General features: G+C 42.4%; 1 protein-coding gene across 3 annotated transcripts; it reads right to left on the reverse strand.

Annotated features, from left to right (window-relative positions):
* Window positions 1-34187: 34187 nt before the first annotated feature.
* Window positions 34188-106411, reverse strand: MREG (melanoregulin). 3 transcript variants are annotated; one of them, XM_030802958.1, is made up of 6 exons: window positions 106026-106388; window positions 89733-89892; window positions 50858-51007; window positions 36971-37061; window positions 35517-35680; window positions 34188-34951 (listed from the first exon to the last, which is right to left on the reverse strand). In XM_030802958.1, exons 1-6 carry the CDS (start codon window positions 106118-106120, stop codon window positions 34817-34819), a joined length of 795 nt encoding a protein of 264 aa, XP_030658818.1. In that variant the 5' UTR covers window positions 106121-106388; the 3' UTR covers window positions 34188-34816. The 3 variants fall into 3 exon arrangements, with proteins under 3 accessions (XP_030658818.1, XP_003254098.2, XP_030658817.1); XM_003254050.3 differs by lacking the exon at window positions 50858-51007 and having other exon boundaries at window positions 106026-106411; XM_030802957.1 differs by lacking the exons at window positions 50858-51007; window positions 106026-106388 and adding an exon at window positions 90341-90374.
* Window positions 106412-121896: the final 15485 nt, after the last annotated feature.

The following is a 121896-nucleotide window of genomic DNA, read 5'->3' on the forward strand; positions in this document are numbered from 1 at the left end:
TTTGAGTAATAATAAAACTCTGGTCTCCCGCACAGGCGGCTCTGTGTGAATTACTCTTTCTCCATTGCAATTTCCCTGTCTTGATAAATCAGCTATCTCTAGGCAGTGGGCAAAGTGAACCCATTGGGCGGTTACATCCTCATCCTTCCATAATTTGCTGCCCTGTCCAAAAGCCCCAAATCCTTTTTTCTTTGGTTACCCAAAAATAGTATATAAGCCTCCATCTTCTAGCCACTTTCTTGAGCCATCGTTCTCTTTGTGAACTCCCATGCATACATCTATAATTAAAACCTTTTTGTCTTATCAATCTGTCTTTTATCAGTTTGATTCATGGGTCTTAGCCACAGAACCCAGATGGGTATACAGAAAACAATCTCTTTTCTCCCCTTCAAGCGTGAATTGGAGGAAATTTTGTCAATATATATCAAAATTAAAAATGTATATACTCTTTGACACAGAAATTCTACTCTTTTGGAACTGATCCCACAGATTTATTTATATTTATCTACAAAGAAATGTGTATTAAAATATTCACTGTGGCATTAAAAAATCAGACAAACATAGGAAATGCTATTCAAGATATGTAAAAAAGCAAAATGCAGAACAGTATGTATAACATGCTAATAGTTATGAGGGTAGGGAAACACACATATACATATATGCACACATGTACTTACATAAGTGTGTGTATTAAAAAGATGATAGATCCATAAACACACATGTACACATTTGAATTTGGAAAGACTGCCTCTGGTAGCTACCAGAAAATACTCTCAGCTTTTGTCTTTGGGAAGAAGAATTAGGGGTTGGGGATGGAAACTTACTTTTCCTCTACATTTGTATGTGCTAACTTAAAAGTTTTGCCCTGTGCAAGTAAGTATAAGAGAGGAAAAATAATTTCCTCTCTACCCTCCATGGTTCTTAGCTGGGATTCCCTGCAGCAAAAGACAGATTAACAAGAGAAAAATAAACAGAAGTTTATTAACATGTATACCTCCTGTATACATGAGCAATAACTTTGGGAAATCTCAAAGATTAAATCTCAAGGCTAAAGAATTGTCTTAGACTTCAGGCTTAAATACTATTGTCCCCTGAAACAAAGAAAGTGGAATGTGGAGAAAGACATGGTTATGGGGAGGTGGTCAGGAAAAGTGCAATAAATAAGAACCAGGTTTATTTTGCAGATTTAAGTCCACACTTTCTCCATTGATAAGAGTCTCTAGTGATTTAGTTAGCCCTATCTTCCTGGTGCGGAGAGGGAGATATCATTAAAAGTGAAGATTTCCTTCATAGGTATAAATTTCTCTTACAAAAGGGTAACTTCTGTTTTCAAAGTGTCTCCTGTGTCTGCAGGTTCTCAAAATAACCAGCTCAAAATAATCCTTACGCCAAAGAGGCATATTTTGGGATGACTTGGGGTAATGTGTTCTGAACCCTATTAAAGTATTTTTTAAATTATTTTTAAAGAAAAATAATTTGCTTAAAGATGGGGTGTGAATTTGAATCCCTTTTTCCCCCCAGTTTAAAGAGTTGCTGTAAGATTTGAGAGGCAAGGGTGGGCCAGCTCTGAATTGAGATGTTTCAGCCACTGATTTAGGGTGAAAGAGGGTTTTCTCTTGCCTCCCACTCGTTTTGTGTTTCACTGTTTTCAGAACGTTAAATGAAGTGTTACCATGAAGAAGGCACAAATTACTTAATCCTCACACAAGAGCTAGTCTCATTAGCTCACACTCACACCTCTTAGGTCATACCATGGCCATCAATTATACCTGGCTGATGTTGCAAGGGACAATCTCACGGCGCTGTGAAATATTTTTCTGTCTTACAGATTCTAGGTCTCAAAATATAAGGAATGACCTCACGAGTCACAGCCCAATTGTTCCTATATGTAGTTAGAAGGAGATATCTTAAGATTGTTAACACTGTTAATATTATTCAATCATTTCAGCTCTCTTCTCAACCTCTCTATTCTCAACACTCAATTTCAAGTTTATGGCACCACTGCGATTCTAGCCCTTCCATTTCCCACTCAGAATATCTGTGCTATCCTCCCTCAGGAGCTCCTCGGATCTGGCATCCTCTCTACCGTCAACCTCACACCCCAGGCAAGAAGGGGAAATCCCAGAGGCCATGATCCTCCAGCCACCTGGGAGGTACCCAGAAGACAATCATTAGCAGACACTCTGGGACTTCAGGCAGTTCTGCTCCTTGAAACAACTGTCACTGGAGAGGTGATTTTACAGCAGCCACTGCTGTCAAGTGAAAATAAATTTTTACTAATAAGAATAACAGCAATGGATGGATAAGCTGGCTCTTCTGGAACAGCCATCTAGGGATATTCCAGCCTTACAGTTCTATCAGGTCGAGCAAAATTTGATGTTTCCACCTCACCAGGGAGCACATTAGCCCTTAATCTCTTTCACAAGCAGCAGAGAACTTGAAGACCAAATGACAGCCAAGGACCTGGCCATTGCTGGGTAGCCTAGGAATGCACGACCACTAAGGAATTGAAGCCCTTTTCTGTGTCTCTGTTTTTCTCACTTGTCATCTTTCCAGCTGTCCTATAGGTGTGGTAAATCTGAATGCACAATTCTCAAAAACCATTACTCTCACTTTTTCTAGGTGCCAAACAGAATGCTAAAATATCTTCAATTATCCATTCTCTCATTTTAATTTCAGCTTCTAGTATTGATCAAGAAGTGGAGACCACCTCATTTGTCCTCCTCAATCTTATTCATGCACTATTGAGACGCACCTACAGGAGGAGAAACACTTCCAAGCACACGATGTGAATTTGTATCTTTACACACCTAACATACCGACTACTCCCGAATCCTCATCCAGTTTGAAAGAGAATACAATGCAAGTAAAACCTGAATTGATTTTAGCCTGATGTTTTCCCATGGAACACAGACTCATAAATCACTCCATATGTCAAACTCTACCCTTCTTCCCCGATTCAGTAATCACTCTCTTTGTAACTTGGGAGATATAAACTAGACATTTGTATCTACCAGGGGTTCTATCTGGCTTATTTATTTAATTCAGCTGAGAATTTGGGGCGTTATGTTTCATTAATTCACCAATGACCTATTTTAAATCAACGATTCTGAGCCAACTTCTTTTTGAGATATTGGACTTGATATAAATACAATGCAGAAAGAAGTAATTCTCCATTCTGGATTAACTGTGTTATTAACTTTGTTATTCTGGGTTAACTTTGTTAAATTTATTATTGTGCTAAGTATTCCCATAAGAAAAAAAAATATCATATGCTCTCAAGCTTCACAGACATATTTTTGTCTGTATGTTTACTCAAAAAGGAGATAAAGTCTACAGTTTCATTTTCATACTTTTACAGCAAGATCCTAACCCAATCCAAAAACCCCAGCTATTTTGCATTAAAGCTAAAATTATGAAAATTAGTTAGAATCACAAAATATGTCTGGCTTTCAAGCTATCTGTAATGCACAGATGTAATGTAGCAAACACATTGTATTTAAAAAAAGAAAAAAAAACTTAAAGGTTTTAAAGGAAGATTGGTGTCTTCTTCCTTTCTTTTCAGACCAAGTGCTAAGACTTGGAGTTCAGTTAACTATTATTATTCATAATGGATTTTCAAAAATTCTAATGCAAGGAGAAGATAAACCTCTCCACCAATGTTTACTTACTGGAGAAAGCGCAAAAAAAAAATGAGTAAGCAGATAGAGCTTTGTGATTTAAAACAATAGCTTGCACTAAATGCCCCATCAAAAAGTAAATTCTCAAGAGTCACCTTTCAAATCCAAACCTGGAGGATGATTTTGTATTCACCACTAATGTCATCCATGATCTCATGACTCAGAAATACTGAGCCACTTCAGGCACATTGGTTTTCCTAACTAAATATCCATGTCTCCATCTTTAAAAAGTATAAATTCCTCTCATGCCTGTAATCCCAGCACTTTGGGAAACCAAGATGGGAGGATTGTTTGAGCACAGGAATTTGAGACCAGCCTGAGCAACATAGAAAGACCCAATCTCTACAAAAATGTTTACAAATTAGCTTGGCATGATGGTGCATGCCTGTAGTCCCAGCTACTGGGGAGGCTGAGGCAGGAGGATCACTTGAGCCCAAGAGGTCAAGGCTGCAGTGAGCCCTGATTGTGCCGCTGCGCTCCAGCCTGGGTGATAGAGTGAGACCCTGTCTCAAAAAAAAAAAAAAAAAGTTTAAGTTTCTTTTCTGTTTTCACCACTCAACTTTAAATGGCCTCTTTTGGTCTGAGCTATGAGGCCAAAAAAACAATCAGAACTGAGTTTTCAGCTATATATATTTTTACATCCTTGCAACAATACTCTGATGAAAGTGTTAAAAGATAAAGTTAGCCACATTGAAATTTTATCTGAGCAGACAGCAATTCATGAATCAGGCAGCTCCAGATCACAGGTGGTTGGGGCTCCACCAATAGGGCATGAGAGGAAGACTTTCATAGGGTGAAACTTTCATAGGGTGACTCTCAAAAGCAAGGTAAAGAAAATACAATTGGTTAAAATGGAGCAGAAGTGTAATTTGGACCATTCCAGTGGAAAGTCCCTAATTAGAAATTAATTGGCAGTTCTGGTTGGTTAAGCTTAAGTTTCATTTTCCTAGAAATGACCGTTTACATTGACTTGGGTTTCCATTTGCTTACATAGTAGCCAGTCTACTGGCCTCCTAATTAATTATTTTAACAAAAAGAAAGAACGCATATTCTCAGAAAACCATTACTGTGGAGGTTTCTGAGTGCTCTCCTCTCATGATGTTCCTTTCACTTCAAAGACCTCCTCTCCATGTATCCAAGCCCTTTTTGCATTAAGGACTGTTCTGACAGATACTTCTTCTTTCCCTAATACCTAGCAGAGCCTACCCACAGGAGCACTAAAAAAAAAATTGTGGGAGAGGGATGCTATGCTTTTCTGCTCCTGAAGGGGCTCCAAATTGGAACCTTTCAAGATTTTCATGTGCCCACAAGGTGTAGCTCAAGGTAGGGCAGAGACTACACTAGATGCAACAACTTAGGTTAATATTTGGTCTAAAACTTAACTGTAACTGTTGTCTCAGAAGAGGTATACCTATGCACACCCTATGGGCACACAAAATGGACTTCTGCTCACCCTTCCCCGCTTAACCTGAAAGCTACCCACTATAGGTTAGATGTTTGTCCCCCCAAGCCTCATATTAAAATTATCCCCACTGTGAGAGACAGAACCTAATAGGAAGCAGGAAGTGTTTGAGTCATGGGGATGGATTTTTTTTTGACCGAGTCTTGCTCTGTTGCCAGGCTCATTGGAACCTCTGCCTCCCAGGTTCAAGTGATTCTCCTACCTCAGCCTTCTGAGTGGCTGGGACTACAGGCGCCTGCCACCACACCTGGCTAATTTTTTTTTTCTTTTTTTTTTTTTTTTGGATTTTTGGTAGAGACAGGGTTTCACCGTGTTAGCCAAGATGGTCTTGATCTCCTGACTTCATGATCCGCCCACCTTGGCCTCCCAAAGTGCTGGGATTACAGGCGTGAGCCACCGTTCCCAGCCAGGATGGATTTTTTATGAATGGCTTGACACTGTCTTCATGGTCATGAATAAGCTCTGGCTCTATTAGTACCAGCGAGAGCTGGTTGTCAAAAAGAGCCTGGTACCTCTCCTTGCTCTCTCGCCTCCTTTCTCACCCATGCGATTTCTGCACACGCCAGCTTCCCTTCGTCTTCCACTGAGAGCAGAAGCAGCCTGAGGCTTTCAGCAGATGCCCAATCTTCCAGCCATCAGAATCATGAACCAAACAAGCATTTTCTTCTTCATAAATTACCCAGTCTCAGGTATTTCTGTATAGAAACTCTAAATGGACTAAGACACTACCCACAAACATTTCATCCTGGCCTGCTGAAGTTGTTCAAAGAGGAAGTTACAGATCAGTTTCTTTTCCTGAAAGTAGTCTGTTACCTCAAAGAAAGTGTTACTATCAGACAATCAAACATATATAAATAAAGCAAAAAAATGTAAAATACTTTCAAATGGACCAAAGTTATTGTAAGGTGTCTTCAGTGGAGAACTAGGCATTGTCTAAATACATCATTTCAAGTTATGTGATTCTATGAGGCCTCTGTGCCTTTCCCTGACTTTCACTGTTTTACAACTCTTTAAGTTGTGGATAATTGGTAGTGACACAAACAGTTCTTTGTCCATAAACATGCAAGTCAATTTTGTTCTCTGAAAATACACCATTGGTTTTCCTCCTCCACTGTGGAATGAGACAGTTTTGCATCTATTTGTAAATTTATTGCAGCATCGTTTGCTGGTTCTTTAAATTTTCCTTTGAATTAGTTGTAACATCTTACTAGTTCTCTCATTAATTAATGATTTAAGTAAAATCTCTAACGTGTATTCATTTTATATTTGAGATTCGTGATTCTATTCTATTTTTAAAATTATAAAACCCAGACAACAGTACAAAATTGTTCTTTACTTTCCCCATTGAAGAATCCATGAAGTCCACCTCAGGTGGGCCTCAAAGAACCCCTCCTGTCTGGTCTCTACCTTGTTCTCTCCCCACTTCCACTTCTAAAGTCTTCTCAGTCTTTTTAGCCATTTACCCTTATGTCAGAGGTGTTTGAAACAGAATAACTCCATCTTGAATAGGAGGTGGATAAAAATGAGGCTGAGACCTACTGGGCTGCATTCCCAGACAGTTAAGGCATTCTAAGTCACAGGATGAGATAGGAGGTCAGCACAACATACAGAGTATAAAGACCTTGCTGATAAAAACAGGTTGCAGTAAAGAAGCTGGCAAAACCCACCAAAACCAAGAGGGAGAGAGATCTCAAAACCCACCAAAACCAAGAGAGAGACCTCTGGTTGTCCTCACTGCTGCACTCCCACCAGTGCATGGCAGTTTACAATGACAGTTTACAAATGCCATGGCAACTTCAGGGAGTTACCCTATGTGGTCTAAAATAGGTTATGGAGAAACACCAATGGTGTGTTTACAGAAAACAAAATTTACTTGCATGTCTATGGACAAAGAACTGTTTGTGTCACTACTGGTTATCTACATGCCTATATGGCATGAATAATCCACCCCTTGTTTAGCATATCATCAATAAATAACCATAAAAATGGGCAATCAGCAGCCCTAGAGGCTGCTCTGTCTATGGAGTAGCCATTCTTTTATTCCTTTACTTTCCTAATAAACTTGCTTTCATTTAACTCTATGGACTCGCCCTGAATTCTTCCTTGAGTAAGATCCAAGAACCTTCTCTTGGGGTCCAGTTCGGGACCCCTTTCCTGTAACACTTAGAACTGGCTGCCTAAGAATCTGCCCTATCTGAAAGGAGGAGAGGAGAATATTTTAATTCTTCGGTTCCCTCGGCATATTACAGCTACAAAAAATAAATAAATCTTCCCAGTACTAGTATTCTGATCCATCAGTCCAAAACTCGAGTGTGTTATGCTATTTCCGGTAGTCAAAGATGCCTTCGGTGAAAGGGGAGGAAGAGCAGTTAAAACTCTTCTGCCACTCTGTATTGCCTTTCTTCTTTTATTAAAATGGCAGGTTGCTAATTTGTCCTTCCATTAATGAGAATGTTTTTTGTTTGTTTTGAGACAGGGTCTCGCTCTGTTGCCCAGGCTGGAGTGCAGTGGTGCGAACTAATGAGGATGTTTTTGATTGATCCCCAATCTTTCATCTCATCTATTTTATAGCTTGAAATGAGTTCAGGTCATTAATTGAGCATTTACTATAGGGTAGGCATTGTTTTATTTGCTGGGAATTCATAGACCTCAAAGAGCTCACAGTTTGAAAGGGTCACTTTCACATAAATGAGTATTTATAATGTAGCCATGCAGCACATAATAAACCTGTACATTTTCAGGACAACTCTACTGCAGGAGATGTCCAGCCTGTGGCTACTTAACACAACTAAAGGTTCAGCACAGCACTCAAGCATAAGGTCCTTAAAGTTTTTCTTATTAAGTTTCTTTTTTGTTGTTGTTTTTTTTTTTTTTGAGATGGAGTCTTGCTCTGTCACCCAGGCTGGGGTGCAGTGGTGCAATCAGGGCTCACTGCAAGCTCCACCTCCCAGGTTCACACCATTCTCCTGCCTCAGCCTCCTGAGTAGCTGGGACTACAGGCACCCACCACCATGCCCGGCTAATTTTTTTGTATTTTTAGTAGAGACGGGGTTTCACCGTGTGTTAGCCAAGAGTCATTAAGTTTTAAAATAAGCCCAACCATCTCCAGACCAGAACCTCTCTGAATATGAAATAGGAGAGGCGAGATATCTCACACAGTAGCTGTCAGTCCTCTGAGCCCAATCTAAGCCATCATATCCCCTGTGACCTGCACATACACATCCAGATCGCCGGTTCCTGCCTTAACTGATGACATTCCACCACAAAAGAAGTGAAAATGCCCTGTTCCTGCCTTAACTGATGACATTGTCTTGTGAAATTCCTTCTCCTCGCTCATCCTGGCTCAAAGGCTCCCCCACTGAGTACCTTGTGACCCCCACTCCTGCCCGACATAGAACCCCCCTTTTTCTTTTACCTACCCAAATCCTATAAAACGGCCCCACCCCTATCTCCCTTTGCTGACTCTCTTTTCGGACTCAGCCCACCTGCACCCAGGTGAAATAAACAGCCATGTCGCCCACACAAAGCCTGTTTGGTGGTCTCTACACACGGGGGCGCATGAAATTTGGTGCTGTGACTCGGATCGGGGGGGGGCCTCCCTTGGGAGATCAATCCCCCGTCCTCCTGTTCTTTGCTCCGTGAGAAAGATCCACCTACAACCTCAGGTCCTCAGACCGACCAGCCCAAGGAACATCTCACCAATTTTAAATCAGGTAAGCGGCCTTTTCTTACTCTCTTCTCCAACCTCTCTCACTGTCCCTCAACCACTTTCTTTCTCCTTTCCACTCTTCAATCTCTCCCTTCTCTTAATTTCAATTCCTTTCATTTTCTGGTAGAGACAAAGGAGACACATTTTATCCGTGGACCCAAAACTCTGGCGCCAGTCACAGACTAGGGAAGGCAGCCTTCCCTTGGTGTTTAATCATTGCAGAGACGCCTCTCTGATTATTCACCCAGGTTTCAGAGGTGTCAGACCACGCGGGAATGCCTGCCTTGGTTCACCCTTAGCGGCAAGTCCCGCTTTTCTGGGGAAGAGGCAAGTACCCCAACCCCTTCTCTCCATGTCTCTACCCCTCCTCCACCTTTCTAGGGGGCAAGAAATCCCCAACCACTTCTCCTTCGCCCTGAGTGGCAAGTCCCTCTTTTCTAGAGGAGGGGTAAGTACCCCAACCTCGTATCTCGGCACCCCAATCCCTTATTTCGGCGCCCCGACCTCTTATCTCTGTGCCCAATCCCTTATTTCCACGCCCCAACCTCTTATATCTCTGCACCCCAATCCCTTATTTCCGCACCCCGACCTCTTATTTCGGTGCCCCAATCCCTTATTTCCATGCTCTGACCTCTTATCTCTGTGCCCCATCCCTTATTTCCACACCCCGACCTCTTATCTCTGTGCCCCAACCCCTTATTTCCATGCCCCAACCCCTTTCCCACTTTTCTGGAAGGTAAGAACCCCCGAACCCCTTCCCTCCGTGTCTCTGTGTCTCTACTCTCTCTTTTCTCTAGGCTTGCTTCCTTCACTATGGGCAACCTTCCAACCCTCCATTCCTCCTTCTTCTCCCTTAGCCTGTGTCCTCAAAACCTTAAAACCTCTTCAACTGTCACCTGACCTAAAATCTAAGTGTCTTATTTTCTTCTGCAATGCCGCTTGACCCCAATACAAACTCGACAGTAGTTCCAAATAGCTGGAAAATGGCACTTCTTTCAATTTTTCCATCCTACAAGATCTAAATAATTCTTGTCGTAAAATGGGCAAATGGTCTGAGGTACCTGATGTCCAGGCATTCTTTTACCCATCAGTCCCTCTCTAGTCTCTGTTCCCAATGCAACTTATCCCAAATCTTCCTTCTTTCCCTCCCACCTGTCCCCTCAGTCCCAACCCCAAGCATCTCTGAGTCTTTCTAATCTTCCTTTTTTACAGACCCATCTGACCTCTCCCCTCCTCCCCAGGCTGCCCCTCTCCAGGCCGAGCTAGGTCTCAATTCTTCCTCAGCCTCCGCTCCTTCACCCTATAATCCTTTTATCACCTCCCCTCCTCACACCTGGTTCTGCTTACAGTTTCGTTCCATGACTAGCCCTCCCCCACCTGCCCAGCAATTTACTCTTAAAAAGGTGGCTGGAGCTAAAGGTATAGTCAAGGTTAATGCTCCTTTTTCTTTATCCCAAATCAGATAGCGTTTAGGCTCTTTTTCATCAAGTATAAAAATCCAGCCCAGTTCATGACTCCTTTGGCAGCAACCCTGAGACACTTTACAGCCCTAGACCCTAAAAGGTCAAAAGGCCGTCTTATTCTCAAAATACATTTTATTACCCAATCTGCTCCCGACATTAAATAAAACTCCAAAAATTAAATTCCGGCCCTCAAACCCCACCACAGGATTTAATTAACCTCACCTTCAAGGTGTACAATAATAGAAAAAAGTTGCAATTCCTTGCCTCCACTGTGAGACAAACCCAAGCCATATCTCCAGCACACAAGAACTTCCAAATGCCTGAACCACAGCGGCCAGATGTTCCTCCAGAAACTCCTTCCCCAGGAGCTTGCTACAAGTGCCAGAAATCTGGCCACCAGGCCAAGGAATACCTGCAGGCTGGGATTCCTCCTAAGCTGCGTCCCATCTCTGCGGGACCCCACTGGAAATCGGACTGTCCAACTTACCTGGCAGCCACTCCCAGAGCACCTGGAACTCTGGCCCAAGGTCTCTGACTGCTTCCCAGATCTTCTCGGCTTAGCGGCTGAAGACTGACGCTGCCCGATTGCCTTGGAAGCCCCCAGACTATCACGGACGCCGAGCTTCACGTAACTCTCACAGTGGAACTAAGTCCGTCCCCTTCTTAATCAATACGGAGGCTACCCACTCCACATTACCTTATTTTCAAGGGCCTGTTTCCCTTGCCTCCATAACTATTGTGGGTATTAACAGCCAGGCTTCTAAACCTCTTAAAACTCCCCAACTCTGGTGGCAACTTAGACAATACTCTTTTAAGCACTCCTTTTAGTTATCCCCACCTGCCCAGTTCCCTTATTAGGCCGAGACACTTTAACTAAATTATCTGCTTCCCTGACTATTCCTGCACTACAGCTGCATCTCATTGCTGCCCTTCTTCCTAATCCAAAGCCTCCTTTGCGTTCTCCTCTTGTATTCCCCCACCTTAACCCACAAGTATAAGATACCTCTACTCCCTCCTTGGCGACCGATCATGCATCCCTTACCATCTCATTAAAACCTAATCACCCTTACCACGATCAATGCCAATATCCCATCCCACAGCATGCTCTGAAAGGGTTAAAGCCTGTTATCACTCGCCTGCTACCGCATGGCCTTTTAAAGCCTATAAACTCTCCTTACAATTCCCCCATTTTACCTGTCCTAAAACCAGGCAAGCCTTACAAGTTAGTTCAGGATCTGTGCCTTATCAACCAAATTGTTTTGCCTATCCACCCCATGGTGCCAAACCCATATACTCTCCTATCCTCAATACCTCCCTCCACAATCCATTATTCTGTTCTGGATCTCAAACATGCTTTCTTTACTATTCCTTTGCACCCGTCATCCCAGCCTCTCTTCGCTTTCACTTGGACTGACCCTGACACCCATTAGGCTCAGCAAATTACCTGGGCTGTACTGCTGCAAGGCTTCACAGACAGCCCCCATTACTTGAGTCAAGCCCAAATTTCATCCTCATCTGTTACCTATCTCGGCATAATTCTCATAAAAAGACACGTGCCTTCCCTGCTGATCGTGTCCGTTGAATCTCCCAAACGTCAATCCCTTACAAAACAACAACTCCTTTCCTTCCTAGGCATGGCTAGTGCAGTCAGAATTCTTACACAAGAGCCAGGACTGCACCATGTAGCCTTTCTGTGCAAACAACTTGACCTTACTGTTTTAGCCTAGCCCTCATGTCTCCATGCAGCGGCTGCTGCTGCCCTAATACTGTTAGAGGCCCTCAAAATCACCAACTATGCTCAACTCACTCTCTACATTTCTCATAACTTCCAAAATCTATTTTCTTCCTCATACCTGACACATATACTTTCTGCTCCCTGGCTCCTTCAGCTGTACTCACTCTTTGTTAAGTCCCACAATCATCATTATTCCTGGCCCGGACTTCAATCCGGCCTCCCACATTATTCCTGATACCACACCTGACCCCCATGACTGTATCTCTCTGATCCACCTGACATTCACCCCATTTCCCCATATTTCCTTCTTTCCTGTTCCTCACCCTGATCATGCTTGATTTATTGATGGCAGTTCCACCAGGCCTAATCGCCACACACCAGCAAAGTCAGGCTATGCTATAGTACAAGCCACTAGCCCACCTCTTAGAACCTCTCATTTCCTTTCCATCGTGGAAATCTATCCTCAAGGAAATAACTTCTCAGTGTTCCATCTGCTATTCTACTACTCCTCAGGGATTATTCAGGCCCCCTCCCTTCCCTACACATCAAGCTTGAGGATTTGCCCCCACCCAGGACTGGCAAATTAGCTTTACTCAACATGCCCCAAGTCAGAAAACTAAAATACCTCTTAGTCTAGGGAGACACTTTCACTGGATAGGTAGAGTCCTTTCCTACAGGGTCTGAGAAGGCCACCACAGTCATTTCTTCCCTTCTGTCAGACATAATTCCTCAGTTTAGCCTTCCCACCTCTATACAGTCTGATAACAGACCAGCCTTTATTAGTCAAATCAGCCAAGCAGTTTTTCAGGCTCTTAGTATTCAGTGAAACCTTTATATCCCTTACGGTCCTCCGTCTTCAGGAAAAGTAGAACGGACTAAAGGTCTTTTAAAAACACACCTCACCAAGCTCAGCCACAAACTTAAAAAGGACAGGACAATACTTTTATGACTTTCCTTTCTCAGAAGTCAGACCTGTCCTCAGAATGCTACAAGGTACAGCCCATTTGAGCTCCTGTATAGATGCTCCTTTTTATTAGGCCGCAGTCTCATTCCAGACACCAGACCAACTTAGACTGTGCCCCAAAAAAACTTGTCATCCCTACTATCTTCTGTCTAGTCATACTCCTATTCACCATTCTCAACTACTCATACATGCCCTGCTCTTGTTTAACTGCCAGTTTAAACTGTTTCTCCAAGCCATCACAGCTGATATCTCCTGGTGCTATCCCCAAACTGCCACTCTTAACTCCTGAAGTAAATAAATAATCTTTGCTGGCAGGACTATGCTGAATCTCCTTAGGCACTCTCTAATCAGATGTCCTGAGTCATCCCAATTCTTAGACCTTTTATACCTGTTTTTCTCCTTCTCTTATTCCATTTAGTTTTTCAATTCATACAAAACTGTATCCAGGCCATCATCAATAATTCTAAATGACAAATGTTCCTTCTAACAACCCCACAATATCTTCCTTACCACAAAATCTTCCTTCAGCTTAATCTCTCCCACTCTAGGTTCCCACGCCACCCCTAATCCCGCTCGAAGCAGCCCTGAGAAACATCGCCCATTATCTCTCCATACCATCCCCAAAAACTTTCGCTGTCCCAACACTTTACCACTACTTCGTTTTATTTTTCTTATTAGTATAAGAAGACAGGAATGTCAGGCCTCTGAGCCCAAGCTAAGCCATCATATCCCCTGTGACCTACACATACACATCCAGATCGCCGGTTCCTGCCTTAACTGATGACATTCCACCACAAAAGAAGTGAAAATGGCCTGTTCCTGCCTTAACTGATGACATTGTCTTGTGAAATTCCTTCTCAGCTCCCCCACTGAGTACCTTGTGACCCCCGCTCCTGCCTGACAGAGAACAACCCCCCTTTTTCCTTTACCTACCCAAATCCTATAAAACGGCCCCACCCCTATCTCCCTTCGCTGACTCTCTTTTTGGACTCAGCCCACCTGCACCCAGGTGAAATAAACAGCCATGTTGCTCACACAAAGCCTGTTTGGTGGTCTCTACACACGGACACGCATGAAAGTAGCTATCAAGTTAATACTCACAAGCCAAAAAATGTCAGGGCTTACTTTGGCTTTCAAGTTCACAATTCATGAAATACAGAGTTAGGAAGGCTATCTTGATGGGCATTCTTGATTGGACCTCTCTGCCTTTGGACTTGACATTCGGGGAGCTGTTCTGCTTGGGGTTGTCTTTGTTAAGTGAAATGGGCAATTCATTTCCCTGACCACCAAGAGACATCCAGAATTTGTCATGTTTTATGAGTAATTTTGAAAGTGCTTACTAGACCTCCCTCTCTTTTCAACTGTTCAGGCTCAGTAAGCTTTTAAACTTTCTATCTCGTTACAGTACAAACAACTCTACAAGCAGGCCTCCTGCTTCTCCCCTCAGGCTATGCAGAATTATTCATACTCAAGGTCTAAAGAGGAACATCAGCATGAAGGAAAAACAGACTAAAGAGTGAAAACAAATTAGCAATCCAAACAGCCCTCTCCCTGCCTGTCACTGGAAGGCCTTTGGTGTCTCATTCCAGAGTCAAGGGGTTTTCTGAGTTGAAGATTAAAGAATACATTTTCAGGGCTCAGAGAACAGACAGTCTGTGAAATGCATATTCACCCAAGGCAGCCAGAACAAGGTGCACATATGAAGAACTGGGATGTGCCTTCACCCCAAACCAGATGAGCCTGGTATAGATAGTCGGTATTTTGCACCCACTGGGCTCGAGTCTTTCATATTTTATTCATGCTTGGGTAAGGAAAAAAGAAAGAAAGAAAGGCCATTAAGCTCTCTTTGGGAATGTGGTAAATCTTATCTTAGTTATTCTCAACAAGGGTGATTTTGCCCTACAAAGAAATGTGGCAAATGTCTGAAGATATTTTTGATGGTCAAAACTGGCACTGGGAGGTATTGCTGGCATGTAGTGGGTAAAGAATAAGAAGGAGACAGCTGGGCACCCTGTGATGCACAGGACGACCCCCACAACTAAGATTTATCTGTTCCAAGATGTCGTTAGTGCAAAGGTTGAGAATCTCTGCCTTAAAACGTAAAGCAGTAAAAATAGAATGTTAAGAAAGCTCCTCCCTCTCTCATGTGTATATTTATGTGTGTCTCTGTTTCCATCTCTCTCTCTCTCTCTCTCTCACACACACACACACACACATACACACACACACACACACACACTGCCGGCTTCATAGGGGTGAAACCTATGCACATGAGCAGGGTCCCATACTCAGAACAGTCCTGTATTTGATGTAATCTTCTGCTTCACCATCTTGAAATTCTCAATAATTTTGCACGAGAGGCCCCATATTTTCCTTTTGCCCTGGGCCCTGCACATTACGTAGCTGGCCCTGCATGCAAATGCCTGTGCAAGAGACACTCAGCCATTTCATGCAGTAGAACCATATGTTCTCCACTACCCTCTTTTTTCTCTCCTAACATTCCACTTGATTATAGTAGTGCATGCTTTCGTTCTGTTTTTGAAAACTCTCTTTGGGTTATGGCAGAGCTGAAGCTGGAAAATAGACTTGTGTCATGGATTCTGAAGCATCTGCATATTTTCTTCTTGCCCATCAAACTGTCTAGAAAATCCATACAGGGCACCAAGTGGCAGTCAGCAGATCGTGCGACATAAAAAATTTTCTCAAAGACGCTGGAGAGAAGCTGCAGAGGCTTTTCTTTCCTGCGAGGGCAGCAGGGCTCTGCTCTGATCGTCCTTGCAGAGATGACAAAAATGATCCAGGACAAGAATCTTAATATCTGTAATCAAATCCACTTTCATGTCCATCCTCTTCTTGCCAGTCCTTTTTCATTCAATGTTCTGGATTGTTCACAAACCTATGAATAAGCTTAAAACCTATTAAAAACCTGCAAGGCAGGAACCATCACTTTGCTTCATGTTAATCACTTTTAATCTACTACCGTAAGTCAATCAGCAACAACTTACCGAGCAATTGCGAAGGGATGGAAGACCCTATCTGCAAACAATCTTGTTCACTTTTACAAATGGATCCCTTAAAATGTCCTGTTCCTGGAAGGATGCGGACCTCTCAGGGCACTAGAAGAAGCACCTAAGTGGATTATCTATGAGGCCTACATGAAAAACCAAACAAGAGCAACAATAAATTTGTTTTTTGAATACTGTACGGTGTGACAAACCCTGCCTAAGAGATCCGGGTCTGCATACACATGTCTCTACTGCCATCTTCCGACGGGTCATCCAGCACAGCCATCCATTAGCATCTGCCACTTGGGAATCCCTCTGAGCACTTTAGAATTGAACTTACAAAGTAAATGGGCTTTGAAAACAATATTAAAGCACAAATCATAGTCACTGCCACACTAGTAAACAGTTGAGAACATCAGTAATAATTTTTAAGTTTGCAGGCAATTCAACTTAAAACAGTACACACAGAGCAGAATTCATCGCTGTAGTCTGTGAGCAGACAGCCTTGACTGAACAGTGGGACTCTTCAGGGAGCCAGGCAAGGACTATGGGAAAGTCCAAGGGAAGAGTCAACAGGCTGTGATCCTAACAGCTCAAATTCTTTTGGAGTTTTTGTTTGTCTGTTCCTATGAGGGGGAAAAAGACCAAAGCTCTGAGCCTGCTTTTCTGGGTAAAGTAGTAATACAGCCAATGTTCCTACTTAGGCATCACCTGAGACATGCCTAGTTCTCCTTTCCCTTTTGTTCCTAACAGCACAGACCGGATTGGCAATAATAACGATGATGGTGATAATGTGGATTCCTCAAGGGCAGAGACTTCATTCTATTCACTGCTGCATTCCCATGACTAGAACAGTAATTCATAGTAGATGTTCCAAAGATACATTTCTTACAGGGACATGGATGAAGCTGGAAACCATCATTCTCAGCAAACTAACACAAGAACAGAAAACCAAACACTGCATGTTCTCACTCGTAAGTGAGAGCTGAACAATGAGAACACATGGACATGGGGCAGGGGGCATCGCACACCAGGGCCTGTCGGGGAGTGGGGGGCTGGGGGAGGGATAGCATTAGGAGAAATACCTAATGTAGATGACGGGTTGATGAGTGCAGCAAACCACCATGGCATATGTATACTTATGTAACAAACCTGCATGTTCTGCACATGTATCCCAGAACTTAAAGTAAAAAGAAAAAAAAAAAGATACCTTCTTAACGAAGGGGCATTTTAAGCCAAATCCTTTACAGTTCTTATCTAATTTAACATCTATAATAACCTATGAAGCATGTCTTATTATCCATGTGTTGGGTTTTTTTTGTTTATTTGTTTTTTGTTGTTGTTGTTGTTGTTTGGTTTTTGGTTTTTGGGTTTTTTTTTGAGACAGGTCTCCCTCTATCACTCAGGCTGCAGTGCAGTAGCGCAGTCATGGCTCACTGCAGCCTCGACCTCCCAGGCCCAAGCAATCCTGCCACCTCAGCCTCCTGAGTAGCTGGAACCACAGGCACAGGCCATCACACTCAGCTATTTTTTAAACTTTTTGTAGAGATAAGGTCTCACTGTGGTGCTCTGGCTGGTCTCGAACTCCTGGGCTCAATTGATCCTTCCCCCTCAGCTTTCCAAAACACTGGGATTGCAGGCATGAGCCACATTGCTGACTTCCATGTGTTATTGATGGAGAGTGAGAGAATCACCAGACTTGACAAATGGCCAGACTGACCAGAGAGGAATGAATTTATGTTGAGTTGAATAAACTGTAGCCCATGAAGAGGTGGCCACATAAAAATAATAATAAACCTCCGCCATTGAGAAATTACTATACACCAGGACAGTGCTCAACATGATCTTATTTACTCCTAGGAACAGCTTGATGAAATAAATCTTACTTGGCATTGCCATTTTACAGATGAAGGCCAGGAAGTTTCAGCCATCTGCCCAAGTTAGGAAGTGGAGAGCTGGAGGTCCCACCCAGGACTGCCTCGTGGATGCAGCTTCTCTTGCCCTCATAGCTTCCCTCTCGTGATACATGTTAGGCTGTCCTCCTTCCTCCAGGAAGTCACCCCACGTTCTCGTGAGCCAACAACATCATTCTTCACACATCAACAGTGTGAGCCAACTCCCACATAAAATGCCCACCAACAGACCAACTGCAGGGCATTTCATCCCGAAATATGTAGCAGCTGGACACAGAACAGAAAGAGACACAAGGTGGAGACATGAGGGTTCAGGTTGTTTTGTCTACAGTGGAATGGAGTCTCCTAAACTCAATGGCAAAGGTCACAGGATGCTCAGCTGTGAGAAGACAGCACGGAATCAAGGGCAGCAGCTTGTTTTGTCCTACAAACACTGTCCTAAAAACACTGCAAAATTCTCATGTTGAAACAAAACTCCTGGGTATCTACACAAAAATCTGCACACAAATATTCCTAGCAACATTATTCATAATACCCCCAAAGTGGAAACCACCTCACTATGAACGGAGTCTCTCCAAAATTCATATGTTGAAGTCTTAATCTCCATTGTGATGATATTTGAAGGTGGGGCTTTGGGGAGGTAATTAGGTCATGAGGGAGGAGCCTTCATGAATGGAATTTGTGCCGTTAGAAGAAGAGACAGGAGAGAGATCATCTCTCTCTGCCACAGGAGGATCCAGCATAAAGATGGCACCCTGCAAGAGGTCCCTCACTGAGCACTGAATCAGCCAGCAACTTGATCAGAGACTTCCAGACTCCAGAACTGTGAGAAATAAACATCTGTTGTTTAAGCCACTCAGGCTACAGTGAGTGTTGTGGCAGCCAAACAGACTAAGACAAACCCAAATGCCCATTAACTGATAAATGGATCCACAAAATGTTATAATATTGTATGAAATATTATTTCATAAAAATGAAGGAAATTATTCCACAATCCAAAGGAATACAATTATGATTCATGCGACAATATGGTTGAATCTTCAAGACATTATACTAAGTGAAAGAAGTCAGGAACAAGGGTCCCATATAACCATATGTTCCACTTACACAAATATCCACAACACATAAATCTAGAAACAGAAACTACATTAGTGGCTGCCTAGGGTTTAGGATGAGGAGGGTAGACGTGAAGAATGAAGGAGGAGTGACTGCAATAGGGTACAGTTTCTTTTAGGGTAATGAAAATATTCTAAAATTGATTGCAACTCTGTGGATATACTGAAAACTATTGAATTATGTATTTAAAATAGGTGAATTGCATAGTATGTGAATTATACCTCAATGAAACTGTTACCAAAAAAACCCCACAATATTCTACATGTGCTTAGAAACAAAATAAGTTCTCCGATTATTGGGGGTCCGGGGAGGAACTCATGGTGTTTCATCAAAATGATCCAAAATTGATTCTGTTCTGATCTAGCCTCTTCTCCAAGACATCCTTAACTCAGCAAATGGCCCCACACTCTGTCACAGCTAGAAAGCTATGAGTGATCCTTGATTTCTCCTCTTCCTGCACCATCCCCCAAATTCAAATCCATCAGCAACTCCTGTCCATTACCTCTCCAAAATACACCTCACACTTCACCCATTTATGCTCCTCCTCAATGCCACCAACCCAGTCCAAACCATCACCCTCTCTCAATTCTGACACATCTTGCTCCCATTCTTGCCATCCTCTGATCCATTCGCAATGCATGGCAAGTTATTGTTTCACAACCTAAGTCAGCTCCTGGCTCTCCACGGCAGACACCCTTCTCTGGTCGCACAAGGCAGGAACTGAAGATCCACCCTTCCTCGTGCCTCCAGTGCTATGCTCATCATGACCCCCTAAGCTACTCCAGGCATGCTCTGCTCCCTTTCGCCCTCAGCTATGCCAAAGCCTTTATCACCTCCAGCCCTTTGCATTTGCTGTTCCCTCTGCCTGGGCCCCTCTTCCTTCACATCTTTGCATGACTGGCTGTGACTCATCCTTTAAGGGTCCCAACTCAGACCTCTCTCAGAGAAGAGGCCCCTGACCACCCTGCGCAGAGGGGCCCCACTCAGTTCCACCTTATCTCATCCAGTGCTCATGTTATAGCACTGCTTGCAAATTGTAGTTTGTTTGTTTGTTTGTCTACTCTGTTCTCATCTGCCTTACCCATTAGAAACTGGATCCAATCTTTTCTTTTTATTCAAATGCCTTATATAAATATTTGCTTTTTGTTTTTGTTTTTGTTTGAAACAGGGTCTCACTCTGTTGCCCAGGCTGGAGTGCAGTGGCGCGATCACTATGAAAAGATCAGGTCACAGGGATACAAAGACGACCAGGATTTGTGGTTGACCAGGATTTGGTGCTACCCTAAAAGAGGTCTTTTCTGGGGGACAGGGACAGAGTAATGTAAACATGTATTTCAATGCAATATGATAAATGCTCTGAGTACTTTTGCTATTGAAGCACAGAGATAAAGCTCTCTCCAAGTCTGAGTCATATTTGTTCTGGAAGAATCAAGGAATTTTGAAGACAAAAAATGGAGCAAGGGCTCTCCGGTTTTATTTGCAATGTTCTGTGTCTCCAAATCCCTTTTAGTAATCTGCCTTTTGAGAGAGGCATCTCCTTTACCACCCTGCCTAAGAGGAAAATTAATTAGATGATTATTTAAAATTTGGTAGGTTTAAAAGGAATGGGTATTCGGAGCACACTTCACTAGTCTTTCCCCTTTTATTTTAAAAATTTGCCAAGGTAAAAAGTTGCTTTAGAAAGTAGAAAACCAATAATGACACTAGCAACCTGGAATGCAGTAGAGGCAGCTATCCGGCATATCTCACATTATAATATTCAGATACATGCCGAAGACAAACACAATTTGGCATGCTACAGAACTAGAGAAACAGGTAGGCCTGAGAGTTACTTGAATTTTTTCTGGGGCAGGAACTCAGAAATCCAAAAATGATCTTATTTACAAGCCTTTAGTCTGAGTTGACCTTTCTTCTTTAAAAGACATCCATGCCCTTTCGTCGTTTCATTTTCTGCCAATTTCCAAATGTTCTTCAAGAAAAAGACAACCTCTGAAATTCACCAAAAAATAAATAAATAAAAACCCTCTAAATCAATCACTAAATGAGGAAAAATAGACAGAACTTCGTTAATTGACTCAGGCTTTTAAAAATTGTCTCTCCTGATGGAGGCTGAGGGATGATAGCTTGGAGCTCACAGAACACAGAGTGAGTCAACAGCGGCATCTAGTGTTCAATCAGAACCCTGCAAAGCCCCTCGTTGGAGATGGGAGGATATGCGTGTTATTGTAAGAGGCAAATCAGTTACATTTATCCACTCATGAAAATCATTGAGAAGCACTTACCCGAGGGTTTATGGTGCTGCTTCCACAGATGTTCACAGGAGAAGGACGCAGGTTGTCCTAATTCCAGAGAGACCGAACATCACACAGCCTTGGCATGCATCTCACCCGCATCTCAGCCTCATCTCAGCTTCCCCTCAGACTCAAACTCAAAGACAGGACTATGTGCCTGAGAGTCCCTAAAGGGGAGAAGCCCTCTAAGATGGTTTAACAGCCTTCTCTGGAGTAAACGGAATAGATTGCGTTAATTGTTGGAAATAATCCTGCTTTTGCCTTAACTTTTTTCTGGACACCCTGAACTCTTCAGTGAATAGTGAATTCTGGGGAAACTATTTAATCGGCTACAATCTATAAATAAGGGGTGATTATGGATCTCTGTATGCCAGTGATTTTCACCATTTTTCCCCAGCAATGAAATGATTTAAGGGAAAAACATGAGATATTTGGAATGACAATGTTACAAAGAATAGATACATATACATAATCTATAGCTGATCTCTTTAAAGGGGGGTTGGTGTAGAAAAACCAGACCTACAGGCACTCAGCCTTCCAGAACTCCCACCCTTCTCTTGCCTCTCCTCACCCCACTCTCCTTGGCCTCCCACCCTATTGGCCCAGCCCCGTGCCACTCCCGGCTTCTGAGGTTTATCTGCAGAGACCTAGGTCCTCCTAGAGTAACACAAGCCTTTTAAACTTGTATCTGTTTTCTTTAGGAGAAAAGGAGAGAAAGGCACCCAACAGACCTGGGCAAAGGATACAAGGTACATTAATGCAGTTTAAGATGTAACCTAGCAGACACAGAAAGCTACAAAAAGCAGGAGGCTTAGCAGCATTTTGGCAGTTGGAAAGACAAGCTTCCCTTGTTTTCCATACCCACCAAGGTGCCCTGCCTTCATCCTCACCACTTTGCTGATAGCATTATGTCTTTGGCTGAGGATGCCATCAGATCCTTTGGGAAATTCTCCTTGCCATTCTGAGAGATTTTATACCCTCCTGAGCCCTCCTGGGGGCTGCCCACCTGTCTGCCCATAGATGCAAGTTACTGGTGAAAGTGCCAGCAAAAATCTGAAGGTTTACTGAAAGGAGAGTCAGTGGGCAGTATCTTCCTAACACCATGTGCCTTGGAGCTTCCTCTATAATTATTCATTCATTCACTTCATTCACTGAGAGAGCATAATTGGGCATATTCCAAACTACCCCAACCAAAACGCCAGCATTTGTTACGGTTGGAAACTACGTGTTTACCTAGATTATAAAAATAATAAGCCCGGGCACAGTGGCTCACGCCTGTAATCCCAGCACTTTGGGAAGCCGAGGCAGGTGGATCACCTGAGGTCAGGAGTTCGCGACCAGCCTGGCCAACACGGTGAAACCCATCTCTACTAAAAATACAAAAAATTAGCTGGGCGTGGTGGTGGGTGCCTGTAATCCCAGCTACTCAGGAGGTGGATGCAGGAGAAACACTCTAACCCAGGAGGCGGAGGAGGTTGCAGTGAGCCAAGATCGCGCCATTGCACTCCAGCCTGGGCAACAAGAGTGAAACTCCATCTCAAAATAATAATAATAATAACAGCATCTTCTAAAAACAAAAAACCTGGAAGTCAGCCCTTATGGCTGAAATGTCATTTGTATGGCTTATCAGAGAATAAAATGAAGATTCCTCTCTATCTCTTTCACTCAGTAAACTATGTGTCAGATGTATGTCATTCTTACTCAAAGCTTATTAATGATAGGTAACACTGAGCAATTGCCACAAGACAGGCTTTCTTCTCAATACTTCATCTCAGGATTTCTCAATCTCAGCATTACTAGTATTTTGGGATGTACAGTTCTTTGTGATGGGGGCCTGTATTAAGCATTGTAGGATGTTTAGCAGCATCCCTGGCCACCCACCACATGAGAATTGCTTCCCCCAACCCCTGCTCCAGTTGCAACAGCTAAGAATGTCTCCAGATATGGCCAAATGTCCCCTGGGGAGCAAAATTGCTCCCTTCCCCTGTTATATAAGAATCATTACCTTGACCAGGTGCAGTGGCTCATGCTCGTAATCCCAGCACTTTGGGAGGCCAAGGCAGGTGGATTGCTTGAGTTCAGGAGTTCGAGACCAACATAGTGAAACCCCATCTCTACTAAAAAATACAAAACATTAGCTAGGCATGGTGGCACATACTTGTAGTTCACCCTACTCAGGGGGGCTGAGTTAGGAGTATTGCTTGAGCCTGGGAGGTTGAGTTTGCAGTGAGCCCTGATGGTGCCACTGCACTCCAGCCTGGGTGGCAGAGCAAGACCCTGTCTCAAAAAAAAAAAAAAAAGTCACTGCCTTATAAATTAATTATATAATTCATGCAAAAATCTATACAGATTAGGTGGTTTTATTTCTCATGTTTTAAGTTGACCAAACCAAAGCACAAAAGGTTGTATAACTTTCCCAACTGTACACAACTAAACTCATCTTAGATGAGCACTCCAGCTCCAGAGCCTATGCTCTCCACCACTCTGTTCCATTCTCCTCTAAATTCCAAGCCCCAGTTTATTAACCAGAATCAGCAGAACTCTCAGAAGAGCTGGTAATTTCCCTGGCACCATCACTGTATTGGGTGGATGTGCTGCCTCTTCCAGAGGCCTGGACAGTAAAAAGAAAAACAAGAGTTAAATCAGATCTTTTCAACCTTGCCCTCATGTGTGAAACTACATTTCTCAGGACATCTCAGCTAAGAAGTTACTATAAAGTTTCAAGAGCCATCACAAAACAAAATTTCTCCAGTTTCATCTCAACTCACTGTGGCCACCCTCACCACCTTTAAATTCCCTCCAAAATCTCTGGGCCCCTGATTTACTCAGAAACCACAGCTGGAACCACTTAAAGTGGGATCTTAGTGGGTGCTGTGTGAATTGATCAATTCCCATGCATTAGCTCATTTAAACTTTATAACAAGTATTTTACCCATTTAACTATAGGGGAAACTAAGGATTAAAGTGATTAAATAACTTGCCCAAAGTCACTCACATTGTTAGTACTCTTCCAAGAAACATAACCAAAAGGAGAAATCTATCTATCATCTATCTATCTATCTATCTATCTATCCATCCATCTAGGGTCCATAAGACATTTTGATACAGGTATGCAATGCATAACAGTCACATCATGGAAAATGGGGTATCCATCTTTCAAGCATTTATCTTTCGTGTTATAAACAATCCAATTACACTCTTTTATTTACATTAAAATGTACAATTAAATTATTATTGCCTATAGTCACCCTGTTATGCCATCAAATACTAGATCTTATTCATTCTTTCTAATTTATTTTGTACCCATTAACCATCCCTACCTTCCCCTCAAACCCCTTCTCCACTACACTTCCCAGCCTCTGATAACCATTCTACCACTCTCTATCTCCATGAGTTCAATTGTTTTGATTTTTAGATCCCACAAATAAGTAAGAACATTCAATGTTTGTCTTTCTGTGCCTGGCTTATTTCAGTTAACATAATGACCTCCAGTTCATCCATGTTGTGCAAATTACAGGATCTCATTCTTGTGTATATGCACCACATTCTCGTTATCCATTCATCTGTTGATGGACACTTAGCTTGCTTCCAAATCTTGGCCATTGTGAACAGTGCTGCAACAAACATAGGAGTGCAGATATCTCTTTTTGATACACTGATTTCCTTTCTTTTGAGTATACTCTCAACAGTGGGATTGCCAGATCATGTGGCAGCTCTATTTTTAGCTTTTCGAAGAACCTCCAAACTGTTCTCCATAATGGTTGTACTAATTTCCATTCCCACCAACAGTGTATGAGGATTCCCTTTTCTTCACATCCTTGCCAGCATTTGTCATTGCCTGTCTTTTGGATATAAGCCCCTTAGACATCTTCAGACATGCCTGAATCCTTGAGTGGACACAACATCCAGTCTTTCTCCAAAGGTGCTCCAGAGATCACCTGCATCAAACTCTCCTGGAGCAGGAAGCATGAAAGCTGTCTAGTTTCTCAGGCAGGTGATCAAGGTCAACACCATCATACTAAGTTGCTTTGTTAATGTGTAACCTTTAAATGATGTGATGAAAATGACACTTCATCTCTGTGGCCTTGCCCCAATCTAATCACAAGAAAAATATCAGACAAATCCCAATTGAAGTATATTTTACGAAATATTTGGCCAATACTCCTCAAAAACATGGACAGTCCAAGACACTATCATGCCCAAGAAGAGGAACCTAAGGAGGCATGACAACTAAATGTAAAGTGGCACTAGGTAAAAACCAAGGAAATAGGAATAGAGTAGAGCCTTTAATGAATAATAATGTGTCAGTATTGGTTCACTAGATATGACTAACGTACCATACTCATGTGAGATGTTAATAACATGGAAAACTGGGTGTGGGGTATATGAAAACTTTCTTTTTTTTTTTTTTTTTTTTTTGGACACAGAGTTTTGCTCTTGTTGCCTAGGCTGGAGTACGACATGATCTCCTCTCACTGCAACCTCTGCCTCCCTGGTTCAAGCGATTCTCCTGCCTCAGCCTCCCTAGTAGCTGGGATTACAGGCCCCCGCCACTACACCCAGCTAATTTTTTGTATTTTTAGTAGAGATGGGATTTCACCATGTTGGCCAGACTTGTCTCGAACTCCTGACCTTAGGTGATCCACCCGCCTCAACCTACCAAAGTGCTGGGATTACAGGCATGAGCCACTGTGCCCAGCTCATGAAAACTTTCTGTACAATCTTTGCAAATTTCTATAAATGTAAAACTATTCTAAAATAAAAAGTCTATTAAAAATGCCTGTTTTCAGGCCTCATGCTAGTCCTTCAGAATTAGACTATCCTGGGTGGGATGCAGGCACCTACATATCTAACAAGACCCCTAGGTTTGAAAACTAATTTAGGCTTAGCTGGAACTCCTACTACACTTAACAAGGCAAGACCCTTGCAGCCACCGGCTCAGCTGCCCAAAAGAAAGGTGCAGAAGCTTCAACAGAGACGAAGTTCAGGATACTAAAGAGTAGATACTTAGCTTCTAGAACACAGCAGCCAGTTCCTTTGTCTCGTGTATTATATTGCCATCAAATGCCTCTGAATAGAAATCATCAGTTCAATTTTTGCCCCAAAATTGGATTTGAACCTCTTGCAGTAATAATGCTAATAAAATTACCTCTAATAAGATATCTAAACTGCGTTTTTGCACTCTGCCATTAACAAAGTAAAACACTTAATGGTTAATTTGTCCTGCATCTTGGCTCACCACTGTATCTCTCAAAGCGTAACAAAACCAGCCGGGCACGGTGGCTCACGCCTGTAATCCCAGCACTTTGGGAGGCCGAGGCGGGCAGATCACAAGGTCAGGAGATTGAGACCATCCTGGCTAACATGGTGAAACCCCATCTCTACTAAAAATACAAAAAAATTAGCCAGGCCTGGTGGCGGGTGCCTGTAGTCCCAGCTACTCGGGAGGCTGAGGCAGGAGAATGGTGTGAACCCAGGAGGCAGAGCTTGCAGTGAGCTGAGATTGCGCCACTGCACTGCAGCCTGGGCGACAGCGCGAGACACTGTCTCAAAAAAAAAAAAAAAAAAAAGTAACAAAACCAATATTTATAAAAGTTTTCCATGGCTGTGGAAATTTTTAATCAGGCTTGAAAGAGCTAAGTAACTACTCCTCTGTAACAGATTTCTGACATGAATATAACGAAAATACTGCCATTCCTTACTTGAATTAAGATACATCAGGACCAAATTATATTGCAAAATGTAGCAGTAACATGCAGCAACATGCAAACAAAACATGATGAAGCGGAAAGAAAATTAAACTTGAGATCATAGTCGCAGGTAGTCGACCATGTTGCAGTTACTTACTAGCTTTGTGGCTTCCGAGCTGAACCCACATTAGCAAAATGATCAGTTTGGAATAGAAGATCCATTTGAGATCCATTTGAGCTCTGGAGTTTTCACTATGGAATCTCAAAGCCAGGAGTTAGTCTTGCACCCAGTATCACAGTGTTAAAACTTGGATTTGTAAACTCAAAATAATTTAGAACATAATTCAGAAACTAATGATAAAAGGTAAATGTAAAACTTAAGCATCTTAGTCCTTGAGAATTATGTCCCACAACATGAACTCAGCCAGTATCAAAGGCATTCAAAGATGCCTTTCAATCCATTTTGCCTCTATTACAAATCCTGCCATGTGAGACAGAGACCCAAGGATAAAAGCTGACAAGTAGTAGAGAACAGAAAAGCCCCATAAAACAGATGTTTTAAGCATGAAGTAGGTGTTGATGTTTATTTATACCTGGCTGCTGCATAGATTGACATTGTTAAAATTTCAAAGTAGAGTTTCTCCCCCACAGACAAGGGACAATGAAAATAAATAGACAAGTCACAAAAGAAACAAAAATGGTAAACAAGCATATGGAATAATGTTCAACATAACTAATAAACACGCAAATTAAATCAACAAGGAGATACCAATATTTTTCCTTATCAATTTTTTTACTAGTGTATATTTCAGTGATGACAAAGACATAGTGAAACTATATTCTCATACATCACTGGTAAGTGATAGCATAAATTTGTACAGGTCTTTTGGAAAATACGTGATGATAAGCATAAAGAATGATTTATATATTCATGACCTTTGATTCTGCAATTTCACTAAAAACACAGGACAAAGCAATATGCGTGAAGACGTTCACTGCAGAGAAAAATTGGAAACAGCCTCTAAAAGTCCAAAAATAGATGAAAGATTGTAAACTTTGTTACATCTACTCAAATATTATATAGCTTTGTAAAAATGATGTTCTCAGAGGCTATTTAGTAACATAAAATGTTTATGACTTGTGAAATGTGGTAAACTACCAGATCATATATATATATATACTAAATTAAAATTTTAAAAACATTGCATAAGCCAAAGATATATATATGTATATATATATGTATACATATATATATACATATATATATCTTTGGCTTATGCAATGTTTTTAAAATTTTAATTTAGTGAACATTTTCATACTGAGAAAATTTACACAAAAATATGTTTGTTTGGCTCTACTCAAAAAATCAGAATAACTGGCAAAACTGAGCCCTTGTACATGACAATTATTTGCAACTGAGTAGTAACTATTCCCTTTAGGACAAAAAACATAAAATCCCCTTTGATCCACAGTCCCAATCCAATGGCTCTTGGAAGCATTTGAGTTCATAATCCCTGACCTAAATTTAAAAAATCAGGGTTTAAAGTTATACATATAGGCCAGGCACAGTGGCTCTCACCTGTAATCCCAGCACTTTGGGAGGCTGAGGTGGGCGGATCACCTGAGGTCAGGAGTTTGAGACCAGCTTGGCCAACGTGGTGAAACCCCGTCTCTATTGAAAATACAAAAATTAGCCAGGCATGGTGGCAGGTGCCTGTAGTCCCAGCTACTTGAGAGGCTGAGGCAGGAGAATTGCTTGAACCTGGGAGGCAGAGGTTGCAGTGAGCCAAGATTGCGCCACTGCACTCTACCCTTGGCGACAGAGCAAGACTTCATCTCAAAAAAAAAAAATTATTATTATACATATAAATTTTAAATATGCACATAAAAAAGAATGAAATATCCCAAATTGCTACAAATGCTTGGTTGTCTTACAGTTCTGATATTATAGTTGATTTTTCTTTTTTTTTAATTTTCTGCACTACTCTTTTATTTGGAAAATGGGTTAGAAATTAGAAATTAGAAACCTAAGCCAATGTGACCTCTCAATAAATGTCCAGTCTTTTAGTAAATACCAATAATCTCCAGCAACAAAAAAAAGAAAGTGAAGACGATATATTTATTTCCCCATAATCTTGTAACCAGGTGGCGTGTTACAATGAAAGCAAGTGTTGGCCCAAATTCTTCTAAACATACAACTCTTATTGGCCAGAAATTCTACCTTTGCTTCCTGTAATCCCAAATAAGTCCTCCTTTCTGTTCTCAGGCACAAATATTGAAATAAAAATGGGAGAGAAAGTTTCATTCTTAGGCAGACACAACAATATTCCAGTAATAAGATCCGACAATATGTTGTCAGGTGTGTGAAGTAGGCAGATAAAAAACAAATGGAGCGCTAGGCCTTGAGTACTGCTGGGTTTGACAGACTTTTTTTCTTCCTAAAAAAGGTGATGGAAACCAGACAGAAAAAGTATTCCTAGTATCGTTTACACAGCTTAATAAACTTTCGGATACAAATTTTGATGAAGATAATTGAAATGATTAAGCAACCATCTCTGGAAAGTGGATTCCTGATTAAGATACTTCAAATGCCAACTATATGTCTCTAGAATATATGATAAAGTTCAGTTACACATATGCATAATTCACACTACATGTTTAAAAATGTTTAAAATAAATTGCTGCATAAAAACTACAGATGTTGGTTTTTTAAAAAGTAATGATCTATAGGCCTAAGCTTCCTCCAGCTATTATGTCATAATTTTATTTTTGTATTTCTAATTCTATTCTCTCCAAATTTATTATCTTTAAATACTTAGAACATAGGTGAGAAACAATATCAAATAAATCCCCTATAGCTAATAAGTGATCAAATGATGAGACCCAAGCTAAAATCTGGTTGCCTGACTTAGCTCTCCACAACCCAGTGTTCTAAACCCATATGTTAAGTGACTTGAAAACTGGATACCCAAATGTCCATCCACAGTGGGTCAAAACAGAAGATGGAAGAATATTCTAGAAGTTAATAACACTTGCTGAAACATTGTAAACAGCAAGTACAAAGTGGCTAGCCATTTTCATCCTGTATGTAGTTGTGATTTAGAAGTTATGAGAGTATACTCCCTTCACTGCAAAATATTTCCTGTGATATTAGTAATAGAAAGTGATCCGAGGAAATGAATAAATACATTAATTCAATGGAAAGGAAGCCAGGATTGTGCCATGATCCCTCTCTGGGCATTGGAAAGTAGTCAGATAAATTGGTTTCTGCTGCTATCACTGCAGTTCTCTTCCAAAAGTTACTGCCATTAGTCGGATAACTCCTAGGGAAACTTACATTTAATGTCCTCACTAAAGAAAAGACACTTGATGATGGTCTTGAAAAACCATCACATTGGAAAATATGTGATAGTGATCGTATCGGCAACTCAGATACTGTCACAGTTGGGTTCCCTGAGGGAAATTATTTTGAAATGGAGATTGACATGAAAGAAGTCTATTAGCAAATTCCTGTGGAGGAGAGAAGGAAGACAGGCTTGGGGAAAGGGAGAGATTTTACTAAAATGTAGTCACAACAAAAGCCTCAGCCAACCTAATAGGGAACTCTCGAGCAATGTAAGTGTATGTGTGTTGTGTGTGTGCGCACGTGTATGTGTGTGTGTCCATCATAAATATGTTCTATCTCAATTGAATACAGTTTTTGATCTACCATTCTGATGGGTAGAGAAAGAAAACATTTGACAGATCAGTGGCCACAAACCATGTAGCTGACATTGCCTTAGTCTATTCCAGCCAAGGTTTCACATGTGGTACAGACGCTGCAGTTACGGTTACTACTTGGCTGAGTTTTCAATAGTCCACTTTCATCCTCCAGTGTCTAGTTTTTATAGAGGTCAGAGTGGTGAATTAAATGGAATTATGATAAGGCTCAACATTCCCGCATGCTTTAGGTCTGGAAGGGTAGCACTAATCTCTGCCTTCACGTGGGATGGAATATTAATTTTGGTTTACTATCTTGGCCAGGAGGTGGGGCAGTTTCAGAGGATTCCACATGGCTTTCCCTTTAAGAAAATTCTAACACACGCACCAAGAAAGGAATGGCGGTTCTGTCAACTCCCAAGTATGTTCAGTCTGATTATTTATCCTGAAAGTAAGGAGATGACAGGGAATCTAAGTAGGGGGATGATTATTTATTCTGAAAGTAGTAGTCGACAGGGAGACTACCACTGGATAGAGCCGTGAATTCAGTGGACCTAGTGTTAAGTAATACCTGGAAAAGAACTCCATTTATTACCTGAATCCCATATGCCTCTCACTCCAAAAGGTGGACTCTAGTGATACTCTGGTCCTGAAGTATCAATGTCAGCTTGGACCTTGTGTCTCAGCGCCCTCAGATTATTCATATACTCCCCTTCCCCAGCATACAGTTATCCAAGTAAATAACCATAGGGACATCATTGCCATACACACTTGCAGTGGTTTTACAAAGACCTTCTTGGAGACCCAGACTTTCCTTCAATCAGCAGTTTCTGCATTTGGAAAATAACAAAGGTCTGAAAATTTGGCAAAAGATTATAACCTTTTATTAAGGTGGCTGTGTCCTATCTCCTGATCACCCATCCTTGGGGTCTTTTGAAGGTATCATTTGAGCAATACTCATTTTAGACCTGTTTTACTCCTAAAGATGGCATGTTCCATTAACTGTCTCCAAAGCTCTGTGCAGGAATCCTTCAACCTGGCCACTCATTGTGATAACTGTATCCATTTGGCTTCTGATAGTGACTCACTGCCATTGGGCCTCTGTTCTTCCACGTCCATTGCTGTCAGTGAGCTCACTTCTGTAACAGCATCTGGCCTTCAGAACTGCCACTGAGCTTCTCAGGGATGCTGGTGCCCTCTCACCAGTGCATTCCTTATCCCTTTAGTACATGTGTCTTCTGTGCCTTCCTGGGTGTCCCTTTGCCCTTAAGAAAACATAAATAATATTCTGTGCAATACATCCATGAACTGTAAAACCAGGTGTTTGATCTACTAGTTAGAGGGTTTTTCCCCGGTGCATATTAAAATAAATATTAATATAAAAACTTCCATCCATCTACCACCCCAAATCAACCTGCATACACAGATGAGCCTTTAAGAAGTACTAAAGTAAGAAAATTAAAAAAACATAAAAGGAGTACTAAAGTAGTCGACAGGGAGACAAAAAGTGGGAAACTCTCTGGCCTTCCACACATCTGTGGCTGCTGGTCCTGCCAAGCACACTGTGACATCTGCAGTGGCCACCTGAGGCACCCCTGTGCCTCTCTCATGCACTGCCATGTCCACTGGACTTAACACACATCTAATCCTTGACTAGCTTTAGGATGATGGGAGGCCCTTAAACCCATGAGTGTTTCAGCCTCTCTGCCCTTTAATTTAAAGGGATTGTGGAAAGAATATCTATCCCTTCTTATGTCAGAAATATAACACATCCAGCTGAAAAGTAAATACAGGAGTCTTTTAATTCCTTATAAGGAAACTTTCCTGGATAATTCCATGTATTTTAATAATCACAGAGATAGTCCTATCCTTATTCATTATCAAAAATACTGTGGTAACAATTTATAGATGCACACAATCTCACCTATTTTGACATAAAAAAGGCAGAAAGGCAAAATACAAATTCTGAGACAGAGAGTGAAACAATACAACATCCTTAGATTTATTTATTTTATTGTTTGTTTCACTGTTCGAATGTTTATCTTGCAAGAGCCTACAGAATTGAGAGAAAATATCTGCAGGCTAATTTTACATAACATGAGACAAAGATTAAGCACTAAATATAAAATATAAAACTTTTAGCTTACTTATTAAACTAGGAAGAATTTTCCTGAAACACAGCAGTTAAATTGGTCTACAATGCATTAATAAATGGAGAACACGGATCTCGCCTATGAAATATTTTAAACATTGTGGACGCTACCAAAAAGCTCATTGGTATATAAAAATTTTCAAGTCACAGTCCTCTAAGCAGACTAAATACAAGTTAGTTTTTAACCTGAATTCAGAAGTGCAAAATTTGTAAAAATAAAAATATTGCCATTATTCTCAGCAATCTATGGATTAACCTTACAAATCCTTAAAGTCTTTTCAGTAACATGAACCATGATCTCTTAGTAAGTTCCTTGCTTAAGTGGCAAGTAACTTTTGAAGCTGGACTTCTCAATCTGTAGAGAGAAGCAAGCTGCATTCGCAGCATTGCTCCCTTTTGAAAATTATCTTCTGAACAGAAGAAGGTCCAGCAAAGATCTTCAATGCAATACTCCCTGCATATGTGCAAGTCTGCATGAGAGGTCCTCCCACAGGTGCAGCTGCCAGCCAACGAATCAGAAACAGATGAAAGATGAGAGAAGAAAACAGAGGTCAAACATTCCAGTTTACAAATGCTATTCCAGACAAAATGCCAAGGGCTTGGCCGGGCGCAGTGACTCACGCCTGTAATCCCAGCACTTTGGGAGGCTGGGGCAGGTGGATGACGAGGTCAGGAGATGAGACCATCCTGGCTAACATGGTGAAACCCCGTCTCTACTAAAAATACAAAAAATTAGCTGGGTGTGGTGGCACGCACCAGTAGTCCTAGCTACTCCAGAGGCTGAGGCAGGGGAATCACTTGAACCCAGAAGGAGGAGGTTGCAGTGAGCCGAGATTGCACCACTGTACTCTAGCCTGGGCAACAGAGCAAGACTCCATCAAAAAAAAAAAAAAAAAGCCAAAGGCTTTTGGAATAGAAATGGACAATATACAAAATGAGAGAACCAGATACCAATAATGTTGGGAATTTAAAATGCATGTGCCACACATGAGCACATAACTCTTTAAATGCAGCTGTAGGAAGTTCCATTTGGGTCTCCCTTCTGAGCAGCACTCCTTGTCATTATTTTTTTTTTTTTTTTGAGACGGAGTCTTGCTCTGTCGCCCAGGCTGGAGTGCAATGGTGCAATCTCGGCTCACTGTAACCTCCACTGCCCGGGTTCAAGGGATTCTCCTACCTCAGCCTCCTGGGTAGCTGGGATTACAAGCGCATGCCATCACACCTGGCTAATTTTTGTATTTTTAGTAAAGACAGGGTTTCACCATGTTGGTCAGGCTGGTCTCGAACTCCTGACCTCATGATCCACGCACCTTGGCCTCCCAAAGTGCTGGGATTACAGGCATGAGCCACCGCGCCCAGCCATCCCTTGTCATTTCTATCATCTGATACATCTATACTTCTGAATAATCATAACTGATAAAGAGATGCCCTGACACCCTCCAAGGTTCTACGAGGTGACCAGAGAGGTCACATCATGCCTAGTATTATTTTGGGGTTAGCATACATTTTATAATAATTATTTTAAAACTGGCAATCCGTTTTGGGACTCAATGACAGCTCTCTCTATTAATCATATTGTTTTATTAACTGAAATAGTCCACTCAGTCAGTAGGATTAATAATCAGAGATTATGACACAACCAAAACCAAAGCTGGGGCAACGGGCTCTCACAATGGAACCACCCATTATGAACTATCCATCTGACCAACTCTTTAACTTTCTTCCTAAATGTGAGATCACCAAGGCGTTTCAGTGCAGCCTGCACAACTCACGGGGCAGGGTCCTCAGATTAAAGACTTTACATTTATGTAGAATTCAGTATCATTTGTCACTAAGCAAACTCTATTTGCTCACTCTCTTCTACATGTAATTGTCCAACTTTGGTTGACTGCTGAGTCCTCATGGAAGAATTCCCGTTCTGCCCTTGAGCCTCTCCTTTAGGGACTTGGAAATGGAAGGTAGTGCAGTTCTTTCTGGTCATCTGCCAGGCATGGAACCCCAGGCTTCTTGGGGTAAGTTCGACGAGCAAGCTTAAAGAACTCTTCCGCAGCATCAAGTGCAATGAGACGGTCCTGCAAAGACAAACAACAAACCAAAAAACTGCTGGCAAGATAGGAACCAAGACATGTCGATGGGAAAAAGCAATCTAACAACAAAACCCACCCTGGAGATGACAATGAGCAAGTAAGACGTTTATTAATTTTTTCCTAACAAATGTAGAGACAAGCCTTAATCCTTTAGTTACATTATCCAAGAAATATTTCCCCACTCCTTAGCGTCCTTTCAGATTATTTTTTAGTCTTATAGGTTATATAAACAATACTTCTCACATCTCTTTGACCTACAAATGGTTCAGAAAATAGACGACACAGTAGAATTCACTGAAAAATACAAACTCTTGAGCTGGAACCCAAGCCTCAGTAGGTCCACGTGTGATACAGAAATCTGAACTTTTAAAGCTCTTTAGGTGATTCTGATGCTGCGGGCCACTGGGAACCAGAGTATATATAATGCCAGCATCTGCCACCTCATATGTGATAGTGATGGTGGTGTTGGAATACGGAGGATAGTGAATAGTTTTAAAAAGGCAAACAATTAAAGCAAAATTAGGGCAAATGAAAAAAAGCATCCACTTACCACAACAAAGAGATATCTCTCTGAGAGCTCCCAACTTGTTGGGAAAATACTGGTTTCTTCAGCCAGTTTTAACAACATCTCTCGAGCTTTCCTTGTGTTTTTAGAATCACTGATGGTGCTGAGTTTAGTCACTGACAACAAAGAGTCAGCTTCCTTTTGAAAACCTAAGGTAGAAAAATGGACCACTCAAGTAAAGTAGTCCCAAGTTAACAAGTGTCCCGCAATACGGTCCCCGCAGGAGATTACGAACAGACGCATGTGGATTCTGTACAAGCATAAAGCATCAGAAAACTGAAGCCAAAGGCACTATTCCATGTGCTGCCTCCCAGATCCATGCAATTGGCAGGATATTTAATTACAATTCTTTTGGTATTTTTTTCTCTTTGTTAACTTTTCCCTCAGAGCCTCAGATACTCATCCACTGGCTGCTTGTCACCTTGTTTCTGGTTTGAAGCCCTCTTTCCTGTCCTCTCTACTCTTTACCTTCTCCCCTGTCCCCAGAATTCCTACCTGCCTCCCAGCCTGCAAAGTGGTTCCCTCCAGGCTGTCCTTCTCCAAACCTAGATTTTCTTCCTCAGGGTAATATGATTAGCTGGTAAAAATCACTTACCCAAAAGTATAAAGGACTCAAAGACTTAAATCTACTTGGAGTAACTTACATTCTTTAAAAAAAAAAAAAAGGCTATTAGCTCACAACAATACTGGATATGCAAAGAGGGCAGAGGTCCCATCCCATCCCACTGCATGCCAACCAAAGCCATAGAGACTGGTCACATGGCACCCCATGCTTGGAAAGTGATGATGCCAAGATGTCATGTTCTCTTTCAAAGCAAAAGTATCAAGGATTTCAGAACTGATAAATTCACTTTTCAAACATTGAAGCAGGATATTTTATAATGTGGGGGCCACATTTATTGTATCACAATCCTGGGAGAACTGAGAAAAATCATTATCATTAACCGTTAGTGATGAGGGCAGGTATCTACCTTAATGCCACAAGTATTTTTCCCAACCTCGAAGTTTTCTTCCATATTTCTTCTGAAATTCTACACTGAGTTTTGCTGTCTGTCTTGCAAACAATATTTCTCCCAACCTGCTTCATCTTACAAAGCTATGACTAATTGGCCAACACCCCCATCTAATTAAATTAATGTACAATGCCAAAAAAGTAAATGGTAGTGCCTACATGACTGCACTGGCCTGTGTACCCTATACTAGGGACAGATGGAGTAACACATGGCAGAGGGTGTCCTGAAGACATGGACTGGTGACAACAGAAACATCAGGCATTTATGCTTGAGGATATAAGAGCAAGATTGGGAAAATAATTAGTACACAGCAGCCTTAATTAGTCAATTTTTGACATTCCTTTTATAAAAACCATGGTGGAGAAATTGAAGAATAATGATCACAACTAGTTATTTTTACCATTTCACAATCTCTTTCAGATTTACCTAAATCTTCTAAGATGCGCTTCCATCTGTTTCTTACTTCCCTTCGAACCTGCCGCAGGGTATGGATATCATAGTTGAGTTTCTGCCACTCCTGTAGGAAAATAAAAGTTTAGTTTTATTTATACCCCTTGGCTTAAACCTCTATCTCATTCCCAAACTTCATGTTGCCTAAACACATGGCTCTTCTCTTTTATTAATCTTCAAAGCATGCCTAAAAGAAGAGAAGGAAATGGATGAGATAAAGTTGATATGAATAGTATCAGCTTCCACTGCTGGAGAATCTGCTCTGCACCAGGTGATATGGCACCTTGCATAAATTATCTTACTAAAACTCTTCATATTACATATTCTCTCAACTTAGTGATCTCACCTGTAAAGTGGAGTTAACAATGATAAATATTCCATTTAAGAATGTTATAAAGATTGATGGCATACAGAAAGCACAATATCTGCACACAGTGAGCACCTAATAAAATCTATGTTATTAAAGCCATTTTATAGATACAGTAACTGAGGCCCAGAGAGCTTCCTTGGCTAATCCAATGTCATCAGCCAATAGGTATCAGAATAGATATTTGAACCCAAGTCTGGCTCCAAAGTTCATAAGAAACTGACACACACAAAAAAATCTATGTCTCCCTTTGTAGTCAGAATAAAGTAGACCTGAAAATCCCAAGTTTCTTGATTCCTGGGCAATGCTTCCTTCACCATATCTCAGCAACATTCTTTTTTATTCATTTTCCTTTGATAGGATGAATCTGTCACAAATTCAACTTTATCAACGATTAAAGTTCTTTATCAGTCCTATGTATAGGAGGCCATCATGTTGTTCCAATATAGAACTTGAATCTTTTAGAAGCATTAGGATCTTTATTGAGGTAGGTGTGCCTTTAAAATGTCATAGAAATTTGTTTTTAAGAAGCCTTGTCACTATGGAGCAGTCATTTTTTAGAGTATACCTTTTACTATTTCTTAGCAAAGACATTAACCACACAGCTATCCTAATGCACAGCCCAAAAGAACATCATTCTAAATGTTCAATTTAGGACTCAAGTTATATATTTTGACTCCTTTAACTGAAAATGTTTCAATGATGCCATTATTTCTCTACTAAGTTCTGTTTGAGGCTTGCCTTGTTGATTGCTCATCAACTCATGACTGGTTAAGAAAAAACAATTTAGCTGCCATTCGCAAATGTTTATAGATACCACTTGGAAAAAGAAAAGCTAGCAAAACAAATTGTGTTTTGTTACGACTGCATTTTAGATCTTGAATCTGAGGATATGCCATCAGCAGGGCATGGGCTTTCAGCTATTTTCTAGAAGTCAAGAAGCGGCAAGTTTGAACACTTTCGCCTGGTCCCCTTTTATTTTACCAAAGGCATGTTAAACGTGCATGAGCACATGTGCATGGTGATTGGGGTCAGGGACAAAGTCTGTGACCTTGGAAGAGGGCAAAGTTAACTAAGTTGTATAAGAAATATGCAACCCTGGCCGTATCTTCAGCATCATGTTAAAGCATACCTATCTAATCCCCCACAGACTATATAAAGTTGTAGGGGAAAAAACTCAAGTACTGCTGTCTTCATTGGATGGGCCTTATTATACTTACTTGGCCACTCAGTATAGCATATTGGAAAATACTGTGGGTGCTGAGCCTGAGTGTCTGGGTTTGAATGCCAGCTGTTATTTACTGACAGCCTGACTTCAGGGAAGTTCTTAACCTCGCTGCTCCTCAATTGCCTCATCTGCAATATGGGGATAATAAAACTACCTACCTACCTCATTGGCTTATTGTGAGGATCAAATGGGTTAATACAAGCCCTTAAAATGGAGGTTGGTCCACATGCTTCTCCAAATCAGTGTAGCACAATTAAGAAACAATCCTAGGTCAAGGATGCTGGCTCACACCTCTAATCCCAGCATTTTGCGACACAGAGGTGAGCAGATCACTTGAGGTCAGGAGTTCGATACCAGCCTGGCCAACATGGCAAAACCCTGTCCCTACTAAAAATAATAATAATAATAATATTACAAAAATTAGCTGGAGGTGGTGGTGCACACCTGTAATCCTAGCTACTCAGGAGGCCAAGGCAGGAGAATCGCTTCAATTCAGGAGGCAGAGGTTGCAGTAGTGCGTCGAGATCGCACCACTGCACTTCAGCCTGGGCAAGAGTGAGACTCTGTCTTAAAAAAAAAAAAAAAAGAGGGCCAGGCGTGGTGGCTTACGCCTATAATCCCGGCACTTTGGGAGGCTGAGGCGGGTGGATCACTTGAGGTCAGGAGTTCGAGACCAGCCTAGTCAACATGGTGAAACCCTGTCTCTACTAAAAATACAAAAAAAATTGCCGGGCCTGGTGGTGTGTGCCTGTGGTCCCAGCTACTCGGGAGGCTGAGGCAGGAGAATTGCTTGAACCTGGGAGGCAGAGGTTGCAGTGAGCTGAGATCACGCCACTGCACTCCAGCCTGGGCAACAGAGCAAGACTCTGTCTCAAAAAAAAAAAAATCCTCCAGGACTCAGAATTATTTCTACTATGAGCACGGAGGACATGATACATTACATTATGCAGTATGCAATTTGTGAGGACCTCCACAAGAAAAATTTCTCTGCTCTAAGTATCAGATGGTTTATCTTTCCTAAAAAATTATTTCATCTTTCTGGATGTTGTAAATTTTATAACTGATCTGTTTCCACTTGTGCCTGAAAATTTCAAGTCCTTTCAGGAAAAAAAAAAAATAAGATATATATATATATATATATATATATATATATATACACAGTATTTCACAAGCATTTTTGAATTACTTCAATTTCTGGCTACTTTTTGTGTCTTTATTCATATTTTCCTCTTTCTTTCCTGTCTTATTCTAGTTTATCTTATCTCACTAAACTTTCATGTAAGTTGCCTTAACTCCTTTTAGATAAAAAGATGGCAATAAACGAAATATTAGGCAGAGCTACACTGTGCTTATTCTCAATGAAAATGACCCTGCTTTCTGGACTTCATGAAAAGTGACCAGATTCTTAGTCACACTTGATTAGAGACCAACTCAGTCAATCCACAGATGAGTGGCCTCATATGTTCACACAACTTTAACTTATGAAACAAACCACTAGGTGGCTTCGCCAACTTGCAATTAAAGGTCTCTATCAATTTTTCTTTTAGCTCCTTAGGCTGATGTCTTAGGCCTTGTTGTAAGTGCAGCCAAATCTCTGTTTTTCAGAGACTCATTCATCATTGGATCATCCAGGCTTTGACTTTTAAAACATCCTTCCTTTCCTGCTGTCCATCTGTTAGTCATTTTGCTATTCCTAAATATCTACAATGAATGTTATACGCATTCATTCAGTTTCAGTGTCTGTTACTCTGATAAAACATTTCATGGGGAAGCAACACATAACTAATAATCAATATGAGATTAAAGATCTGCTAAGGATGGATCCATAGTTGATGCATCTTTGGATCCCACCTTCCTCTACCATGGTTTGGGGACAGCTTGCAAATGACAGGTGCTTGTTAAAATTAGTGGAATGAAACTACGGATGTCATACTTCCACACTATTACTATCTTCTTTTGACAGAATAGTCATGAATAATTATACATGAAAGTATCTGGAAATTTTATGCAAAATTTAAAGCTCTAAAACCAGTAGAAGCATTGGTAGGGTTTTAACTAAGAATAGGCACTTGATTAATTGGTAAGAGGAGAATCTGGATTCCTCTTAAACATGTGACTCCAAAGAATTGGATCTTGATATGGTTTGGGTCTGTGTCCCCACCCAAATCTCATATCGAATTGTAATCCCCATGTGTTGAAGGAGGGGCCTGGTAGGAGGTGACTGGATCATGGAGGTGGTTTAGCACCATCCCCCAGTGCTGTCTCATGATAGAGTTTTCACAAGATCTGGTTGTTTGAAAGCGTGTAGCGCTTCCCCCTTCTTTCTCTCTCTCTCTCTCTCTTTCTCTCTCTCTCTCTCTCCTGCCACCGTGTGAAAAGGTGCTTGCTTCCCCTTCACCCTTTCGCCATGAGTGTAAGTTTCCTGAGGCCTCTCAGCCATGCTTCCTGTACAGCCTGTGGAACTGTGAGTCAATTAAACCTCTTTTCTTCATAAATTACCCAGTCTCAGGTGGTTCTTTATAGCAGTGTGAGAACAAGCTAATACAGATTGAAATGCAGCAAATGAAAAATAGTAATGTAAAAAATTTTATCCACTTACATCTCTCCACAACTAAAGAAACTAACTCCCCTACTCCCTGGCATTAGAGCAAGTCTTCTGATGTCCCTCTCCAATTTTTAAATTGTAATGATTTTTTACCTTGAAACAAATAATTTGAAAATAACAGTTAAAGGTCAATTACATATTCTTCCCAAGTGACTTCAATGCAATTCTACCAGACATCAAAAGTTAAAGTCTTATTTTCTAAAATAATATTTTATTTGTTTCTCCTTAATTTCTGAAATAATATATTGTGGTCAATGTGATGCCATGGCCCTGAACTTTAACAATGGCTCAATTAGCAAAGGTGTAGCAAAAGAAAACATATTGAGCTAATTTCATAAGATACCTGAGAACAAGTCAAACTGAAAAACATAATTGGAATCAATAACTGAAGATGTTTATAGCTGAATTCTTGGGGTTTTTTTCCTCATCAGTTGTTGGCCAAATCAGATTAGGGATGCTAGATAAGAAGGTTGAGGCAACAAGATGAAAGGCAGAAAGAACTCAATGTCCTGCCACCATCAATGGCATTCTCCTCCAGCTTTAGATCCCCAGGAGCTGACCTTGACCTTGAGTCCTGATTTAAGCTCCTCAGATCACTTTCTCATGCATAAAACTAAAACAACATTTGATTCTTTGACCAGCATTTCCCCATTTCCCCTACCCTCTATCCCCTGGCAATGACTGTTCTACTCTGCTTCTACGGGTTTGACTTTTTTACATTCCACATATAAGTGAGATCATGCAGTAATTGTCTTTCTGTGCTTGGCTTATTTCACTTAGCACAATGACCTCTAGGTTCATCCATGTTGTCACAAGTGGCAGGATTTCCTTCTTTGTTAAGGCTGAATAGTATTCCATTGTGATATATTTACCAAATTATCTTTATCCATTCATTCATCCATAAACACTTAAGTTGTTTCCATATCTTGGCTATCGTGAATCATGCTGCAATGAACATGGGGGTACAGATATACATCCCCATAGTGTATATATGGTCACTATAGTTAATAATATTGTATTGTTTACTTGGAATTCAATATGATTTTAATTGTCCTTACTGCACACATGCACATGCACACACACACAGATGGTAGCTATGAGTGGTAATGGATGTGTTAATTAATTTGACTGCGGCAATCACCACACAATGTATATGTATATCAAAGCATCATGTTGTATATCTTGAATATATATAATTTTCACTTGTCAATTAAATATTTTAAAATTAAAACACAGCGTTTGATTCTCATCTGTATTACTGAGTTTGTAGATAAATGGGATTGTTTAAAAGTACTTTTTATTTCTTATAAAAAAGGTGACTTATACACTTAAAGAAATATATTCTAACAATAACTTACATATATTTTAAATCATCTTGGCTGGGCGCGGTGGCTCACACTTGTAATCCCAGCACTTTGGGAGGCCGAGGCGGGCGGATCACGAGGTCAGGAGATCGAGACCACGGTGAAACCCCATCTCTACTAAAAATACAAAAAAATTAGCCGGGCGTGGTGGCGGGCACCTGTAGTCCCAGCTACTCGGAGAGGCTGAGGCAGGAGAATGGCGTGAACCCGGGAGGCGGAGCTTGCAGTGAGCCGAGATTGCGCCACTGCACTCCAGCCTGGGTGACAGAGCAAGACTCCGTCTCAAAAAAAAAAAAAAAAAAAAAAAAAAAAAAAAAAAAAAAAAAAAACTTAAACTCTTAGGAACAACTTCAAAAGAGATCAATTTATTTTTAATTATAAAAGTAATATAATCACATAGAAATAAAATATCAAAGAGGACAGAAAGATACAAAATGAAAACTAGAGGTTTTCATTTTTCATTTAATCCTCTTCTTCCAGTCTAATTCCTCAGAGATAGCTATTGTTGAACATTTCCTCTTCTTCTTTTTCTGATAGCTACTTCCATAACTCCAAGAATAGGCTTATACTTCCAATTTCTCATGTGTTAACTTTAAACTTCCTTGTACTCCCTCTATGAACAAAGAGTAACTTAGCTTTCCCTCTGTGCACACATGTGCTCTCTCTCTCTCTCTCCCCCTCTCTCTCTCCTATCTCACTGCAAAGGAGGCTGGAAAAGTGAGGAAGCAGATTATCAATAGCACTTTGGACCAACCACGATTCATCCCTTAAGGTTGGCACCTTGCTGCCCCAAACAAAAGCTGGATTCTGATGGCAAGGAAGAAAGAAAGGGCATGAACACCGGGGCAGCTAAAATGTTTGCCACATGTAATATGATATTTTCTTTGCCAACATCTGTTATCCCCTTCTCCCATCAATCTATTAAGTACACTCAGACTTTCCCTTGCAGAACAGTTATAGTCTTAGCTCTCAGAGCAGACACTGATTGGCTTATGCCAATAAACTCATTTTTGGCTGTATATTAGAATCATCCAGGGAGTGTTTTAAAATAGCCATGCATGCGATTCACTTCTCAGACCAATGACATCAGAATCCCTTGAAGGGGTTCCAGGTTTGCGATCCAGTGACCTAAGCCAACCAGCACAACCTACTGTTTCAGGGATGGGCACATAACCCAACTCAAGCCAAAAGAGAGGCAGCGAAATCCATGAAGCTTCTGGAGCAATCAGGAATGGTGATTCTCCTCCACAATGTGATATGAAGGTGCAAAATCTGGAAATGCTCTCATCACTTTGACTAGCCTGAGAAGAGCTAGATTAAGCAAGAAGTAACACTCAGAGAACACAGTTGAAAGAATCACAGAGATACAGAGCCTATGGCTATCCTGAGCCTCTGGGTCAATTCTCATCTGAAGTCAGACCTACTTCAGGAACTCTCTGTCATCTTAGCCAATTCCATTTGGGTTTAGACAACTGGAGTTCTTTTTCTGGCCCTTGCATTGGAAACATTCATGTCGTAAAGCCCACTCATTGAGTATTTAAAGGACAATATAGATACCACACAAAATGTTAGTTTCCTATTTTCCCACCCTCGCCCCCAGGAAAAATTTTCAGTGCATAGATTTATCTAGCAAGGAATAGATAGGGCTTACAGCGGATGCAGTGTTAATGGCTCTGCCTAGATCCCAATCTTTCTGTCCCAAAAGTGTCTTACAGAATGACACAGATATAACAGCAGCCCTTGTCTGTAGCCAGGGCTTACTTTATGATGCCTCCTGTGAATTCTGTCCAGCAGAGCAAAGCCTCTGACTCTCATGAGATGTTGCTATAACAAAGGAGAGAGGTGGCTTACCTCTAATTGGCTAATTTCTTCCAAAGATCCAAGCAAGAAGGGTCTAACTATGATTGGCTTAACCATTCAACTCTCTTATGAAGACAGGTTGAATCCTTCTGGCTGGATCTAATAACCAGTTCAAAGTTCACTTTTGATTAAAAACTTTGAGCTAAAATCTGTTCACCATCTGAAGATCAACCATTAAGATGACCTTGTCTTTTGTCTCTCTTGGATGGTGAAAAACCATCTTCAGAGGAAGATGTTCATACTCAGACTAAAATGATCCTTACTGTATTTGATCTGTGTGCGCGCACACACACACACACACACAAAAACAACCAGAAGAGTATTGCTCAAATGTTATAGATGACACTCTGGTGAAGTTATGTAACTTGCCCCACGCCCAAGCGCAAACAGCAGCTAAGGCAGAACTCAAATCTAAGTGCATCAAATTCCAAAGCCCACAGACTCTATAAAAAAGAAGAAACAGAAAACAATGACTATTGTTATTTCCTCAAATTATGCTTCTTTTTTCTTATGCATTCACTATTTTATTTTATTTTTTTTAGAGAAGGAGTTTCGCTCTTGTTGCCCAGGCTGGGGTGCAATGGCACGATCTCTGCTCACTGCAACCTCCGCCTCCGGGGTTCAAGCAATTCTCCTGCCTCAGCCTCCTGAGTAGCTGGGATTACAGGCATGCACCATAATGCCCAGCTAATTTTGTATTTTTAGTAGAGATGAGGTTTCATCATGTTGGTCAGGCTGGTCTCAAACTCCTGACCTCAGGTGATCCGCCCACCTTGGCCTCCCAAAGTGCTGGGATTACAGGCATGAGCCACTGCACCTGGCCACATTCATTATTTGTTAAGGTAATATATTTATATGATTCAAAAAATACTAAAGGCTCTGTCCCCCAGTCACTAGTGTTCTCTCCACAGGTAATTAATGTTACCAATTTTATCAGCATTTTACCCATAAACAGTAGCATATTATACCTTGCACTTTTCGTTTAATAGTATGTTTTAGCAATCAGCCTGCATCAAAAATGTCAGATTTGGGCTCTTTGACTTTTTTACCATTTAATATAGACAGAAATGGAATAATAAACATATTTGTTTTATAGAAAATGCCCCCCCATATTACAATATTTTCCTGCATGTCCCTTAAAACTTGAACATTCCTTAAGATTTTTCACTTCCTAGTCATTCTTTCCAACATCAGTGTTGAAAAACATTAAGCTCCCACGTGGATTCATGCACCATATACAACCCTTTGGGAATTTTCATTTCAACTCAAACAACAAACTAAAAGAATATGCCACACTGCTGGGACGATGACAACACTGCATTACAAAAATTAAATACATCTAAAACACAGACTAAAAATTAGAGTAGTTAAATACTTTTACTTGGAAGTGGCAGCTTCTTGGTAAAATGAATTCTTTTGAATACGATGACTGTTGTCTCTTTCCTTTCAGTTTTCACCAATTGACATCATCTTATGCTGCTGCTACTTAAAATGAAGAGGGATTATCTAAAAGATAGAAAAAATGTATTGACTGCTTCTCCAGTTTAGTTTTCTTTCATTTTGCAGGTAGTAGGAAACATCAGATAAGGTGGAGAAAGACATATAATACACGGTGGGAATCTGGATTATCAACAGCATCTAAGAAATCCTCTCATGTTTGTCTTTCACAGAGAAATGTGAAATAGATAATGCAGAACAGGATAGTTCTGCCACTACTGAAGAGTACACAGAACTGTTGATGTCAGTCTGGAGAAAGGTCTCCAGTAATGCACCATAGGGCTCAATTTTGGAGCTGATTTTTATCAGCGATTCAATGAAGTCAAAGATCACAAAAGTAAAAAGGATTACTAGTACATAGAATCATAACGTCAAACGTATAACAAATAAAGCCTGTGAGGTACAATCTAAAGGCCAAAATTTATTAGGAATAAATAAAAATACACCCTACTTTTAGGTTGAAAAAAATCAACACAGCCAAAGCAGCAGATCCAGGGATCGGCCTACACAGCAGTTCATGTGAAAGAAAGGCTGAGGGCTTGGATAAACCAAATGTTCCGAATCTACCCAAAATGTGGCATTCCTGAGGATTAACTGGGTTAATATATGTAAAGAGATAAGAGTGGTACCTAGAAAATAGTAAATACTCTGTAAATATTACATCTACCTATCTACCTACCTACCTACCTACCTATCTAATCTATCAATCCTCTACCTGCCCTTTCTTGCAGATGCCTTTAAATCCTTTTTGGGTTTTGTCAGGTGATACAGAAAATAATATATTATATTGAAAGAGCCTGTAGAAATTAAATTTCTAGAAATTAAAAATTTTATAGTACATTTCTTTTGGTGTTGTTTGTTGTTGTTTTTGAGATAGTATCTCACTCTGTTGCCCAGGCTGGAGTGCAGTGGCATGATCATGGCTCACTGCAGCCTCCACCTCCCAAACTCAAGCAATCCTCCTGCTTCAGCCTCCCGAGTTGTTGGGACTACAGGTGTGCACCACCATGTCCAGCTAATTTTGTTTATTTTTTGTAGAGATGAGGTCTCGCTATGTTACCCAGGCTAGTCTCAAACTCCTGGGCTCAAGTGATCCTCCCGCCTTGGCCTCCCAAAGTGTTGGGATTACAGGCGTGAGCCACCATACATGGTCTAAAAATCATATAGTGTATTTCTGTATAAAGTATAGAAATTATACTTCAGTGTTCCAGTTGGGGAGGGCTGTGTTAGCCTATGAGATGGATACCCTTATAATTCATCTTAAGATGTGGAAACTGAGACTGAAGTAACTCCCCCAAGCACACACAGCAGGTAAGTGACAAGCTGGGATTTGAAACCCAGACAGTCTGGTTGTGCGGCTGACACACTGAGCCACCATCCACACTGCCTGTTAGAACAGGACCGGAGAGGGTAGGCAAGGGAGGAAGGAAGGAAAAAAAGCAGAAAAAATAGAGAAAAAGCAACCGATTCAAGAAAACACCAACCTGAAGCCACATCAGCTATGCCTGAGGAGGAACTAGGAAAACACAATTGAAATCTGGGGAGAAAACAGAACTTTTCTAGAGGCAGAGGATTCCCTGCATCCAGCAAAGGATGCTGCCAAACCCAAGGATGTCCTTTTTCCGAAGGGTGGATTCACAGGACACAGCGCCCTGGTGCTTCCTCTGGGGACTCCAGCACTCCTCTTCCTCCTCAGAGCCAGCGGCAGGACACTCCAGCCCCTCCTACTTTTCCCATCCCTCCCTCCCGCACACTCTCCTCTCCACTTTGTCCCCACTTCATCTCTCAAGGAGTTTGATGAAGGTAAACCATTCCCCTCAAGAGGAAGAAAGAGAGGAGGCGGGCAGGATCCGCAGAGGTCTGAGATTCTAAGGACTGAGGAGAGAAGATAAATATTTGGGGCTGAGCTGTGCTTGTCTGCAGCAGGGAGGGCTGTGAGACTCCCTGATACTTTTCTGAAAGGAGGTTTCAGGCTTCTGGACTGAGAAATCCCCAGGAAGACTTACCTAAGGTACCTCCTCGGCTCTTCCCACTTCCTTCCCCCAGCTCTCATCTCACAAGGAAGCCTCTCCTTGGAAACCTCCCTGGACAGCATGCACCCTTCTTCCCCCAAGCTTGTGAGATTACAGCTTTAAAAGAACTCCTGATTCAGAACCCAGCCAAGTCCTCTTCAGAGTTCGTGCAGCAAACCAGTTTCACTCACTCACATGATGGGCTTCTTCCTCCCAGAGTTAATTAGCTGCACATTTTAACAAACACCCAAATGTTTGACTGTATTTGCCAAACCCAAGAGAAAAAGGATTCTGCAAGAAACGAGCTCACTTCTCTTCATAGGACAGCTGGCTGCACTGATGCAAGCAGCCACGGCGCCCTGCCCTTAATGAACTCCTTGACCTCCTCAAGCTCCAGTCCATTCTGCATCCCTCCCTTCACTGCCAAATGGCTTAGACTGGGAGCCTCCATTGCTCTTCTCACTTCCTCCTGATCACCAGCCCCCAGCAATCTGCCTTCTTCAGGCCTGCTCTCTATGGAAAGGGCTAAGGTATTAATACTTCCTCCCCATCCCACTAGTGACCTGATTTAGGGGAGTCTTATAGTCCTTTCCAAAGACCCTCGCTGCCTCTAAAGCATTTAATCCTGATGGCCATACCCTTCTTAACATGCCTTTCTAGGTTTCTATGGGAAAGGGAAAAGGAGATGAGCATTTATTAAGTGCCCACTGAGTGCCATGGGTAGTAAGTCCCCCACCACCCTGTGAGGGGGGTATTAGTATCCCTATTTTGGGGAGGAAAGTGACAGTATCCTGCCTAGAGTCTAAGTCAAGAGGAGCTCTGGGATTTGGGATCTGCTGCCTCTAAAGCACATCCTCCAGCTGATCCCCCTCACTCTCAGCTCTCTTCCCTCTGCTGGTTCCTCTTCCTTCATCTCTTCCTTTGCAGTCCTTTCCTAAGGCTCTGTCTTAGGTCTTCTTCTCACCCCTACCTCCCTAGATAATTTCCCCTAATGCCTCAATTTCTCTTGTCATTACTTCTCTCTAGTGACTCCTAAGTCTCTTACTTTAGTCCTCACCCCAAGCCTTGGCTCCAGGTCTCAATTTCCACCTTTCTGCTGGATGTGTCCAAGTGGACGGGCTGCTCACATGTGGATGAGCCCAGTCAGACTTCACCATCCTCCCTCAAGTCACCCTTCCACTTTATGTTCCCAACTGTGTCAACTGCTGCTCACTCCCTTAATCCCATCTTCCAAATCTAAGCCAGCCACCTCAGCTTGTTGATTTTCCCTCTGCACAAGTTTCTTACTCTTTTCTGCCTTAATTGGCCTGAATGCCTGCAGAAACTGGTTCCTCCGCTTCCAGAAGCTAAATTCTCCAATCTCCTCCCAACCTGCTGTCTTCCAAAGATGAGATTGGGTCACTTCCCTCCCTGAAAACTTCAGTTGTTCCATACCGCTTACTGAATAAAGTTTCAATCCCAAGAAGGTTACCCATGATCTCACCTTTCTGGTCTTGTTCCCAATGACAGCCCTCCACACACAGTCTGCCTCTGACACTTGGGACCATCACTCTATCCTCCAGCACACCTTGAACCTGCATGCCTCGACCATGTTCATTCACGGCCTCCTTCTTCTGTGATCTAAATCCTACTCACCCTTCAAGGCTCAGCTCAAATGCCACCACTTCTGAGAAGTCTCTGCCGTTCTTACCAATTGAAAGTAAACTGCCGCTTCCTTTGAACTTCCTCAGTTCCTTTATGAAAATTTTTGTAGAGTTACTAACTGTATAGATACTTCCTTTTTTTTTTTTTTTTTTTTTTTTTTGAGACAGAGTCTCACTCTATTGCCCAGGCTGGAGTGCAGTGGCGCAATCTCGGCTCACTGCAAGCTCTGCCTTCTGGGTTCATGCCATTCTCCTTCCTCAGCCTCTCGAGTAGTTGGGACTACAGGTGCATGCCACCACGCTCGGCTAATTTTTTTGTATTTTTAGTAGAGATGTGGTTTCACCATCTTAGCCAGGATGGCCTCGAACTCCTGACCTCATGATCTGCCCGCCTCGGCCTCCCAAAGTGCTGGGATTATAGGCATGAGCCACCGCACCCAGCCAAGATACTCTTATACCATAGGTATCTATAATGTCTCCTTTATTACCAGAGTATAGGCTACCTGACCACAAGAACTGGGATTTGCCCAGGTCCTACCCAGTGCTTTGCACACAGCAGGTCCTCCAGTGGGGCTGCTGAACTGCACTGCACATGATGATGCATGTAAAAGCCAAGTTCTGGCTGTGCTCAAGTGCCTATTGTGAAGATAGAAAGCTGCACTAAATTTTATTGGAAAAAGCCACTTGGGCTATAATCCATGTGAATTCTGAACAAGGCAGGTTTATATAATTAAGATATTTGGGTCAGGTGTGGTGGCTCATGCCTGTAATCCCAGCACTTTGGGAGGCCGAGGCAGGGGGACCACAAGGTCAGGAGATCGAGACCATCCTGGCTAACATGGTGAAACCCCATCTCTACTAAAAATACAAAAATTAGCCAGGCGTGGTGGTGGGCACCTGTAGTCCCACCTACTTGGGAGGCTGAGGCAGGAGAATGGCGTGAACCCGGGAGGTGGAGCTTGCAGTGAGCCGAGATGGCGCCACTGCACTCCAGCCTGGGTGACAGAGCGAGACTCTGTCTCAAAAAAATAAAAAAATGTAAAAAATTTAAAAAACACCTGGGCCTGGACGGTGTCAAGGAGGGCACCCTCTTCCGGCACTACAAAAGCTGACTCTCTGCATCTACCAGGCATGGTGTGAAAGCGAAAAAGATAAGATTGTATTTCACTGTTCCTAGACAGCTGGTGCACTCATTAACTGCCCTCAACTCAGCCCAAATGGAAAAGGATCAAATGACACAGCAAAGAAACACAGTGACTTAGAGGATAGGCAAAAGACTGGACTAACCTTGGAGTAGCGGTTGGCAGGGGGTGGAGGCCAGGAGGGGCCTGTGCCCAGCGGTCTGGCACCTTCAGGACTTAGAGGGGCCCTCAATAACTCCCAACAATGGTTGGCTTTATGCTTTAGCTTGGATGTCCCACCACCCTGGAGCACTCTCTTTAAGAAAGGTTTGTTTGTTGGTAACCAGAACTGATGAAAATGAGCCTTTTTGGCTGGGCAGGTCAAACTCGGATGTAGGTATCTCTCTCCATGCCTCATGAGACCTACCCATTCAGTGAGATGAGAACTAGCTTCTAGGTATCAGATTCACATGCAGGTCTCCTTTTTTTTTTTTGGGACAGTGTCTTGCTCTGTCACCCAGGCTGGAGTGCAGTGGCGCAATGTTGGCTCACCGCAATGTCCGTCTCCTGGGTTCAAGCAATTCTCCTGCCTCAGCCTCCCTAGTAGCTGAGATTATAGGTGCCCACCACCATGCCCGTCTAATTTTTGTATTTTATAATAGAGATGGGGTTTCATCATGTTGGCCAGGCTGGTCTTGAACTCCTGACCTCAAATGATCTGCCTGCCTTGGCCTCCCAAAGTGCTGGGATTACAGGCATAAGCCACCGCACCCAGCCTCTCCTCCTTTTTGACCCAGAGCTATCTACTTGCCCTTTCACTGAATCCCAGGAAAAACTGGGTCTTAGTGAAGTTCACGATGCTCCCAGGCCTAGGACCACCTGCTGCTCCCATCACCAGGCCCTAAGGCCCCACCCCAGATGCTCTGATACTTAAAAGATTAATAAAGTGAAATTTGGGGGCAGTTCATCTCTATATACCATGCGGAGCCTCAAACCCCAAATCACACCTTGGAGTTACTGCTTAGAGCACCTTAGACAGGCACATCCATAGCCTGGTTACTGATGCAGTCCCACCACTCTTTGCAATGCTCAACTGTTTTGACTCTGAATCCGAGCTAGAGTTTTGACCTAGAACCGGTCAAATGTGAAGGCTGAGTAATGCTTTTTCAATTCTATTTATTTTTATTCCACGGCTCCACTTGAGTTCTGGAAACAGACTGCTTTGCAGCCAGAGGCCCCTGACCTAATTCTTTATCCTGGTTTTAACCAGATTAAGCCAAGGGAGAGCTCACAGCTCCTGCTGCCCAAGTGTGTCTGCAAAGCCACGGGAAGGGGCCACTAAGCAATAAGATTCGAGCTAGTTTTGTCTAATTTGGGGACTCCCACCTCATGTACAGTTTACGGTTAAAAGAGCAAAACTCAGGATGAGATTTTGCTAGTGCTGTCAGGGGAGGGCTGGGGCTTGCCATTTTCCATGTGATATTGTTATTCCTAATCAACTAGTTGGAACCACCTCCGAGTTCTGGGGCTCTGCAAGGAAGAAAGATAATTAGTTACAGCAAAGACAAAGGATAATATGACTAAATTTCTGCTCGTGGATAGAAAAAGAAGACTTACATTTCTAACAAGGCAGAAATTGCCAATTCGTTCAATTAGTTTAAGCATGTACCATTGAGAAAGGCCACTTCTTCAAAGTAGTGACCCAAATTTAGATTGAACTCTGAATCCAGAGTAGAGAAAACATCTCAAAGATCTTGCTATCCCTCCACATCCAGACCTGTGCTGTCCAATACAGCAGCCAGTAGCCACACATGGCTACTGAACACCTCAATGTAGCTGGTCCAAACTGAGATGGGCTGTAAGGGTAAAATACACATCAGATTTTTGAAGACTTGAGAAAAAAGGGCCAAGCATGGTGGCTCACGCCTGTAATCCCAGCAATTTGGGAGGCCAAAGCAGATGGATTGCTTGAGTCCAGGAGTTCAAGACCAGCCTAGCAAATGTGGCAAAACTTTGTCTCTACAAAATATACAAAAATTAGCCTGGCGCACAGCTGTAGCCCCAGCTTCTCAGGTGGCTGAGATAGGAGGATTGCTTGAGCCTGGGAGGTCAAGGCTGCAGTGGGCTGTGATCATGCCACTGCACTCCAGTCTGGGTGACAGAGCGAGACCCTGTCTCAAAAGGAAAAAAAAAGAACGTACAATCTCTCATTAAGAGTTTTTATATTGGCCAGGCGATGTGACTTGCACCTGTAATCCCAGCACTTTGGGAGGCCGAGGCGGATGGATCGCTTGATCTCAGTTCAAGACCAGCCTGGGCAACATGGTGAAAACCCCGCCTCTACCAAAAATACTGTAGTCCCAGCTACTCAGGAGGCTGAGATGTGAGGATGGCTTGAGCCTGGGAGGAGGATATTGAGGCGAGCCGAGATCATGATCATGCCACTGTACTCCAGCCTGGGTGGTAGAGTGAGATCCCATCTCAAAGAAAACAAACAAAAAAAAATGGAGTTTTTATATTGATTACATGTTGAAATGATAATTTTGTTATATAACTGATTAAATAAGACTATTAAATTTAATTTCACCTATTTATTTTTACTTTTTTAATGTGGCTACTAGAAAATTTTAAATGACTTATATGGCTTGCATTGTATTTTTATTGGGCAGTGCTGAACCACACAACATTATACTCAATCGTTTAGTTTTAAAGTATGGCAAAACTTGCAAAAGAATGTCTTTTTATCCTAATACCACCAGAAAACACTCTTGTGTGGATCCTTCAGAATTGCAGTCCCTCTCCTAGTGATAGGGGAGGTGAAGATTCATCCCCCTTTTAGTCCTTTATTTGAAGCGTGTCTTTCAGTTTACAAAAATGCTTTCATACCCATAATTCGTTAACTGATAACTACACCTAGACAAACGTCATTGCTTTGAAAAGACCTCTAAGACAAGAAAGAAAGATAAATACATTTGACTAAATACAAATCTGAACTTTTATATGTGGCGGGAAGGAAATAATAGTGTCTTTCAGTTTGCAAAAATGTTTTCATACCCATAATCTCACTTAACTGATAGCTACACTTAGACACGTCTCATTACTTTTAAAAGACTTCCAAGACAACAGAAAAGATAAACTTCACTAGTAAAATTTTGAAGCTTTTATACAGTTAGGGAAAACATCACAATAAAATGGCAAGCAATATACCAGAAAAAGCATTTGATACAAATATAGCAAGGGGTTAATATAGAAAGTCAGGCCAGGTGTGGTGGTTCACACCTGTAATCTGAGCACTTTGGGAGGCAGAGGCAGGTGGATCACTAGAGGTCAAGAGTTCAAGACCAGCCTGGCCAACATGGTGAAACCCTGTCTCTACTAAAAATACAAAAATTAGCTTGGCCTGGAGGCCCACATCTGTAGTCCCAGCTACTCAGGAGGCCGAGGCACCAGAATTGCTTGAACCCAGGAAGTGGAGGTTGCAGTGAGCCAACATTACACCACTGCACGCTAGCCTGGATGGCAGAGTGAGACTCTGTCTCCAAAAAGTAAAGAAAGAAAGAAAAGAACAGAAAATCACACTAATGAGAAAAAGGCATTGAGATAATTCAAAAAAAAATCAATTAAGACATAATATCCACCCTATAATAATCAAAGAAATTCTCAAACAATGAACACTGTGTTGCTATTGTTGTCTAGCCAAATTATCTATTAAAAATAAAATGAAATTGCCCGGTGCTGGAGAGGGTCTAGTGAAAGGGGCTATTTTGTATTATAATTGAGTTATAAAATTTCTGTCACTTTCTGTGAAAACTATTTGGCAGGATGTATCAAAGCATATAAAAATGGGCAAAATCTTTAACCCAAGAATTCCAGTTCTAAGAATCTAGAAAGACAGACAGATAGATAGATAGATAGATAGACAGATATCTCTTTTTAAAATACCAGAAGAAAAATGCAATAAAATAGTATGATAGTATTTATCTTGGCTAGGATAACGTATGAGTGACTTTTTTCCTCCTGTACTTTTCATATTTTCCACACTGCTCATGTACTTCTTTTATAATCAGAACAGAAACTTTAAAATCCCTAAGAATGATTATTTTTAAAGCTTCCTTTGTAAACCTAATCTAGCATCTAATTAACTCAAAAATGGAAAAGTCTAGGTCTGAGTACTATAGTAATTTAAATTCATTTTAAAAGGTATTTGCTATGTTTCAGACGGCAACTCACAGACCATAACTCATCTGATTTCAAAGCTAAATGACGAGTTAATGGGTGCAGCACACCAACATGGCACATGTATACCTATGTAACAAACCTGCACATTGTGCACATGTACCCTAGAACTTAAAGTATAATAATAATAATATAAAATTAAATTAATTAATTAATTTTAAAAAAAAGAATTTTGTTAAACTGAAAATCCTATTGACACATCTGCAGGTTCCTGTGCATGTCCCAGTATTCAGCCGAAAACACTGTTGCTTCTGTGGGGCACTGACCCTGTATTCCAGGATCTCTGCCAGCCTCAAAGGGGAGGAGGCAGACACGGAGCATGGCAACAGCAAGAACAAGGTGACGACAAGGACAGGAGCCCCAGCAGAGTTGAGGTTATCTCAGGGGGTAGGGGAGAACATTCAGCAGAGATAGGCAGGGGATACAGTGGGAGGAAGGAAGAGAAGAAATTAGAAAGTTAAAATGTGCTTTTTTAAAAAAAACCAGGCCGGGCACCGTGGCTCAAGCCTGTAATCCCAGCACTTTGGGAGGCCAAGGCGGGCGGATCACAAGGTCAGGAGATCGAGACCATCCTGGCTAACACGGTGAAACCCCGTCTCTACTAAAAATACAAAAAATTAGCCGGGCGTGTTGGCGGGCGCCTGTAGTCCCAGCTACTCGGGAGGCTGAGGCAGGAGAATGGCGTGAACCCGGGAGGCGGAGCTTGCAGTGAGCCAAGATTGTGCCACTGCACTCCAGCCTGGGAGACAGAGCAAGACTCCGTCTCAAAAAAAAAAAAAAAAAAAAAAAAAAACCAACAATCCTAGAAATCTGACAGTTTCTCATTCTTTAGCCCAAAAGCTTCTTGTTGTAGTGGTCAACCCTTTCCTAATTATTCTTCCAGGATACCTATCACCATGGACCCTACTTACATTTGCTCTTCCTTTGTTTGCAAGCTGTCAAGTTGTTTATCTCTGCTTGACACTGAACAATTACAGTCCTTTTTACCTTTACTCCCTAGGAGGAAGAAGTTTAAGCAGCAGGGCTGTGATCCATTCATTCACCTAAAGGGAGTAGGGGACTTGGTGAGAAGAGATGAATGATCCCAGGAAAAAAGGAAAGAAGGCAGGTGAACCAATCTAATTTCTCATCAATTGCACCTCCAGGTAATGAAAGGAATGATCCTTGCTAGGAGGAAAAACCTTGTCTACTGAATGCCCTTAGAAGGATGTCTCCGGCCAAAGGATTTCTTAGAATTGCAATACCCAAAATCTTTGAGGCATGGCTCCCTGGAAAATGTCATGTAGCCAACAAAATAATGAGGGGTATCAAATGGAGTTCTTTTATAACTTAAAAGCTTTGCACCGTACACCTTACTTAGACTCATTTAGTATTGTGAGTCAGAGGGAAAGGTCTAGGGAGGGAAAGGGGGTCCCAGGGAGACATCCTCAATGCCCCAGGCCTCTGTCAGCTTTATCTGAGCCTCTCAATTGCCTGCCTCTTTGAAATTATTAGTAAAGCTTAATGATGGGTAAAATTTACCGTCCGCGTGGATCTGATTTGACAATGGGTTTTGCTCATCCCACCCTACTTCCATAGCTTGATTTCTACTTTCTAATTTTTCCATATTTTCATGACCTACCCCAGATCTTCTCAAATTATCTATATATTTTTTTTTAAGACTTAGAGCCACAAACTAAACCACTTCCCTAATCACGCCAAGCACATCTAGAGCGCACTGTGTCCCTACAAACAAACCTGGCCACACTGACCCTTTAATAAAGGGACAGTATGTTGTGCTTGTCAATGGCAATAGGGTTCCTTTAACAGCTGAGAATTATTACTTAAGCGTAAGCCTTGTAAAACATGTTCCTTTTTTTTTTTTTTTTTTTTTTTTTTTGAGATGGAGTCTCACTCTGTCACCCTGGCTGGAGTGAGTGGCACAATCTCGGCTCACTGCAACCTCTGCCTCCCAGGTTCAAGCAATTCTCCTGCCTTGGCCTCCCAAGTAGCTGGGATTACAGGCGCGCACCACTACGCCTGGCTAATTTTTGTATTTTTAGTAGAGACGAGGTTTCGCCATGTTGGTCAGGCTGGTCTCGAACTCCTGATCTCGTGATCTTCCCACCTTGGCCTCCCAAAGTGCTGGGATTACAGGCATGAGCCACCGCACCTGGCAAACATTTTCCTTTACAATTCTAGTATCCCATTCACTGCCCATTTTTACTCCCCCATAATCTTTAACTGAGCCTACAGATTCTGCCTCCCCCACTCAAGTGTTGGGGTTTACTCTTACAAACCCTGATGCCAAAAGCCTCAGGCAAAATAATCACTTAAGCTGAAGCAGTCCTGGGATTGTCTGGAAACTCACTGGTTAACAAATTTTTTATAATTACCCCAGTCTTTCCTCGCTATTATGGACATACGAATGACTCCTCACCAAGCCAGTTAGGAAGCTGCCTTGTGGATCCTGAATTCCACAGCCATTCCCAGTTTCTGAGACCTTTACCTTGTCAGTCATCTGCCTGCCTCTTTGTCAACATGATAGGCTTCAAACAAAGCCATTAAAACATTTCCAGTGAATTAAAACTCCAGAATACGAAAGGAAAATAGCAGAGTGGCACTAGTCCAAGACAGTATGCATTTTAATATATTTGAAAATTATAGTGCATTTTTTTCACTTAGACTAATCTCACATAATAGAGCACCGTTTAGCCACTTTTCAAAAGAAAGAAATCACCAGCAAATGAAAAATGTTTTATACCCATAAATGAAAAAGCTAGAAGATTCTCTCAATTTCTAAAGAGGATCTCTTCTTCCAAAGTATCATAAATCAGTGGGTATAAGAAGTCTTCCTCAAAGAGGTTGTTCATGTGTCCTTTTTGTATGAAAAATTAAATCCACACAGTCATTTGGGCCAAGTCTACTGAGCACCAAGTGGCCTCAAGTAGAGGCCAGCAAACTTTTTATGTGTATTTTATGTTGGGGTTCTGTGTGAGACATCATTTGTAGCACAAAAGCAGCCATAGTCAGTATGTAACCTCATGGGCATGACTGGGTTCCAATGAAATTTTACTTATAAATAGTCAGCAAACTGGATTTGACCCACATGTCATAGTGTGTCCTAAGTGTGAAGGGAAACGTAGCAGGAGGAATCAAATCCACCAATTTTACTCTCAAAAATGCCCACAACTTCCACTTCAGGCCCAGTGCATGCGTCTTGCTCAAAGGGCATGAATGAGGTCTGGCATGAATGAGGTCTAGCAGCTTAAGATGTAAACACATAGGAATCCAATATTTAATGCTTTTTGGGGTTAAAAGCTACATCACCTCTTCACAGTACATCAGGCTTTAAATATGGGGACTTTTTGAAATCATATCTCCAGAAGGAGGTATCCTTTCTGTTAGATGAGAAAACAGGCCCAGAGAGGTGAGTGGCCAGCCAAAGGTCACACAGCAAATTCACAGTAGAATCAGAAGACAGTATTAGAGTTAGGCCCAAACCCCAGGAACCCTTTCTGCTGAGCCACCTTCCTCTTGTGCTCTAGGGAACAAGCATCTGTTTTACTTTTCAACACTCATTACCACAGTGTCAGGTAACAGAGTAAAAAAGATGAGCTTTTAATCTTGCTTCAGCAGGATAGTGATTTTTTTCAAATGATGCCTCACAACAGAACCCCAACATAAAATACACATGAAAGAAAGGTGCCTCTCTCCCTCCGCCTGGCCCTACCCAAAGCTCATGGGACAGCTTGAAGGAATCCTAATGATCACAGAAACCAAGTAGTTCAAAAGTGATTTTCATTACCATCTACTATACTCTTAGCACCTCTCAGTTCTAGCACTCCCTTCCTCTACCTCCAGCCCTGCCCTATGCCCAGGGCCCACCGATGCAGTGTTCCCTCTTACAAGCTTCCACTCCGTAGCCTACAATCGAAACTTACTAGTCCTGGAGCCCAGTCCTTTGAAAAACTAATTTGTGCTGACCTATGAGTAATTGGTAACTTAATTTTTTGCTAAACGTAATTAATCTGTCTCATTAGAACTTTTTCTTTGAGACAGGGCCTCACTCTGTCACCCAGGCTAGAGTACAGTGGTACAATCATGGCTCACTGCAGCCTCAACCTCCAAAGCTCAAGCGATCCTCCTGCCTCAGCCTCCAGAGTAGCTGGGACTACAGGTGCACACCACCATGCCTGGCTAATTTTGTTTTTATTTTTAGTAGAGATGAGGTCTTGCTATGTTGCCCAGACTGGTCTCAAACTCCTGAGCTCAAGCAATCCTCCTGCCTTAGCCTCCCAAAGTGCTGGGATTACAGGCGTGAGCCACTGCACCTGGCATTGTCTGCTAAGAATTTAATGTGTTATTCTTCCCAGACATCAGATTTGAGTTTTAAAGTGGCCTTTAGCAGCCCAACACAATGTTTTTGAAATTGGGCAGCTTCTCCAAAGATGTCTTGGGAGCTTCCTAAGATGGAGAAATCTAGGCTTCTACCCCTATGTCATTCACCCAGAGAAGCTTTAATTGTATTAGTTCCCTGGTGGATTTCATTTGAAGGAAAAGAGTTCCAGAGATAACATAAAAAAGCTTAAAAACCATAGACTTATGCCAAAGCATTGACCCATGATCAAGATCTGAACCACAATGCCAGTACAGAAGTTATTTTAAGTGTGTCAAGAATTGTAAAGCATCTGAGATTTCACCCTCTTTAGAAGCTAACAAGTTCTCCTGTCAATTTCATGGGTGCTGGCAAAAGAAACGAGATTCCTGGATCAGCATTTTTTATGCCATTTCTCTGAGTGCCAGTTTCCATATTGCAAGGCAAAGAACAACAAATGATGCATATACAGTAGGTTGCATTACAGAGAAGAAACCCTGAACTTAGGGAACCTGAATCTTTTATAATGGGCAATAATCCTGCCTGCCCTTTGTGCCAGAGGGAGACAGTATGTCCACCTCCCAAGGCCATGCATTATATAAGCATCCTTGAAAAGATAGTCCAGAACAAAGGGCAGATGATGCCTCTGCTCATAGAGGGGTCGGGGGCAGTTAAAGCTAGGCCTACTTAGGACTCCCAATGTAAGCGTCCCAGGCTGGGAGTTAGCAGGTTCAGAGGGAAAGAAAAAACCTTGCAAAGGGACAAAGAAGTGTTTTCTACTCGTTTAGTTAGAAAGCATTCGCCATCCCTCTTAAGATAGAGTTAAAAATTCTCACCATGGCCTACATTTTTTTTTTTTATCAACTGCATGCCTATCATTATGCGTTAAATTGAGTCCTCCCAAAATTGGTATGTTGAATCCTAAGCCCCAGTACCTCAGAATGTGACCTTATTTAGACACAATCTCTTTACAGAAGTAATGGAGTTAAAATGAGGTTATTCTGGTGGGCCCTAATCCAGGGCAACTGCTTTCCCAATAAGAAGGGGAAATTTAGGTAGAGACACATGCACAGGAAGACAACATGAAGATATAGAGAGAAGACAAGTCAAGGAGGGGGGCCTGGAGAACATCCTTCCCTCAGAGCCCTCAGCACGTACCAACCCTTCATCTCAGACTTCTAGCCTCCAGAACTGTGAGAGAACAAATTTCTGTTGTTTAAGCCACCCAGTTTATGGTACTTTGGAATGGCAGCCCCAGCAAACCAATACACCCACCAAATGAATGTATTTTCCATTTTGAATTCACAAGATGAATCAAATAAACAGAGCCATCCATGAAATATGAGTTTTTCTACTTTGAGACTTCTGCATCAAAGGACTGTGACTCAAGCCTCTCCAACAAGAGTCTCTTACTCATCTGCACAGCCACACATGCACAAGGGCAGTAGGGAAACAGCACGGGCTCTGGGTCTGAGTCTGAGCTTCACCCCTGACTAGCAAGTCATTCAGCCTCTGTGACCTCAGTTTTACGAACTGTAGAGTGGAAGACACTTGCCTGCCAATGCCACAGGCTTGTAAAGCTCAAACGTTACACAAGAAAGCACACTGCAAAGAAAAGTGCTGTACAAATGTTAATTATCAGGACAAGATGTTCACAGCTTCAGCTGCTACAGTGGGTTAAAAATAATACTGATATTTACAATAGCAAAGACTTGGAACCAACCCAAATGCCCATCAATGATAGACTGGATAAAGAAAATGTGGCACATATATACTATGGAATACTATGCAGCCATAAAAAAGAATGAGTTCATCCATGCCCTTAGTAGGGACATGGATGAAGCTGGAAGCCATAATTCTCAGCAAACTAACAAAGGAATAGAAAACCAAACACCACATGTTCTGACTTATAACTGGGAGTTGAACAATGAAAATACACAAACACAGCGGGGGAACATCACACACCGGGGCCTGTCAGCAGATGGGGGGCAAGGAGAGGGAGAGCATTAGCACAAATACCTAATGCATGCAGGGCTTAAAACCTAGATGATGGGTTGATACGGGCAGCAAACCACCATGCTACATGTATATCTATGTAACAAACCTGCACGTTCTGCACATGCATCCCAGAACTTAAAGTAAAATTTAAAAAATAATAAAATAGTGACAACTGCTATCCATGCTTGGAGGCAGGAGTTCAATAGAAAATCATCATTCTGACACATGTCAGCATATGTCCTCTCTCCAGTTTCCATGTACCCTAAGGTGCCTTTTATTCCCCAACCATTACTTCAAAACAGGTAAGCGGTAAATACTATGTCATGGATCAAAATATTAAGGAGTCAATGAAATTCTACGTTTTTGGACACCTAGCAATCAAAAGCCTAGATATATCTGGTCCTGAGCCAGTTCCTCCAGATGACTGGTTCTTGCCCTGTGTCAGATGAGAAGTTCGCATAAAGAAAGGCACAGGCAGAATAAGGTAGAATATCCTGGGCAAGCTGAATGTAGAAAAACATGGATCAAAGGAGCAGAGGTCCTGCCTGCTTCCTTTCCTGCCTGTGTTACACGGCCCTGCTCTCAACTTACTGTAGCTGGGAGAAGAGTCCAAAGCAGCAGAGACAAAAGAGCAAGAAAAGACCTTTCGAAACTAGGGCAGAGGAACAGGTAGAGTGAGTATATGAAGGACAGTCTGTGTTTCAACATCAGCCAAGGATCTGCCACGGGGAAGGGAGGTCATTTCTCAAACGCACTGCTTTACCTAACCTGTCAGATGGGAAAGACATTCCCAGCATCCACAGTTAGTTGCCCGATGGTGCAACTCCAAGATATGCCAGGTGCTGATTGCCAGCTCATGCCAGGGATCACCCCCTCTAGACCATTCAGCCCTTGGGCTCCACAAGATCGTTTTGGACAGGAAGCCACCTGGATGGTCCAGTGCCGTGTCCTCTACCTTCAGGACCCTGTCTCCTTCCTAGGAATCCTGGATCCCAAGCCTCTGGCAGTATTTCTCAGATGATGAGGCTACTCCAACTCCAACTTGGGAAAGACCAAAAACTTCAGTAGCATTATCCACGGGTTATCTGGAACTCCAGCAAGAAAGCACCGAACTGGCCTCTCTATTTAGAAAACCTCTCCTCTCCATAAAAAATTAAAAAAGAAAAGGAGGAATAAGAAGATAGGATTAAAAAGAGGTGTGAAGCTAGGTGCAGTGGCTCACACCTAAATCCCAGCACTTTGGGAGGCCGAGGCAAGGGGATCACTTGAAGCCAGGAGTTAGAGACCAGCCTAGCCAACATGGTGAAAAACCATTTCTACTAGATGTACAAAAACTAGCCAGGCCTGGTGGTGCTTGCCTGTAATCCCAGCTACCTGGGAGTCTGAGGCGAGGTTGCAGTGAGCTGAGGTTGTGCCACTGCACTTCACTCTAGGCAATAGAGTGAGACTCTCTCTCAAAAAAAAAAAAATAAAAGGATAGAGGAAGCATTTTGGGATACGGATATGTTCATGACCTTGATTGTGGTGATGATTTAATGGGTGCAAAAATTATCTAATTGTACATTTTAAATATATGTAGTTTATTGTATGTCCATTATACCTCAATAAAATCGTTTTTTAAAAAACAACAACAAAAAACCTCTCCTCTCCCTCAATTTCACCAATTACGATGAATTGGGGTTTACAGGTTCCTCTTCCAAAATTGCAGAGCAGGTTAAACTCATCCACCACTCACGCCCCTCACTGAATTCCTCTGGTTGTCTCCTAATACCTGCTTTTTAACAATTCCCAGGTGAGCTAAGCCTAGGTAGAGTGAATTGACATGTAACTGGGTGAAAAAAAGGGAGAAAAAAAATATGAGTGTTGGGGTCCTTTGGGGGTGAGCCAGGCTTGGTAAGGAGCAACCAAAAGGGGCACAGCCAGAGGATGATAGGGCAAGAACCCTGGAGGCTGGATGACCCTGGAGAAGGAGCCCTTCGAGAGTTAAAAGGAGAGGCCAGGACCACAGAGGGAATGACCTTGCATGCAAAGGCAGCCCACCTTGCTGGTTACAAATACATCTTTGAGTAGCTCAGTCCTACTCCAAAGCCCATTCCCTCCAATCTTCTGCCTGGAGAAGCAAAGAGATATTGGCTCAAGAGCATGTACTGTAGTCACTCCCCATTGAAAGAAACGCTGAAACCTCATCAACATTAAACAGATAACACCACATGCAGCATAAGATGACAAAGAGCATTTTTGAATTTATTTTTGCAGACTGCCAAGGCTGGATTCAAAGAGTGGACACCCTGTCCAATCCACAGGCCATAGGCCTCTCCCTCCTTACAAGCTGTTGCATGCCCACTCCCAGCTATCCTCCAACTGCCCCAAATGTTAAGTGATCGCTGGGAAAGAGATTGGAGCAAATGGACAACGCACATCCCTGAGGCATGTCCTGGGCTTATCAACAAATTCAACTGCAGTAGATTTTTATCTCTACCACTTCGACTTGTTTTCCAAACTTTCTGGTACACTCACCAACACTGGCAAAAAAAGAAAAGAAAACAAACTAGAACAGATTAAAGTACATTCAGTTGTACACTGGAACAAAAAATATTTTGGTTGTGCTGCAACAGGCTGACTCCCATCACAGCCTTCTCTGAAGACAGCCCAATACCTGGGCCTGGTTAACCATCAAGGGCACCTGAACCTTCTACTTCTTAGTTGAAAAATGCAACTCCACAGCCAGGTCTGGCAATCTGTGGCTCCAACACACTTCTTGCATGCTTGTGGCCTCCTGCTGCAAAACATGTTTTTTATGGAAGAAGAAACTAGGTTAATTTGGACTCGGGTCCATTGAAAATCACCCTATGTTAAGTGCTTTATTAACAACAAAGACAACAGCATATTGGTAAAAGAGCTTGGGTGTGACTTTACCTCACCTAAATTGTAATTCAACATGGCAATTATTTCAAGAGGGTGTGCCCAGCTTGTATGCATTTGCTGTGTGGCCTGCCTCCTAGATTGCAAAACCATAAAATGACACAGCTCACTCCTGGGCTGTAAACAGCACGACTGTGTGTAAGTACTATGTAACAACAGGTATCCAGGGACCTGGCACCCAAAGGAAAGGACTGTTTCAGGTCAAGAAAAATACGGTCTCTTTCCAGAACACTGTGGATTTAAGTCTGAGAAGCAGCAGGTCTCAGCCCCCATCAGAACTGGGCAGGTGCTCTCATTTCCCCACATATTCAATTAAAGCCAGAAAGCAAGCCCAGTGTTCTTATGGAGGGCTCCTCAGAACCCTCCTCGATACCCCACTTGAGCCCACGCATGTCAGGAGGTTCCACTGCATCTGTATCCGGGACTCTCCTGGGCTCCATGCAATTAAGAGCCTTTTTACTGTAAGAGGAGCCAGATCAACCAAGGGAAGAGGCAGGGCTAGGAGTGGTGGTGAGGGCACAGTGTTGAAAAAGGCAACACACAAAGATCTATTAATTAGCATGTGACTTTACAGGCAGGGGAGGGGAAGACAGCTGCAAAGAAAGGTTCTGATGTAGAGGAAGAATCTTAGATCCTTGGAAAGATAAATGCTGACCAATAGCTTCATCGCCTTTCTGCTTTATCTACTCTGGTGCAATTCCTCAAAGCCTGCTCCAGTTCCTAAACATAGACACAAACACACACACAGACACACACACACACTCTCTCTCTCTCCCTCTCTCCACCTCCCGCTTTCTCCAGCACACCCACAGTAAATCAAAGCAAAACAGTTTAGAAAGACCCAGGAAAACGGCCACCACAAAATGTGTTAGGAAATAATAGGGAGAGAATTTTATTTTATATGAATTATATATATATGAAATAATACCTCTGAATTGTATTCAAACTGTACAGAAAACTATAAAGTTAGAGGAAAGTAAAAGCCTCCTTCCCTCCACCTACTTCTAATGCAGGTAACTGTCCACAAATCTTATCACTGTACATTAGCATATATATGCTTTTACACAAATGGGATAACATTACACATACCCATTTAGCAATAGATCATAACCGTCTTTCCAAGTCACTATCTATAAATCCTATCTCATTATTTTTCAAGGTATATAGCATTCATTAGTGAAGCTACTTGAGATATACTTAACCAGTACTTTCATTGGGCAGTTTTATTTCTATACTTTTGCCTTTCATAACCATACTCCAGGGAACATATAACTTTGTTTAGCAGTGTGAGAATGGTGCCCACTGACTATAGGCTAGATTGACAGCAAAACTGCTGGATGAGTTGATTTAATTTAGATGCAATACGTAGGCTATTCTACCTTAAAAAGAGCTAGTCAGTGCAACCTAAATGACTGCCACAGAAGCCAAGGAGCTGTTTTGATCACAAGGAATACCATTTGGGGGCAGCCACTTCCCATGGGCTCAGCCAAGAGAAGAATGTAAATCTTTACTAGACACTGCCACAGTCCATTCGGGCAGAGATTCCCCAAAGCTTGATAACCTCATAGGTTTCTGTACCTTCAGTCAGCTTTATATATTAAATAATGAATCAAGAAAATGAATAAGCCTTCAGTTGGGAAAGTGTAACTATCAATGGGCAACAGGTGATATCATTATTTGACAGGAAGACAGTCAAGAAGTTTCATGGGGCCAGGCACGGTGGCTCACACCTGTAATCCCAGCACTTTGGGAGGTTGAGGCGGGCAGATTGCCTGAGGTCAGGAGTTCAAGACCAGCCTGGCCAACATGGTGAAACACTGTCTCTACTAAAAATACAAAAAGTAGCTGGGCATGGTGGTGTGCACCTGTAATCCCAGCTACTCTTTGGGGGCGTGGTATGGGGGAGCCGGGCTGAGGCCGGAGAGTCACTTGAACCCAGGAGGCAGAGGTTGCAGTGAGCCAAGATCACACCACTGCCCTCCAGCCCAAGTGATAAAGCAGGACTCCATCCCAAAAAAAAAAAAAATGGGACAGTAGGATGTCATTTCCTCACTGAGCCTTGGCAGTGCATTAAGTTCTGCTTGCAACAATCTGTGTGTTTCACTCAGACTACAATTTCTTGAAACTCTACCTTCCATTCTATCCCATGCATCTTGCCTTCTATTCCAAATCTGTTGGTTCTATCTGGGTATCTGCCCAGCCTCTTCAACTAGAGCCTTTATTTGAAATACATCCCTTCCTCTTAGCCCCATATTCACACAATATTACATTATTCTAGATTTGCCTTGATTCCACATTCTGCTACCTGCCTTCCCAAATTTCTGCCTGTACCCAGTGCTTAAGGCTACTACTCACCTGGGAATGACATTCAGAAATCACCATCTACCACCATCAAAGGACAGGAGGTTCTAGCCAAATGACATGAATAACTTCATAGTGGAGAGGAAAGCACCAAGTTATCATAACTTGAGGACAATGGTAGTTGGTGTGGTATAGGTAACGTATGTAGAGCAGCATCTGGAGTACAGGGAGTGCTCCATAAATGTCAGTTGTCAGGAAACCCATCAGACTAACAGCGGATCTCTCAGCAGAAACTACAAGCCAGAAGAGAGTGGGGGCCAATATTCAACATTCTTAAAGAAAAGAATTTTCAACCCAGAATTTCATATCCAGCCAAACTAAGCTTCATAAGTGAAAGAGAAATAAAATCCTTTACAGACAAGCAAATACTGAGAGATTTTGTCACCACCAGGCCTGCCCTACAAGAGCTCCTGAAGGAAGTACTAAACATGGAAAGGAACAACTGGTACCAGCCACTGCAAAAACATGCCAAATTGTAAAGACCATCGATGCTAGGAAGAAACTGCATCAACTAACGGGCAAAATAACCAGCTAACATCATAATGACAGGACCAAATTCACATATAACAATATTAACCTTAAATGTAAATGGGCTAGGTGCCCCAACTAAAAGACACAGACTGGCAAACTGGAAAAAGAGTCAAGACCCATCAGGGTGCTGTATTCAGGAGATGCATCTCACGTGCAGAGACACACATAGGCTCAAAATAAAGGAATGGAGGAAGATCTGCAAAGCAAATGGAAAGCAACAAAAAGCAGGGGTTGCAACCCTAGTCTCTGATAAAACAGACTTTAAGGCAACAAAGATCAAAAGAGACAAAGAAGGCCATTACATAATGGTAAAGGGATCTATTCAACAAGAAGAACTAACTATCCTAAATATATATACACCCAATACAGGAGCACCCAGATTCATAAAGCAAGTCCTTAGAGACCTACAAAGAGACTTAGACTCCCACACAACAATAATGGGAGACTTTAACACCCCACTGTCGATATTAGACAGATCAACGAGACAGAAAATTAACAAGGATATCCAGGACTTGAGCTCAGCTTTGCAACAAGCCAACCTAATAGACATCTACAGAACTCTCCACCCCAAATCAACAGAATATACATTCTTCTCAGCACCACATTGCACTTATTCCAAAATTGACCACATAGTTGGAAGTAAAGCACTCCTCAGCAAATGTGAAAGAACAGAAATTATAACAAACTGTCTCTCAGACCACAGTGCAATTAAACTAGAACTCAGGATTAAGAAACTCACTCAAAACTGCACAACTACATGGAAACTGAACAACCTGCTCCTGAGCGACTTCTGGGTAAATAATGAAATGAAGGCAGAAATAAAGATATTATTTGAAACCAATGAGGACAAAGACACAATGTTCCAGAATCTCTGAGACACATTCAAAGCAGTGTTTAGAGGCAATTTAGAGCGCTAAATGCCCACCAAAGAAAGCAGGAAAGATCTAAAATCAACACCCTAACATCACAATTAAAAGAACTAGAGAAACAAGAACAAACACATTCAAAAGCTAGCAGAAGGCAAGAAATCACTAAAATCAGAGCAGAATTGAAGGAGATAGAGACACAAAAAAACCCTTCAAAAAATCAATGAATCCAGGAGCTGGTTTTTTGAAAAGATCAATAAAATTGATAGACCACTAGCAAGACTAATAAAGAAGAAAAGAGAGAAGAATCAAATAGATGCAATAAAAAATGATAAAAGGGATATCACCACCGATCCCACAGAAATACAAAGTACCATCAGAGAATACTACAAACACCTCTATGCAAATAAACTAGAAAATCTAGAAGAAATGGATAAATTCCTGGACACATACACCCTCCCAAGACTAAACCAGGAAGAAGTTGAATCTCTGAATAGACCACTAACAGGCTCTGAAATTGAGTCAATAATTAATAGCTTACCAACCGAAAAAAGTCCAGAACCAGACAGATTCACAGCCGAATTCTACCAGAGGTAGAAAGAGGAGCTGATACCACTCCTTCTGAAACTATGCCAATCAACAGAAAAAGAGGGAATCCTCCCTAACTCATTTTATGAGGCCAGCATCATCCCAAAACCAAAACCTGGCACAGACACAACAAAAAAAGAGAATTTTAGACCAGTATCTCTGATGAACGTTGATGCAAAAATTCTCAATAAAATACTGGCAAACCGAATCCAGCAGCACATCAAAAAGGTTATCCACCACGATCAAGTCAGCTTCATCCCTGGGATGCAAGGCTGGTTCAACATACTCAAATCAATAAACGCAATCTATCACATAAACAGAACCATCAACAAAAACCACATGATTATCTCAATAGATGCAGAAAAGGCCTTTGACAAAATTCAACAGCCCTTCATGCTAAAAACTCTCAATAAACTAGGTACCGATGGAACATATCTCAAAATAATAAAAGCCATTTATGACAAACCCACAGCCAATATCTTACTGAATGGGCAAAAACTGGAAGCATTCCCTTTGAAAACTGGCACACGACAGGGATGCCCTCTCTCACCACTCCTATTCAACATAGTGTTGGAAGTTCTGGCCAGGGCAATCAGGCAAGAGAAAGAAATAAAGGGTATTCAATTAGGAAAAGAGGAAGTCAAATTGTCCCTGTTTTCAGATGACATGATTATATATTTAGAAAACCACATCATCTCAGCCCAAAATCTTCTTAAGCTGATAAGCAAATTCAGCAAAGTCTCAAGATACAAAATCAATGTGCAAAAATCACAAGCATTCCTATACACCATTAACAAACAGAGAGCCAAATCACGAGTGAACTTCCATTCACAATTGCTGCAAAGAGAATAAAATACCTAGGAATCCAACTTAAAAGAGATGTGAAGGACCTCTTGAAGGAGAACTACAAACCACTGCTCAATGAAATAAAAGAGGACACAAACAAATAGAAGAACATTCCATGCTCATGGATAGGAGGAATCAATATCGTGAAAATGGCCATACTGCCCAAGGTGATTCATAGATTCAATGCCATCCCCATCAAGCTACCAATGACTTTCTTCACAGAATTGGAAAAAACTACTTTAAAGTTCATATGGAACCAAAAAAGAGCCCACATTGACAAGTCAATCATAAGCAAAAAGAACAAAGTTGGAGGCATCATGCTACCTGACTTCAAACTATACTACACAGCTACAGCAACCAAAAACAGCATGGTACTGGTACCAAAACAGAGATATAGATCAATGGAACAGAACAGAGGCCTCAGAAATAACACCACACGTTTACAACCATCTGATCTTTGACAAACCTGACAAAAACAAGAAATGGGGAAAGGATTCTCTATTTAATAAATGGTGCTGGGAAAACTGGCTAGCCATATAGAGAAAGCTGAAACTGGATCCCTTCCTTACACCTTATACAAAAATTAATTCAAGATGGATTAAAGACTCAAATGTTAGACCTAAAACCATAAAAACCCTAGAAGAAAACCTAGGCAATACCATTCAGGACAGGCATGGGCAAAGACTTCATGACCAAAACACCAAAAGCAATGACAACAAAGCCAAAATTGACAAATGGGATCTAATTAAACTAAAGAGCTTCTGCACAGCAAAAGAAACTACCACCGGAGTGAACAGGCAACCTACAGAATGAGAGAAAATTTTTGCAATCTACCCATCTGACAAAGGGCTAATATCCAGAATCTATAAAGAACTTAAACAAATTTACGAGAAAAAACACAAACAACCCCATCAAAAAGTGGGCAAAGGATGTTAACAGACATTTCTCAAAAGAAGACATTTGTGCAGAGAATAGACATGAAAAAATGCTCATCATCACTGGTCATCAGAGAAATGCAAATCAAAACCACAATGAGATACCATCTCACACCAGTTAGAATGGCGATCACTAAAAAGTCAGGAAACAACAGATGCTGGAGAGGATGTGGAGAAATAGGAACACTTTTACACTGTTGATGGGAGGGTAAACTAGTTCAACCATTGTGGAAGACAGTATGGTGATTCCTGAAAGATCTAGAGCTAGAAATACCGTTTGACCCAGCCATCTCATTACTGGATATATACCCAAAGGATTATAAATCATACTACTATAAAGACACTTGCACACGTATATGTATTGTGGCACTGTTCACAATAGCAAAGACTCAGAACCAACCCAAATGTCCATCAATGATAGACTGGATTAAGAAAATGTGGCACATATACACCATGGAATACTAGACAGCCATTAAAAAGGATGAGTTCATATCCTTTGCAGGGACATGGATGAAGCTGGAAACCATCATTCTGAGCAAACTATCACAAGGACAGAAAACCAAACACCGCATGTTCTCACTCATAGGTGGGAATTGAACAATGAGAACATTTGGACACAGGGTGGGGAACATCACACACTGGGGCCTGTCGTGGGGTGGTGGTCAGGGAAAAGGATAGCATTAGGAGAAATACCTAATGTAAATAACGAGTTAATAGGTACAGAAAACCAACATGGCACATGTATACCTATGTAACAAACCTGCACGCTGTGCGCATGTACCCTAGAACTTAAAGTATAATTAAATAAATAAATAAATGTCAGTTGTCATTGTTCCTATTATCTGATTCCTTTTCACCAAGTCACCTTCTTGTATGTTCACTGTTATGTTCACTGTCTTCTCTAACAGATTTTGTTAAAGGGGAGAGACCGCACTGACCAGTCAAGTTTATGTCCCACCTAATGCTTATAGGCATGTGGGTTTATACAGCAGTTTTTGAGAATTTGGTTAGTGTCAGTGAAACCCTGTGTGATGGTTAATTTTACATGTCAAATTAGCTGGGCCACAGTGCCAAGATATTTGGTCAAATATTATTCTAATGTTTCTCTGAAAGTGTTTTTTGGGTGAGATTAATGTTTACATCAGGGGACTTTGAGTAAAGCACATTACCCCCCATGATGTGGGCAGGCCTCATCTAATCAGTTGAAGGCCTTAATAGACCAAAGAGTGACCTGCCTCAGGCAAGAAGGAATTCTGCCAGCAGACTACCTTTTGATTTGAACTACAACTCTTCCCTGGGTCTCCAGCCTGCTGGCTTCCTTCAGATTCTGAACTTGCCAAGCCTCCACAATCATGTGAGCCAATTCCTTAAAATAAATCTCTCTCTCTCTTTCTCTGTCTCTCTCTCTCTCTCTCTCTCTTTCTCTCTCTCTCCATCCTGTTGGTTCTGTTTCTCTGGCGGATGCTGACTAATATACCCACTAAGTTTGAACAGCCCTAACCCTGAAAAAAATCAAGTTCAGAGACTTGCACAGCTGATCATCAGAGCAGAAGTCACCACACCGATAGTACTGCAAGCCTGTGAGCTTTGCATGAACAATCAACCAGCCTCCCTCCTCACACATCTACCATGCTGACCCTAAGAATAGATGCAAAACTGGAAGTGGGCCCGTATTGTGGTGGATGGAGAAAATCTAATGTGTGGCAATATCAATCAGTCAGTTCTCATATTGACTTGAGAGGTGAGGAATCTAGGAAAAACAGAAAGGAATTTCCTATGCCAAGATTACCATCAAGACTCAAAAAAAAGTAGCCTTTCAGGTATATGAAGAAATGACAACACTCTAATTACTAATCAAAGCTTCCTGATTTAATGTGAGACACATCATTTTGAATAAAATTAACTGATGAAAGGATACATGGGGTAGAATTTGAGCTTTTGTTAAAGCATGCCCTGTGTATGACAAAAGCCTAGATGCCTTTGAAATAACAATCACACATTGGAGTTTTCCTAAGAGAGAAATAAGCTGGACACTATCTTACATTTTTTTTCTACAAAGTTCTATGCCTATAAGCTTATTCCTGTTCACATTTAAAATAAAAGATAGGTCAGGCACGGTGGCTCATGCCTGTAATCCCAGCACTTTGGAAGGCTGAGGCAGGTGGATCACCTGAGGTTGGGAGTTCGAGACTAGCCTGACCAACATGGAGAAACACCATCTCTACTAAAAATACAAAATTAGCTGGGCATGGTGGCGCATGCCTGTAACCCCAGCTACTCGGGAGGCTGAGGCAGAAGAATCACTTGAACCCGGGAGGCGGAGATTGCAGTGAGCCGAGATCACACCACTGCAGTCCAGCCTGGGCAACAAGAGTGAAACTCCGTCTCAAAAAATAATAATAATAAAAATAAAAGGTAAACGAAATTATTCAATTATCTGCCCTAAATTCACTGAACCTTGTAGCTTTCCTTCTCCACTTTATAGTAAACAGCACTGACACCAAGTAAGAGGCGCATTTCTGCTTGGGCACTACTGAGAAAAGTCACTTCACCTCTTGGGTCTCTCACTCACTCTCTTTTAAAATAAATAGTTTATTTATCTCAAAAGACTGCCGTGAGAAGCCAGCAAATGCTTATAGGAGGTGCCTTGACTGTATGGCAGGCAGGCATCTCTGATGATCTCAGATACTCTAAGAACAACCAAAGTCAATACTGAGTAGGTCACTGGAGGCTTGACTTGGTATTAACCCCTGCTGTTTCAAAATGTATATGTCATCAACTGTGATTTTTTAAAAAATAAAACCTTTGAGGCAGCTTTATGCTTTCAGTTTCCTTTCAGGCCCTGTTTTATGCAAGATGTGAAAAAAAAAAAAACTAATGGAAAGAGCCCATTTCTCTCAGCAAATTATCCTGCACATGCCTGCCAATTAATATGTGGCCTTCCAGAAATTTTGACCATCACAAGCACAATACACAGGAAACGCAGAGGTGCAGCAATGTGCTGCTGTGACAGCAAGGTTCTGGATATGGAGAAGGTTGGCCAGCATCTGCCCTTTTCCTCTAGAAACTGCATTCTCCTGCAGGGCCCCAACTTGTTGTCCATCCTTCCTATTTCACTGTCCCGTCAGGACTCACAAGGTACATTATCCTTGGCCTTCATATATTTTTCTGGGGCTCCAAGGGAGTGACGTCAATGAGGACAGACTCTAAAGAAGAGTAAAACAAGGAGGCCTGATCATCGCATCCTAGAATATAAATGTCCAGAAAACAGAGTAGAATTCAGTTACAAAAAGCTCCCCAGTCTCCTGTTCTTTCCTTTACCTTCCATGGCCAAGCAGCTTCGAGGGAGGCTCCACCAGGCATCAACCTCTTCCAGGTTTACATCCCTCATGATGATATTGAGTGGTTGTGACTGGCCCACAGTTTCAGTGCATCTACTTTATGCAGGTGTGAAAACTGATCAGTGTGAAGCTGTCAGCTATTTTTTTATTGAGCAATTTGGAGGTTAAGAAAAGTGATAGAGGCCAGGCACGGTGGCTTATGCCTGTAATCCCAGCACTTGGGGAGGCCAAGGTACTCAGGAGGCTGAGGCAGGAGAATCACTTGAACCCGGGAGGTGGAGGTTGCAGTGAGTGGAGATCGCGCCACTGCCCTCCAGCCTGGGCAACAAAGCAAGACTCTGGCTTAAAGAAAGAAGAAAAGGGAAGCAAAGTGGAGGGGAGAGGAGGGGAGGGAAGGGAAGGGAAGGAAAGGGAACTATTGATAACAAGTGTTGGCAAAGATGTAGAGGAACTGGAACTCTTGTACCTTGCTGGTGAAAAAGTAAAATGGTACAGATACTGTGGGAAACAGTATTGCAGTTCCTCAAAAAATTTAACAAATTAAATTACTTAAATAAATTACTTAAATAAATTAAATAATTAATAACTCATTAAATAAATTACTCTATGATCCAACAATTCCACTTCTAGGTATATGCCCAAAAGAACCGAAAACAGGGACTCAAGCAGATATTTGTACACCCGTGTTTGCAACGGCATTACTCACAAGAGCCAAAACATAGAAGCAACCCGAGTATCCATCAATGGATGAATGAATAAACCAAATGTGGCATATACACACTATGGAATATTATTCCGCTTGAAAAAGGAAGGAAATTCTGACAGCTGCTACAGTGTGAATGAACTTTGGAAACATTACGCTAAGTGAAGCGAGCTAGCTACTGCATGATTCCACTTATAGTAGGTACCTAAAGTAGCCAAATTCATAGAGAAAGAAAGTAGAAAGTTGCCACGAGCTGGGGAGTTATTGTCTAGTGGGCACAGAGTTTTAGTTTGAGAAGATAAAAAAGTTCTGGAGATGCATGATGGTGATTGTTGCCAAAAAATATGAACGTGCTCAAAGCCACCAAACTGTACCACTTAACTGAAAAATGATTACAAGAGGAAATTTGTGTTATATATTTTAAATTAAAAAAGAAAGATGATCCTTGTCTAGGGCAGTCCCAGTTTATATTTTTGGCCTGGAATACTTAATATTAGCAGCCCCTCTCCTCTTACTTAAGAACTTAAGTGACTATGTCCCAAACTGGACAACAGATAGTATAATCACTCTAAGATTAAATAACTATTCAGTATCATCTCATTAGAATATGGCAGAGGTATGATTCTTATCCTCAAATCTGTCTGATTCCAGAGCCCACGTTCTTCACCACCACACATCCTGCAGAATTGCTAATGATGCTGCTCCCCGGCCTACATCAGGTTTGCCACTATTTATTGTGTCAACTCTGCTGACTTACATGGAGCACTGAGGTGCTACCTACTTGGTAAGAAACACTGGCCAGGCGCGTTGGCTCACACCTGTAATCCCAACACTTTGGGAGGCTGAGGCGGGTGGATCACCTGAGGTCAGGAGTTCAAGACCAGCCTGACCAACATTGCGAAACCCCGTCTCTACTGAAAATAGAAAAATTAGCCGGATGTGGTGGTGCATGCCTGTAATCCCAGCTACTTGGGAGGCTGAGGCAGGAAGATCACTTGAACCTGGGAGGCAGAGGTTGCAGTGAGCCAAGATCACGCTATTGCACTCCAGCCTGGGTGACAAGAGCAAAACTGTCACAGCAAAACTGCATCAAAAAAAAAAAGAAAAGAAAAAGAAACATTGATTCTCTCTTAATGTTAATCAAAAGAAATGCTTATTAAAAAAAAAAGAAAGAAATGTTTACATATTTTTTAAAAAGGAGAATGGGGATGAGCAAAGAATAGAAACATCACAGACCGATGAACAGAACATCTTCTGGTATAATCCATGGATTTTAGTAATTGAATGGTGCAGTAGCATCAGGGCCATGTGATACGCAGTGCCCAAAGCAGGTAGATACAAAACCAACACCAAAACCAGTCACTCCGTGACTCAGTTGACACAGGGTGAGTAATGATCAGCAAACACAGACCGGAGTGTCTACTTGAGGCAGGAAGCCAACATCCGCTTGGGAACTTTGTCTTTGACCAAAGAGGTCCCACTGACGCTCTTTCTAAAGTCTCACAAATCTTGTAAGTCTCACAAGATCTGATGCTTTTATATATACAGGTCCCCTGCACAAGTTCTCTTGCCTGCCGCCATGTAAGACACGACTTTGCTCCTCCTTTGCATTCTGCCATGATTGTGAGGCCTCCCCAGCCATGAGGAACTGTGAATCAATTAAACCTCTTTCCTTAAATTATCCAGTCTTGGGTATGTCTTTATTAGCAGCATGAGAACAGACTAATACATGGCTCTCTAAACTCACTGGAGAGCCTGGAGTACTGTTTCTAGTCGTGCAGGTTTCTGGGTCACACCGACCTGAGCTGGGATCCCAATGCTCCCAGTCACTTCCTCCAACACTTTGTACCAGTGACAAAGTCTCTAATCATCTGAGTCAAAATGCCTCTTTCATAGGATTACCGTGAGGATTCAGTATTTGTATGTAGAACATGAAGCATGTTGCTTAGCATACAGGGTAATATTCTATAAATATTATTACCTAGAAAATAGAGTGCAAGAACCCTTGATTCTCAGATCCTAGTAAGCTTGTTTATTCTCTCCCTCCACCCTGCCCCAAATCCTCTAAACACAAATAGTCACTAGCAAAGTAAAAGAAAGAATAAATGCATTCAATAATCCAGATAATCTGGACCTCAAAGAAAGAAGCCTTCGGAGGATCCCAAAATTATCTAGAGAATCGCTTCCTTTTTCCAGTTATTTTACTCCTCCGTGGTTGGGGTAAAACTTGCAGTCCTATCTCCAAATGTAGCCAATGTTCACCCACTTCTGGAAAAATCAGATGGCCCCGAAAGAGTGGGCTTTGTCCAATTCTTGGGGACATATTGAGGCACAGTAATGCAGAGCCAAACTGGAGTATCTCAGTTTCTGAGTGCTTAAGCATTATGTGGCTGGTCCACGATCAATTCAATCCCCTTTTCCCTGTTTCTTCCACCCAATATTCCAATCAACTCTGCTTTGTTGTCCCTTTTTGTATTCGGGACACAATAGGCTAAGTGTATGATCCAGACATTGGAGACAGCCCCTGGGAGAAGGTCTGTTCCTATCTTAAAACATTTTTAAGGAACTGTTTACAATGTCTGGCAATACCCTAGCAGGTAGTCTTTATGTACTGGGGGCAAATAAATTATAAATGAGGATCATTTATGTGTCTGCCTCTGTAGTTTTAATTTTTCGCTTTTATTTTTAGTTGACATGTAGTAATTGCATGTATTTATGAAGTATTGCCTCTGTAGTTTTAAAAAAATAAAATTTAGCTGCTCCCAGGGGTTTGGCCAAGTGTGGTTTTCAGAGATCACTCCAGCCACACAAGCATCTGGTGACCATGTGGTTCCTGCTGATGAGTGACAAGCAGGCAGACACATGTCATGAGAGGTATATGCATTTGTCAGCATACAATTACTTAATAGCCTTAAAGGATAAGCGTAGAATTTCTGTCACTCATTATGCCAAATAAACATCACCTATTTTTGAACCAAAACAGTACTCGAAAGGGTTTATGAGAATGATCTGATAGTTAGTGTATTAGTCCATTTTCATGCTGCTGATAAAGACATACCCCAGACTGAGAAATTTACAAAAGAAAGAGGTTTAATTGGACTTACAGTTCCACGTGGCTGGGGAAGCCTCACAATCATGGCAGAAGGCAAGGAGGAGCAAGTCACATCTTACAGGGATGGCAGCAGGCAAAGAGAGAGAACTTGTGCAGGAAAACTCCTCTTTTTAAAACCATCAGATCTCATGACACTTATTCACTATCAAGAGAACAGCATGGGAAAGACTTGCCCCCATGATTGAATTACCTCCTGCCATGTCCATCCCACAACATGGGGGAATTCAAGGTGAGATTGGAGTGGCGACACAGCCAAACCATATCAGTTAGCATATATCTCCTTAACCAAAAATGTAAAAGCAGCCAGTCACAGTGGTTCATGCCTGTAATCCCAATGCTTTGGGAGGCCAAGGCAGAAGAACTGCTGGAGGCCAGGAGGTTGAGGCTATCATGAGCTATGATTGCACCTCTGTGCTGAAGCCTGGGCAACAGAATAAGACCTTGTCACAAAAAAAAAAAAAAAAAATTTAAGGCTTTTTTAGCAGAGTCAAAATGTGAAAGCTATGTACAAACTCCTAAAGGAACTGCCAAACCATAGAAAGAGGCACTAAAACAGGTCAGAGAACACTAAACAAAGTGAAGAAGGGATGGAACAGAGTAGAATGAAATATTTTGGAGGTAATAAAACAGAAGCCCAGGAAATAAGTCTTAACCAGCTGCAATCACCATGGAAAAGCATAACTTGGGAAAAATGTGTGTTGTGCCTGGAAACACTTCCTGAAACGTGGTCACCATCCTCAGACCAAATGTAGCTGTCATCCCACTGATATGAAAATCCCTTTCATACTCATTGGCACCAACAAGACACAGAGACAGGCTTATGAGCAAATTTTGCTTATACATTTTGAAATCTATATTGAGTCACAAACAGTATCTGTTCCTTTCTCTCCATTTCAATCCTGATACTCATTATATATCTCTGGAGCCACGAAGCCAGATTCAAATCCTGCATCCAAACTCAAGGGCTGTGTGCCCTTGGATAAGTTGCTTAAAATGGAAATAATAATGGTGCCTGCTTCAGTGAGTTGTTGTTAAAGAGGACACAGTTAACATATGCAAAGTGGTTAGAACAGTGCCTGGCACTATTTTCATTATTATTAATATCTTAGAGAATAAGTTCACTCAGTATGATTATAATTATTAAATAAATAATAAGTTGTATCCACATTTCATTAACAATTATTAAGCTCCCTAGAGCAGAGCACGTTATGTAAAGTACAACTACGTTAATGAAAATGAACATAAGGATAATGATTTAGGGACATTGAGGCTGTTTACTACTTCTTAGGCAAACATAATGTACTTTATGGCATCATTCAAAGACAAGAACAATAATTTTTCCACTACTTAGAGGTTTGCAAATGCATCATTTCTTCTGCTGAAGGTCTGTTTTCCATCAGCTCCAGAAGCCTTATGTAAATGAAGGTGGATTCTGTCTATGAGATTTAAATAATGTTGTTTCGTATTTTTTTGACACCAAATGACTTTAAGCTCATGCCTTTGTTTCATTATTTGCTCTTTTATATATATATATTTTTTTTCCTGACTTTTTTTCAATTTGGAACACTGTAAATTTAGCCTTAATTATTTGTGGTCCTTCCTCCACCAGCTTCAGATTCCAAGGGGAATGCAGATAGTACATACACTGTCTTGAATTTATTTGTCATCATTCAGTGAATTCCAAATATGGACATTCCTAGGTCTTTTGTGCTGTTGCTACTCAAGGAAAAACATTATGTTCCATTTTTCTTAATACCTTTCTTGAGCTTCTAAATTGTATAATACAAAAAATATCTAGGGTTCCTTGTTCCTTAGTAAGTGAAATTTGATTTTCTTCCAAAACCAGAATTCTTTTTTTTTTAATTAAAATCTGTACCAATTTTATCCTGTGTGGAAAAGAAAATAAGCAATAGTAATAAATATGGAACTCATTCAAAGTTAAAACAACCCCCCTCTAGCTTCCCACTTTCACCTGCTAAATCAATGGTGAGTTCATTTTTCAATTATCTTGGACAAAACAACAATAATCATAACTAGTAGTAGTCTTTGCTATAAATGTCTTTACATATCAATAGCTCATAGGCATATTTTATTTTATTTTATTTTAAGCTATCTCCTACTGGGAAGAAAACATATTTGTTTAGCTGGCATATTTTTTAATTGAGTTATTTGAAAATCTGGACATTTTATACGAAAATCTGGATTTTCAGCTTCTTTTGAAAAACTAAAAATTCCAGTATTTGTGGGTCCACATTCTTAACATGGCGAGTGGGTTCACATTCTCAACATGGCAAGCAGCTAGCTAGAGCTTAACAGCTGCTGCCATTAAAACCAGTATGAGTTTCCAATGCCATTCAATATGCGGGGTGAAGGGCAGGGAGTGCCCACTTCCCTCATTGATGTTATTGCCTAGTTCCTGGAGAGATCTGAGATTGCAACCTCTGTTCTCCACCTTGAAGTGTTTTTCCTAGTTTCCCAAGAATGAAGTGATATGGTTTGGCTGTGGCCCCACGAATCTCACTTTGAATTGTAATTATCCCTACATGTTAAGGGCAGGGTCAGGTGGAGATAATTGAATCATGGGAGCAGTTTCCCCCATTCTGTTCTCATGGTAGTGAGTAAGTCTCACAAGATCTGATGCTTTTATATATACAGGTTCCCTGCACAAGTTCTCTTGCCTGCTGCCATGTAAGACACGACTTTGCTCCTCCTTTGCATTCTGCCATGATTGTGAGGCCTCCCCAGCCATGAGGAACTGTGACTCAATTAAACCTCTTTCCTTTATAAATTATCCAGTCTTGGGTATGTCTTTATTAGCAGCATGAGAACAGACTAATACATGAAGCACTGTCACAATTCCAACATTTCAAATGCACATACTTTGATCCAACAATTCTACTGAAAAAACTGTGGAAGGTCATAAAAATATATATGGATGTCCACTACAATATTGCTTCCAACAGGAAAAAAAATAAATCAACCTAAATATCAATAGGAACTGGTTGAATAAATGATGGTGAATCCATGCAAGAGAATACTAGAGAGTTCCCTAAAGCAAAAAAGTAAATCTAAGCATATTAAAATGGAAATATGTCCAAATTATATTAAGTGGGAAAAAAGCAAAATACAGAACAGTACATCATATGTGATCCAAATCTGTAGGGAAAATGAATTTTAACATTTTAGAAGAAAACATAAGCAACTCTTTTTTTTTCTTTTTGAGATGAAGTCTTGCTCTGTTGCCCAGGCTAGAGTGCAGTGGTGCGATCTTGGCTCACTGTAACCTCTGCCTCCCAGGTTCAAGCGATTCTCCTGCCTCAGCCTCCTGAGTAGCTGGAATTACAGGTAAGTGCCATCACACCCAGCTAATTTTAGCATTTTTAGTAGAGACGGGGTTTCACCACGTTGGTCAAGCTGGTCTCAAACTCCAGACCTTGTGATCCAACCACCTCAGTCTCCCAAAGTGTTGGGATTACAGGCGTGAGCCAACATACCCGGCAACATAAGCAACTTTTAAAAACTACATTACTTTTATACTTTTAAAAGAAGAAAGTGGACAGGCACAGTGGCTCACATCTGTAATTCCAGCACTTTAGGGGGCCTAGGCAGGTGGATCACCTGAGGTCAGGAGTTTGAGACCAGCCTGACCAACATGGTGAAACCCCGTCTCCACTAAAAATACAAAATTTACCAGGTAGTTAATTAAAAATTAGCTGGGTGTGGTGGCGCATGCCTGTAATCCCAGTTACTCTGGAGGCTGAGGCAGGAGAATCGCTTGAAACCAGGAGACGGAGGTTGCAGTGAGCCGAGATCGCACCATTGCACTCCAGCCTGGGCAACAAGAGTGAAACTCCATCTCAAAATAAAATAAAAAAAAGAAAGAAGGAAGCACTATGAAAAGGATTATTTCAAATGATTTCATGCATAATTATCATCACATCTTCATGTTATTTATTTGACTGCCTGTCTTGGTAACAGAGTTCCTGCTCCTCTACAATCAAGCCTGATTTTATTTCCTAGGCAAGAGGAAGAGGTTATTCCAAGATGGCTGAATAGGAACAGCTCCAGTCTGCAGCTCACAGCAAGATCAACTCAGAAGACGGGTGATTTCTGCATTTCCAGCTGAGGTACCTGGCTCATCTCATTGGGACTGGTTAGACAGTTGGTGCAGCCCACAGAGGGCAAGCTGAAGCAGACTGGGGTGTCGCCTCAGAGAGAAAAGCAAGGGGTCAGGGAACTCCCTCTCTTAGCCAAGGGAAGCTGTGAGGGATTGTGCTGTAAGGAACAGTACACTCCAGCCCAGATATTATGCTTTTAACATGGACTTCACAACCTGCAGACCAGGAGATTCCCTCGCTTGCCTATACCACCAGAGCCTTGGGTTTCAAGCACAAAACAAGGTGGCCATTTGGGCAGACACTGAGCTAGCTGCAGGAGTTTTTTTCATACCCCAGTGGCAGTGGAACACCAGTGAGACAGAACCGTTTACACCCCTGGAAAGGGGCTGAAGCCAAGAAACCAAGGGTTCTGGCTCAGCAGATCCCACTCCCATGGAGCCCAGCAAGCTAAGATCCACTGGCTTGAAATTCTCGCTGCCAGCACAGCAGTCTGAAGTCGACCTGGGATGCTTGAGCTTGGTCGAGGGAGGGGCATCCGCCATTACTGAGGCTTGGGTAGGTGGTTTTTCCCTCACAGTGTACACAAAGCCGCTGGGGAGTTTGAACTGGGTGGAGCCACTGCAGTTCAGCAAACCCAGAGTTTGCTATAAACCCAGTCTGTAGCCAGACTGCCTCTCTAGATTCCTCCTTTCTGGGCAGGGCATATCAAAGGCAGCAGCCCCAATCAGGGGCTTATAGATAAAACTCCCATCTCCCTGGGACAGAGCACCTGGGGGAAGGGGTGGCTGTGGGCACAGCTTCAGCAGACTTAAATGTTCCTGCCTGCTGGCTCTGAAGAGAGCAGTGGATCTCCCAGCACGGTGCTCAAGCTCTGCTAAGGGACAGACTGCCTCCTCAAGTGGGTCCGTGACCCCTATGCCTCCAGAACAGGAGACACCTCCCAGCAGGGGTCAACAGATACCTCATACAGGAGAGCTCCTGCTGGTATTGACAGGTGCCCCTCTGGGCAAAACTTCCAGAGGAACGAACAGGCAGCAATCTTTGCTGTTCTACAGACTCTGCTGGTGATACCCAGACAAACAGGGTCTGGAGTGGACCTCCAGCAAACTCCAGCAGACCTGCAGCAGAGAGGCCTGACTGTTAGAAGGAAAACTAACAAAGAGAAAGGAATAGCATCAACATGAACAAAAAGAGCATCCACATAGAAACCCCATCCGCAGGTCACCAATATCAAAGACCAAAGGTAGATAAATCCACGAAGATGAGGAAAACCAGTGCAAAAAGGCTGGAAAGTCCAAAAACCAGAATGCCTCTTCTCCTCCAAAGGATCACAACTGCTTGCCAGCAGGGAACAAAACTGGACAGAGAATGAGTTTGACAAATTGACAGACGTAGACCTCAAAAGGGGGTAATAACAAACTTCTCCAACCTAAAGGAGCATGTTCTAACCCAATGCAAGGAAGCTAAGAACCTTGAAAAAAAGGTTAGAGGAATTGCTAACTACAGTAGCCAGTTTGGAGAAGAACGTAGATGACCTAATGGAGCTGAAAACCACAGAAGAAGAACTTCATGAAGCATACACAAGTATCAATAGCCAAATCGATCAAGCGGAATAAAGGATATCAGAAATTGAAGATCAACTTAATGAAATAAAGCATGAAGACAAGATCAGAGAAAAAAGAATGAAAAGGAATGAAGAAAACCTCCAAGAAATATGGGACTATGTGAAAAGACCAAATCTACGTTTGTTTGGTGTACCTGAAAGTGATGGGGAGAATGGAACCAAGTTGGAAAATACTCTTCAGGATATTATCCAGGAGAACTTCCCCAACCAAGGCAAGACAGGCCAACATTCAAATTCAGGAAATACAGAGAACACCAAAAAGATACTCCTCGAGAAAAGCAGCTCCAAGACACATAATTGTAAGATTCACCAAGGTTGAAATGAAGGAAAAAATGTTAAGGGCAGCCAGAGAGAAACGTCGGGTTACCCACAAAGGGAAGCCCATCAGACTAAGCGGATCTCTCTGTAGAAACCCCACAAGCCAGAAGAGAGTGGGGGCCAATATTCAACATTCTTAAAGGAAAGAATTTTCAACCCAGAATTTCATATCCAGCCAAACTAAGCTTCATAAGTGAAGGAGAAATATAATCTTGAACAGACAAGCAAATACTGAGAGATTTTGTCACCTCCAGGCCTGCCTTATAAGAGCTCCTGAAGGAAGTACTAAATATGGAAAGGAAAAACCGGTACTAGCCACTGAAAAAACATACCAAATTGTAAAGACCATCAACACTATGAAGAAACTGCATCAACTAACAGGCAAAATAACCAGCTAGCGTCATAATGATGGGATCAAATTCACACAAAGCAATATTAACCTTAAATGTAAATAGGATAAATGCCCCAATTAAAAGACACAGACTGGCAAATGGGATAAAGAGTCAAGACCCATCAGTGTGCTATATTCAGGAGACCCATCTTACATGCAAAGACCCACATAGGCTCAAAATAAAGGGATGGAGGAATATTTACCAAGCAAATGGAAAGCAAAAACAGCAAGGATTGCAATCCTTGTCACTGATAAAATGGACTTTAAGCCAAAAAAGATCAAAAAAGACAAGGAAGGGCATTACATAATGGTAAAGGGATCAGCACAACAAAAAGAGCTAACTATCCTAAATATATGTGTATCCAATATAGGGGCACCCAGATTCATAAAGCAAGTTCCTAGAGGCATACAAAGAGACTTAGATTCCCACAAATAATAGTGGGAGACTTTAACACCCCACTGTCAATATTAGACAAATCAACAAGACAGAAAATTAACAAGGATATACAGGAGTTAAACTCAGCTCTGGAGCAAGCAGACCTAACAGACATCTACAGAACTCTCCACCCCAAATCAACAGAATATACATTCTTCTCAGCACCACATCACACTTATTCTAAAATTGACCACATAATTGGAAGTAAAACACTCCTCAGCAAATGCAAAAGGACAGAAATCATAACAGTCTCTCAGATCACAGTGCAATCAAATTAGAACTCAGGATTAAGAAACTCACTGAAAATCACACAACACATGGAAACTGAACAACCTGCTCTTTAATGACTACTGGGTAAATAACAAAATTAAGGCAGAGATAAATAAGTTCTTTGAAACCAATGCAAACAAAGACACAATGTACCAGAATCTCTGGCACTCAGCTAAAGCGGTATTTAGAGGGAAATTTATAGCACTAAATGTCCACAGGAGAAAGCAGGAAGGACCTAAAATTGACAACCTAACATCCCAATTAAAAGAACTAGAGAAGCAAGAGCAAACAAATTCAAAAGCTAGCAGAAGACAAGAAATCACTAAGATCAGAGCAGAGCTGAAGGAGTTAGAGACACAAAAAAAAACCCTTAAAAAAATCAATGAATCCGGGAGCTAGTTTTTTGAAAAGATTAACAAAATAGGTAGACCACTAGCAAGACTAATAAAGAAGAAAAGAGAGATGAATCAAATAGATGCAATAAAAAATGATAAAGGGGAGATAACCACCAATCCCACAGAAATACAAACTACCCATCAGAGAATACTATAAACACCTCTATGCAAAGAAACTAGAAAATCTAAAAGAAATGGATAAATTCCTGGACACACACACCCTCCTAAGACTAAACCAGGAAGAACTCAAATCCCTGAATAGACCAATAACAAGTTCTGAAATTGAGGCAGTAATTAATAGCCTACCAACCAAAAAAAGCCCAGGACCAGACAGATTCACAGCCGAATTCTACCAGAGGTACAAAGAGGAGCTGGTACCATTCCTTCTGAAACTATTCCAAATAATATAAAAAGAGGGACTCTGCCCTAACTCATTTTATGAGGCCAGCCTCATCCTGATACCAAAACCTGGCAGAGACACAACAAAAAAAGAAAATTTCAGGCCAATATCCCTGATGAACATCAACGTGAAAATCCTCAATAAAATACTGGCAAACTGAATCCAGCAGCACATCAAAAAGCTTATCCACCACAATCAAGTCAGCTTCATCCCTGGGATGCAAGGCTGGTTCAACATATGCAAATCAATAAATGTAATCCATCATATAAACAGAACCAAAGACAAAAACCACATGATTATCTCAATAGACGCAGAAAAGGCCTTTGATAACATTCAACACCCTTTCATGCTAAAAACTCAATAAACTAGGTATTGATGGAATGTATCTCAAAATAATTGATGGAACATATCTCAAAACAGCTGTTTATGACAAACCCACAGCCAATATCACACTGAATGGGCAAAAGCTGGAAGCATTTCCTTTGAAAACCGGCACAAGACAAGCATGCCCTCTCTCACCATTCCTATTCAACATGGTATTGGAAGTTCTGGCCAGGGCAATCAGGCAAGAGAAAGAAATAAAGGTATTCAAATAGGAAGAGAGGAAGTCAAATTGTCTCTGTTTGCAGATGACATAATGGTATATTTAGAAAACCCCATTGTCTCAGCCCAAAATCTCCTTAAGCTAATAAGCAACTTCAGCAAAGTCTCAGGATACAAAATCAATGTGCAAAAATCACAAGCATTCCTAAACACCAATAATAGACAAACAGAGAGCCAAATCATAAATGAACTCCCATTCACAATTGCTAGAAAGAGAATTTAATACCTAGGAATACAACTTACAAGGGATGTGAAGGACCTCATCAAGGAGAACTACAAACGACTGCTCAAGGAAATAAGAGAGGACACAAATGGAAAAACATTCCATGCTCATGGATAGGAAAAATCAATATGGTGAAAATGGCCATACTGCCCAAAGAAATTTATAGATTCAATGCTATCCCCATCAAGCAACCACTGACTTTCTTCACAGAATTAGAAAAAACTACTTTAAATTTCTTATGGAACCAAAAAACAGCCTGTATAGCCAAGACAATCCTAAGCAAAAAGAACAAAGCTGGAGGCACCATGCTATGCTACCTGACTTCAAACTATACTACAAGGCTACAGTAACCGAAACAGCACGGTACTAGTACCAAAGCAGATACATAGACCAATGGAACAGAACAGAGGCCTCAGAAATAATGCCACACATCTACAACCATCTGATCTTTGACAAACCTGACAAAAACAAGCAATGGGGAAAGGATTCCCTATTTAATAAATGGTGTTGGGAAAACTGGCTAGCCATATGCAGAAAACTGAAACTGGACCCCTTCCTTACACCTTATACAAAAATTAACTCAAGATGGATTAAAGACTTAAACATAAGACCTAAAACCATAAAAACCCTAGAAGAAAACTTAGGCAATACCATTCAGGACATAGGCATGGGCAAAGACTTCATGAATAAAACACCAAAAGCAATGGCAACAAAAGTCAAAATTGACAAATGGGATTAAACTAAAGAGCTTCTGCACAGAAAAAGAAACTATCATCAGAGTGAACAGGCAGCCTACAGAATGATAGAAAATTTTTGCAATCTATCCATCTGACAAAGGGCTAATATCCAGAATCTACAAGAAACTTAAATAAATTTATGAGAAAGAAAACAAACAACCCCATCAAAAAGTGGGCAAAGGATATGAACAGACACTTCTAAAAAGAAGACATTTATGTGGCCCACAAACATATGAAAAAAAGCTCATCATCACTGGTCATTAGAGAAATGCAAATCAAAACCACAATGAGATATCATCTCATGCCAGTTAGAATGGCTATCATTAAAAAGTCAGGAAACAACAGTTGCTGGAGAGGATGTGGAGAAATAGGAACACTTTTACACTGTTGGTGGGAGTGTAAATTAGTTCAACCATTGTGGGAGACAGTGTGGTGATTCCTCAAGGATCTAGAACAAGAAATACCATTTTACCCAGCAATCCCATTATTGGGTATATACCCAAAGGATTATAAATCATTCTACTATAAAGACACATGCACATGTATGTTTATTGCAACACTGTTCACAAAAGCAAAGATTTGGAACCAACCCAAATGCCCATCAATGATAGACTGCATAAAGAAAATGTGACACATATACACCATGGAATACTATGCAGCCATAAAAATGGATGAGTTCATGTCCTTTGCAGGGACATGAATGAAGCTGAAAACCATCATTCTCAGCAAACTAACACAGGAACAGAAAACCAAACACCACATGTTCTCACTCATAAGTGGGAGTTGAAAAATGAGAACACAGGGACACAGGGAGGGGAACATCACACACCTGGGCCTGTCAGGGGGTGGGGGCCTAGGGGAGGGATAGCATTAGGAGAAATGCCTAATGTAGATGACAGGTTGATGGGTGAGCAAACCACCATGGCACGTGCATACCTGTGTAAACTGCACATTCTGCAGATGAATCCCAGAACTTAAAGTATAATTTTTAAAAAAAGATGGAGAAGAGGGAGAAGGGGAAGAAGAAGGAGAGGAAGAGGAAGAAGAAGAAAAGAAGGAGGGGGAGGAGGAGGAGGAAGCTTCTGGAAGACCCATCACACCAAGCCCAAGGACCAGCACAAAAAAGACACATGGGCCACTTTAGAAGCTGTGCTTTTCAAGAGGGCTTTGTCGTTCATGTTCCTCTGCTGTCTTTTGAAAAGTAAAGATAAGCGGGAAGAAAGGCGGGAGCTCCTCCAGGGAGAACTGGCAAATTCAGCTTCAAATACCTTTTCCAGCCCCTTTCACATTTGCATGGGGCCCTGGTGAGAGAGAGAGACAGAAAAAGAGAAAGAGAGAGAGAGACACTATACATTATTTCCATATTGCTGTTATTGCTTTGGGCAGAGTCAGGGAAGAAGAGGAAGAAAAGAGAAGAACTGACTCTGTTTTCAACCAGCAGAAACCTTAACTGGTTAATATAATACAGGAGTGTGAGAATTTGTTCTTTCCACTAAAGAGAAAACGAGGCCACGCATTGCCAATTATATGCTCAGAAAGGGCAGCCAGGCGGTGCAGTTCTTGGCAGCAGCAGGATTTATGACTTGTCTTCAGCGTTGCCCATCACAGAGGGGATTTTGCTGGGGACATGGGCAGCCAGAGGTAGTAGGTGCTTGGTCACTAGTGGGATGCTACACAGCAGCCACTGAAGGAGTCCCAGTCCACCCTGCCTCGGGCCTCAAGAGCAGAGGCAACTGCCGGCCCTTCCCCCATCCTGTGATTCGCATCTCTAACCCCTCCAAAGCATCCAAGTCACATCAGAATAAAAGGACCGGGACACATGGCGCTTCTAAAAGTTATCACCTCCTGCTAAAATATGTTTTTTGGGGAAAAAAAATAGTTAGCAATTACCAAAAATAAAGAAACCTCGATAAGGAAAAAACAAGCTCCACAGCACCTCCACCTGCCCCTGGCCGCCAACGTACACACTAAACCCAACTATAAGTTTCCCTACCCTGCTCATTTCCTCTATACAAAGAAGCATGGAGTGTATATTTAATACAGGTTTCTCCTCAGAGGTAGCTGATGAACACAGAAGTCAGGAAACCTAACTCAAACGTGACTTTTCAAAGAAAGGAGAAAAAAAGTATGATCCTCTTTGCTGTTTTTTACAGAGTTCTCTCCTTTTTAATATTCTGGTGTTCTTAAATCAATCACTTTGGATTTAGAGTTATTGTGAGGGTTCAAGCCTAATCACAAGAAGTATCTCAAATATATAGTGGATCCACTGCTGTCTGATCAATATGCACAATTTAAGGACCTTTAAAGAGGGAAAAAAAACTAATTCAGGCTTCACTAATTCAAAATTAGTGATAATGCAAAGTACCCTTCAAACTTCAGTCTGAATCAAGTAAGTGTGGCTTACTAAACAACTAGAAAGATTAGAGATGGACGGTTTAAGCCATTTAAGATGACAAACTATCTTCATACTCTTCAACAGCATTGCCTTGCATGTAATTTGTGCCATTAAGGTAGGAATTAGAAATGAGCCTTATCTCTATATCAAGCAGGTCAATCAAGACTAGCTATAATTAGCAACCAGTAATAATATATGCTGCTAAAATACCTGCCCTTCATTTCAAACATTTCATCCTTCATTCTTTTTGTTATTTCAAGGGGATCTTCTCAGGAATTACTATTTTTTACTACATAGCATCATCTGCGCACAGCAAGACGTCAAAACGTGCTCACCTCTGAGTCTTTGGCCTGCTGATTACGAATGACTATCAAATTGTACAGGGTTCTGTCGTCATCTGCCTCTGTGTGGGACACATCATGGGGCATACTCCATAAATTCTTCTCATCATCCCTCACCAGAGTTGCTCCAAATGAGGAATATGGATTGTTATCACTGTTGTATAAAAAAAGGAAAGATTGGGGTTTTATAATATATATAAAATGGTATATATCGTATGCATGCAACATACAATACCAATTAAAACTTATACTATGTCATATATAAATATATTGTCAAAAAGGTCTGAATTGTCTTTAATAATTAAGCACAACACAACAGAGCAGTAAAAACAGACCAAAAATACAAATAAATCACTTTAAAAAAAACAGAGAACAGATGTACCTGAGCAGAGGTAATTACTACAGTTAAATATGAAATTCAGCACCAAGTACCCCAGAAGCTAAGACAACAAAGGAAATTCTTTTTTTTTTTTTTTTTTTTTCTTTGAGGCAGAGTCTCGCTTCATCACCCAGCATCACCCAGGCTAGAGTGCAGTGGCACGACTTCAGCTCGCTACAGCCTCCACCTCTCAGGTTCAAGTGATTCTCCTGCCTCAGCCTACCGAGTAGCTGGGATTACAGGTGCCTGCCACCATGCCCGGCTAATTCTTGTATTTTTCATAAAGACAGGGTTTTGCCGTGTTGGTCAGGCTGGTCTTGAACTCTTGGCCTCAAGTGATCTGTCCACCTCGGCCTCTCAAAGTGCTGGGATTATAGGTGTGAGCCACCGCGCCCAGCCAGGAATAGAATTCTTGTGTGATTAAAAGAAGAAAACGATTAACATGAAGGGGTGAACATTTGACTGGCTCTGAGTTCAAGGAAGCATAGTAAACTTGGAGTACAATGATATATAATAGCTATCAAATTCCTTATGCCAGGAAAATTAAGTAATAAACATGCATACCCAGAGACTTTCAATAAACAAGGCAGAATGTTGAGTGAGAATTTCAGTTGTCCCGTTCTGTACATTTGTTTTATGATTTATGCCTTATAAGGTGGTACCTGGGTGTGGACTTACAGAGAAGATTAGTGACAGAGCATCACATCTGCGGCATGCCTGCACACAGCCCCAGTTAACTTCTGTAACCCCCAGTTGACTTCTGTGGGAAGGACAGGTAGGGGTCATACAGAAGCTATTCACTTCATCTAGTAATATGTATAAAGCACTGACCACATGCTAATCACAGGGCTCAATAAAATTGTGAGCAAAATAGACATCATCCCTGTCCTTGGACCTCACTAGAGTCTAGCATGGGAAACACATTAATGAATGATCACGTGACTATAAAATAAAAATTGTGTTAAGTGCCATTAAGTGGGAGCTCAGGAGGCCATGAGAACATATGCAAGCTGCTAAGAGAAAATCCTCATGAAGGCGGGCGTCAGGTAGGCGTCATGAAGAAGAGGTGCTGGACCTTTAAGTGGAAAAGCAAGAACAGAGTTGCAGGCAGGGGAAACAGCATCTTCAAAGGCCTGGGGTGGAAGGAAACAGGAAATGTTAAGATGTCAATATGGGATGCTCAGAAGTTGGCACTAAGGAAATCTTGCAACAGGAAGCAAAGTGCCAGTCCCCAGATTGGGGTTCAGCAGCAGGAACCCACCCAGCTAGGGAGGGGCTCCAGCCCTAGAGTGATGAGGTACAGGTCAGACTGCCAATCACAGCCTCAAATTTTGGAAGACAGGGCCGGGCACAGTGGCTCACGCCTGTGATCCCAACACTTTGGGAGGCTGAGGCAGGTGGATCACCTGAGGTCAGGAGTTCAAGACCAGCATGGCCAACATGGCAAAACCCCATCTCTACTAAAAATACAAAAATTAGCCAGGTGTGGTGACACATGCCTGTAATCCCAGCTACTCGGGAGGCTGAGGCAGGAAAATCGCTTGAACCAGGGAGGCAGAGGTTGCAGTGAGCTGAGATCGCGCCATTGCACTCCAGTCTGGGCGATAAGAGCAAAACTCCATCTCACAAAATAATAATAATAATAATAATAATAATAATTGGGACAATAACCAGGGCCCACTTACAAAAACTAGGGCAAAAGGTGGGGACAGAATCTTGGAACCAAGGCCAGCAGGAGGCCAGCTACCTGAATCAGCATGGGGTTTACAGACTGAATGTTCAACAGTGCTCCTGAAATCCTTGTGGCTGCAGGTCACAAGTTTAGGGTCTAGAACTGAACAAAGTACCTGGCTGTATGGGGAAAGGTGCAGATAATGGGAAATCAGACACAGCTCAAGCACACTATGCTCAGAACCACGCTGTTTTTACTGATTGATACCACAAAAGCTAGAACACAGGCAGCCCCACAGCCTGACTCTTCCTAAGAATGATGAACCAGTGAAAGAGGAGGAAAATGATGCCTTTGGGCCCTGCCCATGTGAACTTTTATGAGTATGTCAAATTCATTCATTTCATTCATTCCATTGTTTGTTTATTCGACAAATGTGGAATAAATGCCTGCTGTATACTGAGTACTGGGCTGGGTGCCATGGGCACATGAAGATAAATAGGACATTGTCACTGCCCTTAACATTAATGCAATGAGATCAGTACATTTTTTTTAAAAAAAGTATACACAGATTGTTGTAGGAACAAACAGGAAGAAGTGATATGTTATGTATGCTGAGAAGGAAGTTCAAGAACTAACCAGACCTGAGGACTGAATTAGGCTTCCACCAGGAAGAGAAACAAGGGCAGAGTTATTCCCTGTAGAAGGATCAGCTCAAGCCAAAACAGTATATGGAGGCTTCAGGAGCCCACGGGGTTGGGGAATCAAAGTATTCCTGCATGACTGCAGCACGTGGTGCGTGGAGCAAGGAAAATGGAGGGACATGAAGAAGAAAAGGTAATGTGGGGTCAGACTAAAAGTAGTACTGGCGTCCAAGCTTCATTCTGTGAACTGCAACATTATCAACAGGATTTTGAGCCATGTCAGGTCTGGATTTTAAAGAAATAACTCTGGGTGAAGGAAGAACAAGAAGATGGCTTAGGAGGGTGTCACAATCAACTGTCACACGGGGGTAGGTATAATTTTCAAGCCATGCTCTTTGAGGTCCTGGTGTCAGGGGGCCTTGGGACCACAGTGGGGCAGGAGTAGAGAAAGAGATGGGCAGGGCTTCTCTGGAAGAGATAGAAAGAAGCCCACGAACCAACCACAACTAGAGCAACTTCTCCATTCAAATAGTCTTTGTTAGAGCTACAAGGAAGATTGTTTGAGGTACAGGAAAAATGGGGTTCTACTGCTAAACAAACACATAATTTTGAACATTCTGATATTATGATTCAGATAAAAGTAAGTGAGGCTGAGAGCAAGGGAAATAGCAGTGAGAGTGGAAATGAGGACTGATTCCAGCAGCATCAGAGAGGGGGTGACAGCAGCCCATGGTGGGAGGCACAGAGGTACCAGCAAAGGTGATGCCTTTAACTGCAACACATGCAGCAGAAGCCAAGGCTGACATTATGAGCCTGCAAGATGTTCAGGGAGATGTCAGGGATCTGGGTTTAGGAGCGAGGACAGGGCAAAGATCTAGATGTGGGAGCAATACACAGAATTTCATGGCATCACAGAAGCAGATCAGAGAATCAGAAGAATGGTCTTAGGGGATTAGGAGAGGGAAGAGAATAGGTGAGTCAAGAAAGAGAGATCAGGCAGGACAAAGAGGAATTCCAAAGAGCAGGTGGACACCAGGGAAGTGTCAATAACATGAAAGATGCTGACTCCAATTTCTTTCTGCAGCCAATGATATGCAACCACTGCATAATATATTCAGGGCTTGAGCCAAGGGCTCCTGCATTCCACCCCTCACGTTACACAAGCATCTAAGGTAAGAAGGATGGGTGGCATTGGCCCACTTTGCAGATAGGGACAAGAATACTGCAGTGCTTGACTTCTTCTGGGCCAGGCAGCCAGCTGACAGTCCCCCAACATGAGTTCCTGGGTGGGGATCTCAGAGCAGCCACTGTCATATAACTCAACATCCAAATGCTGTGACAGAGATGCACTCACAGTGAAGCAGCTCAGATAATGACTACCTGTGTGGATGCTCCCTGTACAAACCAGCAGATTCCCCTGTGGCTTGTCCCCAGGATGCACTCTCCTTGAGTCACCCAGACCTGGCACAGAGCTTCCACCGAGAGCTGCAACCATGGCTTCCAACATCACAATAACTGCACCTCCGGAGCAATGAAACCCTGGTACTTCTCCTGACATCGGTCTTCCATCTTCCCCCCAATGTGTTTCATTTCTATGTCTTGTCTCCTCAACAGGTGGGTCAGTTCCTATAGGGCAGGGGTTGTGTCCAGTATTTCTTCTACATTTCTACATTTCTTCCCCACATCACATAGCAGGGTCCTAGGACACAGCAGTTGCCTTAAAAGTACTTGTTGAATGCAACAAACTGTGCTGTGATCCCAATCTGCTGAAGGAAATCCCAGACATAAGTCATGGTTACTGCCTTTTAAAAATTTCTCTAAAGCAGGAGCTTTAGAAAGGAGCCAGTATGTGCCTGAAAAATCAGTAAAAATAACATTAGACCATGAATAATCTAGCCACCTTTTACTTTACTAAGCCACAATTTATTTTTCCTATTTTAAAATGACGATCTCAGCTGCCTCCCTGGCCAATTCCCAACCCTCTCACAACCTCTGTCTCTCTGTCCCTCCTCTCTCTAGCTGTCTCTGTCTCTCTTTCCTCTCTCTTGCTCTCTCACTATCACTTCTTTTCCTCTTTCTTTATTTCTCCTCTCCTCTCTCTAGCTGTCACTGCATCTCTGTCTTTCCTCTTTTTCTCGCCTATCACATCCATCCACATACATACATGCATGACTTCAGCCAGCATAAAACACTAGTCTCTCATCTTTAATCTATAAGCCCAAGTAAAGCTCTATAGGAAGGTCAACCTCAGCCTGTTTAGAAGTATCCATGTCTCCAGAAGGTGAGTGCCTCCTGGGTTCTCACCATATCTAGCCCTGCCCTAATTAGAAGCAGTGTTCCCCTAACAGGACTCCAACTCTGCCTAGCCACTGATGTTCACGGGATGATGTAAATCAGGAAAGAGAACCAACCGCTGTGCCCCTGGACCGGCAATGCCTCCCAGCAGTGGTATTCTCTGCGACCTCCTGGGCCCTCCCCAGCAGGATCTGACCTGCTCGTGGCTACGAAGCAGCCTCCTCCACTCTGCCCACTCCCTCTCCAGACCCAGACCTGGCTCCTGCTAAGTTCTTATTCAGTAATTACAAGGTTTCTTTGGGGCATAGCAAAGGTGGGGTGCCACTGTTAAATAAATAAACAAAGAACTTTTTTCAAAATACTGGTGAAAATGCACAGGGGCTGTGAGCTCATTCAGCAGTGTCAGAAGCATCTGTGAGAGTTGGCCTGGCTCACCAGATCCTGGGTCCCGTTTTCTGGTCCTGCCCCTTTCACTCCTGCACAGCCACCAGGTCAAGGTATCAAGCCACATTGTTTTAAAACTTTTAACGCTTTGGATAGAGAACCTAGAACAGAGAGAAGCCTACAGCAAATGGCATAAAGAGAAGCAACTTTGGAACCTCTATGTATCCCAGACCATGAAGGGCTCTGGGGCCTGTGTCAAGAGAATTTAATTCAAATGCCCAGGGGTCTGGGCCTGAAAACCCCTGGGAAGACAGATGGGGGGAAACAGACCATAAGTCAGAAGCTTCCCTTTCTCTCCCTTCCCCATATCATGAGTTCCAAAAGGCTCTAAAGAAAGTGAGAGTGGTTGTTCTTCCCCTAGCCACCATCTGCTGATGATAAATATTTTATTAACATCAGGCATTTGAGAGGTGGCTCTGATGTTACATACTAAGCTGCTTTTACTCTCAAAAGGTAGGGTAAGAAAAGTCTCAGATTTCACCCTTAATCCCACCCAGGGGCTCAAGACCCAATCAATCCAGTCTTTTCTTTCAATATGATCTATAGCTAAAAAAGAGACAAAGGTTTGTAAGAACTAACTTCTGCCTGGGGATATGGCTGCAAAGTGCTAGTCAGCACTGAAGCTGTTTACCAAGAGTTCCTCAGGATTCCTCACCACTAACAAGGGCTGCATGTAAAAGACCTTAGAGGGCTCCACAAAATACAGTGCACACAGGCTGGCTGCCGACACCAGCAGTGCCAGTGACTTTACTGCTCTCCCCACAGGCCATGTGGCAGTGGCCACTAGCTTAAGACTGAAACTCTGAAAACAGCAAAGAAAGAAAATCTCCAGTCAACAGCAATCAATGGTCCAGTAAAACAGGCTGCCAGGTCCATGCCCTTGACACTCACAGACTTTTAGTCTGATTTCCTGCTAGGAAGTCGCTGGCCTGCTACCCGCCTGGCTTCAAGACCTTTCCCTTCTTCCCTCTATTGAGACTTCCCTGGGATGGAGCGGGTGAACCAAAGATCTCCCTCTCCATCCTCGCCTTGCTTCCCTCCTCGCTCTCCTTCTTTGTCTTTCCTTCAGTCCCTCCTTTCTCCCTTTCCTCTTTTCTTTTTCTTTCTTCCCCCTCTCTCTTCCTCTCCTTTCTTTGTTTCTCTTTCTCCCTCTCCTTCTCTTTCTCTCTTCTCTCTTTCTCTCCCTCTCCTCCTCTTTTTCCTTCTCTCTCATTCTCTCTTTCCTTCTCTCTCTCTTTTCTCTCTTTCTTTCTATCTCACCTTCCTTTGTTCTTTTCAATACTGGCTTTCTCTTACCTAGTTGATCCAGTGTTTAAATACGTCTTATCCCCAAGTTTATTTCTTATTTTTTTAATTTATTTTTTATTTTTTGAGACAGAGTCTTGCTCTGTTGCCCAAGCTGGGGTGTGGTGGGGCGATTGTTCCATTGGTTCCGGCGCTTTCCTCAGCACTCGCCACCTACACTCATGACCTCCTTCAATCCCAGAGATGTGACCTGCCTCAGTGTGAAGGAAGAAAAGCCCTGGGCTTCCCTTTCCTGGCCTCCCACTCTGATGTGCTCCTACCATTTGGGCTTTCTATTCTCACGCTGAGGCAGAGCCCCATATGATGCTGCTTCACACATCTGTGCCCTGCATTCAAGACTTGAAGACGGTCCTGACAGGCACCCTGTGAAGCAAACACTGTTATGTCATCCAGCTGAGGAAACACGAGGGCTCAGGAAGAAGACCCAGGCCTTGGTGTCTCCTCTGCTTTCATTCACACCTGGTCACTTCATCTAGTGCCATGCCTTTAAACATCATCTACCTGAGGAAGATTCCCGAATCAGAATCCCCAGCTCAGTACTCTCTCCCAAATTTCAAATTTCCCATCTCCGCTGGGATGTCTCACAGACAACACAACCTCAGTGTGGTCCCGACCAAGCACCTGATCTTCCCACTAAACCCATCCACAGGCTCCCCACTCAGATGATGGCAACTCCATCCTTCCCATTGCTCAGGCCAAGACCCTTGATGGCATCCCCCACTCCCTCATCCCCCATATCCTATCCATCAGAAAATCCTATTGGCTCCACATTCAAAAAATATCCACCTCTACCACTACACCCTGAGCCAAGGCTTCTTATGTTTTGCATAAGAATTTCTACAGTTGTCTTTTTTACCTAGCTATTTCTTTCTATTCTTAACACAACAGCCAAAGTGATCCTTTTAATATGTAAATGAGATCATGTCATCCCTCAGCTCAAAACCTGCCAGTAGCTAACCCATTTGGCCTAGAGGATAAGCCAAAGTCCTGCAGTGGTCCACAAGCCTGCAGTGACAGTCCGACCACCCCTGCCCTCTTCAGTTCCCTGAACCCATTAGTCAAGTCACACTCAGACCTCAGGGCCCTTGCACTGGCTGATCTCCATCTGCCTAGAATGTTTTTCTCCTGACAGCCACGTCCTCACTCCTCCCTCTCCTTCAAGTCTTTGTTTAAACACCACCTCCTCAACAAGGCCTGCTCTGACCAACCTATTTAAAATTGCAAACATGCTCCCTCCCTTGCTCTACTTTGGTTTCCTACACACTTATTTATCTCCTAGTTTACTTATTATGTTTACTGTTTATTGTGCTCCCCAACACTACCACCACCACCACTAGAACAAAAGCCATGAGGACAGGGATCTGTATCTATTTTGCTCAGTGATGTATCGCACGTGCCTAAAACAGTGCCTGACAGGAGAATCACTTGAACCCGGGAGGCGGAGGTTGCAGTGAGCACAGATCATGCCAATGCACTCCAGCCTAAATGACAGAGTTAGACTCTGCCTCAAAAAAAAAAAAAAAAAAAAGTGCCTGGCACATAGTAAATGCTCAATAAATATTTGCTGAACCAATGCACTCTTGTTTCCCAAGTTCACAAGGCTGTAAACTGTAGAGATGAGTATGACTCTGTGCCTTCAAGCTCACAGACAAGCTCCTAACATTTTTTTTTAGCTGTTTAAATTTATGAAAACTGGCCTTACAGTCTTGTGGGAGGAAGCAGATGATAAGCACATATGTTTATGTCAAGTGACATTCAGGACTATAAAGAAATACGTAGTGAGTAAGGGACACAGTGAAAGGTGGGGCACTGTTTTAAGAGAGTGGTCAGGGAAGAATGTTCTGATAAAATGACTTTGAGCAGGGATCTAAATAAAGTGAAGGAGTTATCCACACAGAAAACTAGAGAAAGAGTCTTCAAGGCAGGGCAGGCAGGATGTGCAAAGGCCCTGAGGCAGGGGTGTGGGTGGTATATTTGAGGAACCAGGGGGAGGCCAGTATGACTGAGGGATGAATAATTAATTTCACCTTATACGCTGACTTTAAACCATACTTAATAGCCCCAAACTGGAAACCACCCAAAAGTCCACAAACAGTAGAATAGGGGAACAAAATGGAATACACTCTAAAGCAATAAGAACCATGAACAAGGCTACACACAACAACACGGAGGAATCTCACAAAGCTCCACCAACAAAGTGAGTTCTATGAGAATACACAGTTTGATCCCGTTTATGCAAAGTTTAAAGGCAGGCAAAACAAAAGTACATCTTTAAAGTGCACACATAGGTGGGAAAGCTAGAAGTCTAGCTATGATCAAGGAGAAGATAAGGGGCTGGCAATAGCTGTCTCTTGCCATGGGAGGTGGTTACAAGAGTATTCACTTTCTAGTTATTCTTTTTTTTTTTTTTTTTTTTTTTTGAGACAGGGTGTAGCTCTGTCACCCAGGCTGGAGTGCAGTGGCACAGACTTGGCTCACTGCAGCCTCTGCCTCCCAGCTTCAAGTGATTCTTCTTCCTCAGCCTCCAGAGTAGCTGGGATTATAAGTGTCGCCACCACACCAAGCTAATCTTTTTGTATTTTGAGTAGACAAAGGGTTTCACCATGTTGGCCAGGTTGGTCTCGAACTCCTGACCTCAAGTGATGCACCCGCCTCGGCCTCCCAAAGTGCTGGGATTACAGGCATGAGCCAACCGCGCCCAGCCTGTAGTTATTCTTTATACTGAACGTATTTGTGTATGGTTTTTTGTCTGTAATATCACACATTGGAACACAAGGTTTTAAAAGATTTTTGTAAAAAAAAAAAAGCTAAGTAAGAGCCAATTCAGGACAGTGTCAAACAGTCCAGGGGTTCTTTATTTGCACACTATGTCACCAAAATTATTTCCTAAAAGGGCACAAAAGAATAGAGTGCATGGTATATAACTGTCACAAAACAAAGATTTATTAACCAGACTAAAATGACTTCAGTTGCTAACAGAATAAACTATTTTACCCAGCATTTAAGCAGAGTTTACTTTTTAAACATAGGTGGTGTAGTCATAAGATCACTTCAAGATTCTAGAGAATAAAAAGTTCCAGGAAACTCTCACATGATGTGTAGGAGAAAGAAATTTCATCTTCTCAGGAACTTCCAATGGCACTGAGACTGACTAATGCAAGTCACAAAAAGAGAAGAGGGATGCTGTGGCTTTCCGGGGAAGAAAACCTTTAAAAGTCATCCTTGTGAATTTTGGACAGCTAACTTCTTATAAAGAGCATGCCTCCTACTCATTGGACCTAAAGCCCAGTCCCTGGGACAGCACTCATGCACCTCTGGCCCTCCCCTATCACTCCCCTGTCTTTCAAGAAGGCAAAAGTGCCAGCCTTGCAATGGGAATCTTCCAGCCAGGGCACTTTCCTCCAGTAAAAACCCTTTGTGCCCCTGCAGAAACTTCCTGTGAATCATTGTCTGGCCCCAGAGCTACTGGCTTTGCAAACTGCAGGTTTCTGCAGGAAGCCACAGATGAGGTGTGCTAATCTTCCCAATCTGCTCAGAGACCTGGCTCCGGAAAACCCAATAGTATGTGGTGGGAAAAAAAGTCAGGCCATCTGGGCCCCGGTCTGAGAAATCTCACTGACATAAACATACTCGTCAACACTTTCTAAAAGCCCTTCCAACGGGGAGAAGACGATTCGGTCAGCTCCAAGGTCATGTGAGTCCACACTGTAAAATGAAAAACTCTACAAATGTAAAAGATTATTATACTTCTAGAGTTGGTGGTGATTCCCTTTTACATGTTGTGAGCCCTCCCTTACCCCCACCCTTCTTTCCCACTGGCACCTGGTTTCCCTAGCCTGGATGCAGGAAAAGGCCCAGTGTTTCTGGACCCCGGGCTATAACAATTCAGGCAAAGATTCAAACTCCAAACACAACTTCTAACACACACCACATAAGCAGCTAGTTCCACACCTCTCTGCGCACCAGAAGGGCTCTGCTGTTTCTATGGCATTGAAATCTACTAGCATATGAATCCCAGTTCAACCACATGTGCCTCTAAGCAAGTTACTGAAGTTCTCTGTGTCTCAGTTTCCTCAGTGGCCAAGTGGGGATGGTGGACATAATTACAGCCAATCCTCATTATTTGCAGATTCTGCATTTGCAAATTTGCCCACTCATCAAAATTTACCTGTAACCCCAAAATCAATACCAGTGATGTTTCCAAGGCCATTCGTGAACATGCTTAGAGTGGCAAAAAATTTAGAGTTGCCTGAGACGCACAGCCCCAGCCGAGGTCAAAAGGCAAGACTCAGGCTTCTTGGTTCAGCTCTCAGATTGGAAACAAGCGTCCTTTTTGTGATCACTTAGCAACATTTTATTTATTTATGTATTTATTTATTTAGAGATGGAGTCTCGCTCTGTCACCCAGGCTGGAGTGCAGTGTCTCAGTCTTGGTTCACTGCAACCTCCGCCTCCCAGGTTCGAATGATTCTCCTGCCTCAGCCTCCAGAGTAGCTGGGATTGCAGGCATGTGCCACCACGCCCAGCTAATTTTTGTATTTTTAGTAGAAACAGGGTTTCACCACGTTGGCCAGGCTGTTCTCATACTGCTGACCTCAAGTGATCCACCTGCCTTGGTCTCCCGAAGTGCTGGGATTACAGGTGTGAGCCACCGCACTCAACCCCCACTTAGCGGCATTTTTTTTTTTTTTGCATTTTTGTACTTTTAGCTGGCAATTTCACTGTTTAGAATATCTCCCAAAGTGTAGTGCTGAAGTGCTAACATACATGTTGGATAAGCTTCACTCCAACCTGAGATATAGGGTGTTGGCCGTGAGTTCAATGTTGATAGATCAACAATATATATTAAATAAGGTGTCTTTAGGCAGAAACACATAAAACAAAGTTATGTATTGATTGGTTGACAGGGATCTAATCCTGCCATCGGCTCACAGGAACCTAACCCTGTATTTCCCCTAAGAACAACGGTTCAGTATTCACTAATTCAGTGTTCAAGTGACTTTACAGAACCTAACTACCACAGACAACAAGAATCAGCTGTGCTTCATAGGGCTATGGTGGGGATTTCATTAACAGATATAGAAGAAACGGTTTAGTTTGAGTCACGCTGCTTGGGGCAGAGACTGAGTTGAGGAGGAAAGCGTCTCTGATGGGGAAGTTCATCTTCCCTGCCCTCATGCTCCTGATCCTGTACAGATTGGGCTTAGTGCTTGTGACAGACTAGGCACTGTTGTAAATGCTTTGTATCTGTGGGCCATTCAGGAAAATTCAGTTTGTTTTGAATTTGGCCCACACCCGAAGGCCCTGATCAATTCCTTTTTAGAATGATCCTTTGTGTGGGCACAAAACAGTCATCTAGAGCAAACTGAGATTTTATTTTACTTTTCCCTCCCAGGAATTCAGGCACTGTAGAAAAATAAAACAGTGACGTCTGTCCATTCATTGCCTGCAGAGGGCATCAAGTTTGTTATCATGAATGGAAGCTGCAGGTGGGCATCGAGATGAACAAGGAGCAAAACAGATTTGGAAGCTCATTATATGGTCCACTTGGGTGGCTTAAGAGAGAGCCACACATAAAATCATAGCTATCGTTGTTCATTCTTTCCATTTCTTCTTTTGCTGTTGAAAAATCAGACAGATTGTAATGATGTTTGATTATCAGTTAACAGCTAATAGAAATTAGAGAGTAACAATTGTACTTCCCTGAAAAAGTTCAAAGCAAATCTTGTGAAAGATCCCTCGGTGCATGACATTCACTCCACAGCCAGCTTCTCTGTGTTCTGATTCAGCATCTCCCAGGCCTCTGATGTCTGTATTAGATCATACATGGCAGTAGGCTCCATGGTGCCAGAAGACCTGAGCATCTTTCTCCTTAAAGGTGACTGCAGCTGTGCCTCCAGGAACACAAACATGCTCAGGAGAATCACATGTTCAAGCAATTCTCCTGCCTCAGCCTCCCAAGTAGCCAGGATTACAGGTGCCCGCCACCACACCTGGCTAATTTTTTTTATTTTTAATAGAGACGGGGTTCACCATGTTGGCCAGCCTGGTCTCAAACTCCTGACCTCAGGTGATCCGCCTGCCTCGCCCTCCCAAAGTGCTGGGATTACAGGTGTGACCCACTGCACCTGGCCTCAGGTAGATTTTTATATGGCAAGAGCATGCTCCTATCACTGATGGAAGAAAGCCATGCTACAAAAGTGAAATAATTACCAATGCTTTGGGCTCACACATCTTTCCAAAAGTACTCTGTAATGGGCTGAATAGTTTCCCCCCAAAAGATATGTCCAAGTCTTAATCCCCAGTCGCTATAATTATGACCTTATTTGAAAACAAGGTCTTTGCAGATGTAATTAAGTCAAGGATCTTGAGATGAAATCATCCTAGGTTTTAGGGCAGACCCTAAATCCAATCACTGGTGTCCTCATAAGAGAAAAGAGAGGGACGGAGATTTGAAACACAGAGGAGAGACACATCAAAGATGAAGGGAGGCAAAGACTGAAGCTGTGTGGCCACAAGCCAAGGAACACTGGAAGCGACCAGAAACTGGAATCAGTGAAAAATGATTCTCCCCTAGACCCTTTGGAAGGACCGTGGCCTGGCTGAAACATTGATTTCAGACTTTTGGCTTCTAGAACTGTGAAAGAATAGATTTCTCTTTTTTTTTTTTTTTTTTTTTGAGATGGAGTCTCGCTGTGTCACCCAGGCTGGAGTGCAGAGGCACCATCTCGGCTCACTGCAAGCTCCGCCTCCCGGGTTCACGCCATTCTCCTGCCTCAGCCTCCTGAGTAGCTGGGACTACAGGCACCCACCACCACACCCGGCTAATTTTTTGTATTTTTAGTAGAGACAGGGTTTCACTAAAGAGATGGGGTTTCATCCTGGTTAGCCAGGATGGTCTTGATCTCCTGACCTCGTGATCCGCCTGCCTCGGCCTCCCAAAGTGCTGGGATTATAGTCGTGAGCCACCGCGCCCGGCAGATTTCTCTTGTTTTAAAAGCCACCACGTTTATGGGAAGTGGTGGTGGCAACCACAGAAAACCAGTGATTACATACTCCAAGTATTTCTTTTAATTAATAAGATGAAATTTTAAACCAAAAGTCACTCACTATTTTACAGACAAATGATCAATGATCGGCCGGGCGCAGTGGCTCACGCCTGTAATCCCAGCACTTTGGGGAGACCGAGGCAGGCAGATCATGAGGTCAGGAGATCGAGACCACCATCCTGGATAACACGGTGAAACCCCGTCTCTACTAAAAATACAAAAAATTAGCCGGGTGCAGTGGCCGGCACCTGTAGCCCCAGCTACTCGGGAGGCTGAGGCAGGAGAATGGCGTCAACCCAGGAGGCGGAGCTTGCAGTGAGCCGACATCATGCCACTGCACTCCAGCCTGGGCAACAGAGCAAGACTTCGTCTCAAAAAAAAATACATAGAGATGATTGTTCCTCAACTTTGTGAATATACTAAAAACTACTGAATTGCATACTTTAAAAAAAATGTTTAAATCAACTAAAAAAAAGTTTTCAGATCCAATCTTCAGATGCCTCGTATAGGAAAGAACCTGCAGGTACCCATATACACACACGCCACTGCTCCACGTATCCATTAATAAGCTGTTCTTCCCAAATATTTTTATAAGGAAATGGTGCCAGAATGTCACTAAACCACATGAGACCAGTCCACTCATACCCACATGCTCAGAATAACAATGATAATTAATAACTACAATTTATTGAGTGTTAACGATGTGTCACACTCTATACTAAGCACTTTATATGTATTATCTCCTTTCATCTCTCACGGCAACCCTTTGAAGTATGTATTAGTATCATCCCCATTTTACAGATGATGAAATTGAGGCACAAATAATTTTAATAACTTGTGCCAGGTTACCCAGTTGGGTGAGCAGACTCATTCCAGGCAACCTGATTCACAAGCCCTATGCTATTCCGCTCCAATTGACCATGGGGCTTCTTAAAATCACATGCAAAATTCACTGACTTGTATTCACTGGATAGAAGCCAAGACAGGAGAGGGTCTAGATTTTAAAACAACCAGAACTATTAACTGAAACAGCAATCCTGGACAGAAAACTGGAAATACTCAAGCCCCTGAGGTTGAAACTAAGCTCAAATCTGTATTTCACCTTACTAAGAGCCCTGACAAGTTCAGCGTATAACCTAAGCATAAAATTGTAGATTGTAGTTACCCACTACCTATTAGATTAGAGATAGATTATTCCATTTCTCCCTACGCACAATAATCTAAAAATCTAAGTGGGAGTGCCACTGACAAGAGCAATCAAAAACACTGTGTATTGTGTGTATGACTTTATATATATAATATACATGAGTTACATGTTTATATACATGTGTGCTTACCAAACAGCGAGGAGTAGATGGTAATTTCTAAGTCCTACATCCTAGAAGAGGAAGATGGATAAGGGCAAAGTAATCAAAGAAGATTGCTTGAGAAGGCCTTGAAAACAGCTTTTGGGAAGGGGGAGCAAGGATAAAGGTCACCACCTGAGGGAGGGTTGGAGCGAATGAGTGGATTATTCCCACGGCCGCAAGGAGTGTACACTGTTTAATGTACTGGAAAATCAGAGTGGACAGGCAGGAAGGGGTTATGTAAGATCTCCAAAGTCAAGGGGGTGTTTGGACTTGATAGAGTAAGAAAAGGTAAACCATTCCTTAGAAAAAGTTGTGCAAGCTGTATTACGTGAGTTTCATACTTCAAAAGAAACCCTGGCTTTAGTATTTGCTTACTCAACCCTGGAATTCCACCTGAAATACTGTTTCCTAATTCCATTTTAAATATTCTGTTTCTGTCATGTCTACCCCTGAGGCATGACCTAGTCCAGCCTCAATTTCAGCAAACTCAGGATAGAAAATCATTGCTTAAAATCACAGCCCTGAACAAAACTGGGCTGGTATGGTCTCTTCACAAAGCCTCTTAGCTTATTGCTAATGAGCATTACATTTCCTCACACTTCATAGCTTAACCTGTAATGAATCAACATCCTAGTGAATAGGCTGCCCCTTGATTAAACAAGCATTTTTTTCATGTGAAAAGTATTCCCTTGTACTCAGTCACTGGAATCGTCTTCTTTGGGTAATAAAATTGAATGAGAAATAGACAACTTTTTTGCTGAGTGGCACAGAAATCCACAGTCGCCCGTTTCACTGTAGTATACCGATCAAATACCCAGTCACAGTTGTATTTTATCAGACCCCTATGGAAACTTCTGATCAACTTCTCTCCCTTAATTCCCTGCCCAGGCAGGACACCCGAATTCTCCGCACTTTACACAGACATCCAGCTGGGTCTCGGGTGTCTCCGAAGATTTGTGCTTTTCGGCAAAAATCTTACTCAAGGAACAAACCCAAAACATCCCATAAGGAACCAAGTGGCTGAGATGGCGCCTCCGCGTGCCCTTCCAGCAAGCCCACCTCCCCAACTCACACAAGCACACAGGTGTCCACGCTCTCGGCGCCCGGCTGCAGCCCAGGTAAGCCCAGATCCCGGCCCGGGCGGCGCACTCACCTGACGAGGGGCTCCTTCTCAGGCAGGGCGCTCTCCTCCAGGCACTCGCACCGGCAGCAGCAGCACACGGTCCTCAGCCAGTCCCTCAGCCCCATGGAGAGCGAGGGCCCCCACCGGCGCCGGGAGCCTGGGACCGAGTCGCCGCGGCGAGCGATCGAGGCCGGGGCGCGGCCACCGGGCTGGCGTCCAGGTGCGGTGACAGCGGTAGCCCGGGCGTCGCCGGCTGGTCCGCGCGCATCACGCCGCGGCCGGGGACGCGGGCGAGGGCTGCAGGCCGCGCGCCCTCCTCTACTTGCGTTTTGTTTGGGGCGTGAGTTTTCTTGGGGCTTTTTTCCTCCTCTTTTAATTCCCCGAGCGCAATTTGGGGCGCATGCGTCCCCGAGACGCCCCGCTGCCGCCCTCTAAGGGGGAAGTAGGGACTCCAGCCAGTCCTCAAAATCCCAGGGCACCGGAGGCTGGCAGCCGGGCTGGGGGAGGGCGGGGAGGGGAAAGCCCTGGAGCCACAGAGCACGAGGTTGGGCTGAATCTATTCATACCTTTTATTGGCTTCAATGCGCGAGGAAATTAAAGATCCTCCCCCACCCCCACACGCCTTCAAAGCAGAGTTTTGGGCATGTTTTTGATGTCAGCTCCACACAGAGTAAAAGTTACCAAATGAGCATGGATTGATGCATATCGACGTAGGGGTTTTTTTTAATAATATATTTACAGTGATTTGAAAAATTGTTTTCAAACCTCCTAGTCCTTAAGTAGCCCCTATTTGTGAGACAACCACTTGTGAGTTTCCAGAGCTATTTATATATAGTTGTATTTATTTGTGCTTGTACAAACTTGTTAATATATGTGCCTATCCTCCTCCCTTTGACCCAGACAGCGGCATGCTCCACACATTTCTGCACCTGGCTTTTTTGACTCCGTGTATCATGGAGGCTGTCCCTTGTCAGCCCGTGGATATCCTCCTCTCATTTTAACAGTTGCATGCTAAGCAGTTTTAAGGATGCCCGTATGTTACTTACTCAGACCCCTATTGATGGACATACGGGTGGATTCCGGCCTTTCATTATTAAGATAATGCTGCAGTGAACATTCTTGAACCAACGTATTTGAACACATCTGCAAGAATGTCTATTGGATAGGCCGGGCGTGGTGGCTCACGCCTGTAATCCCAGCACTTTGGGAGGCCGAGGAGGGCGGATCACGAGGTCAGGAGATTGAGCATCCTGGCCAACATGGTGAAACCCCGTCTCTACTAAAAATACAAAAATTAGCCGGGCGTGGTGGCACGCGCCTGTAGTCCCAGCTACTCAGGAGGCTGAGGCAGGAGAATTGCTCGAACCCGGGAGGCGGAGGTTGCAGTGAGCCGAGATCACACCGCTGCACTCCAGCCTGGGTGACAGAGCGAGACTCCGTCTCAAAAAAATAATAAGATTAAAAAATATATATCTGTCGGATAAATGTTTGGCAGTTGAATTGCTGGGTCATTGGTCAGGTGCCTTTTTAATTTTGATGGATCTTGCCAAATTGCTCCCCAAAGAAATAATCCGAATTTGCACTCTGACCAGCAACGTATGAAAGTATCTACTTCCCTATACCCTCGCCAAATACAAGGTTCAATCTAAAGTTTTGTCTTTTCCAGTCTGATTTATTCAACAAATATTTATGGAGCATCTCATCTGTTATGTGCTGGGCATTTTCTAAGAGCCAGGAATACAGCAGTGAATCAAACAAATACAAATCTTTACTCTCATGGAGCAAACGTTCTAGTGGGAAGTCAGACAAACAAAGCATTATTCAGTATGTTAGGAGTCGATATGTACTATGGAGAAAAATAAGGCGGGGAAGGGAATAAGAAGTGCCAGGGAGAGCGGGGTGTGTGTGTGCGCACGTGCGTGTGTGCGTGCATGTGTGTGTGCGCGCGTGCGTGTGTGGGGGGTGGAGGGGAGTGGTGCCTGCACTTTTAAATGAGGTGGTCAGGGAAGGCCTCGCTGAGACTGTGACATGTAAGAAAAACTTGAAGGAGGTGAGCAAGCTAGCCATGATATCGCCAGGAAGAGTATTTCAGGCAGAGTGCATATGGGCAAAACCCCAGAGGAGGGAGAATGAACTATAGGGTACCTGTGGGGGGATATGGACTCCAGGGGCCCTAGAGAGAAGGGGGCCGTGGAAGGGGAAGAGTTATAGGAGATAGCGGAACACGGGACGTTGTAGGACATTGATTGCAAGGACTCTGGATTTTGCTCCACATGAGCTGAGAAAATCTTCAGAGGTTTTTGAGTAGAGGGAATGATATGGTCTAACTGAGATGGTAATAGGATCCACTGGCTGCTGTCTTGAGAAAAACCTAAGTGTCAAGGGAGATGTATATGGAGGCCATTCTAATAGTCCCGGTGACAGGTGACAGATGACAATGGTTTAGACCAGGGTGGTGGGTGGTAGCAGTCGAGGTGGTAAGGAACCGCTGGACTCTGGATGGAATTTGAAGGTAGAGCCAAAAGGATGTGCTGAAGGATTGTAAATAGGGTGTGAAAAAAAAAAAAAAAAAGTAAGTCCCAAGTTTTGGATTTATAAACTAGGAGGCTGAATCTCCACTGGCTGAGATAGAGGAGTGTGGGAGGAGCTGGTTTGGAGGGTGAGGAGGAGGAGCAAGAGCTTATGAAAGTGTCAATCCTCATGGGCGGTGTATTATTTTTAAAAGTGTCTTACTACACATAGGTTTGTCCTGTTCCAGCTACAGTGTGAGGCTGAAGGGACTTACCAAGTACATATTCACTGAAAGGCTACTAAGGGATAAGGAAAAATAACAGAAGGTCCCTGCAGCCTCTGGCTTAGCTGGGGAGACAGGATATGGACCCATCATGAAACATTAACAGGATGTGACAGAGAACCAGCTGTCACCAGACAGCACAGGACTGTGTTGTCATGCCCACACCATGTCACTCACCACTTGCACCTGGTGCCAGGATGGAGGCTGAGTGTGGTTTTACAAAGCACACTTCCTACTGGCTGGAAAATCCCCTGGTAAAAATGACTATATTCTGAAATTGGATTTTAGATTTTGAGATAATCCACCTAGGTTCAAATAGAAAGTGGGTAAAGGAGGGTCCCAAAATGTGAACTCAGCTAGCAAGAAAATGAAATCTAGGGATGGACAGCTACTAGTAACTATTTGAGTTGGATTTGCTGAGAATGGAGAAATTGGAGCATTCAGCTCCTGGAAAATACAGGTGCTGTGCCCCATTACTAACTTTGATTTTTAAATACGTCACTTAATTTTTCTGAACCTCAGTTTTCTAATCTATGAAACAGAGGTGACAATTCTTACCCTATTTAACACAGTTGTGAGACTCAAATGAGACAGTCTTAAAACCTTTATAAAGCCCTGAAGAAATATCAGAATTCAATATTATTAAACAAATTCAAATAATATAGGCCCGTTTGGGGAAATGTCTGCTCCAGCACTACTTGGCTTGCATATGACATTTGTACCTCTGCAATATATAGGCATCTTTTATGTGGTTTGTTTCAGACAGGATATTTATAGAAAGCCACAGAACTACATCTATTTAACAAACTTGATCAAGAGGTTAATGTCCTGCCTTGCTAAGGATCACGTCAAATGTTTGCCAACTCTAACAGTTACTAACATTTTTAAAATTAATTTTAAGTTCTAAAACTTCTAAATGAAATAGTCTTCTAAAAAATTGGAATATTACAGTTCAGATTTCCTCTGTTGACTATCCACAACCTAATCCCCTTTCTACCTCCACCCTCCACATCCCCCCGGGTAACCATTATTATCAATAAGGTACAAAACTTTTTCTGGACACATAAACACATATGTGTACTTGTGATGAGCATCATTGTGTGTGCTGTTATTGGTAGTGAGTTTTGTTTTGTTTATCTAAAAGGCATGCATGCATCTATTTGCAAGCTTTTTCTATTTAATAATATGTCTCGGAGAGCAATGCTTGTTAATATACATAATACTACCTCATTCTTATTAACTGATGTGAGTATTCTGTTTATTAGGTTTTTAGGGATTTTTAGATCAGTGTTTTTCTTAGCATTCATCTTCCCAGAATTTTAATGCCTTCACTGTTTCCTTGTTGATAATTTACAATCTTGATGGGAATAAAAACGTGACCAAACTCTCCAGTTTCATGTTCAAATATGGTAGCTGAGGTCACATTTTGACAATCCTATTTCAGATATCATTCACAGGCAAGCAGCAAGCTTCCCCTTTTTTAGAGTGGCGCTAGATGGTTCCTACTGCCTGAGTTGAAGCCAACACCGCCAACCACATGCAGCAGCATCTGACTTTTACCAAGAGCCCCCTGGGCACCTGATGTCCGGGGAGTAGGCAGTCCCCTGCCATCAGTGACTCACAAACCCATCAGCTGCTTGTTTCCAAGGCAGACCTGCTGGCTCCTATTTTCAGATTTCCCCATAGCAGGGGAAACTCTACAGTCTGGTTTGAAAACAACTAGTAGAGTTTGGAGGCCCCTCTCTTTAAGAATTTTTTGACGACTTCTGGGAGTTAGAGGAAAATGCATAGGCAGGGAGGAAAAATTAGAGATTCAAAACACTGAAGCTCCACCCAGGCATGGTGGCTCATGCCTGTAATCCTAGCACTTTGGGAGGCCAAGGTGGGCGAATCACCTGAGGTCAGGAGTTTGAGACCAGCCTGGCCAACATGGTGAAACCCCATCTTTACTAAAAATACAAAAAAACAACAAAAAAAAAATTAGCCATGGGTGGTGGTGCACGCCTGTAATCCCAGCTACTCGGGAGGCTGAGGCAGGAAAATCACTTGAACCCAGGAGGCAGAGGTTGCAGTGAGCTGAGATGACACCACTGCACCCCAGCCTGGGCAACAGAAAGAGACTCTGCCTCAAAAAAAAAAAATTAAGCTCCAATGCCACATCATGAACACATTCCACCAAAAAGTTGTGCTTAGACAACATAGCATGAGCTGGTATCATTCAGTTATTCGTTCTACAAAAATTTATTAAGCCAGGAACTGGGAATACAATGGTGAACTAGAATGTAGGGTCCATTCATGGAGGCAGGGACTTTGTTTTGTTCTTTGCAATATCCCCGACGCCTAGAACAGTGCAGACCTTGCCATATGACAACATCTAGAACAATGCACACACATAGTGGGCACTTAACAAACGTGCTGAATAAACACAAGAAAACAGAAAAAGAGCTATTTAGTGTTGGCATGGAAGGTTATGTTTAATTCTGAGGACTCTATTTATGAGCTGCCCACATCCAGCAGAGAAAAACTAACAAATAGTGTCTTCCTTAAAGAAAAAATAGGGCTTCTGAAACAAACCAGTACTCTGAGCCAAGCATCATCATTCACCCTGAGTGATCCAAGATAGAGAAGCAACATGCCTCACCTCTCCAGAGAAGTCACATTAGGGAGTGGCATGACTAATGTCACCAAAGTAAAATCCGCCAAGGGTCCTTAAAGAGTCTCTTGTTTCTGCCTGTGTAGTATCCCTCACTCTGCCTTTTGGTAACAGAGTTTTGTTTTCCTTTGAAGAACATGCCCCCAATTCAATAGGTTGGCTATAACAATGAAGGTACCTTCCATCCCTCACCCCTAAACCTCAACAAGAAATGGACATGTGACTAAGAAATTGACATGTGACCAAGATGAGCCAATCAAACACTCTTTCTATAATTTGCGTCTTAACGGCAAAGACTCAAAGTTGGAAAACAGCTGGAGTGAGGCATGAATTATTTTAAGGGTAGCATCTTGAAGAGCAGACCCAACCACAATTGCTCCAGGCTTTAGATGCTTAGAGATTTCCTGCTCTTGCATTTCCGAAACAAGATCTATTATTCTAGCTCTTTAGTATTCCCATCATTCTATGGGTTACTCCATAACCTGTCAATCAATACTAATTTTTTTTTCTTTTTTGGCTTAAGTTAACCAGTGTTAGAGTCTGTTGCTTTCAGAACTAACCCCATATAGTCCCCCGAACTGGGTTAAGAGAAAAGGGTAATTGTGTTGAGAGAGAGAGCTAATCCTGAAAGAACACAACCCTCTTTTAGGCAGGGTACAACACACCAAAGTTTGATTTAGTCAGGTGAGATTTTTACTTCTGTTTCTCTGCTTGGCTTCACCTCCCTGAAGAGAAACAGACACTATCTATCTGTTTCTATCTGTCCTATTACTCTGTCATTTCCCATAACGCAAAGGACTTTCTAAATTTTCAAACTTTTTTTTTTTGAGACAGAGTCTTGCTCTGTCGCCCAGGCTGGAGTGCAGTGACGCGATCTTGGCTCACTGCAAGCTCCACCTCCAGGGTTCACACCATTCTCCTGCCTCAGCCTCCCGAGTAGCTGGGACTATAGGTGCCTGCCACCACGCCCAGCTAATTGTTTTTGTATTTTTAGTAGCGATGGGGTTTCACCGTGTTACCAGGATGTTCTTGATCTCCTGACCACATGATCTGCCTGCCTCGGCCTCCCAAAGTGCTGGGATTACAGGCTTGAGCCACTGCTTCCAGCCTCAAACTATTTTTATTGGGTGCAGTTTGTTGGTCAATTTCACTTCCCTCCCTTCCCCAAAATATATACTCTAGAAAACCTTAATAGTCATAGTCTTTGCTTATTCTTCAGTTCCAAGCAACAAACATATTATAACTTCTCCTCAAAATTCAGTAGAGATTACTCTCTAGGCAACTTCATACTCGGGAATAATTCTGCGCATTTAAAAAGAGAAAGTAATTTTTCCCACGGAGGAAAAAAAAGCACATAAGCTGGGCTGGAAGAAGTGTAGAGCACGGTAAGATGTTTTTCTTCAAGAAAGTTTGGCTCTTTCAGCCCTTCATGAAGGGATTCTAACCCTGTTGTGTGTTCAACACCTTTTTGTATAGCTATTTATGACCTTTATCCTCTGGATATTAATCATCTTCTAATTATTAAGGACAAAAAACATCACTCAAACTAGTTTAAGTATAAGAAGAAATGTACTGCCTCAAGTAACTGGAAACTTCAGACATAATGCTAGCTTTAGACATAACTGGATCCAGGCCCTCCAAAGATACAATAAAGACTGGTCTCTTTTCATCTCTGAGCTCTGAGTTATGGCATTCTCAGGTCCCCCACTACGCCTGAATTGCACCCTCTTTTCTGTTAGTGATCTTAGCAGAAAGAGGATAGCTCCTTCCCAGACAGTTGATCAACAGGCCCAGGCTTGACTCTCCTTGGCCCAAATGCAACCAATTGCTCTGCTCGGAGGGAGAAAATACATCTACCTAGCAGGTTCTAGTCTCATGCACACCCTTGCAGAGCTCAAGTGAAGAGGAACTGAGGAGACAGGAAAGGGCTAAGAGTGGGAAAGGTCTCGTTTCCAAAGGAAAATCAACTGGAAACACAAAAAGGGGAATGGATACTGGCAGGGCCAGAGAAAACATCCACTGCACTTGGTAATAGCAGCTGGCGATGCACTGTTTCAAGCATGGTGTGTGTATCCAAGGAGGACCACCATCTGGAATGGACAGAAAGAACCCCACAAGGAATAGTCCTGTCAGGCCAAAGCCCCGCAAAACACACTACAGGAGCTCCCTGCAAGAGGAACGTCAGACTCCCACTGCATCCCTTAAAAATTCAGATAGAAAACTGGTGACCTCACCAACATCTACCCCCAAACCAAACAGACAGAGAGAAATTATTTCACTGAATGCAAAGGGACTCTCATCTGAGACTGTCGGCAGAAGCAGAGTTTCTCACAGAGCGATGATCCTAACCACCTGCACTACAGAAACTCCACATTCCTGGACCCTATTTGACATCATCTGAATTGAAGTTCTTCGGTAGGGGCCCAAGAATCCGTGTTTTTAGTATTTGTCGGGCTTTTCAGGCTTTTCTGAGATGTGGTCTCACTCTGTCACCCAGGTTGGAGTGCAGTGATGCAATCTCGGCTCATTGCAACCTCCACCTCCCGGGCTCAAGCAATTCTCCAATCTCAGCCTCCCAAGTAGCTGGGACCACAGGCATGTACGACCACACCCAGCTAATATTTTGGGTTTTTTTTGTAGAGACGGGGTTTCACCATGTTGCCCGGGCTGGTCTTGAACTCCTGAGTTCAGGCGATCCACCCACCTCGGCCTCCCAAAGTGCTGGGATTACAGGCGTGAGCCACTGTACCCGGCTAAATCTGCATTTTTAAAAGGCTCCCAAGCCTGTTATAGGGACTAGAATGAGAAGGGAAGGGACTAGAATGAGACAAATGAGGAGCTTAGAGTGCAACATATAAAGAGACACTCGCTTTTGGGGCCCACCCTGCAACTGTACAACCCCAAAAGTGAGTGCCTCCTTTAATGTTGTTCCCTAGGCCCCTCACTCCCCTCTCACCCTAGTCACCCCTGTTCCAGAGGCTTGGGAATTCTGAGGCATGTCAAATTTATGAACCACTGGCGGGGTTGTTCAGAGTATGGCCTTTGGCATAACAGTGCCTCCCTGTGGCTGCTGTCAGGATTGGGTGAAATAACACACAGAAAGCCCTTAGTACAGTTTCATGGGAAATGGGAAGCACTGCATAAACGTTAGCTGCAATTATTGTTAAGTATTCATACTTTAGTCAGATCTGACCCAATCAGCTTCCAGAGCCAACTGTGACCATCTGAAAGGATTCAACTCAACAAGTACTTATCATCAACTGTGTAAGCGTGGCACTGTGCTCAACTTCTTGTGGAATGCAAAGATGAAAAATAAACAGTACTTGGCCGGCTGTGGTGCCTCAGGCCTATACTCCCAACACATTGGCAGGCCGAGGCAGGTGGATCACCTGAGGTCAGGAGTTCAAGGCCAGCCTGGTCAACGTGGTGAAACCCCATCTCTGCTAAAAATACAAAAATTAGAAAAATTAGCAGAGTGTGGTGGCTGGCTGGCGCCTGTAATCCCAACTACTTGGGAGGGTGAGACAGGAGAGTCGCTTGAACTTGGGAGGTGGAGGTTGCAGTGAGCTGAGATCGTGCCACTGTGTTCCAGCCTGGGTGACAAGAGCAAAACTCTGTCTCAAATAATAATAATAATAATAGTACTCATCCTCAGAGTACTACCCAGAGCCAAAAGTAGAAAATTATGAAACTCAAATGTTCTGTATTCATCTGTGCCTTGAGTCACCCATCCTTCAGTTCCTACCATGTGCTCTTCCCTACCTCACCCCCATATTTCCCGTGATTAACTATGCTGCAATCTCTAAGTAGATTCTTATAGCTAACTATGTTGACCTCTCTAACTAGTCTCCCATAGTTAATTGTACTGCTATGTCTAACAATATTCCCACTTTAATTATATCTCCATCTCTAACTATACTCCTATATTGAACTCTGTTGTCACAGCTAATTCTCCTGCCATAACACTTTCCAGATGCCCGGAACAGTCTCAATTGTCAGCCCCAGAGATGAGATTTGGAATTCAACCTCTTCCTACCTCCGGAAGACAAGCCCCCTACAATTCCCAGTTTTCTGTGTTCTCCAAAGTCTCTCCATATTATACCTAACCAAAATTAAACATAAGCCTAGACCCAGCTATCATGGGTGTGCTTCCTAATTCAATTAAACTCTAAGAAGCAGAAGCAGAGTTTCTAAGAAGCATTTATTAAGCACTTGCTATATGCAAGGTGACTTGAAGTTACAAAACAGGAGAAAATATGCATCAAAAGCTGTAGTAGGAGAAAACCTGAGCATCATTCGCATTTGCTATGAAAGGCCACTGAAGGCTTGCCTCAACTTTAAGCCCAGATCCTACCCATCTGAGTGTTAAAGATAACTGAATTTATGCCTGTGGGTTTTTAGTTCGCCATTCCTTTATATGGTTTCTTTCTCCACAATACTCAAGAGACACATCGACAGGCCAGAACCCTGCAACTCTCCCGGACAAGTTCTACCAAAGTAAAGACAGCAGGTGGACCTCCCCCACAAAGGTTATATACAAAGCTTAGACTTCCCCACAAAGGTTATATACAAACCCTCCTATTATCCTCTGTGCTGCCACCTCCTGGCCTCCAATTGTAAATTCACTGCAGTCTCTTTGGAGATGGGGCTAAGGATCTCAAATAGGTTCTAAAGCTTTCTTTTACTCAACAGATGGAAAGCTGCTGTGGCCACAATGCCTGTATGAACCTAGAGCTTAAAGGGACATAGTAATATTTAAGTGGGAGATTTAAACTAGCTGTAAACTAAACTCTAAACCTGTTAGGGCACTGCTAAATTGAGCAATAAGTAAGTCCTCTCTTTTCTTGGCTACCATGTGCCAAATAGCATTGATTATTGTATTACTATTTCATTTCATCTTATTAAGCATTGGTATTTGACTTATTAGCCTGAAAACCATGGGAAAGTGTATCGGCCACTAGATATATTTCTTAAATAATATAATGGAAGCAATTTAAATGAAGCATTAAAACTTTTTGTTTTTACATTTTATTTCTCTGGGTGTGTGTGTGTGTGTGTCAGAGTCTCACTCTGTTGCCCAGGCTGGAGTGCAGTGGCACAATCTTGTCTCACTCCAACCTCTGCCTCCAGGGTTGAAGTGATTCTCCTGCCCCAGCCTCCTGAGTAGCTGTGATTACAGGCGCCCACCACCATGCCCAGCTATATTTTTATACATTTAGTAGAGACAGGGTTTCATCATGTTGGCCAGGCTGGTCTCAAACTCCTGACCTAAAGTGATCTGCCCATCTTGGCCTGCCAAAGTGCTGGGATTACAGGTGTGAGCAACCACACCTGGCCAGCCTCTCCAATTGATAAATGCTTAATATTAAATATTTTGCTTGACCAAAATAGAGGGCCCTTTCAAGTATATGCATAAGTACCCCTTTGAATCACTTTGTGGAGCTGAAACTGGATGCCTCTAAGCTCCACTCTCCCTTCCCATGCCGAGCCTTTCAGGGTCTTCTCTCCTTGAGCTCTTTTCAATTTAGAAAGGCCTTGTCACTTCAGGTAGGGAATTTAAACTGGGCCACCCCTCCCTATTGCTCACATCTTTCCTATGTACCCCATAAGAAGACCAGGTGCCGGCCAGGAACGTTAGCTCGGGCTTGTAATCCCAGCACTTTGGGAGGCTGAGGCAGGCAGATCACCTGAGGTCAGAAGTTCAAGACCAGCCTGGCCAATATGGCGAAAACCCATCTCTACTAAAAATACAAAAATTAGCCAGGCATAGATCACACCACTGCACTCCAACCTGGGTGACAGAGTGAGACTCAGTCTCAAAAAAAAAAAAAAAAAAAAAAAAAAGGAGGCCCAGTGCCCTCTCTTTTGTCCCTAGGCCAAATGACTTATCAAAGTATTCTTCAGTCCAAGGGAGAGCAGAACCTGTCCAGTTCTCGTTAAACAAATACGGTTTCTTGCCTATAGAAAATGTATTGGCTGGGTGTGGTGGCTCATGCCTGTAATCCCAGCATTTTGGGAGGCCAAGGCAGGTGGATCACCTGAGGTTAGGAGTTCGAGACCAGGTTGGCCAACATGGTGAAACCCCATCTCTACTAAAAATACAAAAAAAAAAAAAAAAAAAAAAAAGTCAGCTGGGCATGGTGGCCCACCCCTGTAATCCCAGCTACTTGGGAGGCTGAGGCAAAAGAATTGCTTGAACCCGGGAGGCAGAGGTTGCAGTAAGCCAAGATCACGCCATTGCACTCCAGCCTGGGTGACGGAGCAAGACTCTGTCTCAAAAAAAAAAAAAAAAAAAAAAAGAAAGAAAAAAAGAAAGAGAAAGAAAGAAAGAAAGAAAGAAAGAAAATGTATTATAAAGATGAACTGGCATAACAGTTTGACTCAAAATTTGAGTATCCCTTTCATGATTCCTGGCACTATGACATCCCTGAAAAGCAAGAGAATGCAAGAAAATGCACATCTCATTTTAATGTTTATGTTTTCTCTATGGCAACATAGGAATGCAAAACTTATTAATAAAGGCAAAATCCTTAGCTGCCACCCCACTGATACCCAGAAGAGGTTGATTTAAAGATCTCGACAGGACAAAAATTGTGAAACTAGGAGAGAAGACCTCTACTACCCATAGACAGCCCAGTAGCCCAAAAGCAAAGCTTCTCAACTTAGAGGAGGTGCAGACCTTCCTTCCTTTTCTGTAACTGGTAGAAAATCTGGTACTGCCAATTAGCTTCCCAGGAAAGCTAACTCTGAGATGGAATTTAGCATACAGGAGATTTATTATGAGTGTGCATGGAACCAGCACCTGTAGAAAAGAAGGGCACAAAGGAACTGATTGGGCCTCAGTCAACCCTATGGGGAGTCCTAAAGACAGAATGAAAATTCAGAGCTGTTCTGAGTCAGTGAGTGAGAACTGGCCCTTTGTGTCCCCTCCATGACAATCAGTCTTTGGATGAGGGCTACCTGGGAAAGGAACATGGCCTTAGCCAAGGCAGCCTTCTTCAGCAGACGCTGTCCCAGAAATGGGCTGACAGCTAGGGCCATGGCTGGCAACACTTCCAGCAGCTCCTTCCTTCCGGAGGGAGGATCTAGAGCCCACGAATCTCAGCAGCCACTGCCCAGCAATCCCTGCACCGAAATCCATCCCTGTGGGCAGTCCCACAAGCTCAGGATTTCCTTCCTCTCAAAATGCCAGGAATTCTTTTATCAGATTTCTTTAACATAAGATGAAGTCCTCCAGGCATGAACACTTAAGCCTTCGGCCCTTTGGAGGGAACATTCTAGAAATAAGGTTCAGGAAATTGTCCACAAGTAGAAGCAGTCTCACCCACATAAACATGATGAAAACTCTTCCCTAGAAGTACTGACATATGCTACAATGTGGATGACCCTCAAAAATATTATAAGTGAAAAAAGCCAGACACAAAAGGTCACACGTTATATGATTCAATATACATTAAATATCCATAGAGAGATATAACTCCAGCTGGTGGCTGCTGGGGACAGGGGTGGGGGATGGAATATGAAGAACAACTGCTTAATGTATATACAGTTTCTTTTTGGGATGAAAATGTTTTGAAACTAGACAAAGATGATGATTACACAACATTGTGAATGTACTAAATGCCACTGGATCATTCGTTTTAAAATGGTTAATTTTAGTTTGTTTATTTATTTATTTATTTATTTATTTTTGGAGACAGGGTCTCACTCTGTTGCCCAGGCTGGAGTGCAGTGGCACCATCTAGGCTCACTGCAACCTTCCCAGGGTCAAGCAATCCTCCTGTCTCAGCCTCCTGAGTAGCTGGGACTACAGGCATGCGCCACCATGCCCAGCTAATTTTTGTATTTTTTGTAGAGATGGGGTTTCACCATCTTGCCCAGGCTGGTCTTGAACTCCTGAGCTCAAGCAATCCACCCACCTCTGCCTCACAAAGTGCTGGGATTACAGGCTTGAGCCACCACAAGTGGCTAAACTGGTTAATTTTATATTATGTCAATTTCACCTCAATTAAATAAAATGGGGTAAAACATACACACACACACACACACACACACAATCAAACACAAAAAATCTCTTCCCTGGGAACAACCCACTTTACGAAAATTAATGCTGTACTGTAAGAACCTTAGTTTTTTAGTAACTAGGAATTATTAAAATGTTGTTACTCTGTCTTCAGAGTAAACTTACATCACATAAGGCAAATTAGGTAAAACTATCTGTACTTAAAATCAAGCGTCCTATCCATGTAGTAGGCTCTGGATAGCCAAATTATGTAAATCTGTACTTTAAACATGAGAGAGAACTTCTGTCTACATGTAAAGAATATTTTCCTTCAAAAGGAGTTTGAAGTGTTATGATCATATACTCTTTAAAGTTTCTTGAAATAAAAATGATGTTTAGAGATTCAGGGTCTCCAAAATAATTAACTGTTTGCAAAGACACACTCTAAACAATTCAAAGATACTTGATGAAATCATCTCTTATTGGTAAAATGTGAAAGGTGGTATAGGAATATTTTTCTGTAATACATTTGGTGTTTGGTGACAGAAAGACAAAACAATGGTGTGAATATACTTGTTGGAAGCTAAAAAATACGTGAATTGAACTATCTTTAAACAGATAACGCGGTGCCACCACCATTTCACCACCATTACCCAGTAGGGTTAGAAGCTCTCTAAGAGAAATTTAACTTTGGAGTAAGAATAATAGTCCAGGCCGGGTGCGGTGGCTCACGCTTGTAATCCCAGCACTTTGGGAGGCCGAAGCGGGCGGATCACGGGGTCAGGAGATCGAGACCACGGTGAAACCCCGTCTCTACTAAAAAATACAAAAAATTATCCGGGCGTGGTGGTGGGCGCCTATAGTCCCAGCTACTCGGAGAGGCTGAGGCAGGAGAATGGCGTGAACCCAGAAGGCGGAGCTTGCAGTGAGCCGAGATTGCACCACTGCACTCCAGCCTGGGCAACAGAGCGAGACTCCGTCTCAAAAAAAAAAAAAAGAATAATAGTCCAAAAGCCACAAGGTAGCCAGGTGCAGTTGCTCACCCCTATAATCCCAGCACTTTGGGAAACCAAGGTGGGAAGATCACTCGAGGCCAGGAGTTCGAGACCAGACTAGCCAACATGGTGAAACCCCCATCTCTACTAAAAATACAAAAATTAGCTGGGCGTGGTGGCACATGCCTGTAATCCCAGCTACTCGGGAGGCTGAGGCACAAGAATCACTTGAACCTGGGAAGTGGAGGTTGCAGTGAGCCAAGATCACGCCACCGCACTCCAGCCTCGCTGACAGAGCAAGAATCTGTCTCAAAAAAAAAAAAAAAAAAAAAGGGCATGAGGTAGTTAAGATACTAGGACCTTGAAAGAAGGAAAGAAATATAAAGTATCAGTTTAAAATTTGCCTAATATCAAAAATGTCCATTCTGAACAAGAAAGAGTCAAGCCAACTCTCCCTTCCCCCACCCTCTGTGATTAAAAAGTCATTCACAAGTTGCATTGTTTTTCTAAAAGCATTCTAAATCTGAAAATGTTGAATAAATTTTCAAACATGCTAAATTTCAAAATACACAAAGTCAATTATTTAATAAAAGTTGAAATTTTAATGTTTAATTCTCAACATTGTAGTTTTCTGATTTTTCTATGTAAATACAGTTACTTCAGAAGGAAAATTTTAGAATTTGAGGCAGGGCATTTTGACTTCCATTCAAAAGTTTGGACTTCTACACTAAAACCAAATTGCTAATGCTTCATGTGAATATAATATAAAACATAGGCTTTAAGTGGAAACACATGACATGTAAATTATGGTATGGTTGTAAACCAGAGATGTCTTTCACTAATTTGCTCAAAAAACCCAGATAGGCAGGGCGCGGTGGCTCACGCCTGTAATCCCAGCACTTTGGGAGGCCGAGGCGGGCAGACCATGAGGTCAAGAGATCGAGACCAGGCCTGGCTAACATGGTGAAACCCCGTCTCTACTAAAAATACAAAAAATTAGCTGTGCGTGGTGGTGGGCGCCTGTAGTCCCAGCTACTCAGGAGGCTGAGGCAGGAGAATGGCGTGAACCTGGGAGGCAGAGCTTGCAGTGAGCCGAGATCTCGCCACTGCCCTCCAGCCTGGGCAACAGAGCGAGACTCCGTCTCAAAAAAAAAAAAAAAAAAAAACAAAACAGATAATCTGAAAATACGTACAGATCAATGGAAAAAATTCCATTTGATATTTCTAGGCAGGATTTTAATGTGTGATAGCTGACATAGTTTTCCAATAATTGTGTATTTATTTAATTCCATTTTTTCTCGATGTACTCTAGATATTTTCTCAAACATACTTGGATTTATACTTGGATTTTGGGAATCTGAATTTGTATAGGGTTAAGGTAATGCATATTTGAATTTGTCTTGCTGTTTGAGAAATTGGAATTCTACCAATTACAGACAATTCTGTAATTGTCTATA

The sequence above is a fragment of the Nomascus leucogenys genome, chromosome 22a, assembly GCF_006542625.1.
Source record: "Nomascus leucogenys isolate Asia chromosome 22a, Asia_NLE_v1, whole genome shotgun sequence".
NCBI lineage: Eukaryota > Metazoa > Chordata > Mammalia > Primates > Hylobatidae > Nomascus > Nomascus leucogenys.

What these genes read in the sequence shown, in the direction of transcription:
- MREG (XM_030802958.1), bottom strand. Translation starts at nt 106,120, where the DNA reads ATGGGGCTGAGGGACTGGCTGAGGACCGTGTGCTGCTGCTGCCGGTGC. An exon ending in AGCAGGCCAAAGACTCAGAG is followed by an intron (nt 51,008 to 89,732) that starts GTGAGCACGTTT and finishes CCTTTCTTAAAG; the next exon opens with AGAGTGCTCCAGGGTGGTGG. An exon ending in AGAGATATCTCTTTGTTGTG is followed by an intron (nt 34,952 to 35,516) that starts GTAAGTGGATGC and finishes TTGTCTTTGCAG; the next exon opens with GACCGTCTCATTGCACTTGA.